The sequence below is a fragment of the Morchella importuna genome (genome assembly GCF_003444635.1).
Source record: "Morchella importuna strain M04M26 chromosome Unknown Morimp01GS011, whole genome shotgun sequence".
Classification (NCBI taxonomy): domain Eukaryota; kingdom Fungi; phylum Ascomycota; class Pezizomycetes; order Pezizales; family Morchellaceae; genus Morchella; species Morchella importuna.
Genome location: NW_025763408.1, coordinates 511,297 through 629,636, shown reverse-complemented (window position 1 = coordinate 629,636; position 118,340 = coordinate 511,297). Strand labels below are relative to the sequence as shown.

General features: G+C 46.5%; 27 protein-coding genes across 27 annotated transcripts; 14 read left to right on the top strand and 13 right to left on the bottom strand.

The window, feature by feature from the left end:
* Positions 1 to 7,413: 7,413 nt before the first annotated feature.
* Positions 7,414 to 9,751, bottom strand: LAJ45_04587 (uncharacterized protein; the record flags this gene model as incomplete). The annotated part of the gene is made up of 6 exons (XM_046114167.1): positions 7,414 to 8,102; positions 8,158 to 8,302; positions 8,358 to 8,764; positions 8,829 to 9,198; positions 9,252 to 9,619; positions 9,679 to 9,751. 6 exons carry the CDS (start codon positions 9,749 to 9,751, stop codon positions 7,414 to 7,416), a joined length of 2,052 nt encoding a protein of 683 aa, XP_045972689.1.
* Positions 9,752 to 12,070: 2,319 nt separating this feature from the next.
* Positions 12,071 to 14,108, top strand: LAJ45_04586 (uncharacterized protein; the record flags this gene model as incomplete). The annotated part of the gene is made up of 8 exons (XM_046114166.1): positions 12,071 to 12,236; positions 12,300 to 12,472; positions 12,531 to 12,569; positions 12,622 to 12,766; positions 12,817 to 12,905; positions 12,965 to 13,365; positions 13,428 to 13,861; positions 13,924 to 14,108. 8 exons carry the CDS (start codon positions 12,071 to 12,073, stop codon positions 14,106 to 14,108), a joined length of 1,632 nt encoding a protein of 543 aa, XP_045972688.1.
* A 1,733-nt stretch (positions 14,109 to 15,841) lies between these two features.
* On the bottom strand, positions 15,842 to 17,221 carry LAJ45_04585 (uncharacterized protein; the record flags this gene model as incomplete). Its single annotated transcript, XM_046114165.1, has 4 exons — positions 15,842 to 15,987; positions 16,233 to 16,562; positions 16,982 to 17,094; positions 17,181 to 17,221. The coding sequence occupies 4 exons, from the start codon at positions 17,219 to 17,221 to the stop codon at positions 15,842 to 15,844; spliced, it is 630 nt and encodes a 209-aa protein (XP_045972687.1).
* Positions 17,222 to 19,039: 1,818 nt separating this feature from the next.
* On the top strand, positions 19,040 to 20,124 carry LAJ45_04584 (uncharacterized protein; the record flags this gene model as incomplete). Its single annotated transcript, XM_046114164.1, has 3 exons — positions 19,040 to 19,342; positions 19,429 to 19,644; positions 19,741 to 20,124. The coding sequence occupies 3 exons, from the start codon at positions 19,040 to 19,042 to the stop codon at positions 20,122 to 20,124; spliced, it is 903 nt and encodes a 300-aa protein (XP_045972686.1).
* Positions 20,125 to 21,715: 1,591 nt separating this feature from the next.
* Positions 21,716 to 22,657, top strand: LAJ45_04583 (uncharacterized protein; the record flags this gene model as incomplete). Its single annotated transcript, XM_046114163.1, has 1 exon — positions 21,716 to 22,657. The coding sequence occupies one exon, from the start codon at positions 21,716 to 21,718 to the stop codon at positions 22,655 to 22,657; it is 942 nt and encodes a 313-aa protein (XP_045972685.1).
* Positions 22,658 to 23,333: 676 nt separating this feature from the next.
* LAJ45_04582 (uncharacterized protein) lies at positions 23,334 to 23,618 on the bottom strand (the record flags this gene model as incomplete). Its single annotated transcript, XM_046114162.1, has 1 exon — positions 23,334 to 23,618. One exon carries the CDS (start codon positions 23,616 to 23,618, stop codon positions 23,334 to 23,336), a length of 285 nt encoding a protein of 94 aa, XP_045972684.1.
* A 2,090-nt stretch (positions 23,619 to 25,708) lies between these two features.
* Positions 25,709 to 28,149, bottom strand: LAJ45_04581 (uncharacterized protein; the record flags this gene model as incomplete). Its single annotated transcript, XM_046114161.1, has 7 exons — positions 25,709 to 25,762; positions 25,820 to 25,878; positions 25,930 to 26,025; positions 26,090 to 26,174; positions 26,230 to 26,549; positions 26,611 to 26,901; positions 26,994 to 28,149. 7 exons carry the CDS (start codon positions 28,147 to 28,149, stop codon positions 25,709 to 25,711), a joined length of 2,061 nt encoding a protein of 686 aa, XP_045972683.1.
* A 1,991-nt stretch (positions 28,150 to 30,140) lies between these two features.
* Positions 30,141 to 32,377, bottom strand: LAJ45_04580 (uncharacterized protein; the record flags this gene model as incomplete). The annotated part of the gene is made up of 8 exons (XM_046114160.1): positions 30,141 to 30,866; positions 30,924 to 31,093; positions 31,159 to 31,247; positions 31,315 to 31,404; positions 31,468 to 31,538; positions 31,651 to 31,812; positions 31,897 to 31,970; positions 32,050 to 32,377. 8 exons carry the CDS (start codon positions 32,375 to 32,377, stop codon positions 30,141 to 30,143), a joined length of 1,710 nt encoding a protein of 569 aa, XP_045972682.1.
* A 1,188-nt stretch (positions 32,378 to 33,565) lies between these two features.
* Positions 33,566 to 35,164, top strand: LAJ45_04579 (uncharacterized protein; the record flags this gene model as incomplete). The annotated part of the gene is made up of 1 exon (XM_046114159.1): positions 34,067 to 35,164. The coding sequence occupies one exon, from the start codon at positions 34,067 to 34,069 to the stop codon at positions 35,162 to 35,164; it is 1,098 nt and encodes a 365-aa protein (XP_045972681.1).
* Positions 35,165 to 36,353: 1,189 nt separating this feature from the next.
* Positions 36,354 to 40,498, bottom strand: LAJ45_04578 (uncharacterized protein; the record flags this gene model as incomplete). The annotated part of the gene is made up of 24 exons (XM_046114158.1): positions 36,354 to 36,464; positions 36,533 to 36,575; positions 36,633 to 36,685; positions 36,751 to 36,753; positions 36,831 to 36,833; positions 36,922 to 37,017; positions 37,086 to 37,237; positions 37,571 to 37,583; positions 37,643 to 37,798; positions 37,889 to 37,907; positions 37,958 to 37,976; positions 38,060 to 38,102; positions 38,167 to 38,239; positions 38,294 to 38,434; positions 38,484 to 38,572; positions 38,626 to 38,652; positions 38,720 to 38,820; positions 38,879 to 38,946; positions 39,239 to 39,323; positions 39,407 to 39,472; positions 39,558 to 39,744; positions 39,819 to 39,914; positions 40,004 to 40,124; positions 40,221 to 40,498. 24 exons carry the CDS (start codon positions 40,496 to 40,498, stop codon positions 36,354 to 36,356), a joined length of 2,043 nt encoding a protein of 680 aa, XP_045972680.1.
* A 3,789-nt stretch (positions 40,499 to 44,287) lies between these two features.
* Positions 44,288 to 45,529, top strand: LAJ45_04577 (uncharacterized protein; the record flags this gene model as incomplete). Its single annotated transcript, XM_046114157.1, has 5 exons — positions 44,288 to 44,307; positions 44,368 to 44,526; positions 44,583 to 44,626; positions 44,702 to 45,210; positions 45,275 to 45,529. The coding sequence occupies 5 exons, from the start codon at positions 44,288 to 44,290 to the stop codon at positions 45,527 to 45,529; spliced, it is 987 nt and encodes a 328-aa protein (XP_045972679.1).
* A 3,229-nt stretch (positions 45,530 to 48,758) lies between these two features.
* Positions 48,759 to 51,741, top strand: LAJ45_04576 (uncharacterized protein; the record flags this gene model as incomplete). Its single annotated transcript, XM_046114156.1, has 14 exons — positions 48,759 to 48,886; positions 48,955 to 49,028; positions 49,095 to 49,362; positions 49,418 to 49,446; positions 49,504 to 49,532; positions 49,589 to 49,641; positions 49,696 to 49,764; positions 49,827 to 49,891; positions 49,948 to 50,097; positions 50,154 to 50,267; positions 50,325 to 50,413; positions 50,481 to 50,572; positions 50,637 to 51,337; positions 51,392 to 51,741. 14 exons carry the CDS (start codon positions 48,759 to 48,761, stop codon positions 51,739 to 51,741), a joined length of 2,211 nt encoding a protein of 736 aa, XP_045972678.1.
* An 864-nt stretch (positions 51,742 to 52,605) lies between these two features.
* On the bottom strand, positions 52,606 to 54,188 carry LAJ45_04575 (uncharacterized protein; the record flags this gene model as incomplete). Its single annotated transcript, XM_046114155.1, has 7 exons — positions 52,606 to 52,945; positions 52,994 to 53,027; positions 53,087 to 53,166; positions 53,229 to 53,617; positions 53,674 to 53,741; positions 53,797 to 53,833; positions 53,934 to 54,188. 7 exons carry the CDS (start codon positions 54,186 to 54,188, stop codon positions 52,606 to 52,608), a joined length of 1,203 nt encoding a protein of 400 aa, XP_045972677.1.
* Positions 54,189 to 60,906: 6,718 nt separating this feature from the next.
* On the bottom strand, positions 60,907 to 65,603 carry LAJ45_04574 (uncharacterized protein; the record flags this gene model as incomplete). The annotated part of the gene is made up of 7 exons (XM_046114154.1): positions 60,907 to 61,955; positions 62,012 to 62,369; positions 62,433 to 62,997; positions 63,054 to 63,763; positions 63,873 to 63,896; positions 63,960 to 64,052; positions 64,134 to 65,603. The coding sequence occupies 7 exons, from the start codon at positions 65,601 to 65,603 to the stop codon at positions 60,907 to 60,909; spliced, it is 4,269 nt and encodes a 1,422-aa protein (XP_045972676.1).
* A 6,947-nt stretch (positions 65,604 to 72,550) lies between these two features.
* LAJ45_04573 (uncharacterized protein) lies at positions 72,551 to 74,475 on the top strand (the record flags this gene model as incomplete). The annotated part of the gene is made up of 5 exons (XM_046114153.1): positions 72,551 to 72,553; positions 72,615 to 72,698; positions 72,794 to 74,088; positions 74,277 to 74,296; positions 74,441 to 74,475. The coding sequence occupies 5 exons, from the start codon at positions 72,551 to 72,553 to the stop codon at positions 74,473 to 74,475; spliced, it is 1,437 nt and encodes a 478-aa protein (XP_045972675.1).
* A 1,452-nt stretch (positions 74,476 to 75,927) lies between these two features.
* On the bottom strand, positions 75,928 to 76,512 carry LAJ45_04572 (uncharacterized protein; the record flags this gene model as incomplete). Its single annotated transcript, XM_046114152.1, has 5 exons — positions 75,928 to 76,083; positions 76,152 to 76,207; positions 76,263 to 76,344; positions 76,412 to 76,435; positions 76,492 to 76,512. The coding sequence occupies 5 exons, from the start codon at positions 76,510 to 76,512 to the stop codon at positions 75,928 to 75,930; spliced, it is 339 nt and encodes a 112-aa protein (XP_045972674.1).
* A 1,706-nt stretch (positions 76,513 to 78,218) lies between these two features.
* LAJ45_04571 (uncharacterized protein) lies at positions 78,219 to 79,652 on the top strand (the record flags this gene model as incomplete). Its single annotated transcript, XM_046114151.1, has 3 exons — positions 78,219 to 78,568; positions 78,635 to 78,806; positions 78,948 to 79,652. The coding sequence occupies 3 exons, from the start codon at positions 78,219 to 78,221 to the stop codon at positions 79,650 to 79,652; spliced, it is 1,227 nt and encodes a 408-aa protein (XP_045972673.1).
* A 1,123-nt stretch (positions 79,653 to 80,775) lies between these two features.
* On the top strand, positions 80,776 to 81,569 carry LAJ45_04570 (uncharacterized protein; the record flags this gene model as incomplete). Its single annotated transcript, XM_046114150.1, has 2 exons — positions 80,776 to 80,995; positions 81,253 to 81,569. 2 exons carry the CDS (start codon positions 80,776 to 80,778, stop codon positions 81,567 to 81,569), a joined length of 537 nt encoding a protein of 178 aa, XP_045972672.1.
* Positions 81,570 to 82,478: 909 nt separating this feature from the next.
* On the bottom strand, positions 82,479 to 85,246 carry LAJ45_04569 (uncharacterized protein; the record flags this gene model as incomplete). Its single annotated transcript, XM_046114149.1, has 8 exons — positions 82,479 to 82,815; positions 82,879 to 84,157; positions 84,243 to 84,815; positions 84,863 to 84,870; positions 84,945 to 85,000; positions 85,075 to 85,087; positions 85,162 to 85,177; positions 85,237 to 85,246. The coding sequence occupies 8 exons, from the start codon at positions 85,244 to 85,246 to the stop codon at positions 82,479 to 82,481; spliced, it is 2,292 nt and encodes a 763-aa protein (XP_045972671.1).
* An 893-nt stretch (positions 85,247 to 86,139) lies between these two features.
* LAJ45_04568 (uncharacterized protein) lies at positions 86,140 to 87,769 on the top strand (the record flags this gene model as incomplete). Its single annotated transcript, XM_046114148.1, has 13 exons — positions 86,140 to 86,174; positions 86,245 to 86,255; positions 86,504 to 86,509; positions 86,562 to 86,662; positions 86,724 to 86,777; positions 86,828 to 86,839; positions 87,031 to 87,108; positions 87,174 to 87,197; positions 87,260 to 87,348; positions 87,418 to 87,426; positions 87,480 to 87,486; positions 87,549 to 87,588; positions 87,765 to 87,769. The coding sequence occupies 13 exons, from the start codon at positions 86,140 to 86,142 to the stop codon at positions 87,767 to 87,769; spliced, it is 471 nt and encodes a 156-aa protein (XP_045972670.1).
* Positions 87,770 to 91,309: 3,540 nt separating this feature from the next.
* Positions 91,310 to 94,568, top strand: LAJ45_04567 (uncharacterized protein; the record flags this gene model as incomplete). The annotated part of the gene is made up of 5 exons (XM_046114147.1): positions 91,310 to 91,812; positions 91,991 to 92,225; positions 92,360 to 92,396; positions 92,452 to 93,144; positions 93,625 to 94,568. 5 exons carry the CDS (start codon positions 91,310 to 91,312, stop codon positions 94,566 to 94,568), a joined length of 2,412 nt encoding a protein of 803 aa, XP_045972669.1.
* Positions 94,569 to 99,016: 4,448 nt separating this feature from the next.
* On the bottom strand, positions 99,017 to 100,390 carry LAJ45_04566 (uncharacterized protein; the record flags this gene model as incomplete). Its single annotated transcript, XM_046114146.1, has 1 exon — positions 99,017 to 100,390. The coding sequence occupies one exon, from the start codon at positions 100,388 to 100,390 to the stop codon at positions 99,017 to 99,019; it is 1,374 nt and encodes a 457-aa protein (XP_045972668.1).
* A 1,353-nt stretch (positions 100,391 to 101,743) lies between these two features.
* LAJ45_04565 (uncharacterized protein) lies at positions 101,744 to 103,240 on the top strand (the record flags this gene model as incomplete). The annotated part of the gene is made up of 6 exons (XM_046114145.1): positions 101,744 to 101,788; positions 102,106 to 102,177; positions 102,244 to 102,415; positions 102,471 to 102,490; positions 102,553 to 102,592; positions 102,654 to 103,240. The coding sequence occupies 6 exons, from the start codon at positions 101,744 to 101,746 to the stop codon at positions 103,238 to 103,240; spliced, it is 936 nt and encodes a 311-aa protein (XP_045972667.1).
* A 269-nt stretch (positions 103,241 to 103,509) lies between these two features.
* On the top strand, positions 103,510 to 105,046 carry LAJ45_04564 (uncharacterized protein; the record flags this gene model as incomplete). The annotated part of the gene is made up of 4 exons (XM_046114144.1): positions 103,510 to 104,368; positions 104,423 to 104,528; positions 104,590 to 104,822; positions 104,922 to 105,046. 4 exons carry the CDS (start codon positions 103,510 to 103,512, stop codon positions 105,044 to 105,046), a joined length of 1,323 nt encoding a protein of 440 aa, XP_045972666.1.
* A 4,070-nt stretch (positions 105,047 to 109,116) lies between these two features.
* LAJ45_04563 (uncharacterized protein) lies at positions 109,117 to 110,327 on the bottom strand (the record flags this gene model as incomplete). The annotated part of the gene is made up of 7 exons (XM_046114143.1): positions 109,117 to 109,194; positions 109,269 to 109,285; positions 109,446 to 109,475; positions 109,543 to 109,582; positions 109,779 to 109,809; positions 109,868 to 109,996; positions 110,233 to 110,327. The coding sequence occupies 7 exons, from the start codon at positions 110,325 to 110,327 to the stop codon at positions 109,117 to 109,119; spliced, it is 420 nt and encodes a 139-aa protein (XP_045972665.1).
* Positions 110,328 to 111,536: 1,209 nt separating this feature from the next.
* Positions 111,537 to 112,499, bottom strand: LAJ45_04562 (uncharacterized protein; the record flags this gene model as incomplete). The annotated part of the gene is made up of 6 exons (XM_046114142.1): positions 111,537 to 111,586; positions 111,672 to 111,734; positions 112,036 to 112,110; positions 112,175 to 112,180; positions 112,243 to 112,262; positions 112,429 to 112,499. The coding sequence occupies 6 exons, from the start codon at positions 112,497 to 112,499 to the stop codon at positions 111,537 to 111,539; spliced, it is 285 nt and encodes a 94-aa protein (XP_045972664.1).
* Positions 112,500 to 116,634: 4,135 nt separating this feature from the next.
* Positions 116,635 to 117,804, top strand: LAJ45_04561 (uncharacterized protein; the record flags this gene model as incomplete). Its single annotated transcript, XM_046114141.1, has 1 exon — positions 116,635 to 117,804. One exon carries the CDS (start codon positions 116,635 to 116,637, stop codon positions 117,802 to 117,804), a length of 1,170 nt encoding a protein of 389 aa, XP_045972663.1.
* Positions 117,805 to 118,340: the final 536 nt, after the last annotated feature.

Here is a 118,340-nt window from a genome sequence, read left to right as displayed (position 1 = left end):
CCGCATCCTTCCATTCTCCTATCGATAAGGACTACCGCGAAACAAGAATCTTGACTTCACTCGTCGAGCGCTTCTCGCTGGTGCAAGTCTATGTTTGTGTTCTCTTTTGCACTTTGATAGATGTGTGTGGGTGTGTGGCGATTATTAGAGCGAGTATGTAAATAAGCAATTTTGTTCTGGGCACATACATGCATGCTTTTCATATCCGCGCGCGCTGCCATACAGCTATCCAAAGTGCTCTTTTCATCAGGCGCCTACGCTACCTCTCAGTCCATGGTGAAGAGCTGCAAATGTAAGGTGCGTATGGAGCTGGAGAAGGAGGGATGGGAAGCTTGTCTCTCGGATCCCGCAATCACTCGTCCTCTTTCGGAAGTGTATATATTGGCTTGGTTTCCGCGCCGTGGGGTTACATATGGGGGTGGGTGTGTTAATTAATTACATGTAATCAATTGAGATGGAATGAATGAACGAAACGTGGTGTATTTCTTCCTCCCTTCTGTGGCTGGTATCGGTGGGTGGTGGTGGTGGTGGTGGTGGTGGTGGTCCTGGTGGATGAGATCGAATGTATGCTACTTGCAAGAGGTACGTACCCATCACCCTTTAGAATCAGGGTCCTGTCAATGTCACTCATGTCAACTTAGGCAAAACCTACCTTCAGCACCTGCAATCACAAATTTAATTACGTCAATCTCTCTCGGCCAACCCCCGAAACTCGCAGAGAGAACCGTTCCCCTACGTACGGCTGTACCAAAAATCAAAGAATCGAAAGAAAAAAACCCACCACAACGGTATATGCGCCGGTGCAACGGAGTTTACCATCGAAACCAAACCAACTTCCCAATATCCCTTCTATATATCTCTATCACGATATTGCTCTACATATGTACATGTATGCAAGCTCTATATTGCCTCCCCCCCCCCAAACCCATACACCTGCTTGCACAACCCAACAAACAACCCCTAACCTAACCTCCTCCTATTCCTTCACCATGGCCATGGAAACGACCTGCCACAGAAACTCCGCTTCCGTCCCCAATCCCACGTTTCTCGGAATCCCAATGCATACATGTACACATATGGCATTGGTCAATATATATATACAATGTTCCGAGTATGTCGATCCTTCGGAATAGGTACTGGTTTATTATTGTCGGTAACAATATATATGTGTAGCTACAGTGCTATTTTAGAGCTATCAGCTGATGGATCTGGTTAGAAAGCTGCCTCACCAGATCTCTTGGTCCCAGATAGATATAGGGGGATATTAGTACGACCGCTACCCGGGAAGAACCTACTCCCTTCTACTCGATCCAATCCGGACGAGCTACATTCAGCCTGCGGCCCCGACAATCGCCACTGCTGTCAATTCATCTCCTCGATCTCGAGCCAATTAGAAATATCCTCGCTTGTAGTTCCATTCAGCATTGAGCGCTGAGCTGAAGTGTCAGCATCTCAGTTGTGTCGGGGAGTCCGGGAAGAAGAGGGGGTGGAAAGAAAAGAAAAAACTTAGTTTTCTGGCTGCTGGCTGGTCAAGTTGGAGATGATGCAGATCAAAGACAGCCCAGGTAACGTTGAACAGAAGCTGTCCGTCTATATCACAGGCCCACATGACATGCAAAGGCTATCCATGAGCCAGCTTGTGGGACGGATAGATCTCCATCACAGCCACCAGCTCCCTTTCTCCCACTCGCGCGTGCTCGATAAACGTCCCTTCTTTCGTTCCCGTGGAATGACATCGCAATACTACATACATCCGCCAGCTACCGGAAAAGAAAAGAAAAAGGAGACGAGCTGCAGTGCAGAGCGCGGGCTGCTTATATTAAGGTTGTAACACCGAGTCTATAAATCTTTAAGGTTTGTTCCACGACCAGCGCTCTCTATATTTCGCTCTCCCCTCCCCTGAAGTGACGGCGCAGTGGTAATGGTAACGGGTCTATATACTACCGGTAGTAAGGGTGTACGACAAGGAGCGGACACTACGAGCTGCCGATCGACTTATCTTGAGATTCCCTGTTGGTGCTTTTTAATCATGATCGACGGCTTTAACCTTCTTCCTCCAGCCACCAACTCGGCGGGCAGATGGTCCGTACGTATAACAGAAAACGGTGCCGTCTCATCTCACCACCGGAAGCTTCCCGAACGACGGAACAACTATATTATAGTAAAACCGTCTATATATATATCATGGCTATCAGCTGGAGTCTAAAAGGTGCTTTGGTTGATTGGTTTTGTCGAGTCGGCCTGAGGTGATGTGATCTAATAGTTATGACTGCCGATTTTTCTTTATGACCGGAGATTGGCTCTTAGCCTTGGGATCTGCAATGGAGCGATTTCATTACAAGATGGGGTTTTGATACTATATTCTCAGGGTCAATTGGCCGTCATTAATCAAGATTAGGTCGGCATAGTTAGCAGTACTTCGATCATGTGGTGAGTTTGAGATCGAGTATAACCTGTGGTGGCCATGGTGGTATCGATATGTATGCAGTGGGATGAAAAGGAGGACGTGATTGGAGAGCTGAGCGAGAGATAGCTTAGTCAAGGTTACAATTTAGTTATGTAGATGCAGTCGATAGTCTATGTACATACATGTATGTATGTAGCTGTGGTTACAGGGCATGTAGTGAGTGTGAGTGTGTGGATGGGTTATAGGTTTCTCCCGCCCGCTGCGGTGGGAGGTTATATCCAGTGTAGCAAACAAAAAAACTGAAGTGACATGAAAGGGTATTTGGAAGACGTCCTGCTCGGTTCTCGCATGTGAGTTGCACAATCTCGCTTCACTTACGTATAGCAACTCGCCCAACAGGGTGTCACCTAGATAGAGAAGGAACACAGAATTTAGAAAGAACCTCAACATTGCTCTCGAGCTCATGCATGGCTGATCACTCGTTCTCTTGCTCGAGTCCGTCCACGACAACGTCTCCCAGAGGGGACGAGTTCTCTATCTCACCGCCGGTAATACACCCCGGAGAAGCCTTTTAAACGTTATGTGTAAGGTGCTCACGCCTCCTCGTCCTGCATATGCACGTGCGTATAGGCCAGGGCAGAGAAAGAGATGAGTACAAAGGCATGGCAATTGAGCTCATGAGAAGAAAAAAAATCAGGGTTGGCGTCATTCACGGATTTCGGCGGTGTAGCCAGTGATCGGGTTTTTGCTTCTTCCTCGCGGTGTGTATGTCTCGAGCTCGGTTCTTGCGATGAGTGCTCAGTTGATAACGGGCGATATCGATGGTGTAATTGTAATTGCAGATTGGGTGGACCTCCGATCCGGCGGTGTATCTCGGATCTCAACGATGTTCCTGAACATACTGTACCCACTGTGTTCGATCCTGATTGTGTTTCTAAAAGTCTCTTTGGCCTCTCGAGTTGTATATGCAGCGTACGTATACCTGAGTTCTTGCCTCCTGTGAATAATCTCCAAAAGACGTACCTACCATACCAATTGGCTTGACCAAATTGCAGATCAACGCTTTACTCCAGACAGTCATAAAACCCCGGAAGCTAAGAACCCATGGCCCCGGTTTACACACTCACCACACATAAAAGGCGAAAAGCCTAAACAGCATGCCTAATCAAAACATTTACCCAATCGACTCAAGCCCCCTCAGCTCCCTCCCCCCGATATTCCACCCCAATTACAATTTCCACATACACAATTGGCCCCCAAAGAATTCCCCGCCGCAATGTTCTCCTCATCCTCGATATATCCTTCCTCGACACTTCTTCCCCCAGCTAGCTCTACGCCACCACCGGATAATTATACCGGCAATCTCCGTCCGTTCCCAGACACAGGGTTAGGGTTTGTTCTGTTGATAGTAACACATTTAACAACCGCATCTCGGTGCCGAGACATGTCAACTCTATTCACACCTACCTACACATCATAGAAAATCTCTGGCTCTTTTCCCCAAACGTTCTAGAGCGTGTCTAGCCAGGGCAGGCAGGCAGCTCGCTTAGGAGTAGATCGTGAGTGATGTCTATACAGCTTGCGGTAAGATTATTGTAGAAATACGGGAGGAGTCCTATTGGCTTGCCCAGCCACAGAAACCCTGTTTTTAGACCCCTGTTTCTACAATAATTTTACCTCTCGCTGTACTCTAGTTTAGTTAGGGCCTAGGTACGGTGGAGGTGGTATGTAAGGGGTAATTGTGACCGCATAACTTCCCCCCCCCCCTCCATGCCTAACGTAACCCCACCACAGTCCACCAACCCCGCCCGCCCGTCGGAGATGTGGATTGATACAGTAGAGCCTGTGTTTGTGTAGATTGTCGCCGAATGGCTGTGTGTGTGTGTGTGTGTGTGTGTTGTATGTTTAAGTACCTCACTTCTCCATGCCGGCCGAACACATGCTCAGAACTCTCCTGTGTGGGGTTCGGCCCTTAGGCCGTTCGGGAGCCGGTACCGGGTTCCCTCATTGCTTATTCCTGCCGCCTGTTACAACTGCTGGTACTTGCTGTAGGTACTCCGCTCAATTGCGGACGTCACGGACAGTTGGTTGTGAGGCCTAGGTGTAGCTCGGAAGGCCTAGGTGGAGCCGGAGACGAACTCATAGGACTGCTTCTGTGGCGTGAGAGCGCAGATCCTCGCCGACATGGACATTCGACTTCCGCATGGCCGGAAGAGAGCGAGAGAATTAAAGGCCCTGCATAGCTAGATCTATGTACCTTTTTTCGTTACCAGCAAGAATAGCCAGGTCGGCGTTCGATCGGTCCCCCACAAGGGAAGCGCAGGGGTGGGGCGTGCATGTGGGGCGGAGATATATGTATGTAGTAGGTACATAGGTAGGTGGCTTGCTTGGTGATCGCCGCTGGCTGGATTCAAGCCTTTAATACATGCTAGCTAGCTAGTTAGATCTATGTAGTGGAGGAAGTAGTGCCTGGCCGCCATATTTCCGGCTGGAGGGAGGGCTTCTACGCACGGGGGGGAAGAGAGGCCGATGGTCTAATAGTGTAAGCGGAATGCTTGTTTTTGGATTATGGTGCTTGTCACGAAAAAGTGATAACGGTGATATTGCCGAGTTCCGATTGGGAGGGCAGGTGGGGGTTGTAGATCTTTTCTAGCTAGTGGTTACAGGTATGGCCTGATATTCATAGTTGATTAGTTTGACAATATCGACAGTGCATGCATGCACGGTGGTTGGGGGAATAGGAACCTCATGAGGCAGTAGCTAACACATAGTGAGAATTAGACATAACAGCGAACTAAAAGGGGCACGGCAATCGTTCTGAAAACCACGGCACTCACTCTATATGAGCCCTTTTACTTCCCGATTATTTCTCCTCCGTAGCCCGTACGATGGTCGGTTGAAACTGAGGATTCACTTCAAGCCACGGTTTCGGTGTTATCTCTCCTTGGGAAACCGGCGAAGCGTTTACTGGAGATTAGGTGTTCACTCGGATAGACGTAGAAAGCTTTTTAGTGGGGACAGCAAACTCTGATGCCGCCGTGTGAAGACCTCTCCTCTATATATAGCTCTAGCTCTGCGGATCAAGGGCGCCTCTTTGATTCAGCAAATTCGGATTCCGGTTTGGATGATGTTTCAAACGCACCGAAAGACCTGTGGCAAACAGATATGTACCTATCTAGATCTTCTTGAAACACGTCGGGGTTGGTTTGTTTCGTTTCAAATAATCGCCGGCGGTACGGGGATGTGAAGTCACAAGTGTTTGTTTCTTGAAGTGTATTTACAGCACAAGAATAGATTAGGTATACCCATATAAGTGACCGATACACCGCTAAAAATGCCTCTATGTATCTCTACATTCGCATACATCCCATAGGCTTGTAAGACCTTGTCTTGGTGTTTCGGTTGGTCACTCCGGGAGAGCGAGTGATAGTTGGTGTCTGCCACACGCCCAACGCAAACTCAGCGACTGTTAAAGCGAATGACGCCGCGCTGAGGCGAGCTGTAGTTTAGGAGGACACCATACTATAAGATGATCGTGAGCTTAAGAAGGGCTCTGCTTAACTCTAGCTGGCTACGTATTTTCGGGTTACAAAGACTTACATGCGCACGTTTAATACGACAGTATCTACAGCTGGCATCTACGACTACGCTATATTCACGCGAGAAAAACACTTCATTGGTATTAAAAAACATACCAAATTAATTAAACCTATATAAAAACTATATACGAAACGAATAAACTACATAAACGAACTTATATACAAAAAAAAGCCCAAAAACCCTACCCACGAAAGAAACCCTAACCCACCAAAGAATGCCGCAACCGTAGCTTCGCGGTTCCCGCTCAAAAAAAATTTTAAGCGGGGAAACCGAATGAAGAGCCATGTTCCGGTTCAAAGGAGAACAAGAACAGCGGGCCACTGTTAAACTCTGCAGGTCCCCTTTCCCAGTCCTGAGACCGGAGAAGACAGTTCTCACCGTACAGATCTCCAACAAGTCCGAAGACTGCCTGAGACCCGTCCAGCAATTGCCGCCTTCACCTGCCATCAGAGCAAGTCAAGGGGAGCTATGAATGCATAATTCCTGGAGAACATCAAAGGGGCAGGGAAATGCGCTGCTTATAAACAGTTGGCCAGATTCTGCCAAGAGAGTCTGCCGAGAGGGATTTTGGCCGACATTTAAAGGTGAAAAACGAGGGTCAGAAAGGAGTGCCAAGAGGTGGTGCTTTATCGAGTTAGGTCACTGAGAGCACATCTTAGCAGGCCTAAACTGGAAGTATGCGCATGTGTCTTGAATTTCAGTGGTTCGTGTTGAGTGGGGGGGGTGTCCATGAAATCATGGAATATCACTCGACTAAATACTATCTTTTTCGAACTAGGTGGGATAATCTCTTGTGGCATCGTTATATTACAGCTAAGTAGTAAATTTAACTTAATTACAGTGTAGTTGTATCTACAGCAGACATCTGTGGCCCTAGTCTCGTCTTCAGATCCATCCGGTAATCTTTGGTGGTGGTTGGGTGTTTTCATACCAGTCGGTGTGGGCTGCGATACATGTAGACGCTCCACGCCAAAGGTAGGAGATGGCAACGAGACTACCACGACCCACCCTATAAGTAGGCAGGCTACTACGAGTATGGAATGGGTACGAGACTACCGTAGCTCATAGTGGTGAGAGAGTTGGGGAAGAGAGAATACATGTACCCAGTGGCCGAGACCTGGATCACGGCTAATCACTCGGTTTTGCGAGTCGGATGGGAGGATTTTTTTTTTCTTGTTCAATTCATCAATTGATGAGAGGTAAACGCAACGCCCGGGTACATACAGACATACACACACACTGGTTTCTTGACCCATTCACACATGACATGGGGAACATCGCAACATCGATGAAAAATCTGTAACAATTGTACACTAAAATACATGCACATACACAACCACACACTCACGTACTTTTCCCGCCTCTCATATCTTGCTCATCTCTTCCCAACACCCCCCGCTGCGCACTCAGCTCAAATTCACCACCGGCAACTCAGTCATCCTCAACTTCGTGCTACCATACGGCCTGAAGCTCACCACCTTTGCATCACCGGTACACACCGGTGCGACTGGGGGCTCCGCCAACACATCGTTCGTCACTCCCCACTCGATCGGGCATGCCTTGACCTTCAACTCAACGGGCGGGGCGCCCTTCGCAAAGATAGGGTTCTTCAGCGGTGTGGTGCTATCTGACATATCATTGACCTCGATCGAGGCCGTATCAATGGCGATGGCCCAGTCCTTACCTACGGGCTTCAAGAAGTGATCCTGTGTCTCCGGGAGGTGCACTTGGTAGACGGGGAGTGGCACCGTTGGAGCGTTGTATGTGCGCGGGGAGAAGGACTCGGTGTTGTAGTCGAGATCGAGAGCGTAGAGGAGGGGGCCACGGTGGAGGGCAACGGCGCTGTTGGCACGCTGGACGACGCTGACGGTCTGGCCGAAGGTGATGCTGAAGGTTGTGGTGCCGGTTCTGACGGAGACAAGCTGGTGGTTGTCGGTGGTGGGGGTAAGAGCGACGGGATTGGAGCGGCCGAGGGTGATTGTGGAGGTGGAGAGGTTGGCCCACGCGGGGATGCGGACGTGGAAGGTGAAGGGGGACTGGGCGGTGATGGTGTACTTGATGGTGGGGTTGAAGGGATAGTTTGTGTCCGCGGTGACTGGAAGATTTAGTAAGTTATATACAGATCAATTTATATACAAGGGAAGATTTACCGGTAACTTTATTATTGGTTCCTAGAGTTGTGATGACCTTTGTCGGCGAGAGGAGTGCGTGCAGAAGGTCACTGGTTCCTACTTTCATAAAACTCGCCGCCAGGAACTTGGGATACCCTTGCGGATGGTTCACTGTACAGCACGGCTACACAACAATCAGTACCTACACAGACCTCTGTGAGGGACAATCAAAAACTCACATAGTTTGGCTCCAATCCAAATGTATTGCCATAGTTATTAACATTGACATACGGATTCCCACTGATGTTGAACGCCCACGGCTGGTTTGCCTGTGCAACATACTGATGGCTCCACCAATCCGGCGATATGGAAGCAGGAAGCGCATTAAACGCCACCAACTCCGCGCGGTCCGCAAAGCGGTTGGTGCCGTAGAAGCGGTACAAGTACGACATGGAGTACATAGTTTCGACAGCCATGCACAGCTCTGAACCACGGTTGGGGCTCATGCCGGCGAGGAGCTCGTCGGCGGTGATGGTGCCAGAGTCTGCACCGTGGTACTTGAAAAGCATGTCAACGCTGTCGTGGGCTTGAGTGGTGAGTGACTCGTTTTTGTCAAGGCGGTAGAGCGCAGTGGTCCAGCGGAGACCTTGGAACACCACACTATTAGTATTACTACTCCCACAGAGATATAGGAATCAGATCAATCATACCTTCCGCAAGATCCACACCATGCACAAATCTCCTATCGACAATAGCCGGCATAGCTACCGTCGGGAACACCCCCTCGACAAAGAACTCCCTCCAGTCTCTCTGCGCCGCGATTCCACCCTTAAAGATGAGGTCAATGGCGCCCCAGATGTTCGCCTCGTTGCCGTTGGGGTATTTATCATACAGCCACTGGAACTGCGTCGCCAGCTCATGCGCTCTTGTAACGCCATGGTTTCCCGCGCCAAAGACATCGCCTGAAACAGGTACAAGACCTGTGTAGTTATCTTTCAGCATGGTATAGGCCAAGTTTACAAAGCGATGCATCGCCGCCACAATTCTCTCCGTCTCTGACGGATCTGCCTCCGCATATTGCTACCCACTATTAGCCACCACTGACCCCCGAAACTTAGATAAAAGAAACTTACAATCATTCCATACAGAAGCAACGCCCTGGCCCACAGTCCCCTCTCACTCTTTGCCGTCTCAGGCCCCAACCAGCCGTCCGCTTGCTGCGCGTCAAGGACGCTATCCAGGAACTCCTTTGCCTGCGCCTTAAGCCGCGCATCGTCCAACGACCATGCCAGCGGGACAATGTAGTTGAACCAGTATGGGGCAGTCTCGTGCAGGCCGCTATACTCCCAGGTCCCACCGCTCCATGTCGAGTTCATGGCATAGCGGTAGAAGTCCCATTCGTGCCCGGCCAGGCCCTCAGCGGAGAGGCGCAACTGGTCTTTGAGCCAACCAAGAGGCTTGATGGAGCCGAGTGGAAGGGAGTCGTATTTGAATGGTGCCACTAGACGGGTAGTGTTAGCTAATGCGCATGAGAGTAGGGATATGTATGGGGAGAGATACGTTGTTCGGCGCTAGATGTAGTCCGAAGGAGCGCCAAAGAGGCGGCCTGAAGCGTGAGAGTTGAGAACTTCATGTTTGGAAGTCTGGAATCTGGGTAGCTAGATTCACAACTGCCTTGGAGAGCTAAAACACAAGACCGAGGGGGAAATACCAATGATATAAATACCCCAATCCCGCACAACTCTCGGTACCTTTTCCGACGACCCTACCCCGCGAGATATACCGAAGCCAGTAATCACAACTGCCTACCCCGCATAAATAAAGTTCATATACTCTATGCCCCTGAGTTGCTATTTAGACGAGTTATTGTGTATGGGGAGACCGCAGGATTTTCCGAGGACGCCCACAGTACCTGCTGCTGTATCAGTGATATGGTGCGTATGGGATTATCACTCGGTCGAAGAACAGGCTAAAGTGGCCGAATCCTTGGAATTTGGGTTTGGAGGGGGATTATCAGGGCTCGGCTCATTACAACCCCGGAGTTGCACTGGAAGATGCGCATCATGATGATCTGAGCATCTACCTGCAGGGGTGAAAAACACTCTATTTATTAGAGTTGTTTGTACCCGGGCATTTGGCCGGATCGGTGTTGTGGGTCCTAATAAGTGTTATCACTTGAGGTGCTCGAACTTGGTTGTCCATGAACTTATATAGAGGACTTGAGAAGTAAATTAGGCTTTTAAAGTAATAGAAAGCTTTATTCACGAACGGATTCCGCCCTAGATATTACTCCAGCCGGCCACTAATACATCAGCTTGGCGCCAAGCAAACCGATGTCGAGTGATATCCTGTGCGGGAAATAGAGGGGGATTTGTGATTGGCAGTCCACATCATAGTCGTTTTTTAAAAGGACAGGGCCATCTTGAACCGGTTTATATGAAATCCGGTCTCCAAGCTTTGAGGAGTCGAAATTATATGGATGTATCTGGCCATTTTGAGAACCCAAATGGGAAACAAAATTGCTTCGCGGATACGACTGGCTGCAAAAAAGTAATAGTAAACTCATAACCTCACTCTCTCTCTCAAAACAAAAGGTGAGAAGGCCTATTTCCTATGGTTCTCTTACCTACCCCCTTGCTTCACTCCGAGAGCTGATACGGACCGGCGCAGGTCCTCCTCCGAGGCCGGGTACCATCTTAAAAATACACTTCACGCCACCTATAGCTACTGGGTTAGACACAGAAGCCATCAAAGTCCATGAGAAAGTAGATTTTGTCGCTAAATCCCATGCATATATGTACCTTTCGCTAGACAGCATTAGAAGCAGCAAAGCACCATGGCCAGAATACAAACTATCCCTAAGGGCCAGAATGCGTTACTTCGTTTAATGATCCCAAGGGGAAAGGTATCGGATGGTCACAGGACAAATATCTATTTCTCTGTTATTGATACTAGAAAGGTGTCCATCTTCAAGTAGGGAATCAGACCAGATTTTCTCCAACAAAAGCCAGCCTCATCGACCGTGACCCGTATATACCTAACCCTTCAGTATTCAATCTTTCTAAACCAAACCCTACACAGGACAGCTTCAATGGCAAACTTACTCCCTTTCATCAGTGTCGAAACCACCCCCGAATAGCTCTTCAACTCTCACAGCTTCCCTACACCACGTCCCGGGCACTCATGCTCGGCTAACTCTCGCCGTCCAGGGAGGTCTACTACAACACCCCCACAACCGCCCAGAATTAGGCTGATCATCCCCCACCTGCCGCAACAAACCACTTCAAGGATCTCTACCATGGCAGCTGCATGCACTCCACACCCGCCCTGATCAGCCTAACCAACGGTTTTTGCCAAGTTCTTGCAGAGTTATGAATTCCCGGTTGATTAATTCATGATCATTACTTGCTTACCAGCATATGAACCAGAAAATGCGAGTTCGAGAGTCAAGGATTATTTGTATGGAGTGGCGCAGATCTGCCGTACAAAATAGACATTTGCATTTTCTGGTTCATATGCTTGTAAGCAAGTACAAGATGCATGAACCATACACGTCACATATCGCGGGTATCTCTTTCACCGAATATATGGCATGTCTGTCTTTTGGAGTCGGTTAAACTCGACCCCTGCCCTGATCCATGACCTGATCTACAGTATCGCCCTGGTTAAGGTTAAGGGCCGCTCTGAGCTTGGGATCTATACTCAGAATGTTGCATTGGCTTGACGATTCTGCATGTCGGTCAAAGTCTCGACAATCCCCGGGTTCCGTGCTTGACTGTTGCGGGGTAGCCTGTAGGAGCGGCGATCGAGCAGGTTGGTTGTAATTGGTATTAGACACGATGTCTGTCTAGCTCTCTAGTTACTACATATAAGAAGTAGCCCCAGCACAAGAATTGATGCCTAGTACACAGGCTATCACCGCCCAGTGTACCCCAAGGCCAAGTTAACAACCATGTACACCCCCTACCTCCTCCTCCTCTCCTGCAGTGCGGCGCTCGCCGCCCCCTCCAGCTCCACTTCCCGCTCAACAATCAAGCTCCCACTTCCTCCCCACCCACCCTCAAACCTCTCCCCAGTACTCGATCGCGCTCTCGGTAGTCTATCCATCGAACTAAGCTGTAAGCAGCCCCGTCACAAGCTATCACTCGACGCTTTGCTAACACTGAAATTGTGGAAACTAGACTTCAGCGATTTTGCCGGAAACTTGAGCAATCCCAACACGCTATTTGCGCGTGCAATCAATAACCTCTACCAGCGTACGGGAAAACACCCAGATATCAGGCCCGGCGGGATAACAGCAGATAGTGCGTGGTTTGTCGAGGATGCGCCCGCAATTGTGCGGGATCTGAGTGCGGTGAGTGTGTATATCGGCAGGCACGGCCAGCTGCAAATGGCTAATGGAGTGTGTACAGAGTGGCGGGATTTATAGGACTACTTTGGGACCGGCTTGGGTATGGCTTCCCTTCCCAATGGATAGATATCTGGGGGTTAACAGCTGGGTAGTATGAGTCGTTCACAACGCTCCCAAGTGATATCCATTATGTTGTGAACCTCAATTTTCAGAACAATTCTCTGGCCCTCACAACAGAGCAGATGCGGTCTGCACTGCAGTATATCCCGCACGACCAGATTGATGCCTTCGAGCTAGGTGAGCAAGAGTTCAAAACGCCCACCCCACCGCATAGCTAACAAAACTAGGAAACGAGGGTGACCACTATCCCAGCACCTTCGACCAACAGTCTGGCAACGGACCGTGGTCCATGGAGACCTACACTATCAAGTACCTCGTTCGTCCTCCCTCTTCCCTTCCCTCACTCCACCACTGCTAACCACCAAATGTAAATAGAACTGGACATCCTCTCTCGCCGAATCCCTCAACATCACCACTCCCATCTTCTCCGCCGGCACCTTTGCCGATGACCCCCCCTCGGGTGCCTTCAACATCACCGGCATTCTCGCACATGGCGCAGATAGTAACGGCTTAACCTTAGCATACTCGCAACACATGTACCAGTACAGCACCTGCGATCCACCCCGAAACCAAAAGGCCACACTCGAGAACCTCGTCAACCACGCCAACATAACCGCCTACGTTGACCTCTGGATCCCGCAGATCCAGGCCGCAGATGCTGCCGGTGGAGAGTTCTTTGTCGGGGAGTATAATTCCGTCAGCTGTAGTGGGAAGCTCAATGTCACAGATACGTTCGGGCAGGCACTGTGGGTTGTGGATACAACGCTGTGGGCTGCGTAGGTTCGCCCTAAATCCTTGATCTTTGTGTGGTTGCTGATATAGTGGTCACGAGGAATAGCTACCGTGGCGCAAAACGAATGTATCTCCACAACGGCGCAACCCTCGTTCTCCAGAGTGCAGTGCAGGCGAATACTCCCGGTTACAGCAAATATAACCTAATAATGCCTCATGACAGCTCCGAGACTGGACCCGCCCGGCTATCACCGTCATACGTAGGATATCTTATGATCGGAGAGGCTGTTGGGGCTGGTGGCGAGTCAAGGCTGGCACCGATCGAAACAGAGATTGAGAGTCTGGGTGTATATGGGGTGTGGGAGAAGGGAACGCTACAGAGAATTGTAGCACTTAATATGGACCCGTGGAATGGAACCTCAACGTATTGGGACTGGAATAGTACTGCTACAGCTTTGCCGGCGGCAACAGGGGCAGAGATGGTCAGACCAGGGGTGGTGTTGGATTTGGGGAGGGCGGGGAGGAAAGCGGTGGTCAAACGTCAGTGATTAATCTGCTGGTTTTTCGGGTGTGGGTAATTGAGATGCTGACTAGTGTTGTAGGAATGACCGCCCCTGGCCTGAACGAGAAGAACCCACACCTTGTGACGTGGGCAGGGCAAGAGTATTACGCTGGAGCGCCGGTGGGAAAGTACAAAGAGGAGGTGGTACGGGATGGAAGGGTATTTGTGGGCGCAAGTGAGGCCGTGTTGATATTCCTGGATAGTGAGCCAGGAAGGTATAATTGAGCAAGTAGATGGTGCCATGCCAGAGTGAAGATTACGTTCTTCTATAATCGCATATATCGCGCAACTACATGTGTATATGATTAACGTTTGATAATTAAATCCTTACTTATACAAAACCATCAAGTTACCTTAGAAATCAGTCCAGAGTGATATCAATTGCGTTAGAGCACTGTACCTGCATAAACAATTATGCATCATCACAACATCCGCTCAGTCTAGTTTAGAAACATATTAGCTTCCCATGTCCGCATCTCTCAAAGCTTATGTCTACGACAATAAACACTAAACATCACTGTAGATATCCCCACCCAGGGTTAGGTTTCCACCGCCGTCCACCAACATGTCTCACCCCCGAAATCTAACACAGCACAAGGCCAGCCCGCCCGCACCAGATCAGACTCAGATCTCCCAGCCAGATATAGATCCCAGACACCCCACTCTACTCTAGAGTAGTCTAGACAAGACAAAAAAGCCCGCCATCCCGCCGCCCAATGTCTAACACTCACAGACGGCGAACCCTAGCCCTCCAAGGCAGATCCCGTGCCATGGTCGAGACTCTCAGCTGCTATCATGATCGACTACATACCCCGCACACTCGATTGCGACATCGCCGACCGCATAAGCGACGGCGAGTGATAGGCTGTGAACCACTCACTTGGGGTTCGGTAGAGGATCAGATATCATTTTTTTTTTTCCCTTTGATTTTCCTTATCGCTACATAAGTAGTTATATATGAACGAGTGATCAGAGCGATCCTTGTTTTTGTTATTTTCTCCGCCAGCTAGCACGTCACAGCACGTCAAAAGAAGAAAAGAAAAGGGTAGGAAAGAGCAAAAAAAAAAATTTGTATTGCGACCGGTCGTCGACCGCTGGCCGCCCAGTAAGACGCAGCCCCTTGGCTCCACTGGGACTCCGACGTGAGGGAACCTAACCCATCCCGCAACCACGCCATACTGACAGAACACACACAGACACTTCCTTACTCGCTGCCCACCCCCACCACCGGGGATACGGTACCCGCTACCACACTCGTAGAGTTGGATGTACCTACTCTATAGTAGAGTACCCACGCCCACATCTAGCTATGCCAATCCCCCACACTGATATGCAATAACAGTCAATTGAGGCATGACGTTGGGATCTACTTGCTATTTGGGTGCTTTCCGACGACGACATACAGACAACGATACAGACAACGATACAGGCAAAGAAATTCTCCTCGGATCATGCTCACCTCACCTCAACAATCTCCAATGCCGGGGATAAGTAAAAATCGAACCTCATGATTACTAGAACAGCGAACGGTGCAGGCAATATGCATGGAAGCAAAAGAAGAAGGGGTTAAAAGAACTTAAGCTGGTACTTGCAAATAAATGGGCGCTGAAGACAGTGAAGTGACGTGACGTTGCAAAAAAAGGGTGTGTGCGAGCAATGCAAAGAAAGCTGCGTGTGTGAAATAATAATCAATAAAAATTAAATTTCCCCACCACTGCATACCAACACCCACATAACACACCCCCATACAGACAGACAGACAGACAGACAGACAGCCAGCCATGGAAAGCTAGCTGATGATCATGAATCAAGCCAAGTAGAATAGAAGTAAGTCTTTTCTAAATATTTTCTCGTCTCACCTTGTGCACGTGAGGCGTCAGGTTCCCCAGTCTCTCTCCCCTCCCCCCCACAAGCTCCCCCACAAGCTTCCCCCGGCCCCCCCCCCCCTGCCCCTCTAGTTACCACGGCCTGAACGAGCCCGTCGTCGTCGCCGTTGTCGTTGGAGTAACCGTCGTTGTGGTCATCGTTGTGGTGCTGGGCGTGTTGATTCCCGTCGACGGAGGCATTGACAGCGCTAGCGGCGGCGGCGGCGGGGGTGGGGGCACTTCACGTAGACATAGCACAGAATACATTCAGCACTCTCCGCCCACCCAATCATCCAATCAGACACCCCGCACGCAAAAAAAAAACCCCCCAAACCAAACAAAAAAACAAAAAACAAACAAGCAAAACAAACAAAAATTCAAAAAACAAAAAACCTCCGAGATCAACCATAACACAACAGCAAAAAACGAAAACAAAAAAAGAGAAGATCACCGCCCCCCCCCCCAAAAAAAAAAAGAGACTAACCTTTATTCTCCGGACTATTATTCCCCGTGCTCTGCTCTCCCATATCCACCGCCTGCATCATCATCTGGTCCTCATCAAGCGCCTGCGTGTCCTTCTTCGACGCCGACGACGAGCTCGACCCCGACGGCGTCGTCGTCTTCTTCGTGTTGCGGGTCTTGTGGCGGCGGCTCAGGGCCCAGTCGGCGAACCAGTCCGAGTCGCACTTTTTGAACAGGTTCGGCAGTTCCGCGAGGAGGTCGGCTTTGGCCTTGTCGATTAGGTCCTTGTCGATCTTGCGGTAGCCCATGTCGTGCTGGGCAATGTTGTGGCGTTGGTAGACCTTTTGGACGACTGCGGCGGGCCGGGAAAGAGAGAAGTGTTAGTGATCATGTTCCTTCTTTTTTTGAATAGTAATTGTGGTAGTAGCTGGTTCGATATGTGGTAGCATGTGTGGTAGTAGTAGTAGTGGTAATGGCAGTAGTAGTAGTAGCAGATAAGTAAAGCAAGGTAAGTAAGGCAGGGGGGAAAGATTAAGAAGCTGGGTATCTAGGATAGTGTTTCTCTCGGATAAGGGCAGATCATCAACAAATACCACCAACAGCTCCTAGCCTTTTCCCCACAACCTGGCCATGGGTTATAAACGTTTACCAAAAAAAAAAGACCTCCGCGATATCTCTCTCCCACCTTCCCAGCAACCCCCCCACTCCCCCCATTTGAAATTGGGGAAACTGTTTGTAATAACCTGAAAAACGCTGAAAATCATCACCTACCTGTGATTATCTGACGACGCTCGCCCCACGAGTACCCCAGCAGGCTGTAGACATCCTCGGGCGTCGCATTCAATTTCTCTCGCGGCTCTTTGATTTTGGCACTCGGGAGGTTCCTTGATCCATGGATGCGGTTGACAGGGACGAAAACAGACAGCCCCGCTCAGGCCAAGCTGACCGGGGGGGGGGGATTTAAAGTGACGTGCTTGGCGGGGGGAGGGAAGGGATTGGATGGCAGGTCATTTGGGGGGCAGGAGAGGACTAGTTACCCGGCCGGTGGGATTTGGAGGATTTGGGGGAACCCTAACCCGGTGGGGGGGTTTGGGTTGGGCGGGTTTGATATTGGGGGGGGGGGGGGTTGTTTGTTGTGGGTAGGGGAGGGTTCTGGTTGGAGGGTTGTGCGTGGGTGTGGGTGGTAGTCGAATTAGTAGGAGCTGTCTTACCACTGCTACTGCTACTACTACTAGTGCTGGTACCAGTACTACTACTACTACTACTACTACTACTACTACTACTACTACTACTACTACACTACTACTACTACTACCACTACTATTACTCTTCAACTAGTAGCTAGTAAGTCAGCGGTAACCTGTTTGTAGCCGTTCTACTAATTTCTTACTCCCACGGGTGTAGTAATTAGTAAGAAGCCCTAACGGTGCTGGGTTGCGACCTAAAACTAACCCCTAGCTTAATTAGCTAGCCACCAGATCGATAAGCAGCATGAATCTGCCAGGAACAGATGCTTGAAACGGCAATAGTTTGGTTCACTAGCTATAGCATATATGCGCATGTTACGGGACGGGTTGTCACGCAGGGTGTGATACATGTTTTCGCGATTTTCCATGATTAGTATTCTACTGCCCGCGCCGGCCGACCTGTCAGAACACAGAAGGAGGACAAAGCTGTGATGGTGGTGGTGGTGGTGGTGGTGGTTACTATGTGAATCTGTCTAAGGCCAGACGTCGACGATTACTGATAATGGTTATAATTACGACATACATGATGACAGGGAACAGACCAAGTTGCAAAAAACCCTAAACGACCACACATGGATTACAGGCTCTGGGTTAGCTCGAGCCAGGTCATGGTTGTTGTTCCCGGGAAATATGCACTTTAGCCTCAAGAGTAAGGATCATGTCTCTCTCTTAAGCTTGTATTTCCCAGCCTACTACAGCCACTGCTTTAAGTAATGTACATACATAACGACACCCACGCCCCTGGCCCTGGCTCTTCGTGCTATATTGTACCGGTCTGTCCTTTTGGCTTTGTACGACCTACTTTAATCTACTCCATTCTTTGCCCAACTCGAAAGTACCTACGTAGCTAGCCAGCAATATATCCCCACAATTGAATATACCCTCCCCTAATACTGCTAACCCCCACAGAAGTTAAACCTCATTCCGGGAACTACATCCCCAGATTCCACTTCCCCATACTCTTAGCTACCCCGCGCCCAGCCCAGTATATTAACCCCGTCTCTTGGCCACCGTTTTTTTGCTCGCTTTTGCACAGTTTGCACAGCTTGGCAGACGTCCACCACCACCAACCTACCAGTCCACATAGTACCTCCACAGCATACGGCATAGCAGCAGCAGCGCAGCCAAGATTCCCCTTGTGCTAGGCACAATTGTGTGGACAACATGACGGCTCTCAGATACCAGTTATGCCACTACACAACCTACCTATTCTCCCTACGCCTCCTCCTCGCCCATGTACCATTTACCCACGCGGCGGCGAGAATGGGAGCTTGTTACCTCTCTCCCCCCTCCCCTCGCCCCCACAGTGCACTACTCTACAGTGTACATGTTAGCCCTCGTTACTCCAGCCTCGAATCCCCGGAATAGACGACAGAACTCGTACTCGGGACATTAGCTACCAGATCTCAACCCCCCTCCGCAATCCCCTTCGGTACCAATTGCTCCCCTCAATCCCACTATAAATATGGTCCTCAGCACTCTCGTCTCCTCCCTCACCTCTCTCACCACCTCCTTCACCAGCTCTCTCCGTTTCTCCATAATCCCTAATTCATACTCCCCCTAATACCACCACAAACCTAAAATGCACACAACACTCCTCCTCCTCCTCGCGGCCAGCAGCGCCCTCGCCCGGCCCTCCTCCTCCTCGCTGCACCGCCGCCAGTCACAGGGCGACGCCGCACAAGGCGCCTCAGACGCCACGCAGGGCGACCTCGGCGGCCGCCCGCCCCCAGAATTTGCGTATCCGGTGATTGACTTTCCTAACCCGAGCCGCGAGGACACGGTCGTGTTTGAGAGTGCGTACTATGTGCAGCCGGGCGAGATCTTTGATGGCGGCATGAAGCGGTATGAGAGGGCCGAGGGGAGCTGTAATGAGCAGGCTGAGGTATATTCCGTAACTTCTGTTTTGTTTTTTTGAGAATTGTGTGGTGGTATATTGGATGAGGGGCTGATTGGGGTGTCAATTGGTAGGGTACGGATGCGGATACGGTGTTTAACCTGCTCCCCGGAGCGACGCTGCGGAATGTGGTGATTGGGAAGCACCAGGCGGAGGGCGTACACGCGCTCGGCGATGCGTGGGTTGAGAACGTGTGGTGGGAGGATGTCTGCGAAGACGCCCTCACGAGCAAGGGCCTCAACACCCAGCTCCGAGTCATCGGTGGTGGTGCCCGTAATGCCACTGACAAGGTTTGTATTCTCTCCTCCTCCCAAGCTTCCTCGGCCGATATATATTCTATCAACAGCCCCCGGCCAAGCTTATACTAACATGCACCCACCCCCCAGATCTTCCAAGACAACTCCCTCGGCGGCAAATTCAACATCACGGGCTTCTACGCCGACACCTTCGGCACCTTCTACCAGTCGTGCGGCAACTGCCTCAACCAGGCCAAGCGCAACGCCACGGTGCAGAACGTGATCGCCGTCAACGGAAACCGCATGGCCATCATCAACCCGAACTTTGGCGACGAGTTCCGCATCAAGGACTCGCAGCTCAAGAACGTCAAGACCATCTGCGACAAGGAGATTGGGAACAACGTGCAGACTGTGCCGTACTGGATTGGTACCGGCACTGACTTGAAGTATTGTCTGTATAATGAGACGACGGATAAGCTGGTGGAGTTTAATGGCACGGCGAATACTGTTTATTGGCCCGAGAATGAGGCGTAGGGTGGTGCATGGGATCGGGAGAGAGGTGGAATTAATTGGGTTTTGGGTTATGTGTGATGAGATATGTAGATAGTCAATGAATGATATGATGTCTGAGCTTCAATTGTGCCTGTGAAAATGGTTGTTGATATGGGCAATGTGAAGATGGTTGTACTTGTGAGTATGAGTGACATCTTGTGCAAAAGTGTTTGTTGGCGTGAGTGATATCCTATGCAAAAAAGTGCATTGTGCCGTAGAGCTATGAATTTCGAATTTCCTCTCAGCGCCTTCAGCAAGAGTCATCATCAACTGCACGAGCAGAGACCCAAAGAGCTGAGGCATATGTTGCAGTCATTCGATCGTGCCAAAAGTCTTCAGAGACAAACGGCGCAAAGAGAAAGCGGCCCCAGGGACTAAATCAGAGCGCGAGCACTCCAGCCATCCGATCTACACCGCCCAACACATTCTAAGCACTCACCCCAAATCATTCGATCGTCTTATTCCCATGAGCAGAAAGAGAAAAAAACCACTCAAGATCTTCACATCACGATCTCAACTCTAGCTAGTGTCTCTCTCTCTCTCTCTCTCTCAGCTCTAGATCTCTCGGGCAAATTACAGTACCTTTAATTAATCCGCGCTGCAACACCCTCAGCACTAGTACATACACCACTCTCGTTCACAGCTGTGTACCTACATATATAGCAGACAGGATGCATGTCCCATACTAGTTTTTCCGCAGACGGGCAAAATCCCCCGCCCGCCGAACCCCGACATTGCTAGTATTTAGCTCGGCCCAACGTCGGCACAGCAACGCATCCTCGGACGAATATCCCCCGAGTGGCTGAACCCCAGACCTTCTCCGGCGTAATACAATCCACCTTGCAACTTGCAATTACATACTGAATCAACTTTTTTTCTCTTCTTTTTTTCCAGAAGGCTTTGTTGACGGATAAAATAATTTAGGGTATCTAAGTGAGTAATAGGATATATGCCCTCAGTACGTATATACCCCCCCCAATACCCCGAATTCCCGTCCTCCTTCGGCGTTTTGTGCAGCGCAGCAACGGCGTGCCCGTCACCGAGCTCGAGCGAGAAACAAGCATTAACGCCCAACCCCCCCCCCCCCCCCCGCGGGGGGCAGCAGCGGGCTTTAAGTAGGTAAAATATGTGTCTGTAGGTGGAGGTACCTACTGGTATTTGCCGGTGTTCTCTGCGGGGGTTGGATGTATTGTAGGGTGTGGGAAGTTTGTAGAAGAAGTATTCTATCAGGCTAAATTGCTGGGTAGAATAGCTAGAAGCTGGTCATGAGGATGAATACCCGGGCTAATTGTTATACAGCAGCAGACAGAGAGAGAGAGGGAAGGTAAGCATCACTGCAGCTGCATGAAGGTTTTCCCGCCGCGATGAGGGGAGAAGAGGTGGGGAGCGGAGTGCGTGGGGGGAATAATAGTTATCATCGTGAGATATAAGAACCTCCCCTCATATCTCTTACTCCACCAACTCGAAATATCAGCACATCCCCATCTCATCTCATCCCACAGCTCATCTCATCTCAAGCAAAAAAAAAAAATAACCAGCTACTAGCAATATCCCACCACTTCACATCTTCAAAATGGCACCTCTCAGACCCGGAATCTACGCCCCCACAATGACCTTCTTCGACCCCGTCACCGAGGACGTCGACTATCCCACAATCAAGAAGCACGCCGTCCGCCTTGCGAAGGCCGGCCTCGCCGGCCTAATCCCCATGGGCTCCAACGGTGAAGCTGTGCACCTCAACCGCGAGGAGAAGCGCAAAATCACCCGCGCCACCCGTGACGCCCTCGACGAAGCCGGCTTCCCTGAAGTCTCCGTCATGGTTGGGTGCAGCGAGCAGTCCGTCCGCGGCACCATCGAGCTGTGCAAGGAGGCCGCCGAGTCCGGCGGTGACTCGGTGCTGCTCATCCCCGCCAGCTACTACCGCTACGCCATGACCGAGGAGGCCATCTACCAGTACTTTACGCGCGTGGCCGACGGCTCCCCGATCCCGATTGTGCTGTACAACTACCCGGGTGCGGTTGCGGGGATCGACATGGACAGCGACCTGCTGCTGCGGCTGTCGGAACACCCGAATATCGTCGGGACAAAGTTCACGTGTGGCAACACTGGGAAGCTTGCGCGTGTGGCGCTGGCGAAGAAGGCGGCAACGGCGACGGATGCGGGGAGCGGGTACATGGCGTTTGCGGGTATGGCGGACTTTTTGCTGCAGGGACTGTTGGTCGGCGGAAGTGGTGTGATTGCTGGTGGAGCCAATGTGGCGCCGAAGGCGTGTGTGAAGGTGTTTAACTTGTTCGCGGAGGGCAAGGTTGAGGAGGCGACGAAGGCGCAGATCGCGCTGTCCAAGGGCGATTGGTTCTTGACAAAGACGGCCATTCCGGGAACCAAGAGTGCGATTCAGAGCTACTATGGATATGGAGGGTACCCCAGACAGCCGCTGCAGAGGTTGGCACCTGAGGCGGAGAAGAAGTTGGCGGAGAACATCAAGGAGTTGATGGCATGGGAGAACAGTTTGTAGATTGTACTTGTCGTTTTTCCTTTTGTTATTTCTTTTCTTTTTCGGTTTCTTCTTGGTGTTTCTTTCTTGGGAGCATGGTGGGTGTAACGGTCCGCTGAGTGCAAAAAAAAAAAAGCATGTGTGAGAGTGGAATTGTAAATAGTTTCAAATGTCATACATGATGCATCTTACAATTAGCTATTCTCTATTCGTCAGTGGGAAATCAAATTGGTGTTGTGGTGGGAAAAGTCCTTGGTGACCATTATATATTAACCTCGGTGTTGAAAGTAGGGACGATCGAGTCTTAGAGCTTCTCAGTTGATATCGATGTCTAAAGCTGATACAAGCGATCTTATAGGAACCCGAGTATGACACCATTCCTCTTGACAGCGGATTCTTTACTGTCCCGACACCGTGACCTTACTGCCTTGAACGACACATATCCAGAAGTGCTGATGTCCACATGCGAGTGAGAATGTATGATGCAATTACGGGAATGATGCGCACCAATATTTCTAGCCAGCTCAACATGAAATCTAACATCATAGGTAAGACGTATTTCCGATCATCTGTTATAATGAATTAACACCTATTTCTTTGCCATTACTATATAACCACCTGCGCCCACTGCCTACTTCCCGCGACGAAAAACCACCTCCATGACGCCATGGCGCTCTCCCGCTCCCCCCCCCAACCCCTACCAAAAACTCGCCTGCATCTCTTCACTCTCTATGATCTGCAACTCTCTTAAACCACGTTCCGCATCTTCGATCAACTGCTCAAGCTCCTCCAACCTCTCCTCCGCCCCCTTCTTCTCCAGCATGAGCTCCTCCCAGCGCTCCCGCTCAACCACAATCTCTCCTGAGTGAGCCTTGCGCCCGGGCTTGTAGGGCACATATTTGTCGAACGGCCTGTGCGAGGTCTCGACATGCTTTTTGAGAGCGCGAAGGCCGCTGATCTCAGATTCGAGGATGAAGGGCATTCTTGAGGTAAGCGTGTTTTTTCTTCTTCTTGTGCGTTGAATCGATAGGTGGGGGGAAACTGGGGACTAATGAGATGGTTATAAAGGCGCTAAACCTGGGATTCGAGATGGTCATCTCCGGGTCCTTCATGCCACACGGCACATCTAGTTCATGGATAACGTTTCGTGATCACGGGTTGGGGGAGGGTGCATGCTATACCAAATTGTTCCGTAGTTTGGACATATTGCATTTAGACGTTTTGACGGATGATGATGATAGACTTTCGAGACTAGTTTCTGACATGTGTGTAGTAGTGGAGTCGGCACTTTTGATCATACCTGATCACACGGTTTGGTTTCTGTGTAATGGTGCAGCGGTTGAACACGGCTTGGTTATCCACATGCTGTCAGTTGAATATGGCACAGTAGCTCTGTTTTGTGGGGGCCAAGCGCCACAGCCATAGGAAGCTCGTGTGGGGTGCTTGATTACTATATATATGTGTACCAAGATCAAGGGATCTTTGGACACAAGTCATACCTTTTGGCCCCCACTGGACGCCTCGAAGGTCCAGAATATGTCGCTAGGTGCTACAAACATGTTCAACCCGTGACTCTTTCGCCTCGTCCAGTCGGTTGAGTATGTCTCACTTAACTTTGACATGTGGATCCGTGGATCGATCCACCCGTTGTTTCCACTATGCTGGGTACATAGTTGTTTAGTAACAGCTTGTACCAGGCGATCATACTGTCATCTGCTGCTTTACCTAGAAGGTGCGCCTGATTAGTTAAGTATCAGGAAGGCCTCGATATCACAACCTTATTCGTCGACCTCATGACACTCTTGAACACCCTCGATAAAGTTCAAGTCTGAGTACACATATGTATATCCAGATCGATACGACCGGGTACCACGCTTGTTGTCATGTCTGTAGGTAGACAAAGTCGATCGATGGCCTAACTGAACGGCGGAGTACACATCCACCCAGCCAGAAACTTGACCCCTCACCTCCAAAGATGGTTTACCATGCAAAGGACCTGTCGTTATATCCTCCGAGCGCTCTTTCCGAGCTTCCTCACTAATAAGTGAGTAGGATATCCAGACAAGTACAACTACATGTAAGTATGCATGCTTCTTCGATCCTCAAGCCTCGCCCCCGAATACGAGATCAAGACGTACATAAGTAAGGCTGTCGAGGTCGTTTCAACTCTACTGTTTGACACGTCGCTCAGACCAGGCAGTTACACAGCTTATACAGGAGTTACATCAGTGTGAGGGTGGTGTACATATTGTGTAAATACTTACGTCGTCGTTCGATTTGGAGCCAGTACTAGTTATGTGTCACCGGTTAGATAGCTGGGTTATGTAAGTACATATTAGTTAGGCATCCAAGATTGCCCGCTTAATTAGTGAAGTGGCCATTTCAATCATAAGTGTGACACACCGGGTTTCAGGACAGCCCCCACAAGGCTGTGGGTTTTGCGTTTTACATTCACTTTTTCATTTAGAGGGTTTTATGTGTTGTTCTGTGTCTGTTGTGATGGTAAACAAAGAAAGAAATGAAATGAATACTAGTACTGGCGTGATGTGAACTGAACTGGACAAATTCATAGGGTATTAGTCACACGACAGAAAGTAGTAAAAGAATTCCAGCTGCTAGAGGTTTACATGTGAAAGCCTTTAACCGAGATAGCCGCTGAGCCTCCTGAGAGACCCTCTGGAGCTAAGCTTGGGGCTTGAAACTAGCCGTTTTGTTTCTTACACCCAACACCATATCATATCTTTGCCGCTAGGGTCGAGAGCTGGCTCGAGAGTCTTAAGGCAAGTTTAAAAGATGTCTCGTCTCATTGAGAATAGTTTCAGAAATAATTAGAAGCAGAAAGATTGTTACATAAATTAATCATAAAACGTAGACGCCAGGTCAATTAATTTATAAAAAAACGTAATATACAACATTATGGTGATTACAGTTTGAAGCTTAAGGAGATAAACAAAAGAAAATATTAGCGGTGGAGGTTCACCAGGACTGTGTTTAAGATCTATGAGCGTTATTAATTAAAAAAAACCGTTATCAAAGCGTACTGCAGCGCAGCTGCAATATTCCCGGACCATTCTATTCGTCCGAATCCGGTGTTGGGGAAATTCCTTGAGTCAATCTCGTAACGAGCTGAGGGAAATTAGTTAAGATAGTCCAAACCGCGTACTGCTTGAGACGATCACATACCCAGTTCTCAAGTTGAAGGTTATTTCCTTTCAAACTCTCCATTTTCACATCAAGGAGTTCTGTAAAATCGTTAGACAGGAAAAAAATTAGGTCATAGGGTCCGGACTGACCTGAGGTGCAATAGACATTCCGAAATCGTAGAAGGCCATGAATGAATTTTGTCGCTTGGGTATCATTCCCGACTTGATTGACTTGAAATACGACAACTGGAGTATCCATAGTGTTAAAACGAGGAATCTAGTGACTGTATATGGAGAGTATATTGCTTACGGGAAGGGTCATATCTACGCCTCATTAATTCTCTTCGACATTGCGCAATCGTATTTCTGAAGGCATCTTGTTCTTCTCCTGAAGGCTATTTAGACAGTTAGCTGTTTGAACTAAAGTAGTACTCGAAGATTCATTCTTACCTGGCCATCCGTTATTATTGAAACTATTAATGGTCGTGTGAGACTATTTGAGTCGATCTTGTCAAATACCAATGGCTTCAATATTTTATCCCACAGCCTAGTTCCAATTCTGGTGTGTGTGCCATTGAACCTTATCTTGGACATGACCGCCTCGACGTCCTCTAGAGTTCTGATGTTGTTGAATTCGCCGTCTTGCGTCGAGTTGATGCATCTCACTTTGATTCCTTCTGTCTCAAACAATCCGGTGATCTTGGCAATACGTCTAACCATCTCTTGCAAGGCCGGTGCTCGTCTGTCTTGCTGCATCGAGACGCTATCGTCTAAAATAATTGCGTTAGTGGAACCCCTTTATGACTTGAACTACCGCGATTTGTAGCATACCACAGAGAAAAACGACGTCGTAAAGAGCCACCTTTGCCATTCCGGCTATATCATCAGGTATACAAGTCTTCTCATCATCAGACGTTATCGTAGCCTTCCTCCTAACAAGTTCTGCCGCTTTGTCAGACACCTTCTGCACGTAGGGGTCGTCTTCCGAGTAAAATGTGTTAAATTTCATGGCTTGAACAAAGCTTGATATGTCTTGTTGGAATTCCTCCGGGGATCGTGGGCCATTTACCAGTTTCAGGCGACGGGTTGATGAAGTCGAAGAATCAGTATCTGTACATGTGGCTACGAGATGTCAGAAACGTTTTTGGGGAGTTGTACATGACACATAGGCAATGTTTTAATCCTTCAAGCCAAAAAGAAAACCATCATCTTACCTGCTGGGTCTGCTACGGCAGTTTCGGTAACAGAAGGATCGTTGAACGACATCCCAAGTAGTGGGTTAAAGGGTTCCCCTTGGGCAGAAGCTTGAGCCCCGGTGGTGCGATGTTGGCGCCGTGCGGGAGCATTCACTTTAGCTACGGGTTCCTGTGACATTTTCGCTACTGGATCAAAAGCTCCCGTTGGGGTACTCCGAGTGGTAGGCTTGTGACGCCTTCGTTCGGGCGGTGAACTACGTATAGCAGTACTAGTTGTGATAGCCACAGTTGTCGAATTCTCTGTTTTTGGACTCTCTGTTCTTAAATTCTCTGCTTTTGGACTCCCTGTTCGTGGACTCCCTGTTCGTGGACTCTCTGTTAGTGGACTCTCTGTTAGTGGACTCTCTGTTCGTGGACTCTCTGTTCGTAGACACTCTGTTCGTAGACTCCTTGTTCGTGGACTCCCTGTTCGTGGACTCCTTGTTCGTGGACTCTCTATGCTTAGATCCTCCATTCTTGGATTCTCTATTCTTCGATCGTGCATAGCAACGCTGGGTGTGATAGTCACAGTTATTGCATCCTCCGCTCTTCCATCCGAGATGGTGTATTTTCCTTCGAGCTTACGTCGGGAGCGACGTAGTGAGGGCGTAGGAGAAGGAGAAGTCTGGGACACATCAAGAAGTGTCTCTGATGAAGGATTTTTCGTAGAAATGCCTTCTTCCTCTGATTCAACCAAGGTAGAGGATCCAGACGAAACAGATTCCGAGATTGCCTTCTTCGTTATGGCAGGATCTATCTCGATATCCTTTCTACCGCGTGACGACTTTGGCTTTGCTGAGTACAGAGTTTTCGATGAGCTTGTTCGCTCACTACTGGCAGTAGATGTATGTCTTTCTCGATGAGACTTTGAAAGGGATGACCTCTGGCTACTCGCCGTGGATGGGTTTCTTCCCCGCCGTGACTTTGAGCGAGAGGATCTCTCACTACTAGAAGTAGATGAGTTTCGTCCACGTTGGGATTTCGATGGAGATGATTTCTTGTCTCCATTAGGAGCTGTCTCGGGCCTCCGCCTTGGTGGAATATCAGCGTTGATTGAATGAGAATTGTGTTTCGTTTGAACTTTCTCGGGGGCCTGCTGCGTACTAAGGCTATTGGTGGTCGTGGTCTTGGTCATGGTGGTATTTTGGGTAATGTGATGTTTTGAGGAACTCTTTGGCAAGCTTGATGCCTTTGAGCTTCCATCAGAGCTAACACTACTCACGGAGGAGAGATATTTGCTCTTCTTGGAACTGGTAGATTGTGCGTATAGACCATGCTTAGAATTAGGACGGGCTCTGTAATACGATTTCTCTGAAGGATCAACCTCTTCTACGGAGATACAGGGACTGCGACAGGGCCAGCACCAACACATTGTTTCGTTTCGATGAGAAAGCTGTTCTTGAGATGCAGTGCCCTTTCCTCCACGATGGGAGGGCTATTTTAAAGTACATATGGACTGGATATTTGTTGTACACGAGCAATTCTTTGTACATTGATATCAGCTTACAGGCATTTCGCGATGATTACTGATCACTCATCGAAGATGAGTGCACGTACTTGATACTAGGCACACCACTTCGTTCCATTGATGTGGAGAACGCGTTAACCCCGCTCGTGATAGTTGAGTTCGTGGTGTTGCACAATGTTACCGTATCGACTCTATGGATCAATAACGGTGATGGTGTAATAGGGTGCATACTGATATATGACATTGTGTTTTGGGCATCTCGTTTCACAGAACAGTTAGCCAATAAGACCCAATTCCAGGAAAGTAGGCCTACAAATGAACTCAAGGCCGGTACTCCATTCACAGGGCATGCCAATAAGTACCATTCGATTTTGATGTGTGGAGTAGTAATATTGGAAGCCACCTGGCATAAGCAGCCCAATTTTAATTCCTCCTAGACTACTCACTAGGGGGTACATATATTAAATTGTGGAGGAGCTGCCACCAGGGCTCTGTAAATAAAAAATAAAAAATCACACATGAGTTGTTTATGGTAGGTGAGAACATGTCTTGCTCGAAGAACAACAGTTTAGAAAAACGAATTTATTCACAGTTCGTGCGTGTACATGCTGTACATGTATACATACACTACATGTACTCTACCTAGCCCTTTGTCAAGTGATATTTCGTCTAGACGCGGCTCGTGGAATTATGAAAAACAGTCTAGAATCCCGTAGTATTCCGTTCGTGTTTCCTCGTGGAACTTACCGGGTGGCTCAACTCCCAGAACAGACCGGATATGTGCACACGTTCCTGTTTCCTTGGTTATTTGAGATATTCCAGTTTATAATAAGGCTTACAGTCTGGCCTCATGGAGGTTTTATCCGTTTTTCATGGGTATGTGAATCTCGCCCTATATGATCGATCAGATCCAATTAGCTGGATTTAGATATATATATCCGGCGACCAAAAAGATCGTGTGCACGGGCCGAGCCGAACGCCACAAAGAAGCCTATCGTTGGTTCGATTCCTTAGCCCTACCTGTCGGGAATCTTAGCGATCAGTTAATTATGTTTCCATCCCCTGCGATCCGGTGGTGTGCGTGCGCAACTGATCATTGGCCTATTCGTGAGATAGACCAGGGTTGACGCAGGGAAGTGAGGGTTAGGGTTGGGTGGTTGGCTCGGGAAACGACAACGTCTTTCATGAACAGCTATCTGTGCATGCATAAATTGTTTCGATCGATTCAGCTGAATTTAAATCCTGTTATTTCCTAGCTTTTTGCAGAGTAGGGGGATGGGGGCCGAGTGAGGTATCATGATTCAATCGTTAGCTCATTCCATGTAGGCGTTTCATTAGCCGAGCAGTTATAATTCAGGAACGGAATGAGGATCTCCAGATTTCCTATGAAAACCAGAACGGAATCAAAGAACGAAACAGGTAAGGTTCATTGCGTTTATGAGAAGATCTCTCTCATTGTCGCTCCAAGATTAATTTGCCTGCAGCTTGTGTTCAAGTATTTAGATTTCCGAAAAACTCACCCATCCCATGTAGTAGATCTAGATGACGAAAAACACAGCACTTTTAGATAACCATTGCTATATTATTCAACGCACAAAAAGAAAACCCTCCCTATGTATATAAGTGATTATGTATGTATATATCCAGATATTCCCTCTCTACGCCCCATAAGTCGGGAGAGTAGGCTTTCCTCCGACCAAACGGTGGTGCTCAGCAAACGGCATAAACTTCTTTTCCTTTCCGCGGGACATTGCAGTCTTTGAAGCGTCCACAACCTGCTGGAAGTCGAACCTCCTCTCAGGCAATAAATCATAGATTGCCTTCGCGTATCCATTGTCAATGCAATGGCACTGCGAAAGGTAGTTCACTTGGATAACCTCATAATCAACCAATTTCAGAACTCCCGCCGTATTGATGTGTAGATCAGCACGCTCCTTAGGGCTCATCACACGAGTGTAGAGCTCCCGCGCCTGTTCATACTCCTTCATAGTCCCCTCAGAGTAGTGGTGTCCCTGGCGGGAGACAACAGCATCTGCAACTTGATATGGCGCTTCGGCGGTGTCAGGTCGGTAGCGGTTATCAAAGCTGTTGGGAACGTAGTGTGGGTTGCCACCGGTGTTGGCGTCGGCACGTAGGGGGCCATCAAAATTAATGCTAGAGTAAGACTGCGACATGAATGGGCAGTTGACGGGGACCTGGTGAAGATTTACACCGAGGCGGTGATACTGCGCGTCACGGTAGAAGAATGTGCGGAATTGGAGTAGCATGTCAGGGCTGTCCTCGATTCCGGGAACCATGCTGCCAGGCGAGAAAGCAGCTTGCTCGACATCACGGTGGTAGTTCTCGGGGTTTTTGTTTAGAACAAGTCTACCAAAATCTTGCATCTACTCTCAAACTTCAGTACTGTTTAAAGGGTGATGAAATATCTAGGGTATACGAACTGGGAATTTGCCTCTAGGCCAAACTTTGGTCACGTCAAAGGGGTCAAACCCAAGTTTGACAGGGTCGGCCTCCTCGGGCTTCATAATCTGGACTTTAGCGGTCCAAGTAATTTTCTCACCTCTCTCGATGGCCTGCCAGAGGTCCCTCTTAGCGTAGTCGGGGTCCTCGCCTTATCTTTCTCAGTAACATCCAATGAGAACAGTGAAATTGAAGTTGAATACTCACCAGACATACGAATAGCCTCTGGCCAGGTAAACTGCTTCTGGCCATGGTCTGCAATGAAATGGTACTTAATATAGACGAATTCTCCATTTTTATTAACCCTAATATCAGTATCGGATTAGCTAAACCTAATTGCAAAAAAGAGCATGGAGATATCTTGAGACGTACCATTTGAAAGTATGACATCCATAACCATGCTCGTATCTCCATCCCTTAGGGGTTCCATGGTTGCTGAAGAACATCATGCCCGCGTGATTACTGTAACCCATTCGTCCTGTTAACCCTTATCTCCATTCAAAGTATATTTGGAGAACCGTATACCTCTCAGGGACATTTGCCAAGAAATCAAATAAGCTGTTATAGTCCAGCAAAAAATTTGCCGGGTTCCTCTGCTGAGAACGGATCACATCGGGTCCTTGAATTGGGTCACGGCAAAAAAAAGATCGGCTATAAGGTCACCATATCAGATTTTTTTCAAGAAAGGATAGAACCTCTTGGACATACCCAGTTAAGACCAACGATATCGTAATTACCCTCCTCGGTGTAATGCTTGATGGCGAAACCACGAGGATTTCGACCAGAGTCGGGGAACTCTTTGCCAAAGGTGACGGTGGAGAAGCGAATGAAAATTGGAGTCTTCTTCCCGACTTCAGTGTAAAGACCTGCCTATGAGGTTTGTTAGCATTCTTTCCTGATTGGCAATTTGCCGGCTTGAAAGGGTTAGGGTTAATCAGGGTTAGGTGTATATACCTTAGTGAGATGCGACATATCCTTAGTGCACTCAAAGTATCCAAACGCCCCTGAACCAGCGGGGTGCACCATTCCTACATTCCATCAGATCAATATCAATCTCCTTAGAAGACGACGCTTTATCTCAACAAGAGTGGAAACAATATTACTCACTCTCCAAAGTCTTGCTCCTGTTGAACGTCTGCTGCTTCTGCAACAAAAAGGTATCGCTCACCAACGGCAATCCACCCACATTCTTACTATGTGCAATATCAGGCCAAGGGATACCTTCATTGTTAGTGTGATAAGGGGCATCATCCTTTTTCTTTCCACCCTCAGTAACGCCAGTGATTTTCGCTGCGGTCACGGCAGGCCCATCATTGGCGCCCTGGAAGAGCGTAGTCCTTTGAGTGGGACGCGGATCTGCGCCAGCTACGCCCATGGCCGAAGCCACAGCTTGGATCGGGTGCTGGAGCGGGTTGGAGGAACCTGTGTTAGACATTTGGAAGGTATGTCAAGACGTAATGAAAAGGAGAGAGGAATATTGCGGAAGATAGGAGTTCAAGAAATAAATAAAGAATATGTCGCCCGAAGTCACAACGGCAAAGTGTATGACGGAGTTACACTCAGATACGAGAGGAGATACATATCGATCGAAGACAGAACTCCGCAGAGAAACAGAATCTCTTTACGCGTTTGTGATAGTCACATACATCTACTCGCAGAAGAGAACGGAATTTTATTCCGCATTGAATAAAGGATATTGACCTTCAGTAGCGCACGAACGGACTTCACTGTATGTTTATTGAACAAGTTTGCACGCCACCAAATAGTGAGATTCTAGGCTCTGTTCGCACGGATCTCAATACCATGGTTTTTATCCCGAATAAGGTGTGTCAAGCAAGATGGTTTTGATAGCATGAAAACCCGCAAAATACTATGGTTTCAACAAATACTCTGGGGTATTTATTCCCATGGTTGTCTTGTATCTTCATGCCTCTACCCAGCAATATTTCGGCTCCGAACACTCTTGTGTTTAGATAATACTCAGCTTTATTTAGATCTCAGTGCAGATACTGTGCAAGAGAGTTTACCACAGATTGTCGAATACCAAGTGCGTCCGAAGAGGGCTTAAACTAATAACAGTATCCTCTAGTACTCGTATGGTTATGCGGAAGTGTTCGAAACTACATGTAGTTATGTTGACTAATACGGAAGGTGGGTTCGACTGAACAAAGTTCCCCCTGGTTTCCCCGATGAGAAAGCTGGTACGTGGAGTTAACTTTAAACACCCACTGTAATAGTGACATACATGCGCTAGGGCCGCCAAGCGATTACAACACTGGAGCTGTTGTAGCTCTGTACATGTAGGCTAACCTGGTGTGTCTATTGATTTACTATTGATTATCTGATCTATGATAAGACCACAGATAGCGATAAGAGATCTGTAATCTAATCTTTGTGGCGCAGCGGCGTCTGATCTACATCTTCGCCTCGTATTCACCGCGTAATCCAAGCTACGCATTATGTATGTTACCTAGCGCTATAGCATCAGCCCTGCGAAGATGCTTGTCTGCGTGTCTGCCTAGAGAGCCGCGCTCACTACATATGTCCCCTCTAGCCCTGAGTACTTGATATCCATTTCGATATCTTCTACATACACACAGAATCCGGTATAAGCCTGGGAACAATGTCTGATCTTCTTCCTCTTCATATTGCGCTCCACCTTGTCCCATACCTAACACCTCGCGATATAGCCCGTTGCCAAAAGGTCTGCAGATCCTGGCACGCGACCTTTACTTGCCCATCCCTTCTCTCTGCTGCACTTCGTACGCACTTCCCTCGCGCCTACGAAGTCCGCACACGTGCCATCCAGAACCCGTCCTCATTTTCCACCATCTCTGCGCGCTACAATGCCCTTCAGTCGGGAATCCCACAACAAGAGTTACATTTCCCAATTAAGAAATCGAGAAGAGATGCGTATATATGGACATTCTCCTCCGATCTTCTGGTTTACCAGTCTTCACATTTTCCGAAAGCAACCTTGTCGCTCGTTTATTTCGACCCCACTCCCGGCGGTAGGAAAATAAAGACCGGAAAGATTGAATTGGAAGATCTCTCAAGGCTAGTGGTCAGGCTAAAGGTGTGCAGTGATGTGTTGGTTGTTGAACGTTCCGAGGAAGTGATAGAGATGGGTAGATCCCGTTTCTTTACTAGCACGGAGTGTTACCGTTTGAACTATAATGAAGACGGCGATGAGCTGAAGGCAACGATGATGTGCACTATCGACACATTCGAATTTTTATATATCGACTATTCCTACCAGATACTCAGCGATCTATCTCGCTGCTACTATGCGGCGTACTCAAGGTCGTCGTCAGGCGGGGAGAGGCAATTATGTGTGTGGGATGTAGCGACTGGAGATGTGGTTAAAACTGTGCCGAGCGGATCTCTAGAGGGGATGGGTCTAATGGTAGAGCTTCTTCTTATTGGTGATAAGGTTGTGGTGGTAGGTGATGATAAGAGGAATAATAATTTCAGGAGATGGCTTTACTATCAAGGAGATTGGGGCTATATTTCACACTTCCGGGTCTTTGAAATTGTAAACGAGTCATCGAACGACCCAGTTGGCGGATTCGTGGGGAGGAAGAAGGCAGAGTGTCCTAAAGAGTCGAGGATCTCAACCACTCCGTTTAAAGTCTCCCGGCGCAAAGAAGAAGAAGAGGAAGAAGTAGCAATCATCCTTTGGGAACTCGAAGACAAAACCAACAACGCTACCGCGCACCATTACACCCTTGCTACCTCCACCTCTTCTCCCTCTTCTCCGAATCCCATCACTTCACCGCTCGCACCCACCTACCAATACCGTTTAGATCAAAGCAATGATTCATTGAGCTGTTTAGATACCCCCATTGGTTTTAAAAAGACTTCTCCGTTTGTTGTAAAATCAAAGGAAGCACTAAGTTTCGACATGGATTTTACTGGCCAAAACGAGGAGTTCCTGGATACACGGCTAATGCTGTACAATCTCCGAATCCAAAGCTTCTATCCATCCGCTGATGTCCCGGGTGTGATGGAGCTGGACTGGGAGACAAAATTGAAGGACAGAGATGATAAGAAGAAGGAAAGAAAGATATATTCCACAGATAGGAATGTGAGTTATCGGAATATTCATGTGCAGATGGATGTGGCAGGCGATGAGCGGATGAGTGCGTTCCTGGAATCGATGGTCACTGGGATGGAGTTAGTGATGGTGGTGTGGGATCAACCATTCAAGATCGGGACTTGAATGTTGAAATTGACAATATAGCTTGTGACTGGAGTAAATATTTATCTAAAAGATAATCCTAAGGAGATATTATTCGTTGAAAATTAATTATGTTTTACGACTGAGATACCGTATATTAATTCAACTTTGCTTGCAGGGGAGGCCTCTATTTAGTGCGTTTTTGGTGTTTATTAGGGTTCAATTATACCCCTTTGATGGTAGGCAACATTGGATAATGAATCTCGAAATCTCTCCCTTGGAAAGGCTCTGCAGAGTTTGGTAGAACACTGTCAACACCTTCCCAGAATTCGTTCCTCTGCGCATATGATGCCAAGCCCGGTAATCAGAGAGTCATGGCATTCTATAAGTCTTATGATTAGATGTTCATGATAACCATTAATTGGCCATTTAGCTTGGCCGGAACAAGTTGCTATGAATATTTTGTGGACCTATTGAATAGAGCCGAATTTTAAAATCGAAAGTACATGTAGCTCTTTGGAAATACTACAATGCCGGTCTGGTCCTTGTTTTGCTAGTTACTCATGTCAATAATTGATCATAGGACATCACTCGCGCCTATGTATTCAGCACAGGGAGGCAGGACGCATGTAGATACCCCGTTGAACTTATCAGAACTACTAATATCAGGTCCTTTTTCTATTGTCTGATTCACTCATCCTGGAATGTGCGTTGCTATTATAGAACCAATAAATCACTATTTGGGTCGTTTCCGTTGTTAATGTTGAAAGTATATGTTCACGTCTTTGAACACACGTGATATTGTCGCTAAGATTATTGCACCAATAAGGTTCCAAGCTCCTCACGACCAAGTGCTATAGTTCTTCAGAATAAAGACTTGCTTACTACTATTCTGGATATTTGAAGGTAGAAACATACTACAGGTCCCTAAACTGAACATTATTGGCCATGGAATTTGGTAATTTTAAATAAGAAAACCACCAACAGTAGAAAAACAAGCATAGAACTCTATCAGATACTCTTGCGGCATTTGATGCCCGACTGTCTGCTCGTGCGGCCTAGTAGGCGACGCTTATGATAACCGTTCCTGTACCCTGTGGGATATCGACAGGAACCATGACCACGCTTGCCTTGGAAGAAATATCGTTTCTATTTTCCGCCGCTGTGCTACCAGAATTCTAGAAGCCACCATCTCCGAGTATTTCTCAGTTATATCGGTATACGCATCGTGTCAGATAACCGTGTAGTGATCCCCAATATCCTTTTGGACTCTGTCAAGGTGATATCCATCCCAGAGAGTAGTGATTGTAATGGTACGATTCAAGTCTGCGACGTCCCACTCCTTCACACAGATCAGTATTGATCAGTCTGTAAGATTCCCATACAGTAAGTGGAGTGACTTGTCCTTACTTGTTCGATCCTCACCTCCTTATAATTTTCACCTGATAACCTTCTGATAACCTACATTCTTTTTGCCCCCTGGGTATAGATGTAAGGTAACCGGGTTAACCTTGGATTTGTCGTCAGCAGATTGACGGACTTCAATCTGTGGAATGATCCCGCCTGTTTCAAAGGCAGATAAAGTCAGTTAACTATATCATACAGCTTCGATGCAAGCTTGGTCTTACCTCCTCTCACAAACATCGTGCAATATACGGAAAATATGATTCATCGCCTGAAATCGTTGCGTCAACATCGAACTTAGTACCGCCTGCGATTTTCGGCCCGAGTGGTACACCGAGTGACCCGTCAATACGAAGGTTCAGTCTGTACCAGTGATGCTGTTGAGGAAGACATACTGAACGATGTCCCCCCTTCTCATCTTGCTTATGCATGATAGAAGCGACAAGAAGATCCCGACCGACCACACATTCATTGCTAAGTGCCCAGTCATTCTTAACAGGTTGCATCAGTACCTAGCTTTTAAATCCAGGGATACTGATAGAGTCAAATTAAGACTTACATCGGTGAACAGAGAGGTATCTTCGCTGTCGGTGATCAGAAGAGCTCGAACGATGGGCAATCCGTAGAACTGGTGCTCAAACACCGCGTCGTACATGAGCTGCAGCAAGCTGTATCGGAGCTGGACATAATAACGGCAGACAGGTTCCACGGCTAATCACATGCTTTTATCTTGCTCTGGAACACCGACGGGTTGGAATTGTAATGGTCTGTGAAGGCGTAGGGTTCTTGGAACAACTTCATCCTTCTCTTTCTATGATAATGACTACTGGGACTAGGTCAGTATCCAAAGCCTCGAAAAATAGATATATTTATTCTACAGAAGGTTTCTGCGATAAAACTTGCCGGAACTAAGGAAGTAACGAATACGCGTAGTACTAACGAATGACCAGCTCCGGTTCTGCATATCTGGGCCCTTCGTTTGCAAAACCTGCAGCGGGCATGTACCTCTAATATCTGTACTAATAACTTCATTACTAGATATACCCAAAGATAAAACCTACAAGTCATTAGTAAGTTTGAAACATACTTAAGGGGTCACTATGGGTTACTACGAACCTGGTTTACAGAAGTTTGAAAATGATCCCAGGTTGATGCATTGTCTCCAGTCCACAAGCCAGCCCATTTGTGTGCCCCAGCATAGCTCCCCCGGCCGATGATAAAGTTGCGTTTATTCTCGCGGCCTTTTAAAGCGTTGAGTCCCTCATACGTAGCCTTGTGTAAGTTTTAACTGTAAAGCGCCCAGATCCCAAGGGCTGGTTTCATAGGTTCAGTGGCTTCACCGGACCACTAATCGGAATCAACCATGAGGCGAAAGGGAAGTCTTTTAGTAAGATTAGCAACATAAACATATAACCCGAGTAGTAATATTACCCTTTCATGTCGCCATATTCTTTTGCAATAGCAGGGGTAGTCATATCCTGCCAAATAAACTCAAGCCCCTGGTCAAATAGATATTGGTATTGCATCCCCCACCATTTTCTAGTCGCAGCGTTATTAAGGTTTGGATAATGCCCGGCTAGAGATATCTCGTTAGTTCATCTATCCCTAGAACCTGTAAATTTAGATAATTATATAATTACCGCGCCAAGTGTGCCTCCATAACCCACTCCCCCACGATATGGCTTCCCACTATTGTACCATTCCACAAAGTTGCTATCACAAACACTTAGAGTTTGGTGCAAGAGAAATATTTTTGGCATAACTTACTAGTCAGCCCCGGGAAACTGCCCCATCTCATTGACTGGATCGATATTTAGCTTGATTCCGTTCTCGTAGCACACATATTCAACCTCATGCGGAGGAATGACACCATTTCCGTCATCGTATCGCTTATCTAGGATGAAATGCCTATTTTTATCAGAAAACAGTAATTAAAATGATTGATGGGATGTATTACCCTTTCTCAAGGCCTTCATTGAGCGTTTTATAAGTCTCTGTTGGCGTGAGGTTGATTACAGGAGTGATGTTTGTGCTACATTTAACTCCCTGCTCCGAAGCTCATCAAACATTTCCTTAGGTCTCGGGAATTTTCTATCCACATCAATAGTAAATGTACGTAGGCCATCCTGAATAAAGATTACAGTCAGTCAGTAATTAGCTCGTGAGATCTCTCGGAGGTTGATACAAGAGTACCTGTAGATCAACATCGATGTGGATCCCATCCAATGGGGTATCTCTGTCTTTGTAGGCATGCGCAAATTTTAGAACCTTCTTGCGAGTATCATAGCCGTAATCTGGTATGATAAGGCACATTAGAGTCTGGTGAGTTGGAGAGGTAATCATCATACTCACATCCTTGATGATGGCCAAGAACATATCTAGGCTTGAGACGAGCGCGTTCCATGACCGAGCTGTAGAGGCTATTTCGGGTGAAAAGATGTAGTTAGTAGTGTTAATTTATTAAATACGCCGCTTAGAATCCAGGATTCGAGAATGAAATGTATATACGTCTGTCTGGGATCATAAAGAACCTACCTGATGATATCAGCAATGCTATCGCTTGCGAAAACGAAATATTGCAAAGATCCAAATCTCGTTCCAACATTGATTTGTTAAGGATTATTTAGGCTGAAATTAACGCAAATCTGAGAATAATTGTCTAGAAAGGTCGCAACCTGACTCTTGTAATTCGGGAGCCCATTGACCTCCAACCAAAATGGCTCGGAGTGGTATAATGGTTCGCGCTCGTCAAGCGGCCCTTGATTGTAGACACTGCTATAAGTCATGTTGTCGAAGTCTGTTGATTAAGTATTAGTTCTTGATTTCTACCCACGATAGTTTTATACAGTCGACTCAATATGTTGAGAGTATTTAACTTACTAAAGTAGTTCATGAGTGTGCTCTTCTTTGAGAACCCCTCCCCTCCTTGCTCTCGATCTCCCCAGCCTTGAATATATAGTCAGCGCTTCAAAACTAAAAAGAGCATATATCTAGAAATTTAAACACCGATGGGTTTACAATAAAAGCTCACCGAGGTAGCGTGCATAGCCGGGTTTCTTGGCTGTCAAAAGAGTAGCGTTGGCAGCCCCGGTTTTTTTCCAAGACAAGCCGGCTCCAGTAGTCTCCCAAACTACTTTCCTTTTGAATACGGCTTTGCTGGTAGCTCCTTGAAGAACAGGAGGATCTCCTAGGCCCGATTCCTCGATAGAACGCACAGTCTGACGGATTTAGTCAACGGAATTGAAAATAACCACGTTACTGAACCTTCAAGGTCCCTGCTTGATTTTCTAACCTCAATTTTAAATTCATTCTTATAAATGTTGAGCTCAGTTATAGTTCTCCCATTGATACCTGCCTTCAGGTCTTTCTTGGTGGGATATTGAACGGTCTGTTCAAATACTTATTAACATTGCACTAGGATAAACCCTGATCAAAGACTTATTTTTTCCTTTCATACTTGGAGCTTTCAGATAATACCTTAAAAACGTAGAAGGGGTCCAGGTCGGATCCTGCATCGAATTTGGTACGCCAGACGATATTTTCAGCACAACCGAGGATTCTGATGAGATTTGACAATGTATCCGAGATTATGGTACGACTAAAAGAGTTACATTACTTAGTTGAATTACAACACTAAAAGAACCAATTCCCGAGTGGTTAGGCAGGAGTAGGAGTAGACCAAGGGTTTACATACGAATTGTAGTCGTCGTATTGTTCTGGAGCAAGACTTTCCGGATCAAACCTGATTCTCCAGACCTTTGGACGAGCGAATTGCAATAAGAACAATGGCTGCTCTTCCTGGCCACCTACTTGTAAGCGAAGGAGAACCCTAGTTTTGATGACCGGGTTCCCAGCAAGATTATCCTCCGGGTTGTAAATGATTTTTGTAGGAGACTTGAATTCCCCTCGCTTCACAGATTGGAAAAACTCTTCGGGAAGAAGGAAGTTGTGACTATCCTGGAGCTCAGTCATGATAATTTCTTTCTTTTACTGAGATTTTTAGTTCTAGATTGAATATTTTCTTATGTATTCGAAAGTTGAAATTTCTGCAGAAAAAGTGGATATCAAGATATTTATCTCTCCTCTTTGTCGCTGAAATATGCTGGAGGAAACAGACAATCACAGAGTCGAAACAAATGAAGTTTCCTCGCCGAGCACAATAAACTCCCCATAATAGTTTCCATATCAAACCCGACAATTGAAGTTTCTTGGCTGATTCAAGCCAGCGAGTCGATATTCACATATAACGACTTTCAAGGACCTAATCTGAGATCATGAGATTCTCTAACTTGACTTAAAAAAATAATCAGTGAGGGCCGTACACAGAACTCTATTATTTTTGGTCTCGAATCTCGCGAAATCTTTGCTGTCATTATTATATGCATCGAGTGAATTTCATTTGGCGCTCGATCATGAAATATCACTCCGAAAGCCCACGCGAGCGTAGCTGAACCAATTCCAGTCTATGAGTGCATACATCCACGCACACGAGTAATTGCGTTACCGAATGTTCAGACCCGCTCAGGTAGTGAATGATGGCCGATTCTTAATATCTCCTTAGGCTTATGCGATCGTTTCGCTCTCTTATGCTATCTGCAAATCGCAAATAAGGTAACCGTTCTACTAGGCAAACATAAACATTAGCTTTTCAGAACGAAATTTAGTCTGCATGCACTAGCTATCTTAGTTGTTGCAGTTCTTAATTTTGTAGAACCTAGCCGTAAAATAGATAGAACGTTTCAAATTTGGCGTTCGTCATGAAACCAACGAAAGGGATGGCGTAATGTTCGAATTCGTTTTTGTGAACCGTCTTGGCAGGCCTTGGCAACTTCGTCCGGGGTACAAGTATGTACCTCCATGATGGAGGCATCACTCGGCCTAAGCTGGTCTTCCGCCATCTTTGAGTAAAGACAAGTTCACTCGCTTCCATCACGGAAGAGCACCATAATGCAGGCGCCGAGTGAGATATCATGATGTTTATATTAGGAGGAATCGCTATACGCTAAACTGTTAACTTAATATCAAACATATAAGTTTGATGTACGGGGGGGTGAGCAGGGCATGTGAACTTTCATGCATGAGACGGCTTACAAATACATGTCCTATAATGCTGTCCCCATGAACGCACAGACAGACTCTTCACAAGCCATCAAGATGTTTTGCTTTTGCGAAGCACACAAAATTGCGTTTCCAGATGTTGCATTCTGGCGGGGTAATCGGGCATTAGACAAAAGATAATATTGCCTTAAAACCTGGGGTATGTAACACCAAGAATTAAATAAGCTTTTAAATGCCGGTGATAAGCGCGGTGGTGGTGCTGGACCATTTTGTGGGTGTGATTCCACGCCGGCCGTAAATTGGGTACGTAAGATCACGCTTAGATGCATCTTCTCCGTATTTCCAAGACATAAGAGAGCGCGCGTCGATGCAAGTAGTAAGTTTGAATTTGATCTTTCACGGCAAATATAAATTAGGGTTCCGAGGGCCGGGAGGGGTTGATCAAAGTACGTGATGTAATTGGCATCGGCAATGTAAGGACAAGAAGCTCAATGTTAATATTGTCGGTTCGTACCTACATCTACGTGTATAGGAAGAGTTGTAGCTTACGCCACATTATGCTAGAGCGTCTGAAACTACATGTATGTACATGTAGGTACAGTACATTCATGTACCCACTGCATCGGAAATCAGGACAGCCTACTGGTGCGAGCAGCTTGTTGCTAAGTAGGAGATTTATGGGTGCGAGGTTACAGTAGTACATATAGTACCAGTGTTTATTTCATTTGGAAACAATGGTACGTATTAGAACGCGCCGCGCGGTAGCTACACGTACGCAAACAATATATTGTGAGATCAAGAAATAATCTTCGTTGGATACAGTAGTACTAGTGCAGAACAGCTTGGAAGAAGTGGCTAATTTTGTTTTCTGAGCTGTAACATCGACATACTACATCACTTTTCGCTACACCCTCTAAATCTCAGGTAGCTGTCCTTATCAATCACGATTTATGAACACTGGCATATGTAATGGCAAAGGTCACGGGGATTTCAAAGAATTCTATTAAAATAAGCGGTTTACAGTCTTATAGCAGCATCTTGATGCAATTGTTGAATTCTGCCCTTCGAGTCTGAAGCTAGATACGTAAGTCATATAAAAACCGACATTACCATCTTAGGCACTGTGCTATCCGTGTCATTAGGAGCTGGTAGAGATTAATGGATATTAAAGTTACAATAGTCACAAGGCGTCACAGATCTTAGTACTTCTATGGTGGAGCGAGGAGTGGGTACATGTGGTGAGGCAGACATACACCTCCAAAGCGGAGTGACTTTAGGTGCTTGAGCTAGTCGAATAGTCATATCTATTATAAGTATCAGAACTAGCCGTAGGTCATTGTACCTAGAAACAATTCACTTTGATATATAAAAAAAACTAGCCGTAGGCCAGTCATGAGCATCTATTATGTAGTCCTTCTATCCTTGATGTGTCTCGTTATTTCAGTCGCATATTGATATCTGCTACTCGTAGTTTTTTGGCGTTTCCGGACGCAACTGCTATTGCATGCCATACAAAAGATAGCCTTGGCGAGTTTTTTCTGTGTATGCAATAGCAGTTGCGTCCGGAAACGCCAAAAAACTACGAGTAGTATAGTGGCCTGATGGCATATGTTGGTTTTTTACTTTAGCATTGCCGCGGCATCTGTGTTGCATTTTGTGCTAGAATTCTGCATCCTATGAAAGCACTTTTTAAACATACCCTAGACTGTAAATATATTAGGGGATTTGGAGCCCTCAAGCATCCTCCATCAGTAAATTTTGAGTCTACTACGTCAGGTAGTCTTATTTAGCGGAAGGCTTATGCCATCCGTGGCCTCCCCTTCATAAACATGCAGAATCAAACATACGTACTTGATTACAAGAATATGAACCAGAAAATGCAAATGTCTATTTTGTACGGCAGATCCGCGCCACTCCATATATGTATGTACAGCGTGAGGTAGAAGTATGGGAAGAGTCCTATTGGCTTGCCCAGCCATAGAAACCCTGTTTTTAGACCCCTGTTTCTACAATAATTTTCCCTCTCGCTGTATGGACAGACGAAAAGGCTCGTATTTGCATGTGTAAATGTCATTGTTGTGGGGTAAAGTGGGCGAACGCGGCAGTTACAACATATACACAAACCCTAACCCTGCCAGCGCCTTACAGCTACACAAGAAGATCCCACTGCATTCCCTTTTCTTTATTCTTGGCATAATCATGCATGCAAATTCCCTTATCTAGTCTATTACATGTAGGTACTTGCTATTGATACGCCTTTTTAAGTTAGATAACCTCGAGCATGCCTTGTTTCGCTTGATTAGTCTACAATGCGACATAACTAGAGTCCATACAAAATCACTCGAGACATGACATTTGTCATCCTATATGTACCTATTGGAAAACCATCCTATATTTAACTGCTAATTAATTATCTTATGTCAAGGAATTTTTTGATTCATTGGTTGTGTGGATCGGCGAAATAAGAATCTGGCTGCGTTGGACGGTTTTATCCATACCCACCACCACACGCCTCAACCTTTCTCCAACTTTCTTCACCTCTCCATCTCCCTCCACCACCATCCATCCAGATCTGCAAGTCCCCATCAAGCTCTCCATCATCAATCATCAATCATCAAACCTAGCTTGCTATCCTATAAATCTTTCGAACTTCACTTTCTTTGTGTGATACACACCTTTTATCCAAACCCAGTCAAAATCAGAATGCCAACCAAAGTCTTCCTGTGGGTGTCTTTCCTCGATATCTTCAATAATCCAACACTGACAGTAGCCGTATAATTAAGTACCGGAGTTACCGGTTACATCGGTGGAACAGTGTTCAATTCACTTTATGAGAAACATCCAGAGTTCGAGTACGCTGTGCTTGTGCGTTCACCTGAGGCAGCCAAGAAGATCACTGCTCAATACTCCAACACAAGAGCCGTCGTTGGTGATTTGGATTGGTATTACTCCGCCTTTTTTTTTAGAAGTTTTGATTTTGAATCTAATTCTTCTATAGTCCCGACATCACTGAAGAAACTAAAAAAGCGGATATCGTCATCAGTACGCCTACCTTTCCTTGCTTTTTCTCAGGCTTTCCTCAGTGCGTTAGTATTTAACATTCTTCTACTTTTATAGACGCTGCCAATAATGATCATGTTGCCTCTGCTCGTGCAATCACTGCCGCACTTTCCGACTCTGCCTATCTGATTCACACCTCGGGCACCTCTATCATTCTTGACTGGAAAGAGCACGGCTTCGGTACCCATCTTGGAACCAAGGTTTACAGCGACGTAACTGGCGTCTCTGAAGTTACTTCTCTCCCCGATGACGCGTGGCACAGAGATGTCGATAAAGTTGTTCTCGAATCCGGCAAAAAAATTGCAATCATTTGCCCGTGCTGTATTTATGGTCTCGGAACTGGGCCGGGAAAGAAGGTCAGCTGGCAGATACCCCAGCTTGCTAGGTGGACTATCGAGCGCGGAAAAGGATTCAAGGTCAATAAGGGAGAAACCTATTGGAACCATGTTCATGTCCTTGATCTTGCGGATCTTTACGTCTTGCTCGTTGAGGAGGCTTTGAAGCCGAATGGGGGAAGAGTTACCTGGGGACCCGAGAACTATTACTTTGCTGAGAATGGTGAACATGTACGTCAATCTCTCTGTTCTCTTTTTTCCTTTGTAATGATTACTAATATTCCGGTGAACTCAGATCTGGGGAGAGGTTTCCCAGGCAATTGCCAATATCTGCAAAGAGAAGGGGTTGATCCAGGACAACACTGTCGAATCATTGACTCCAGAAGAAGTCAAGACATTTGCCCCCACTGGTCATTTGGAGTGGGGTAGCAACTCCCGAGGAAAGGCTGAGAGGGCCAGGCAGTTGGGTTGGGGAGCCAAACAAAAAGGGTTGTTTGATAGTCTGGACCAGGAAGTAGAGATGGCAGCTAAAGCTCTTGGAAAACTATAATGCTCTTCTCCAGAGACACTGGGAAAGCTAATCTCAGCTAGTTGATGTTTCAGATAGCAAAAACCTATGCAATAAAATGTTTCAAAGGTCAGGATCTAAGATACGAGAAACTCCCGATAGTATCTTCATTTGATGAAATATTTTCTCAGATTTCAAGTTCTACATTCTTGTCAGGTGGTTTCGACGAGGACCTGTTTACAGTATATCATACCATATTCCCCTGGTGATAATTTATAATGTCCATTCTGGGGTTTCTTTCATCTGTATGCGGTTCGTGCCACTGCTAGTAATAGATCCATCTTATGCACATACTAATTGTTGCTTGACGACGGATGTTCCCCGATGACATCGCCCGATCAAATACTAATCTTGACCGATCAAATACTTCCTTAGCGAGCGCATAAAGTTCAATTTATGTGCATGTAGGGCTTGTAAGACTAATTTGCAGATCAGCTATTGCATATTGACGCTTGCAAGGTACGTAAATACTTAACCAGTACACTTATCGCCAGAACCCGAAACTCAACTATCATGCTCGGAAACTTTGTTTCAGAGGCCTATGACTCAACTCTCGATAATGGGTACTTATGTGAGCTTGAGCACTAAGCGTTGAGTGATTATAAGTCGGACTCTTCCATCCAGAGTTTGCAATTTGTTTCACCAAGAGTCGCTGCAGAATTCTACCATACCCCGCTAAGTGTTTCTAGATCTACCGAGAAAGAAGGGTGTTTTCTTTATTACCGATTAGAGTTCGAAAATCGCCCCCGGTTACAGGTCACACAATCTCACATTATGTTATGTTACCGAATAGAGCAAGGTACAGGTAGGTGGTACACAAGTGAGTTACGTATTACAGTGGTTCTACCCGCCATGCCACCGTTTCCCAACGAAGACGATTACATATGTATGAAGTTCATGTACCATGCTACAGGCAAAAGCAAAGTTCCCGTGTAAGAGTAGAGTATATGTTCAGCATAGAAAAGAATTTAGACTTCGACGCGAACACCCAGTATACCTAGAATATATTTTCATTGCTTGAACCTTTACTAATGCTTTGTCAGCGAGTGATGTTTTGTGATTAACTTTTGGGTGTGATACGATACCTACTAGGGTGAAGTTGAAGAATACAGCATTTTAAGAAGGGTGCTCTATTTTCCTGTACTACTAGCGTCTTGACAAAGCGAATCTGGTCCGTCAATGGCGCTCCGCGCTGTTTGTGGACAAAACGCTATACCGAATTAATTCACGCCCGTGATTCGCATTTCCATGGCTGACTAGATCTATAGATATATCTACTCTACTTATGGCGCTGCGGTTATAAATGTAAGCAGTGGTGTGGTGCTACAACGTCCTCATAGCTCTGCAATTAAGATTTTAATTTCTTGTGGGACGTGGGCTCTGGGGAATTTTAGTGGATCATGCATGTTCGCTTATCGACCAGATCAATACTATTGTATAATATTGGATTACACGAGACTGAGAGTTTTTTATTATCGTTCTTATCAGATTAATATTGCAAACAAGTCTCGGTATTATTTGTCCAACATAGAGTACATAACTCCGATCCCTCCGCGCCGAAGCTTCTCAGGCAGAAAATGCAAACGATAAAATCATGAGCTTTTATTAACTCGCTGTGGTTTGAAGACTTCAAACCGGGGGCGCGAGTAGGTACGTGCACCTCATAATATGGGCTTTGCCGTCGATCGACCATAAAATGATTTTCCAGCTGCATGTACTGTTGATCATGATCGTTCTCCCGGACATCCGCTCTATGCTCAAGCAAGAGAAATACTTGCACTCAGCTGTCTTCAGCCCCAAGGTGACTACTTCCCGGTGCTTTGATTGGCTGGTTCCGAATTAAACTTTGAGTTTTTTTTTTTTTTTTTGTTTATATCATGATCAAGGGTCATGAGAGAGCACACTGCATGCTTCACTACTCAAAATCGCGCTTGGTATGATTCTATATGATATTAATTGCAGTTTGAATATGCGGAAGATAACCATATGGGAGAGGTACATGTACCTCTTATCGGTACCACATTGCGCTGCCCATCAAGAGGGGAAGGCCGTGCAACAGACAGCTGAGATCTTAGAACGTTAGAAAGGCCGTGCAGCCAGCAGCTTCCAAACACAGCGTATGTAAATGAGAATAAACATCCGCCCCTCTTAATAACACCGCAAAACATCGGGTAATTGGCTATCTCTATCAGGGATCATCTTCCGGCGATTGGCCGAGTTGTATCGATCTGCAACAGGGATTTCCTATATAAGTATCTTTGATCTGGCGCTAGCCGGCGGGATATATGGTTTGCATTTTATATATATATAGCTTTTATTGTTTTTTTTTTTTAAAAAAAAAGGTTAGAGCCTTGTTGAAAATGGTACCCCGCCTGCCGATCAAATGTAATTAAGAGTGCAAAGAACTTTATCAGATCTACACCTATCAGCACGGAATTTGGGACTTAGCGCTTCAGGGTTTGAGTCGTCGTAATAGGACCAATAAGTACTACTACATGAAGGCAAGACAGGTATCGGCACGAATCCTAATAAGTGTTTGTTTTTCCAATATATCTTGGTAGAGTACATATATGTATATGTAAGATAATCCTGAATCGCAAAGCTCCGAGATTTCCGTTGACTGTGTAACTGATTTGAAAGTTAGACTACCACACAGCTGCACCTCACGAATTTTTACAGCTGAACTGAACCTTCCACATCCTAAACTAGAATCAAGCCTTTATAATAATTGACGTCTAGTTCATATATCAAATGTAATGAAATCTTCTGCAACAGGTAAATGAACACCGAAAGATAGGTAGTCTTCAGAGTATCTATACCTAATATAGTTAAACCCTTTTTATTATAAAAAAGACCTGCCTATGAAAATCGCTCTTTGGATATAGTTACGCCCTTTCTTGAAAAATGGCAAAATCTAGAACGGTCTTCAATTGATCAATTGACGATCCTTACACTTTCTTTTTCGACTGCCGGCGCTGATAACCTTGCCCAATCAAGTGATGGAAATCGGCATGAGGATCTTTGGTGTTTCGAGAACTGCCTTTCCTTAAGGTTCCGTCACTATCGAAGTGCTCTGCCTCGAAGTGATTCAGCCTCGGAATATCAAGGAAGTATTTCAAAATCTCGAGGAACTTTCAGACATAAATAGGAGCGACTCTGCCGGAAATCTTGAGAGGAATTCATACCTACCAAACTAGTGTTCACCTTCATCATGTCGTGCGCTAAAACTCTCCCAGTACCAACATTCAAAGAATCCATCGTCCAACACCATAGAACAGATGGTTACTGGATCGAAACCTACTGGGTCGATCCCGAGGATAAGGTTCCAGGTCTCATCGGGTAGGGCAATCCCATGTTATATCTGTCTTATGAACTTTAATTTTAATAGGAATTGAACAACTATGTAGATACGGCCTAGGAGTCGGTGATATATGCATCTTCGATAACCCGCTCAATGGTGGTCCTAAGGAAGCTGATGGTGGTAAGTCATGAGAGATATTCAGTAGTTGAATGAGAACAGACCTTACTGACAATTCATTTCTTCAAGGTTGGAAATCTTACTGTGTTAAAAAACTTAACTCTCCTGTCGCCGTCGCTACTGGAAATTGTGCTGGGGCTGGCCGCAACGACATCGTCATATGCTATGAATATGGGCAAACATTTTTGACTGCTAATCCCGACGGTGGAGATATAATCTGGTTGGAGAATCCAGGAAGGGACAAGGAGACGAAAAAACTCAAGGAAGATTGGAAGGAAAGAACAATCGGCCGATGGCCAGCTATGCATAGATTGAAAGCTGGATATTTCACCCAGCGGTATGTGCTTTCTGCATGGTTTGAAGACTGCAAAAACTGATGTGAGGGTAAAAAGATCCATCTTAGAGCTTATTGCTTTACCAAGTGAGTGAATTGTCCCCCCTGTGTCAATATAAGTATTCAGTGCTGATACACATGCAGTTGTGAACGGAATCACTCAGGGTGATATCGTAAGTCGAGTCTTAGACGCCCTCTTAGATGTCTACTTTTTAACTATTCTGTTCAGGATACAGCAGTCCCTATAATCATGTTTCAAAAGCCAGAGAAGTCCCTGAACGCGTAAGGCATCTAGAACACAGTTGTTTCAAACGTGAAGGTCTGACATGGGAATAGTATTGAATGGAATCGGTCAATAGTTGACGATCAGTGCTTCACGGTCATCCATGATGCCGCGCCCAAAAAGTATTTTTTGTCCCATCACACAGCTGAAAATTGTGAAACTTGGATAGCCTGACGTCCTACAGATTCGAAGCGCAAGGTGGCCGTGATTCCCTATTTGTTGCATCCCGTTCGGGAATTGACTGGCTGTGTAAGTCCCTTCAAGATAACAATGGCGGGCCCTCAGACACTAATACCCAGTAATAGACTGGGAGGACAGCAAGTGGAAAAAGGAACATATCACAGACGGTTTAGAGCAGAAGCCTGGGATGGACTATTATGGATCCGCTTGTGTTGATGTTGGGAAGCTGGGAAATGATCCTTCCGCCTATGTCATGACCATTGATCCCTTTCACGGTTAGTCACGCCTAAATATGAAGTACTAGACCTAGACTTATAATTACAATAATTAGGTGGTGTTGTCTCGGTTGTCACAAAGCAAAAGACTGGACCCGACTCTCATACATGGACCCGTAAGGTTCTTGATATATACGGCACTCCGGAGCAGCGGCAGAATAAAGGCACCGGCACGTATTTCTGAAATTCCCTCCTGGCCTGGCATTTTGAGCTAATTAGAAAAAAAGGACCCGGCCATTATGTTGTATGTGGGGACTTTGATGGTGATGGCGACGATGAATGTCTCGTTGCGATGATGGGACCCTCTCCTTGGAAGGTAACTAATACCAATAGCCCCGAATAGTTAACTCTTATACCTAATGTTCAACGTGATTCACCGATAGGGGATATTCTATTACAAATGCATTGATCTTGAGAATAAAGTATTTGCAAAGTGGAAGATCTCAGGGGAGTCTGCTGCTCGTCTTGCGATTGGGTAAGTTGCCACCAATGACGTTTCTGCATGCTTGATTATTTTACTAACATGATTTCCAAAACAGCGATTTCAATAATCACGGGAAATTGGACGTTGCCGCGATCTCTTACAACGTGGAAAAGTATTACGAGGAACCCAACCCTACAATCCGACTCTACACCAATGAGATTGTCAAAAGCGCAAAGAGCCCGCCTACAATTATTGGTACGGTCTGGGGAGGGGAAGCGTTGTACTATGTCCCTAAGCCTACAGAGATCACGGCTCCACAGACCACCCCGCTCATAAACGTTGCGGGCTATATAATGACACTGGAGATTCATCCTCCTAACACAAGCGTCCCAACAAAAAAAGGAGATGCCACCAAAGTTCTCTACGGCAAAGCTTTAGACGGGGAGATTCCGCGCGAACCACTCAATGTTCCCGCAAACGAGAAGGCTTCCGCTTTGCTTCTTCATGATAAGCTTGACTTTCCGGAGGTAGGGTGTATACTCATGCGGATTAGACCAGAGGAGGGGTATAATCCGCATAAACCGGACCTTGCGCCACCAACGTCAGCACATGCAGAAGATACCCGAGTGAAAGTCGAGAACCTATTTGAATTTAGCTACCCGGAGCTAGCACTGCCCCAGCCTCTCAAGTTCACCCAAGTTGGAGAGCTTGAGTGGGGGCAAGCATGGGTGGGTAAAGATTTTAGCAACATGACTGGTATCGACTTCCGATTCCTGGATGGGACACATCTTTGTCACGTACAATATTGGACTATAGGTATACCGAAATCCCACATTCTGCTATCGATTTCTATTACTAAAGATTATATAGGCAAAGGAGTATCTGCTGGTGTGCATAACCATTCTGAAGACACCTTCCTCGAAGTACATCTTTGTCTCGTTCCCGGCACCGGAGAGAACACGGGCATGTGGCGCGTTCCACCCGATTTTCCAGTTGATCCAGAAAAGCCAAATGATGTTCCAGCTGATAAGTTCATCAAGCTTCCGTTGGAAGCGCTAGAACAGCAGGGTGGGTTTTGGGAGAGGGATCGTGATGGGAAGCCCATCTGGTTGGACAATGGAGCTGTCAAGTACCCGTGGCATAAGTGGCAAGCCGATAATAAGAAAGATGGTCTCGATGTTTGGATAGCCTATGAGTTTAACCCAGAGCTATGTCTCTAAAGGTTGTATTCTAGTCTCAGGCCTAGAGTCGTTGATGGGCGCGCTTTTCTTTTCACTCAATTGAAGGCCGGTTTGGGCAATGAGCATCGTTTCGAAATGTAGTAGTCATTGGAATTGAAATCCCTCATACCTTGAGGGGACTAGGCCTATCATCTGTCTGACTTGGGACATTTATTTCTGTAAACCACTTTTTCTCCCAATGAATGCCCTTTGACTCGGCTATCAATCCCTTCAAGCGTGAATTGTCACATTCGCAAATTATGCATGCACCCTACGCTATAACAGCAACAATCACTAACTTTATATGAACTTCTTGGCTCTTTCTTCACAAGCCTGCTCTATCAGTGTGAATTATATAGGCCCAAAAGCAGAAAGCGCACACACAACTTCCATGATTCACAAAATATCACTCGCGATTTCATTATTAGGATTTAAACCTAACCCTGGAATTTTATCTTTTTTTTTTTTTTTTTTTTGTTGTTTAATTCATTAATTGCATTCTGGAATTTTATCTCTACTATACTGATAGCAACCCCAGAACCAAACAGATAAAAGGAGCCATTATAAAAGATTTGGACTGAAATGGTGGTCTATGCACCTAGCTAGATAAGGTTGAGATGTGATTGGTCCATGATATTACATAGCAGCTAGTAGACCCCGCCCTGTTCTGTCACGAGCATGCCTAGCCTAGCTGGGTGTCGAGTTTGTGTTCTAATAAGTATATTACTACGCACGCGAGTAAAGGCATTATACTAGTAATAATATCTACATTTCATCAAATCTATACATAAACCCAACTCCCCAGAAGCTTCAACTACATAGTACTGAAAATAAGATAGAACAAAAGAAGCCACCCATTCCACGTCATGAAGCTTCTTTTTTGCCCCCACCACCATGACTTGACCCCGGCACTGGGAAGTCTACACTGTGATTATCGTAAAAACTAGTCCCCACCTCTGTCCTTGTCACTGTCACCACCCCAACATTTCCTATCCCCTCTGACGTCTTATCAACTCTCTCAACCGACCCTAAAGGAATTGAATCTCCCTTTGTCTGAGTAGCCCAATTCTGATATCCACTAGCGCGGTCCTTTTTACTATTACGAATATTCTCGATAGTACCCAATAAGGTGGGAACGAGCTTTTTAAGAAGGGGACGGATGGTGGGTATGGAACTGCAGATTATGGCTATGTTGACTTCAACGCTGTGAAAGTTAGTTAAGTTATCCCCACCCTATGGTCTATCGACTTACATGGACCAAACGCTTATGTTGACACCACTCTTCCCTGGATTTAGTATCAGTTAGTCATCGCTCCAAATATGACAAGTGGAGAGCTTCACGAACATGATGGATCAACCAGAATGGGTTTTAACACCAGCATTTGAACAAGCATGATAAGCCTCGCAATAGATGCCACCGGGGCCCTAGACACAAAGTCCGTCAGTCCTCACTCGCTAAGTCTCGTAGTTTTTTCTCTGAAACTCACAAGCAACCTAACATAAAAACGATATACAAGCCCCATTTCTGACGCTTTGGTAATTGCGCCTGCATAATTAACCTCAAAGGCAGCAACCACAACACCAAGTCCGTCACAATATTGATTCCCTGTATAGAGTACTGCAGTAGAGCGTATCCTACACATGTCCCCTTCACAGTCGACATCGGGTTCATCCTTTCCCATCCGTAGTGAATTGGTGTGCATTGGAATATAGAGGCCATCAGCATGGATATGGTTGCTGCAGTAGTGATTGCGAAGATTGTCCATGTGAGTTTGATGATTCTGTCCGTAGGAGATAGTCGCAGGAGGAGAAGGTTGAGAGAAGCCTTGGTAAATCCTAGGCTGATTAAGTACAATATCTGGGATATGTAGGCCAGCTGCATTAGTTTGTTAGTTAACATTCACATAGATATGAAGTGATGGACTGACTGACCTTGGTGATATCGATGAAGTTCAGGATAGGAACATCCCATGCATGTTTTCCGACACCATAATTCACGCCTAGAAACAGTCAGATTTGAATGACACTTGAATGTAGAGATCAAGCCACGCTTACTCAAACAAACGGTAACTGTTAATCCTACAGCCGCTGCCTAAGTTCGTCAGTAAAGATGATGCTACTTCTGGTAGATACTTTCACGTCACCATATGCATAGGAATAAAACTAGTAGGTGCGATGGGAGTCGAACTTACAGTTGCAGCCAAAATTGAGTAATCATCTGCGCCAACAAATCCTAATAGAACCGCCCGACTATACATCCGCGAAGAAACGACCACAGAAGTAATAGTTATCAATGTAATTGTCGGTATTGTCAATAGCGATCCAATATTCTCCACCACATTGTCAGTTGCCGTTGACGATGAGAATGATCCATTGATATAATTAGAAGTCGAAGCCGTTTGTGTGAGGTTGAAAGGAATATCCGCCTCCCGTGGTATTAAAATCATACCGACAGCCGCGCACCTATGTCAGGATAAATGTATGCAAGAAGCATCCCCCCCAGAGATGAGAGGACCTATATGACCCCATTTTCTTCCTTAGCCCCGGTGGACAAAGTGCCGCTTACTATTTACTGGGTATCCCCCTCCTCTTTTCTCAAGTACTACGTAACCTAGGGTAAGGTTTCGTGTGTGGCTTGCCAATTTCAAGGTCCTGGAGATTTTGATTCGAGGTATTCAGCTAATTCCAACCTGGTTTTGTGTCACTTCATTCAGGTTCATTGATTTCCGTCATGGAGCGGTAACCACTTAGGGTATTCGATACACACACATCCAAAGTCAACTTTAACAAGGGATTCCTAGTCAAAGTCAAAGATAATCTTATGCGAGAACCTATATAGCTATGTCGTAGACTCGAGTGGTACCTAGTGTGCTAGACCCCCAGAGAGGATGTGTTCACCTACAATTCTGCATCACATTCGTATCTCATGCAGGGGGGCAAACTTTGGGGACATCTACCTACCTTTCTAGGATAGCCATCAGGATCCCCGGCAGAGCAAGATCATCTTTACATACATCTGGATTCGCCAATAATTGACCATTCCTTATCAGGAGAGCTAGAGAGATGAACCCTCGTCCCCGGAGGGATCGCCTGAGCTACTTAGACCAGGGAAATTACCGAGAGATCTTTTAGCGGTTTGTCGGTACTCGGGACTGTGAAACGATACTGAATGCTCCATCTCAAGAGTTATTACCGGGTTAGCTATACAAGTACGTACCTCATATGTAGCTGGACAGCAGCGACATCTCTGGTGAAAATTGATGTCGGTTCGGGGCGCTGCAGCACACATGCCCACGACACGACCAAAACCTGGGTTCAAACTAGCTGTAGCCGCATGGCTGTATTATTGTGTGAGGCCAGAACTCAAACGCCTACTACTTTTATGTATTCAAACGCCATATTCCCGTTACACGTCATGGACCCTTGAACGATCTAACCACTGAACTGTCGTGGCTCTCGATGTGGAGCAAACCGCAGACAGAGGGCCAGTGCTGGAGGTAAAGTATATTAGTTTATGGTCCTCCGCCCTGAGACAAATCGATTTCTCGAGAGCTGAGTTCTTAGAACCATAAACTTGGAAAGATGCAATGAACCAGGAGCACCTACTCGGAGCGAGCAGTAAGTACTCTTGATGGACGTGATGTGTGCCGGCAGAAGAAGCTCTCCTTTAACCCTTCAAGCTTTGTAACACGAGTGCTTCGTCATGTCATTGTCTCAACGGTTTCCTCCAGAATGTCTCCGGCACGACCTAGAATGCCTAGTATGTATCTTGCTTCATGACCCATATGTATTGCAGGGTGACAAAAATAACTACGCACCAAAGTTTGTATTGGAAAAGAGTATTTTCTAGACCTACCACTCCGAAAATGCGACCACTAACTTGATAACCTACAGGAAAGATCTTTGGAGCTCTAGAAACTCCCATATACACTTATGTCTCTCACAGCCTATATAGTTATGCAATAGCTATACTTCAAAGTTCGGCCTTTTTGTTAGTAACCCACATGGCAACCATACAAAAATTGACAACTTCAATTCTTTGTAACTCCATGAGTATACAAGATATCAGAGAGATAACCATATCTCTAAAATTCTGGAGCTTGGGAGATTTGGTCTTTCTGATATGAAATTTGTGGCGGTATGTTTGAAGTAGCTAGGTCCAAAAAACGTTATTTTACCATACAAATTTGGGTGCGTAGTTATTTTTGTCACCCTGCAATACCACCTAGAGTACCTACTGACACTCAATCCCCAGTTCTTAGAAAAAGCAATGCTCAAAATCCGGGGATAAATATTTCCAAAGCTCCGATTTGCTGCTAACCCTGACGCCGCCACCACGGAACCTTCCGAGTATATGCCGTAAGCGATAAACGTGCTAGCCAGGGTCTCAAAACGGATAGAGCCGCACCACTAATGATCTGTAATCATTTGAAAGAGGAGAAACCTTCTGTGTGGACTCTGTTTAGATTTAGGCAGATTTATCATTCCCAGGAGCTGAGGGAAATCGAAGGTACTCCGGCCTCTAGGCCCTGAGGGTTCCGTTTAATCTTGCACACTCCAGATTTTATTCTGCTCTGGAGTGTGCTATCTCCCTTCGGCAGCCCAAATACCAGACCCCCGGGAGATTCACAGAACGAAAAAAAAATAAGAAAAACTGCACATCATGCCACTTCTTACTTAGATCAATTTACGGCTTCTCGGTAAGGGAAAGCGAGAAAAATATGGACAAAAGGAAACGAACACATTGATACGCGGACGGTATGTGCGAGAGGGGTGCCCCGGTGGTTACTTTATCCTAGGCACCGATGGTCGGGCTAACCTAGAAACCGGACCGACATGTGGCTGGGCCCGATATCGGCCTAAGCTATCTTCAGTATCCTTCCAAGCTGTAACATCGAAACCAAACCAAGCTTTCCACGAGCCGAAATGAGTCGAAACTTCAAGATGACACCACCATTTCTCTTCTTCCAGGCTGACTACCAGGTACTTACAGGTAGGCATATATGTAAAGTAGAGTACCATGTAAGAGCCGCGCTGTGCTGCCCGCTAACGCAAACATAAGACCACAGTCTTCTCCGGATGGGCAGTAGACTCAAGTTGTCGCCGAGCTGCCAGAAATAATACAGGTATCTGAGATTGGCAGGTTCGTATTCTTTAATTTTTTCGTTTACTCATACCCAAGCAGATTAAAAAACTAATCTACATTACTATTTTAAAAATCACCCCATTGTACTATAGTAGAGATACAGTGGTTACGCATGTCAAGAAAACGTTAATGACCTCCGATCGATCGTTGTCTCTAAGCTAAGTCCATCGATTGCAGATTCTTCACTGACTCAAGTTGTTCAAACAGAACAGATGGGGCTGAAAAGATGTATCTAACAAAAGGGATATATATTGAATACAGGATAGGGTACGAGTAAGAGATATATCGATACACACATCAGATGAATTGGGGTGAAGACAGACATCTATGCTCTTGAGCCAGTTGGCGGTTCCAGAATAGAGTCTCGGGACTGTCAAAAAGCTTCTTGCTGTTTATCAATACTTCAACAGCTTATCACCCCCCTTATCAATAGTTTACGCTATAACTCTAGCGCCGTGTGTTCCTCCCCTCTTCCCCAACTCCGAAGACGAGTGATTTTCTATGATTATTTGCCGCCTTTTTGGATCGGGGAATCAAACAATCCGACTTACACAGTCCTTTAATTACATGAATAGGACTCGTCAAAGAAACCAGTCATTTTTGTGCCTGAGGATATGGCTTAAGTCCTGACCCTAGGCTCATTCTCATTTATATCACCCCAAGTTCCAAGCCGTGTTAGTGAAAGATTGAGCTTACTTAGTTACGGTCCTGGTATCTAAGGGGATGGAGTCGGTTTTCTTTTAATCATCTTGCATAGTTATTCGGTTTTCTCATGAGTTAACCTACCTGAATATGTACAAGAAAATCGCACTCTCAATCTCACCGTCATGATAGCAGAAGCGTTATTTATTCTAAGGTATCTATGAAGAACCGTTAATTCTGCCGTAACCGGCTATCTCATGATTACCATATATAAATTCTAGACTACATGTAGCTGCTATCTCGGATTGGAGGACTCCTAGAGAGGGATTGAGGGGGAAAGCCCCACGATCATGTCCGTCAGCGGTGCAGAATTCGACTTGGATAGTTTTCGCTGATTTCAAATAGAGATATATTGAATTCAGCCTGTGAATCAAAAGAAGCTTTGAATTCCTCTAGCTCCCTTCAGTGCTTACGGCGCATACCAGGTACCCGCGCCCGGGAGCGGTAAGTCCGATGGGAGCACCCATTAGCTAGGACCAGCCTACGTTGTGACTAATTTCAAGTCCATCCAGTGGCCCAAACCCGCTTTCGCTATTCTCTCTCTTCACTTTCCGATATTGGTCCACAAATGGCCCTCTCTAATTGATAATTCCGGTACTCCCCAGTTCCGTACGTTGTTGTGGTTTCGTTTACAATCCCCCAATTCGTTTCGAGATCTCCCATTGCGGTACATGCGATATGCAGGTATCATGTATTAATAGGCACGGAATGGAGCGAGGGGTGTGTGGTATGTGCTCCCCCTTGATATTTCGAAATCTGGCTTTAATTAGGAGCCTCAACGACGACTGGTTGCACCCGTTTGTAATCCAATCATCCTATACTAATGGTGCTGGCTTGTCCTTGTCGGTTGTCTTTGTTGCAGGGACGGGGTGGTGGGTATCAGTTCCCGATCTCCATGCATTGAGATTATTAATTCCTAGTAGACATGCCGCATTCTATTTATTTTTTTGACGATTTCATAGGATAGAAGGGCCTCTTGCCAACTAATTGTTCGATCTTTCATAGGTCATGAATAGAATCTTAGACAGTCTATTGAACGGCCTCCGCAGTTGGAGACCTAGAACATACTAGTTCCACCGAGAGGAGCGAATCATAACAATCTTATCTTAGTATCCCCCTTAAGGTTGCAATCGTAATATTTTCGAGGGTTAGACTTACACCGAGCCACGGTCAATACGTGCCGATATCGATGACCCGAAGAATGGATTCGACTCTTCATACCGAGGAATATGATGAAGGCCAAAGAGAGATTAATATGCGGATTAAACACCAGAGCACTCTGCTTCTCCAAGGCTATCACTTAATGCATTCACCAACCATCTAATCATCCCAGGGCTACCTAATCTTGGTATCGAGTGATTACATATGATTCAAATAATTTTGTGTAGCTATCTTCATCAGTCATCACTCGACTCTACTCGATCCCCACAACTAACCACCACCACTATGATATAATACTGTTTTAGGTTTGCAAAGCTGGAATAATTGATTCACCAAGCATATTAGTATGGGCGACCTACACCGGCAGAGTCCACCCTAAACACAGAATGGAAAAAAAGGATTTGGTTAAAGTGGATATAACACAGATGGTCTCGTGAGTAAGTACAACACCGTATCCACCTAAGTAAGGGACCAACCATCCCAAACAGGTAACATTCCGGAAACGTGCAACCCACCCCACTACCTCACAAATCCACCCCACCAACCTAATATTCAACCACCGCATGCGGCCGATACCGTCCATTATATAAGATTCCATCATCACTGTTGATCCTCGCCACCAACGGTCCAAAAAAGTCACAAACCAAACCAAATCTCAGCCACCACAGCGCAAAAATGCACATTTTCTTTAGTATCCTCACTCTATCATTTTTTGCCTTGTGCCTCGGCACTCCAATTGCTCAAGAAGACCCGTCTATCGCCACATATACCACGCTTACTCCAGTTTCCACTTCTGCTCAAACTAGTGCCCCCTATACTGCAGCTAGTACTCCTACTGCAGCTACGCCTATTAGCACGCCTACTACGTCTAGTACATCTACCGCCACTACCACCAGCGAAACAAGTACAAGCACATCGACGGCTACGGCTACACCGACCGTAAAGTGTAGTATGAAGCTTAAATACATACTATGCATGAATGCCTGTGTTGTTTCTAATAAACCGGATTGCCAAAGCCAGTGTGGTAAGCGCATATATGTTACCTTTATTCCATATTGAATCTTGGCTTGTGAGCTGATAAACAAGTAGCGAAAACCTCTTGTGGTGGACTTTTGGGAGATGGGGACTCTGCACTCGCTAGGGGAAGATAGTTTTAGTATAATCATAATATACATATATCTTTTCTCATGGACTAAAGGGCTCGATCTATTATCTATCGCGACTGCTGGCTCTACACATGAGCGGATATTGACGATGTACCATGTCCTTATACTACCAAAGCTTCATTCATCATATTCTCTGTTTCCGCCCCTTTCAACTCACCGCCAGGGTACAAGTATTTACCAATCACCTTAAGCTCCTAAGCACAGTCAAGCACTTGCATCACGTGACACTGAACTTCGCAGTGATATTGAACAAGATAGACTAGTATCAACCCATTTCCACAAGGCCTGACTGACTTAAGAAGCGAAAACCGCCGCCCCAAAAGTTTTACATCGATTTTCGCACCTAGATAGAGTTGTTACAGGACAGAAAGCCATTTCGTTTCACCTTAAATTAGGCTGTTTACGGTTGATTTAACATTCTCTATAGCTAAACCGGTCATGAAGCCCATCGAGTGATAGCTCATGATCGAGTCGGGGAAAGTTGCAAAGAAATTGAAAATCCCCGCAAGGGAATTTATTCATTTCAGCAGTAGGCTCAGGAAGGAAAATCACAATCTCACCTTACAACTTATTGAAGATATCACTTAGTAGCTTTAACTATAAAGTAAGCTAAAGCATGATATGACTAAATTGAATGATGTACGCGTAGCTAAAGTAATACTCGCTCGAAAATGAAAAAAGAGAAAAAAAAGGAAGAAAGATTTAATAAGAGGTTGAAAAACAATCGCTATCCCGCCCCATAAAGATCCCAATCCATTACAATACGTAAATAAATCAAAACCCCAAATCCGCAATGCAATGCGTCGCATAACCACCGGACTACATATCCAAAAGAAATCAAAGCAACAAACCAACCAACAACTAACTTAATGATATTTATATGATACATTGTGCTCACTCCAAATTGAGGAAAGAAAAGTAAAGAATCGCTCGAATAAAAAGCCTTCCAAATATTCAAAAAAATAACAGTTTATAACAAACTTCCCAAAATTACATGGGGGCTGAAGCAGCATGCATTATCCGCGGCATTGACTCTGTTGTTCTTCCCCGTGTTGTTTTCCCGTGGCTGGTTTCTTTCAGATTTTCTCTCTCTCGCCCATTTGCCCCAGCTGCACTATTCATAACCTCTTCCTGAAGTTGCCGTTTCAATACTGATATGTTGATTCCGTGCATGCTGTTCTCGTCAGAGGCATACATGGAGTCGAACGGATCCTCCACTGGTCTTCCGTGGCGATCAGATGCTTTCGGAGTGCTGTTTACCGACACAACTGTCGATAGCGACGGTGGCTCCACGACAACCCTCTTGATATCCGGGCTCGACACAATTCCCTTCTCAGTCACCGCCATTGATCCCGGTCCTGGCGGTGCATTGCTGTCCATCCCAATAGCATGTGCAATCGCCGCCATCGTAAATGGCGATTTCTTAGAACCCGTGAGTGAAAGGTCACCACTACTAGCAAACGGCGTCGATGATGGAGCACCAATTGGGTAACTGTTACTGCGCAATGCATGCTTTCCAGGGCACCATTTCAGTAACATTTTCTCAAGCGTTGTACATTTCACAGGCTTGGCGAGATAGTCGTCCATTCCAGCATCTCTACATTTTTCGCGGTCACCTCTAATTGCAGAGGCTGTCATGGCGACGATTGGGACTGCCGACAACCATTCCGAAGAGGGACTGGGCCCGTCCGGTATTTTTGGTGCTGGTTTGGGGTTTCGTGGGTTTCTCCAAAGTGAGATTTCTTTATTAGCTTCGGTTGGATACTCATATAGTTTTCCGGAACGGATTATGCGGGTGGCACTGTATCCATCGAGTTCAGGCATTTGAACATCCATAAGAATGATATCTGGCCGTTGTGGACGTGTTGTTGAAGAAGATGAAGATGAAGCATCGCTATTCAATGGTGATCCGGGCTCTGTGGAGCTTGGTGGCATCGCTTCCTTGAGGAACTCAAGGGCCTCTAGTCCATTGCTTACAGCCGAGACAGAGAAATTAAGCTTCTTGATCAACCTTATCGCAATTTGTTGGTTGATATCATCTAAATTTGGTCATCAGTAAAACCGTTCTTCCTCAACTCTGGACATCATAACATACTATCTTCGACGACCAACACATGGGTTCTTTTCCTTTCCTCCAGGTTTCTTTCAATCTCTGCTGCCGTCGCTGGTGCTGGCGTAATTCTCTTTAATAAATTCGTTGAATGGCTTGAAGATCTTGTCCTTTTTAGAGCAATATCTATAGGAGACTCGGGCGGCGTTGAAATACCGCAATCGGATGATCGACAAGACACAGACACGTCCGATTGCAACCTATCTGGAAGACTACTAATATCTGCGGGTTGCAAGCACCCATTTTGGTACTGTGGACGATGGAATGGTATCGTGAAGTATGCAGTTGTACCAGCGCCAAGGCTAGAGGAAAGGCCAATGGTACCACCCATAAGATCAACAAGCTAAATTCCAGTGTCGATGCTTAGCGCTACTCTGTTGGTAATGTGATTCAAGGGGGAACAAACATTTTTACTGATGGTTAAGCCTAACCCTGTTCCGCCAAATCTCCTCGCCGTCGACGAATCTGCTTGAGTAAATGGCTGGAATAGCTTTTGTTGTACATCGTCATCGATCCCGATACCAGAGTCCTTGACTTCAAATCGTACAACAATGGATTCGTCATCCTCCTTCACGACTTCAACATACAACTTAATGAACCCCTCGTGGGTGAACTTTATACTATTTGTCAGTAAGTTGGTTAATATCTGCCTAATCCTTCCCGGGTCCCCGATAACTGTCATATTCTCCCCAGCCTCACCCCAATCAGCATCGCATTCAAAAGCCAATTTTCGCCTCTCGACATCAAAGCTCAACATCTTAGTCACATCCTGGACCACAAGCGGTAAGCTGAACTGAACCTCTTCGATATCGAGCCGTCCAGACTCGACTTTGGATATGTCAAGAATGTCATTGATGACGGTCAGCAGTGCATTGGCTGACCGTTGGATGTTCTCCGCAAATTCGCGTTGCTCCGTATCGAGGTTTGTATCCAGAATGATTTCGGCCATTCCGACAACACCTGCAATTGGCCTACATCACACTATCTAAGCTTCATCATCACACGTTTCAGGAAAGGAAAGACCAACGTCCTGATTTCATGCGACATAGATGCAAGAAACTCGCTCTTAAGCTTACTCGCCTCCTTTGCGGCGCTCTCGGCTGCAGCTAACACTCGATTTTCTCGCTCCCTTGCTTCCAGCTCCGCGCTCGCATTATGCACCTCCGTGGTATCTAGAGATACCCCAATGATGCCTGCTACGTAATTCTGGTCATATTGTCCGGCGCTACCCTTCTTGCCTAGTATGGGCACATACTTTGTCCTGAACCACCGTCCGTCGTTCAGTTCGGTCTCTGAATATAGCAAGTTATCTTTGCCGTTAAGGATGTTCTCGATAGGGTGTAGGAATTCCGGGCAATCCTGGAACAATTCGTAGATATCCACACCAATGTAAGATTCGGCGGTGTTGTGAAGATCCCAGATTATTGACCCTTCCAGCAACGTGATGTGGTTGCTACAGTCAATTGCCCATAATGTTATCTGAGAATGTTGGAGAACTTCTTGTAGCTGCTTGCGAGTGCGGCGGGCCTCGGATCGCGCTTCGACAAGGTCGTGAATATCCGTACAGGTTCCATACCATTTGATAATTTCACCTGTCCGGGGGTCTCGAAGTGGCAGTGCTCGGCCGAGCATCCATCGCCACACTCCGTCGTGACGTCGACAGCGGTATTCTACGGTGTAGTCTTGCCCTGTTTCCAGACAGCGCATCCACTCCTTGATCACTAACGGCATGTCTTCCTGTCGGGAGAAAAAAACGATCTGGTTAATAACTGAATGCATGTCAAACCGACAACGGTAAGGAATAGGGAAAACAATCGGATAAGAAGGCACTGTCAGGGGTTATTACGGGATGAAAGGGTGCTTTCCAGCCCTTGATAAGTGAAAAGGTCAGCCCGCTATTGTTCAGTGAAAGAGGTGGCAGCCAGACCGTTACCATTCCTAGAGACTCCTCCTTTGTAAGACCGGTAAAATCGTACCATCTTTTTGAGTAGTAGTCGTGATATCCATCCGGTCTGGTGGTCCATATCTGTAATGCAGCAGCCCACACGATCAATTATTACCCGTCAGACTTATATCGTGGAGTTTTAATTCGAAAATGGAAACCTACCAACTGAGGCATGCAATCACACATGGTCATGAATCGCAGCTCATTCGTTTCTTCCTGCACCACTAACTTCTCCTGGTATTCTGTAACGTCTCTCAGCCAGATTAAACCACCAAGAAATTCCCCGGTGTCATTATCGTAGATCCCATCGCCATGGGCGTCAAAGACCATTTTTTTACCCTCTCTCGAGTACATGCCGAATCTCCCGGGGCTAATGGCTTTCTTTGTTTTAACTAATTTGACTAATGGGTACTCATCCATTTCTAATTCACGCTCAAAATCCTCAGAGTATAGCTTGTACCACCTATGGAGCTCGTCGCGGTGGAAGGTATAGATATTTCTTTCGGCAAGCGATATCTCTTGAGCTGCACGGTTTGTAAAACCCATCGAGCCATCATGCCACATCCCGAATACAGGAATTTCCATGGCATCAAGGACTGCATCCTTCATCCGCATCATTCTATCGAGGACTGAAGGGGATGTCGATATGTCTGAAGAAGCTGGAGCACCCATTGGTAACAAGGCAGACCCAAGCCTGGCTGGCTCTGGGTCAACGCACGGCGCACTTACTTTCGGGAAAAAAGACCCATCTACAGCAGTTGGCGATAGTGGTGAAGCCATGGATGTAAATGTAAGAGTGAAGTATCTCTCAGAATCAAGAACCCAGATGGAGACGATCATCTTTGCTTGTATTTGGATGGGGCGCGGGTGATTATCACTTTCTTTGTGTCCATGATTGCTCAAAGATACATCCAAAGCCACATCCCGAACTGGATGCCCTCGCAAAAGTGGTGGCGCATCCGAGGCAGGTGAAGTAGCTCCCGCCTTGTTTATTAGGGAATTGGCGTTCGCAAAACCGTCCTCATCCCCAGTCATGTCTTTTGCCAAAGCTTCAAGAAACAGCTCCCAGCTAACCCATAGTGGACTATCACGTTGCAGAATATTGACTCCAAGTTCGGACAAATCTTTACCTTGCAACAGATCCGTGATAGATGGACTCGGCGGTTCTTTGACAGCCGCTCCCGCTAGACGATTAACATTCTGGTTCGGTGGTTCCATGCCCAATAGCCTCCCCATAGCTTCATTTGCCAAGACCACCGTCTTATTGCTCCCGAGAACCAACAACGGAGTAGGTAGGAATTGGAGTGCTGTGAACGCCAACGAAGCGCCAGATGTTGGTGGAGGTATTTCTGGTGGCGGATGACTTGTGGGATGCGTCCTCACTGTTGGGATTTCTCTATTAGAGGAATGACGGTAGGGAAAGGCAGGAAGGGGGATGGATTCTCGAGTTCCACGATGAGAAATGTCGGGCTCATTGTCTCCGAACGCACCGCTGGCAGATACGCTCTTTACAAAACCATCGTTAGAATCCTTGAGGGCCAGTGAAGATGCTGCCCCCGCCGTCGTCGCCGTCGTTGCCACCGCCGTCTTCTCGTGTGATTTTTTAAGCCGATTATCAGAAAGCCGGACCATCTTGACCTCCCCAGAATGCCTCCGTATCTCCCTCCCTCTCGAAATTCCTTTAGCGTGAATTCAACCACCGATGGTGGTGGAAACCGACGCAGATGTGACCGATTTTCTGTTTAGACTGTGGAAATGTAGTGTGTAAAGTAAAGGTTGCTAGCAGGTCATGTAAGGATGGGAAATTTGGTTAATTATTCTAAACTACTAGTCGTCCCTTCAAGATTGTGCCGTTTGGCAGCAGGACACCAGCGGCTTGAATGAACCTGTTTTTCCCTTTTCCTTTTTGAGAACTCAGATGTGGGGACTGCCCTTGTGGATGCTGCGAGTTACATAAGATGTCGATCCTCGCTTCTCCAGGATATGCTCGATGATGATCTGCGCGGCCGTTTTAATGGATGTTGAGGGGGGCAACCTTAGAAGGGTCCGGGTCTTTTTCTTCACTTTTTCACACCGATGGGGGATCGAATCTCTGAATTCTGCAGTTGGGGAAGGGGACTAGATCAAGAAGAATTCGTGGGCCAGCTCTTTCTCTTCCCAAGCACGTGGCAACTCGAGTGCTTTCACTCTTGGTCACTCACCCTTTTGATCGGATGGACAGTGTGCAGGGAATGCCACAAAAACGGATAAAACGGGCTGCCTATGTAGAGGATAGAGACTCAGATCAGGTCGAGGGGCGCTGGCCTAGGTAACTGCCTAGCTAGCTGGGGGGGACTGGGAGACTCCTGCAAGATTGACAACTCACTGGTTACTAGCAAGACAACGGTCGACGATTTGGAAAAAGCAGGTACTTGCCCACCATTCATTCACTTGTTTGAAGCCGTGGCCGAGTGTCTGTGAAGCAATTCAAGCTGCCACTGCTGTCGCCGAAGCTCTTTTGTACGTCCTGGTACTGTGCTCACACGATGGGTAACTGTGCAACTTGGGGGGGAGCAAACAACTGAACTCAGTGGATGGTCGCTTTCCTAAACCCCCTCACTACCACCTCCACCACCACTGCAACCACAACCCTCCTGCGGCTCGCCTCCCCGCACCGAATCCGCGGACTGTAGCGTGAAGTCTCGACCCATCACCCACGGCACCGGGCCACACAAGTGTTCGCCGCAGTCTTGGCGCCCCGCTCACCCATCTAATCTAAGCCTAAATTAACTACCGGGAGAGAGCGAAGACCCCTTTCCTGCAGAAAAATGTGATCCTCCTACCAACTGTTCAGGGCCCTGGATTTTCAAAACATTTACTCCTAACGCACTGGTACGGTTCTCTCATGATCGTCACCTACGAAAACTTGCGAGCCTGCAGCTTTCCCATGCTGAGGCAACATCACAAAGTCCCATGATCAGGATCCTGCAAAGGTCTCTCTTTCATTTCTCGCTTTTCTTTTTTCTCCTAGATTTGAAACCAGAGAGCTTCGTGTAACCATCGATGGGGGGAGGCAAAAGCCAGGGTCAGTTCTTGGGAACCCGATTGACAAGAATCTACTCGTAGTTTTATAGCGTTTCCGAACACGACCAATATTGCATGACATACGAAAAAGCGCCAAATCCACCTTTTTGTATGTCATGCAATATTGGTCGTGTTCGAGTACAATGTATGAGTACATGTATTGGTACCGATATCTTTGGGCAGCAATATCAATCGATTTCCGTGGAGTGTTTTGGGGTGTCTGAATCGAACAAGTATTATTGATTTTGCTTCTTAAATCAGGTAAAGTAGGCTAGATGTACGTAGTAGGTACTTAGGCACATGTAGAGTAGGCATCAGGAACCCCGAACATTCCATGCAGATTATGAAGTAATCCTGGCATACAAGGATAAGGGAGGGAACGGACGATAACCTGAAAACATCATTTGTCACCAAAGGTAGAGTGTTGTTTCGTTGAAAGTAGAACACTTGCTAGAACGCAAACAGCAACTTCGGCTGGCTATTGCAAGTTAAAGGTACATACATGTACTCTACGGTACATCTATTATGCAGGGTACCCAGTCACCCTATGCGGGGAAGAGGGGGAGGATGTAAAAAGTCAACTGGTCATGGTGCCAGGGGAGAATACTGTTTTGCTCTGAACGCTTTGGACGCTCAGCCAGTCAGTGCCTTGGACGTTCAAAATCACCCCCGTGCGACTTTTAAGACTTGATACTCCCCTGATCTGGTGATTTGTCTTCTTGTATGTACTCACATTTCCATGACGGTTTTGTATACATCATGTGATTCAGACACAAAAGGAACCAAACATCAGTTTCCAGGTCCTCACATGTCTGCCACGTAACTTAGATGCGCAGTGCACACCCTCCTCTCTTCCTTCTTCGTTTTTCTTTCAGCAGCTGTATACGTAGAGTAAATACATGTAATGGTGGCTGCGCGTATAAAAAGAGCCGCATGGTGTTTAGCGCGATGATGATGTCATACCATGTGAGGTAGCCTCCCACTCCAGCCGCGATAAGGTTTCGGGAATCGGAAAATTTCCCTTTCCGCCTACATAGAGGGGAAAGCTTATTTTTAATACAACCAACCCGTCATTTCCTCAAATCCGACCTTCTCCTCACCATCGTCATTATCTCCGCAGGGTACATGTATGTATGTACCGGGTCTCCACAGCTCTCCCCGCGGCCGCCGTCACCGACCCCCCACAAACGGACGCCGAGTTCCTGCTCTTTGTCCCCGGTCGTCGTCATCTTTCCGGGTAAAAAAGGCAGACTGCAGACTAGTCAGAAATCCAAACATGTCAAGTTGTGATGATGAATGGAGCCGCATTCAGCCCTAAAGCGTGTATCTAGCTGGCTTTTCAATGATGATCTGATTTCCCCTCTTCTGCTGAAAGTCCATCTGAAAGGAACATTCGATTCAAACGTGGTTTATGGCAACTGCATTCGTGAGGGGTAATGAATCTTGGACTGGCCCCTCGTCTCCTTCAACTTATCGGAGATTTGATACCTATTTACTCACAATTAAATGTAGTCACTCAATGCTCCTTCATCCCTTCATCTTAGACAAAGAGTCCATTGGGTTAAAACTGGGATTTGGCGAGTCATTCATTGGTGATGAACCAGATGAAGGTCTATGACTTGGAATGAGATAACAGCAGATCCCAACATCACGTTATTGAAATATAACCAATATTGTGTGTGAAGCCGTTCTTTGACCCAGTCTGTTATCGATGAATCTTTCTGAATGAATTTTCTCTCCCTATTATCACGTTCACAAAAAATCACTCGTCTACATCTCTTTCTAATTTCCTGGTGTAAATACTTGATCGATCGACGATAGGACTATCGAGGGAACCAGGGTCAATCATTTATGATGGTTGGCAGTACAGTAAAAATTTAAGAATACGCATGCTAAGAACCCCATCTCTCGAATATCGATTAGTACTAGCCTCTAACACCTCCTGGTGGCACTTACGCCAGCTGAGATTTGCAAACTGTCAACTTACGTTTATGCATCTGATAGTTGCATCAGAAGAAGGCTTTTGGGTTCATCATTCGTCGGTCTTTTCTCCGGACCCATCCGGACTTCACGCACGACTCCAAGCCTCACTTGTAGGCTGAACCATTCTTCTACCCGTCAAATTGCTGTACTCTATGAGTCTTTCCTTTTAGAGGGAAGTTCGCATATCAAACTGTCTCAAAATACGACTTTGGCACCAAGGCTTGCTTGACCGCAGCTTACTCTAGTGGGCATGGCATACCCGCATTATCTCTAATTCTACAATCCAATTACGTTGACAGTTAGAGTATCATAACCGCCACTACATGCACTTATTCTGTGTGTTTTGCTGTAATGTTAATATGCACGACGTGTCTTCCGAAGCACCACCTATCCAAGCTTTCCTTCACTCCAGGAATCGAGTAAAGATCTCCCTCCCAGGATTATGCCTGTACTTTACACTTTGCTCTTGGCCGCCCTACGATTGCTTGGGCCTGTATATCCGTCGAGCGCCCAATCCCGTACCCGCGTCTAGGATAAAGAACCAGAACATGCAAATGCCTAGTTTGTATGGCAGCTCAGCGCCACTCCATACAAATAATCCCTGCTTTCTCACTTGCATGTTCTGGTTCTTTTTCCCTGACGCGAGTATGTGTCCCCCCGCTTTGGGGACGCAAGTCATCAGCCCGGGTTCCAACCCAAACCATACAAATCTACATGTATCTATGCTCTCAGCAGGCTCTTCCATTTTCAGGCTGGTACATGTTCACTACCCAACCGGTTCATCGTGAGATTTTGACCCGGACATCACCGAACCGCTCAGGCACAGACTTGGATATGAGGAGTTGAAACCCCACCTCTGCCGCACTATGGCAGATAGATCTACGGTTCCATTCAACCAACTTGGTAAGTATCAGGGCATCTTCAACGAGGATCTTTATTTCTTTGTGCTCGTCGGCGGCTTTTTCGGGGCCGACCAAGATGCCTTAAGTTGTCTACGGAGTTGAAGCGTCGGAATACACATGTATGCCCGCAAGATACATGTGAGTGGCCCATAGTCAACTTGCTCTGTTTCTAGATCTACTCGTATTATCCTCATTCATATATCCTTGCCTGTGAATATCTCAACATTGAATCCGCACATCCAATACCGGTTCTGCGAATTCACACTGCTAATTCACATGCTGACACATCACCCGCACTGCAGATCCCTCACCTCTTCAGGACTTCCTTGATCCCTAAATAACTAGGTCATTATTATCTAATCTAGTCAAGCAGGGTCCAATTACACCCTGAAAATATCTCACGTAATATTATCATGACGTCTTTCGTGCTGCTACAAAGTCTTAGTTAAGTTTTTTCTTTTCTCTCGGGGAGCTTTCTTTTCCTTCGCGGATTCGTTTAGGGGAAAGGCGAGGTCGGAGTTCGCTAGTGGTTGATGTCGAATGTGCGCTAAGGATAGCGTTCTAGCGGCCCGATGTTGATCCGGTAGAGAAAGCGGCATCTCTTGGTGGCTTGGTGCGGGCCTTTGAATTCTGGCACTAATACAATCCCCGCCTTTCTAGTGCTAGGGGCAACTCGGCGTTTGTCGCTGGGGACTATCGGTGATCGATAAACCGGTGGCGTAGACAGAGCTGAGAGAAAAGGCTAGACGCTATTAAAGTTCTCGATAAACCGTAGTGTGTCACTCGGATTTTCCCCGAGCTTCTAGTACCGTAAACCGCCTACGCCTACGTGCATATGGTCGGAGGTAGGTTTATGATCTGGGTTTACTAAGTATGGGTAATCCGAGTGATGCTTGATGATCAACCCATTCGCTAAACCTTAAGCCCCAGAAGAAAAACCTCATTCGCACAAACCGTAAGCGGATTGGGTTTACCGGGTGGTCACTGCCTGTGATTGATGGTTGCTGAAGTCCTTTGGCTATGTAGGATCCCAAGCTTACTTACATTGCATGAGAACATGCGTCGAGGATATCTACATGCCTCTAATAATGTTACTTCTTCTTAATTCTGATCAGCTGAACAATTCAGGTCTAGGGAAAAGGGTTTTGCATTAATTCAAAATATCAAGCCCAGCATAATATTAAAAAAATTCAACCGTTACTTGTCCAAATCATGTAATAGCACGTATACTTGAAGTAGTTACTGAATTGGCCTTGCAACACGCACAGAATCGTGGACTTATTTTAACACTTACCTGCGTACCTACATTGGCGTTGTACCGGAATTCTCAGGGTTAAGTGCAGTCTCAAAGAAACACCATATATAAGAAACTCATGCACGTTGCAACCAATAGGAGGTGCAGGAGTTTCTGTCCAAATTATATAGCTAAAACTCTCAGGCGCATACTCTATTAGCAATAACACATATAATTGAAATATTTCGATATTATATGCGTTTTACATGCATCCGATGATGTATCTGGATGCTTACATATGGTCACGCCGGAATATTGAGGTTGTGGATTAAGGTTTCAATTAGCACGGTAAGAAAGGCAGATCCATTTACAATTAGAGTTCTAAATACGACAAAGACGAAACAGTATGGGCGGTGTCAGATTTCATTTTTTGATCATTGACAACACCTTTTGTTAGCATTAGCCGGGGTAATATGTCTTGGGATGAAGCTTAGTTCTGTACCTCGACCAGTGAGGAACGCGATATTCGGATACTGACAGGCTGCACAACATCAAATGCATAAGCGCCTCATGTGTGAGGCATCTAGATTCTAAACAATGTATGTATGAGAATAGGGCTTCTGTGTATTTTTTGAGTTTTGGGTTTCCCTCTCACGCGTGAGGGCAAGGACAAAACAAAGTAAGTGGAAGCGTTCCGAGGGGCGAGTAAACGAAACACCCGAGTTTTGTAGTGAGGCGAAACTCGCAATGTTAGTTATGTGTCACCATCTAATCTGCAGCTTTCAGCCATTATCTACTCGGTAGAGGAGGCAAGTGCTGTTGGGAGTAACACGACAATTACCGATTGTTTTTATCCCTTTCCCCGTATTCTTATCTTGAATATCTTTAGTTCCAATCTCCTCTCTCTCTCTCTCTCTCTCTCTCTCTCTCTCTTTGTTCCTTTACCTCGCAATTTCTTTCGTGGTCTGGACCCTATCTCTATGGAACCCTAACCCACACACCCCTTAACTCACACCTAACCCTGCATACGTCTAACTTGCTATTGCCATTTCGTCATATTCAACACCATCACCTCAAGCCTGCAAACTCTTCGCCTCTGCTTCATCCCGACGGTTCAACTCCATTGTATGCGCATCTAGCCGGTATTTCTTTCTTCTTTGCTGTGTTTGTCTGCTTTGTCGCCGCTTGCATACATAAAACTGCCTCCTCACGGCTGCACCCTAAGTTTTCGTATCGATAGACAGGAGGAACCCCCCTCCCTTTAACCCAGAACTATGGGTTTCTCACGCTCTGCGCGGATCATCACTTTGTTAGTGATTGATTCACTGTTTTTTCTGCTCGAGATCATCGTTGGTTATTCCGTGCATTCACTGGCTCTGGTGGCGGATTCGTTCCATATGGTAGGGTTGATCCATGGGTCGTTGCTCTCTTGATAGTGGGCTGACTGTAGTACCTATGTAGCTGAATGATGTTTTTTCATTACTTGTCGCACTCTGGGCTATCAAGCTTGCAAAACAGAAGTCTACTTCTAGCTATACATATGGGGTTTGTTCCTGGTTGTTCTACTACTGCTTGGAGGGGTGCAGTATTTTTCTGTTGTTAGCGCTCGGTATTCAGGCTGATCATTTTTGCTCCTATAGTGGCAACGTGCGGAAGTCCTCGGCGCCTTGGTCAATGGCGTTTTCCTCCTCGCTCTGTGTTTATCGATCTTCCTTGAAGCTATCCAGCGATTTTTCGAGCCGCAAGAGGTTGGTCAGCCCATTCTCGTACTCGCTGTCGGGAGTGCTGGGTTGGCATCAAATATTCTTGGATTATTCCTGTTCCATGACCATGGTCACTCCCATGGAGGTGGTGATAGCCACGGCCATTCTCACAGCCATGATATTGAAGCTGGAATTGATGGCCATGAGCACCATAAACACACCCACGGTCTACCCGGTCACATCCACAACCCCGCCGAAGATGATAGTGGCGACATCGAAGAAATTCTCCCCGCCAATGTTGTAGCTCGTGTCGCGTCCGATGCGAACCCCGTCTCCAGGTCTACTCAGAAACACAAGAGAAATAGTAGTAGGCAGGCACGTTTCGCATCGCCGGTAACACACATTCACGTCCACCCCGCCCGTAACCGACAAGAGGTCATCGCCGCCGCTGTCAGCGACACTGAAGCAACCTCCGGCACTTCCGACGACGAAGAAGGTGGTGATGAAAGCACCCCACTCGTATCTAAAAATGGTGATTCCTCCTCCTCTCCTCGTAGGCGCGCATACTCCGTCACCCACACCGGCCATAACCACACCAAGCCTAAGCCCGAAGGCACCTCCGGTCATTCCCATGCAAACCTCAACATGCGCGGTGTTTTCCTGCACGTTCTCGGCGATGCCCTCGGAAATGTCGGTGTTATGGTTGTTGCTCTCTGCCTGATGTACATCCCGGATGAGTACACATGGAAGAACTACCTAGATCCCTCCATCTCCCTCGTCATTACGGTAATCATTTTCTCGTCCGCCCTGCCGCTTGTTAAATCCGCCTCCAAGATTCTACTCCAAGCCGTCCCAACCGGAATCTCGCTCGAGGAGGTCAAGGAAGACATCGCGGACATCCCTGGCGTTGAGTCTGTCCATGAACTCCACATCTGGCAGCTCTCGGACGTAAAGATGATCGCCTCACTCCACATTCAGATCGCCTTCGACCCTGACCAGGGTGGCCGTTACATGCAACTCGCACGCTCAATCAGAACCTGCCTTCACGCTTATGGTATCCACTCATCCACAATCCAGCCAGAGTACACTAAGCCGGTCGGCGGCGACGTCATCGCCGCTGACATGAGCCCTGGTGGCGAGCAAGTCACGGGATATGGTGCCACGGCTGACGGCAGCCGTGCGGGAAGCGTAACAGGAAGTGATTCGGCATGCCTGTTGGACTGTGGAGATGGGTGCGCGACTGTGAAATGCTGTGGACCAGTGGGACAAGAGACTGCTGATTCGGGACATGGCCACGGACATTCTCATTAGAGGTAGTCATTTAGACAGAATTGTTCGGGACAGGAATATTTTTTACGATGGCTAGCTGTTAGGTTGTCCGTGGAGGCATGCTTTTAATATGACTATATACCTGAAAAAGGGGGTTTTGTCTTGAGTGCGGTAAGTATCTTTTTTGTACTCAATATACCTTTTTTTTTTTGTATTTTATTGGTAACCCCCCTTTTTTTTATGACCCTCTCTTTTTTCTTCTCTTTTCCGCAATTTTATACTATCTGTTTTTAACGATTACTGGGCTGCGGGAAGAAAGTAGTGGGGAGAGGTGCTTGGGTAAGAAGTAAGTAATAGAGCGAAGAAGTCGGGAGGAAAGACGTCTTTTATGTATAGTAGAGTTTTGAAAATTATTGTATAGACTACTGGGATTGCCTTCATGGGGTGTCACTCGGTGGTGGTGCGTGTGGGGTTAAATTGTAGTTATTACGGGGGGGCGATGTCTTATTAGGCCAATGGGTATAATGAGAAAGACAGGGGAGAGAGTGTCTACATATATCCTTACCCATTATTGTTCCCTAGACTTTAGCGAAGGTAGTAGTTATATGGCGGCTGCGGGATGTTGACTACTTTAAATTGAAAAGTTATTAATTTTTGTACGTGAGAACTGAAGAGATAGGAAATGAAGCTATTATAATCACAGTGTAGCAATCCACTACATAATCCCCCTTTCATACATACCCTTCTCAATATACTACCCAAATGCTAGCGCTAATAGATGCACGAAAGCCCGCACCACCGGCATACAGGTACGTCCGGGCCAGAAGGATACGATGCTAACTAGGGCCATGTGTCCACCTCCGGATCAGAGGCAAAGTGTGTGCGCGGAGGCCATAGAGTAAATTATTTCGGTCTTCCTGTATCTTGAAGCGGGAGAGGTAATACTAGCGTTGGTGGGGGGGGGGGTGTGAATAAAGTGTGGTTTGATCATTGACCCCTAGCGTAAAGCTGGTTGTACCTGTGTGCCTCGAGTACAAATGTATTTCTGATTGGAACCACACGTGTATACGTAACCTCCGGCTCTATATAGCATTTGATATATAACTTTTAATACGCCTTCCTATGCATAGATATAGTAGGGCAGTTTGGAAAGGCGATAATTACTTGGATAAGGGTTTCGTCGGATCGACCTGAGTTCCTTGCCGGCTTTAGGTGCATACCGGAATCGAAGGTGGATAGACGATCGAGGCCCATATATATATATATATATATATATATATATTTTCAATTTTCAATCTCTACGGGGCCAAAAACAGCCAAGCACAGGGCAGTAGTACAGACTACTAAAGCCCTATACCAGCCCAGTCCACTAAGTCTTGGTCCGCAGCCAGATAGGCCGTCCATATATTGGCCAGCCTATCATTGACCTCTGGATCTACACACCACAAAACCCGTCTAGCTTCGGAATCGATATCATGAGGGGGAAAATCGGAGCGCTCGTGGACATGATAATTCTTAGGTCTGACTCATTTATGGGAATACAGATTAAATGCAGCTGTATAATCTAGAGCACCACGGACACATGCACCAATACGAAACCTCAAACGTCAATTGGTTAGACCGCGCCCTTGAAGTGAGCATGGTGGCAGCAGACACACAATAGCTCCCCCACTCACTATAAGCATCCACACATCCAATCCATTTCTAACGCTCTACACCACCCCCATCTCGACTTCAAAAAAGTGTATAACCTTAACCCACAGCAGCCACACCACTACCTTACACAACCTCCATACCCTACCCTAAACCATAAACCCATCCCACAGCCGCCCCTTATCCACCAACATCCCCCTCCCATCAAACTCCACCCCCTCCCCCTTCAGCAGCTCCAGCTTCTTCGCGCACTGCCCCTCGCCCGGTGAGTCGCGGCCCCAGTCGCCCATGAACCCGCCGATGTACTACGTGCCGTCGCCAGTCTGTCAGCAAATAATCAAAGACTAGGTAGGAGGAGAGAGGCGGTATATACTCCGGTGGAGGCAATGATGCGATGACACGGCACTTGTGGCGCATATGGATTATTCCCTACGTCCGTTAGAATCACGCAGAGAAGAGAGAGGGGGGGGGGGGATGAACGTACGGCAAGCACCGCCGACAGCCCGCGGGGAGGAGGACAGCGCGGTGGAGAGCGCTTTGTAGGTGCTTACTTTCCCGGGTGGGATCTGTGGTGTTGGTGGTTAGGTGGGGATGTCTAGATCTCCGGAAGTGTAATGGGGGTGGGGGGTGTACCTGTTTTAGGAGGGTGTAGACTTTCTAGGGTTTGTTAGCTGGGGGGTTCTAGTGAAGTAGAGTTGCGGGGGTAGACGTGCTTCCTGGAATTCGGTGACCATTTTTAATTGCTTGTTGCTGGCTTTGATAGAGTAGTTCGTGATTAATTGGTTGATAGTTGCACGTTGGGCTGGTAGTGTAGCTAGGTAGGTTGTGAATGTCTCGAGAATTCTAGCAGACGCGTAAAGTGTCGAGACGCGACGGGACGTGAGTAATAAGGATGCCCGTCGCATATGTCTTGGCAGTCTGACGGGGATGCTGGGTAAGAAGTGGGAGTGCTTCTAAACGGGTGATTAGTAGTGATGCGAATGACTCTACAGATTATACATATTGTGGAGTCATTCGAATGCTGGCAGTGCGCCGTGAAAGGCCGGAATTAATTGCAGAATTGGGGTTTATTGAACCGCGGCTATTGATCTCGTTGTGATTTAGATGGTCTCTGGCTGCATTTGGCGGTACTGTGACCTGATACGAGATCTATATAAAACTACATTAAGTAAGTCATATCACGACTCAATATACAGATATACAGGCCGGCACCTATCCGAATAGAGCCCTGGGTGCGCATGAATACATCCAACCAATCAGTTGAATCCCACATTCTCAGCTCAGGAATCCCGGATGACTGTGATCATAGAGATTCTTAAAAACTAATAAAGTATTTAAGTCACCGAGTCAAAGCACATTCATGGCTCTTGTCTAGCCTCCTGGGGTGGAGGAGAGTTTAAGGCCACAATCAAACCAGTAGTAGAATCCATGTATTTTGTTGTCAGAGTATTAGAGTATCTTTAGCTTCTATTGTATATCGTATATCCATAAGTATAACACTCCACCAGTCACCCGTCCTATTCTTATTCTTATTCTGTTCTGCTCTGTTTAGAACCGTCGAGACCAGAGACTGGCCAAAACCTCCGTTAGGAATTTAAGTTAGTGTCCTGACCGTCGATCGCTGTGTTTGTTTTTGAGCCCACATCCCACTTATTTACTACTGAAATTCTCTCCTCATTCTTTAAGCGCTTTGTCTTGCCGTTGATGCCTCCATGGGATAGTATTTGAAACCGGCGGTACGGCGCCCTGGAATAGAGTCCGGGAACCTATAAAAACCTATGAGGGTTTGAACCTGAAGCGCGCACTGTTCTATGGCTACAGAGACAGCATTGAAAGCCTTTAATTCTAGCAACAGGGATGAAGATGATCCGGGTATCCTTGGAGTCCAGTTCATTTGAGCCCTTCGTCTCCGGAGGTGGTATGTTTTTTCCAAGGTCAATGATCTAGTTGTGGCTTTCTCTGAGTACCTGTAGGGACGTGCATCTGTGCTATATAGCGACGCCAGAACACATCTCTATGACCAGGCCATCTAAACTTCTGTATTAGACGTATATGGACCCAACCTACAGCCCCTGATAACTGCCACGCAGGTTCAGGTAGTAGTAAGTTCCTGTTGGCACCTACATCTCTGCTACATCGTGGTGTGGTCTATAGGTGTGCTTTCGCCGATACTTGGACTAAAAGCATAAACTTAGCTGGTCAGTTATTTCCCCCCCCATCAACACGGGATAGTGCAGCGCCATACCCACCCCCTCCCACCCCGCCCTGTCCCACCCAAACCCGTTGCCAACGCAAAAACACGCATCCCAATCATTCCCCGAGTGACACCCCATGCGCCAAGCCCACCCCTGGCACACCACACCTCACGAGCTCCAGTTCCTACACTCTCAAACCACACCCACCACCTTCATCGCACCACCCCACAACAAAACCCCCCAAAATGATCGACCCGCGCTTCTCGCGCCTTGCCGTCGCATCCTCCACCCTCCTCATCGCCACGCTCGCCTACGCGTCGCAGCTCCTCCTGCTCTCCCCACACCTCTCGCGCGCGCAGTGCATCTTCTTCAACACGCTCGTCGCCTGCGTCTGGATCAGCTACTACCGCTCCATCACCACGCACCCTGGCTCGCCTCCAAAGGACTGGGCGCCGCCTGTACACGACGGTGAGGATGCCGAGGAGGGACGGGGAAGGGCGGAGGAGAGACGGCTGGTGGTGGGGACGGGGAAGTGGTGTCGCAAGTGTATGGGGTATAGGCCTGTGAGGGCGCATCATTGTCGGACGTGTAATGTGTAGGTTTGGTCTCTGGGTCTTCTGTGGGGAGTGGGGTGCTGATTGGGGGTGCGTGTGTGGTGTAGGTGTGTGCTTAGGATGGACCATCATTGCCCGTGGACGAACAACTGTGTCGGATACCGGAACCTACCGCATTTCTTGCGCTTTTTGGCTTATAGTGCGTTTACATCGCTGTATCTACTGACGCATCTCTTCTCGCGATGCTTAGTCGTCTGGGAGGCGCGGAACACGCCCGCCGTATGTCCCCCCCCCCCCCCTCCCCCCCCTCCCCCCTCTCCCCCCCATTCCCCCCTCTCCCCCCCATTCCCCCCTCTCCCCCCATTCCCCCCTCTCCCCCCCATTCCCCCCTCCACTCTAGGCGCCACTAACACCCCACAGTACTCAAGCCCACACACGCTCCCACAGCTCCTCCTCCTCACAGCCCTCACCCTCATCACCATCTTCACAACCTTTGCCCTCTCCATCCTCTCCCTACGCACCTTCTGGTCCGTCACCAACGGCTACACCACCATCGAGACCTGGGAGCAAGACCGCCACGACGCGCTCGTGGCACGCAAAAAGGTGCCCCGCCAGGAATTCCCCTACGACATCGGCTTCTGGGACAACCTTTGCAGCGCCTTCGGCGGCACAGGGAACATCCTGTCGTGGGCCTGGCCACTCAGCCGCACGCGCTCCGTCGGCGAGACGATCCGTGGGAGCGGCGATGTGGTGATGCAGGGAGGCTTGGAGTGGGAGGTGAATGGGTATGAGGACCTGAGTGTGGTGTGGCCGCCCGTGGACCCGGATAAGCTTTCTGCGGCCGGGTTTGAGAAGGCGGTGGAGACGACGGTGGCGGAGGGGGAGGGCGACGAGTGGGTGGAGGGGGTGCGGCGGCGGCAGAGGGAGGACTTGGACCGGCGCAGGGCGCGTGGGGAGACGGGGGCGAGGCAGGAGGAGTTGAGGTATCCGAGGATTGCGGAGAAGGGGTGGGAGTGGCGGAATGGAGAGGGGGAGTCGTTGGCGGATTATGGGGTTGAGGTGGAGGCGGAGGGGGATGATGAGGATGTGCCGTTGGCGGTATTGATGAAGAGGAAGATGAAGTAGGGGAGGCCGGTGATGGTGTGTTTTTCTTCTTTTTCGTTTTTTCTTTCCCCTTTCAGATAGATACTTTGTAGTTCGTTAGCTCGTGCTTTTCCGGTAGTAGATGGATATAGATAAGGCGTAACTTGAATCGTAATACATATATATGTAGCTCCGCCTGGTGATGCACCCTCCGGTGGTAATATTCAGGCACCGAGAGTAGAAGAGACGCGCCTCCATTGATCATGAATCCGTGGCCTATGACCATAAGTATAAGTTCCGCATTGTGATGGGTTTATAGATCAAGATTCAGATAGATACCCAACCAATTGACCTGCGGGAATCCTTATTCAATTGATTTACAAAAAACCCTAACCCTCACCTTATCAAATTCGACCAGTGTAAGTACAACAACGCATAAATAACCTCAATCGCCCTAGATTATGCAGAGTTGATGTTACTATACCCAGAACCTTCTGCCAGTTGCTCAATCGCATGTACAGATGTGGTTTCTTTCCAGTTGGTTGTCTTGGCGCCGCACTGTCAATGATCGATATTCCCGTTTTTTGTTCTCCCAATAGCTTAGTCATTACCACACGAGGGGGGAGAGGGGTGGGGGGTGGGGGGTGGATGGTTGGAATGTTAGACACTAGCTGCTTCCACGAACCAGCCTCTCCGCATTGGGGGTGTCGAATGGAATGTTGAAAGAGGCCCAGAGGGGTTGGTGGAGGGGGTTGGGTTGGAGATGTGGTACGTGGACCGTGTTCATCCATCGCGCAGGATATATGGCCGGTAGATCTAGAAGGGGACCGCCGTTAATTGTTTCCGTAGAAATCTAGAGTCCCTCTTTCCCCTGCTCTTGGAGATACTAGCAGGTGGTGGAAGGGTGGTATGTGTGGTTTTTGAGAGGGGCGCTTCTGGAACAGGCTTGATTGGGGAAATGGTAGAGTATATAAGTGTTGTGGTAGAACTTGTTTGGGAGCTTTGTTTCTCAAAGATCTCTGATCCAGCCACCAGTTCGTTAGCCAGCCAGGCTCTTTTCTCCTTCCTTTATTTCCTACTTCCTTCCTTCCTTTCTTTCTTCAGTCCAGCCAGTCTACCAATCTGACGTTCATAATCCTACATCTACTCCCCCACCACAGCCAAAATGAACTACCTAGGCCTCCTCTTCCTCTTCCCCTTCCTCACCACCGCCCACGTACTCATGTCCTCCCCGCCGTCGCTCGGCTACGCAAAGAACCAATACGTAACCTCGCCCGACTACGACCTCAACTTCCCTATCAAGGGCGCGCAATTCCCGTGCAAAGAGTACCACAAGGACTTTGCGCGCGGCGCCGGGAGGAGCGTGGCTACCTGGCCCGCGGGGAGTATGCAGAGCTTTAGGTAAGGCTTCTTCGTGTGAATTTGGGGGGTGTTTTTTTATTTTATTTTTATGGTATTGATAGTTGGGTATGTAGGACTGAAGGTGCCGCGGTCCACGGTGGTGGCAGCTGCCAGGTGTCGCTGTCATACGACGGGGGGGGACCTTCCGCGTAATCAAATCCTGGATCGGTACCTCCCCCAACCCCCATCCCGCCTTTCCCGTCCCCCGTCCCACTCTGCCGTACTAACAACCCCCTCCCAGGTTCCTGCCCCGCCGAGAACACGCCCTTCAACTTCGCCATCCCGCCCTCGGCACCCTCTGGCGCCGCGCTCTTCGCCTGGACGTGGTTCAACAAGATCGGCAACCGCGAGATGTATATGAACTGCGCGGTCGTGACCATCACTGGCGGCGGCAGCGGGTTCGCGAGCATGGTGGACAACCCGCGCATCTTCGTGGCCCAGATCGGCACGAATGCGTGTACGGTGAAGGAGGGCGTGCCGGTGGACTTTCCGAACCCGGGCGCCGTGGTGGTGAGAGGGGAGAGGGGGTCGCCGCCGAATGGGACGGGGTGTGTGTAGTGTGTGGGTACTGCGTTGGTGGAGACTTGGTTATATATCTGGTAATTGATTGGGTTAGTTACTGGGTTTGGTGGGGGACTGGGTTGTACAATAGGATTAGATCGATCTAGCTTTGCAAAATTACTACTCGATTCTTGTGTGCACAGTGAATCTGTTTTGTTTACAAACTACCTCACTCCGACAGAGAGCTGGGAGAGAGAAAATAACCAATAAAATACGAAAACCTGTGAAAATATATTGGCGGGAGTGGGTGGGGTGCTTCGGTACCACGTGTATGACGATATGGGGCGGCGTCGAGTGATCTTCTGTGACGCAGTGTCATGAGCTATCACTCGATAACGTCCCGAGGCGCAGGGATGCACTATTTCAGGCTGTTGCTGATCGAGGTCTCGCTATCTGGGCGAGGTCTGGGGGGCTCTAGCGCTCCTAATGCTCGAATGAAGGAAGATGAGAGTGATGATGATGAAGCTTGGATTGAGTCGCCGCAGCTTAACTTTATAAGATCTCATTTCTCAGAAGCAACACATATGCTTAACCGGTTATAACTACGTAGCCTTTGTACCGTGTCTTAACACCTATTCCGCTAATCTTCCCCAAACATTGATGTTTCTGCAAAGTGAAGCACACATTAACTGGTAAGTGCATTGTATGTAGTACTAGTGTTAAAGTTGAATCACAAGAGATCACTCACTTCTGGGCCTTTTCGGGGTTTTCTTTTTTTTTATTTTAATTCATTAATTGGCCTTTTCTGTTGTGGGAGTATACTAGATCAAGTGAAGGACGCGAATACAGGTGTGAGTCGCGCCTGGGTAACCGGGAAAATGGTACTAATATCCAGCGATACCCTAGATATTCCGCTAGAACGACGTAGAAGTTCTAGGGTCAAATTACTATTTGACAAAACATCTCTCATTCCAAAGCCCCAGCCGCAACATCAACCGACTTTTCAAAGCCAGCAGCCAACTCCAACAGTCTCGCATCATCTCCCGACCCCGCCAACAAGGTTACCGAGAATGGCATCTGTCTCCCGTCATCCAACTCGTACGTTCCCGCCGGCATAGCAACCGCGCAAAGATCAAGCACATTTCCAAAATGCGCAAAAGTCCCCAGGTCCGAATTGAGCGAGATTGGGTCCTTTAGGACTTCTTCAATGGTGGGGTGGTTAGGTGTTGTCGGCACTATAAGGATGTCGATACCGGTTGCGTGGAAAGGGTTGAAAATTGTGTCGTGGACAGTCCGTGTGAGGCTATAAGACTCATATTAGTAGTGTGCTGACGCTATAAGATCGGGTTTTAGGGAGGAGGCGTGCATTTTTATTTTTTTTAAATCCCTAAATACGTCTTCTGTGGTATTTACCCTCTTCAACACCCCCCCGAAAACTTCTCTAGTAACTGGATGAAGGTTGTCCTTATTCGTTTCGTACCAATCCTTTCCCGAGAAGGGCATCGCAGCGAGCCTTTCGTTCACCAATGTACCCTCATACAGCAACCTTCCCGCCTCCTCAAATGGCGTCCAGTCAACCTCCATGAGCTCACCCCCCGCTGCCTGTAGTTTTGCGACAGATTCATAAAATAATTGACAGAAGACCGGTGCACACTTGGCAATAACGCTTTGTGGCGGTATTGCAAACTGAAACTTTCTCGCAGATGGTCTGGTCGCGCTAAGATACCTCAGTGGCAAACAAGTATTCGGGGGCTTAGAGTAAACGTCCTCCGGGTCATATCCCCGGACGTATCTCCATATTTCCCTGGCATCACTGACACCACCACGTCGGGCGGTCATAAACGCTATACAGTCCAGGGACTCGCATGCTTTGGAAACCCCAGATAACGAGACGGTCCCTTTCGTCGGCTTCCATCCAACGACGCCGTTGAAGCCCGCGGGCACGCGGCCAGAGCCCGCAGTATCGGTTCCAATAGCGAAAGAGACCAGTTCTTCACCGACCGAAACTGCGGCGCCAGAGGATGATCCACCGGCGATGTATAGTGGATTGAAAACGGAAGCGGGAATGCCGTATGGAGAGCGGCATCCTGTCATTCCGGTGGCGAGTTGATCCATATTCGTTTTCCCGATGAATATTGCTCCAAGAGAGATTAACTTTGTGTATATCTTTGCAGAAATTCTGGGTATATGGGCGAGCGGGGGACAGCCTATAGTTGTGGCCATTCCCGCAACATCGATGTTATCCTTCAGAGAAAATGGAACGCCAAACAGAGGCGGTCGAGATGCATGATCGGGGTATTTGTTGAGGAGATCTTGTGCGGTAGAGATAGTGGCGGCTTGGGGTACGGTTGCAATGAATGTGGAGGATGTTTTCGAGAGATGTGTTTCGATCCTTTTATACACATCTATTATCACCGTGACAGGGGAAACACCAGATTTATAAGCTTGGCGCAGTGAGACCAAGTCCAAGGAGCCACTCCAACCACTAGTTGTAGAAACATGCTTATTGACCGGGACAGGCACATGGGCTTGTGAAACGAAACCTTCGAGATTAGCAACAGAGCCAACCAGTCCCCGAGACCAATGTTCTAAGGAGGAAGTTCGAGGTGCCTCGTTGTAATCCGCTATGGAATCAACTATAACACCTAAAAAGAAGTAAGCCGTTCTTTTAGAATATATCCTTTGCAAATAAAACCTTTTCATGCAAAATAATCGGAGATCCCAACTCACAGCACTCAAACCCTCGATCATTAACTTCTCTGGAAGTGACCACAGCACAACCTTGCGTGGTAATACCCCCAATTATGAGATGGGTAATCCCCCATATAATCAACTGTTCATGCAGTGCTGCACTCCACAATGCCTCCTTACCAGGCATATCCAAAACCATTTCCCACGGTTTTAGCGCACATTTATCGATCAGGTGATACTCATTTCTCTTTCCACTTAACGCTTGCCCACCCTCGAGTGTATTCTCTCTGACATTTTCATGCTGCTCCGGGTTCTGGATCTCTGACTGCTCGGGGAGCTTTGATGGCGTATTTCCTGATATAACTCGGCTATGGGACTCTCGTATGTGGAAAACAGGAATATTCTGCTCCCGAAAGGTTTTGAGAAGAATAGTATATTTGGAGATGTTGGGTTTTATGCCTGGATGAAGAGAACCGAGATCATCTAAAAACAGGGGGTTCCGACTTCCGTGCAAATCGATCATTATGAGCGCAGTCGATGACGCGGGGAACGAGTATTCACTTGGTTTTGCTGGTACCGTGAAGTCTGCGATGCTTGACATGGTGATAATGACTAGTAGGAAGTGCGATTTTGAAATAAGTCACAGCGTATATACGCACACATTGAGCTTCTCTCTTGGTCAGAAATAGAACCTAGAGCGATATAATTTGGAGGACATGAAGAAGCTCGGTATATACGTACGGCAATTGAGCTAAAGAGGGGTTTGAGCCGAAAACGCTCCGAACAGTCCCAACGTTCTTAAACCAATGTAATAACTCATACTTTCATTGGCCTACTTTGAAAGCATTATGATTTTCGTGACGTTATGTACTAGATCACCTAAGCTATAAGGTATTTCGTTAGTTTCTGGTATGGGTTGAGTTTCATAGCTGGACCGGGTCGGAGAGCGAATAGAGACCTCTCGTACGTAGCGTCTAAATGTTAGTTACCCAGACCAAGGAATCGATTGATGTTATGTATGCAGGCCTAGGACAGCCAAACATTGTAGAGATATTTTTTTTTTGTTGGGGAGGGTTGGGGACGGTGGGGCAAGAGCTTGATGTGACTGATCAGCCTAGGAAGTTACACTGACTAGACAGTTATCGATAAGCTACATAAGCGAAAAGCTTCTTCTTCCCCACAATGCCTCATCGATGTCATCATCCTCCAGTTACATTAACCACATCACATGTAAGTAGGTACCCATACATGTAGACACCGAACAACTTTATCGGGCCGTAGTGAAGATCACAATCTACATGATTTCTCAGGCCAATGTTAGTCTGCTGTCTTATTATGTCTCGACATTACAGCCACCACAGGGCTCCTGTGCGGAACACCAGCTAGTACTCTAGAAAGAGTGAATCACTCAATATGTTTTGTTTGAGAAATATTGACTACAATCATAGCTTTAACATTGTTTCGTCAATCCTAAGCTAGGTACCGATATTGTGTCTTGGGGTGCTACCATGGACTTCAACTTCCTTAAGAGAAGATGCAGCCTTATACAAACCTAGTGGATGCGGCAATCTGGTGTTCAGCTTTTACTTCATGGCTCGGCAGAGCGATCTGAAGCTTTGGAGCTTCTTTGGAAGGTAGTAGCGGGCAAAAGGATAAGAAAAAAAGAATATGGGTTCATGTGTTTCTAATTCCGGTGGTTGGGGAATCTCAAGGTGTGCGCTCAATCCGCTGGTGACTATGAAGTGTCGCTTATGTTGTTGATAGATGCATATATACAGTATCTCTCAGGCGATTGATCGATTTTATCCCTGACGAATCAAGAGCTTGGCTTGGCGGGTGAGGATAGCCAAAACACTCAAGTACGGGAAATTATCCTTATATAATTGGAGTTTGCTGATGGAATGCAAACTAGATCATGAGAACATGACGTGACCCTATGCAAGTTTCCTTGGAATTATTTGGGCTTGTCGGGTAATGATAGGTTTCCTCGAAATCCACACCGGTACGTCACCATATATATATCATCTACTGACGATAAAAGCCATCATCCCTGTGTGAGCGGGCAGGCTGTTTTCGACACAAGATTTATTAGACCTCCATTTAAATAAACCTCTATCTCCTTCAAGCCCCCCCAAGCCTCCCGCAAGCGAGTTACGATATTTGCAAAACATACTTCGTGGAAAACGACGGCCTGGCCTTTATAATATGGGGAATATCGATTGAGTGAAAACTTATCAAGGATCTTCGTCTCTGGACACAGATCCTCCGCAATTTTCATTGATTGAAAGGGTAGAATTAAGGCGATTGTTCTCTTCCAGAAATCGCCTACAATGTTTCCTTGGGCTTATTCATTTATAGGTATGGTAATTCGCCAAACAATGGAAGGAATGAGGTGCTGGGAGAAGAGAATAGAAGCGGATGGAAAGCGAAAGTCGCGACGAGATATGTTCTTAAAACAAGTGCGGGCTCTACACACTCCATGTTGAGTTGTTTCGATGTAGTTATCTAACCAAGTCAAAGATATTGAATCTGCCTCTAGAGTTCATCATTCAGCCTTCACCAAACAACTCAACCGTAGGAATTTCGCCAGAGATCTTGCCAATTCTCTGGAAACATAATCTCAGCGCACTGACACTGTGAGTCTATGCACCGATACAGAGCGGAGTCCGCGAATGTTACAGGCCGGCAATAGCCGGAAAGGCTGATGGCTTCTTCACGAGGAGAAGATTTATATTGGCTGCTATTGGGCCGCTGGAATACACCCCCACCCTCGTTTAGTAGTTATAAATTTTCTGGATATGTATTGACTAAATCCTATTTTTTTTAGCTAACAGTGTGGGATTTGTTCGTTATTAATAGACGACTCGGCCATCTTTCAAAGTCATTTGAATCGGACACGTTGCGGGTAAATCGTTAACGGTTATAGCATGGGAATAGTTGTTAGTATTTCCGCCCCTGATTATATTGTAGTATTTTATCAACATCATACTCTATGTAGGTGCTCGTGTTGCTTCTGCCAGTCTTTTTTGTTGGGTATCATCTGAGCGCAGGGTTAGGGTTTCTTGGAACGACTTTGGAGGAGCGCACAGCATATCCTCCCCCCCGTTTCAAATAAATTTATGACAGATACCATGGAACACAACAAGTAACGACCCTAGCTTTCCCTATTTCCTTCCTGGCTGAACCTGCGAAATGAGTCCTCTCATACTGTTAGTACCGGCTGGTAAACACTCTGGAACGTCAATAAAAGCTACGATATATATATATGTCGACAAGGCTACAGGTACAGTCGATAATTTCTTGGCAGGTTTTCCCCTTCTTTGCACATTACTAAGCTTCGCCAAGAGCATCAAACCAACCTTAAATGTGGGGGGATGCATGGAACGTGCGTCGTTTTTTTTTTTACTTTTGGCTATCTTTCAATCTTGTATGGCGCGAGAAGGCATAGGGGTTGGGTGTGTCAACTTCAGAGGAACTTTTTTTGTATGGGAATTAGAGAAAATTCCACCGTTGGGCTAGGCGCTAGTACCATTATGGGAGTAGATCTCCCAATTTCTATAGATTGATTGGCTGCAAACGCCGAAGTTTACTCACCTACCCACCATAGCTTCTCGAGCCATAAGTGCTTTGATGATTTCCTGGGCTGTCGATCCATGATATTTTCTGACTTACATACGTCCATTTGCTGCGAAAAGAGAGTCGGGTCGGGCCGACTCCTTCGATTTACACACCTACAATACGGTAGGTATCAGATGATCGAGTATCATATTGAATACCATGACATGAGATTTGGCAAGAATTTCAACTGTTTGAGCCAAAAAGTAGTTCTTCTATGCACCCATCACTGCTGGAAAGCCTGTCGACATCCCCGTGTTACTATCGGGCAAGAGCGAGGCTGAACAAGGATCTGCCCCTTGGGAAAGCGGTAGAGATCGCCGTTGATGAGAGCGAGCAGTTGATCCAAGATCAGAAGTATTTTGGCATTGGGATATCTATCACTCCCTTAGGCCTCTCGATACCTTCTTGTCCTCTTGGGCGCTGATATTTAATAATTTTTTGTTTTATTTATAGGTGAGGACGCCTTTACTTATAGCTCTATAGGGAAATGCTTATTAGATCTATCCTTTGATGAATGGAGTTGCTTGATGGGGATGCAAGTAAGCAATGGTTTGTGACGGGCACTCCTGCAGGCAGACAGTCTTCATCACGCTTGTCATTTGAATCAACACCACTGGTTATGCATGTGATACAACCAGTAATATTCGTCCAAAGATTTGTAGATACAGAATAGAACTGGACATGGGGTAATATGTATCGAGATTGGTAAGAGAAATAGGTTGAAGGTGTCCAAGAAGAGGGGAGAAGCACAATCTGGTAGGAGGAATATTCATGAAAATTCAAGCAATAAGTACATTAAATGCTTCTTCTATTTATTTCTTGTTTATCTATAGACTCGGGAGTACCTCACTGGTATCGTCTCTCTCAATTCTCTCAATTGAATTTATTGTGGGGAATACCGATGCAGTCGCGCCATGCGCAGGTTAAACGATGATAACTGCGCGGTGACGTACATGCATACCTAGAGCGCGGGACGTACTCAGAAAGAGAAGATATGGTATGGCCATATAGGTGTAACTGGGGTGTAACTGGGTGTACTGAAAGACTCTATTTCTACTGTCGCACAACCTTTTTTTTTATTTTTTTATCCTTCAGTTAGAGCGAGCTTCGTTCCTAATCTTCCCTACTCCCCAAGAAGTCAGTACCACTGATCCACTACTAGAGTACAATCTTTACCAAGACGAAAAAGAACGGGGAACACCCCGGCCAGTTACCGGGAAAAAACAACTTCTGGCATCTGCTCTTCTCTTCTCCTCGAGCTCCTCCTCCTCCTCCACGCCCTTCTCCTCCTCCTCCAGTCGATTCCTTACCCCAATTCCACTCACCCTCCCTGTTATATGCAGGTATCATAAATACGTCCATTATGATAGGTTCTCCTGCCTAAATATTTATCCCCACTCTGTAAAAGGAACCCACTCTAAGTAACGGTATGCACGTACATAAAGAATGTAGAGTACTTTGTTTTGCCCAGCCAAAACCCGGGAGATTCGATCGCCCCATCGTCAAAAAGTAATTCCGCTGCGAATACCTCTTCCGCACACCCCCGTCCCCATATTCCTCACCCAGAGATGACAGAGGCTTGTCTACGCCTTTATGTAATTTTTCCCATAGACAGATAACTTGAACCCTCGCGATGTCTCGGATCCCAACTAGCCCATTTCTGGTCCGTCCCTTATCTCTGTCACACCCGAAAAATAACCGCTATCAACAAACACCAGCGCGAAAATGCGAGATAACCATACCTGCTGAGTGTTGTGCACTTCACTTGCCAGCCACCTTTGGGTGATGTGAAGAATTACACTCACCTACCTATTTTTATTTTGTTCTTTCAATACGTACCCCACGTTCTCTTGATTCACTTTTTTTTTCGTTTATTTTCTTTTTCTCACTTCTTTCCTTCCTTCTTTACTTTAATCCACGGACCATTGAGATCGCCCTTGTGTGGGGGGTCAAGGCGTTCAGTAAGGAAACAGCAACGTGCGTGGGTGTGGGGTGGGTTTCGCTTTCTCCTGTTCCTAGGTCTGAATTACAATTCATCTATGCTATTGCTCGTTGGACCCTTTGCGCTTTTCGGTCTTCTGCCTGCTGTCTATCTGCGTGCTTGCTTGCCATCCTGGAAAGTACACGTTACGTTGTTTATCAAGGTGATTATTCTTTTGGGGGTTGCTCTCTCTCTTCCCCGGTTTCTTCTCTTCCCCTCCTCTTCGTCATTTGGTAGTAATCGGGGCACCCTCTGTTCTCGGGTTCAAAGTTCATGGTCACGTCGTCGTTGTTCATTCACTGACAACATCTGATCTCGTGAATCACGGCCAAATACGGACGTTACAAACTAACCCCCCTTCTTTCGTACCTCAGTAATACAGAAACAAGCCGTATTGTACCACTACCATACCATACCATACCATACCATACCCATACCATACCATACCATACCATATCCTTCGTCTCACTGTAATCAGCCTCAATATCGCTACCTCCAATCCATACAACTGTATTACAGATTACTTGGGTGTAGACTTATCTCAATCGGACATTTCCATAATCACAATCACATAGGTAAGCCCCTCTTTATAGAACTTCCCATTTGTAAACACTCGGGAAGCCGTGAACACTTTATACTCACAGCTGTATTGTCTTTTGAGTGTTTTCTGTATCCTGAATCCTCTCTATCTCAGTATCCAGACCCGTTCCCATCAAACCAATACACAGCCATACACATACATACATACATACAACAGCCCTAGCCTCATCGGCAGGGAAAGACTTATCTGTAGGCCTTCCTCATCGCACCCTTTTGGGCGGTTTACTCTCTCCCTTGCCCCATTTAGGATCTCGCTATTCACCTCTCCCGAGAGACCCGTAATCCTGGGATCCTGGAAGCCGGAGAGCTCTACATACATAATTCCCCTACCGTAATCTAATCTACCAATTGCCTGGTTTCATTCAACTGCGATAAGCTCAGGACAGACTACAAGCCCAACACACGACCAATCTTTTTCCCCTTCCTCCATCTTTCTTTTCCCAACTTTTGCGCACCCTCACCCCCCCCCCCCCCCCCCACTCTCGCCCCTCCATAACTTACTACTGCTACTACTACTACCTATCTACTACTATCTATCACTACTGCCTGCTACTACTGATACTACTGCTATTCTGTTTGCCTTGATTTCTTTGGTCTTTGAGCGCGTGTGCTGTCCTCTCTTGACATATCTCGTTTGCCGTTATCACGATACCATCATCTTCATCCTTCCGGCCCGCGCGTTTCACGTTCAATCAGTGCAATAAAAGGTCCCACACAAAGTTTTGGCTCTTGGATTTGGACGGGGGTTGTATGTGCTTTTATTCATCTTCTAGCTACCGATAGCACCTCCTCGGACACAGAGAAATTACAGGTTTAAAAAAAGAAAGGAAAGCAAACAAGAAAACAATAATTCCGGAATTAGACAATTCCATAGGTTATCCTCCACCAAAGGCAAAAAGAACAGGCCATGAGTCTGAACAAGTCGGGCGAAAATGGGAGTAGCGGTAATAGCATTAGTAGTAGTGGAGCGACAGCAGTCGCTACAACTGCTGGAGCAACAACTACTACTAATGCTGCCCCCAGTACAGTCACCAATAACACCTCCGGCACTTCTTCCTCTAGCGCTGTTCCCCAAGCGAACGCGACGATATCCACAAACGGATCATCCTCGACATCCGCTGCCTCTCAAGCTCAGAATCCTCCCCAGAAATCAACCGGTAATGCAGGAAAGTCCACTGGATCCAGTGTCAATGGAGAGAATGGGACGAGTCGGGGTCGAAAAGACCGGCCTTGCGATGCTTGCCGCAGGCGAAAGAGCAGGTGTGTCATGAACGAGGGCGCAGAGATATGTGTACTTTGCCAGTTCCATAGTCAGGAATGTACCTTCGTGCAGTCGCCACAGCCACGGAAGCGACGATTGGCATCTTCCAGTGTTCAAGGCTCGGAAGAGCCATCTGTGAATAAGAAGCGGTATGTTGTCTTGTTATTTGTAACTGGAAGATTTTATAAGAACGCGGAAAGAGCAATGAAAGGAATACATCGTTCAGAATCCCTTGTTTGATTATAGATCCCATGTTTCTTTTTCGTTTTGGTTTAGTCCCTCTCCAATTTTCTGGTGCAAAGCTCATCTCTGGGAATCATTCCCTAGAAGCAGGTCTACCGAGCCAGATTCACCGCAAGAAACTCGCGGCAATGTTTCGGTAGATGACCACTCCAACCAACGTGGACAATCGCTCCTCAAAGAGACTTTGGGTCTCCAGAGTAACCGGCACACTCAGTTGATAGGCCCCACGAGCGAATATGAGTCTTGCTTGATAGACTTGTGCCCATTCGACAGCAAGGACGAGTATTCACTCTCCTCCATGGGGGGATCTTTCCGCCGGGTATCCGAAGAAACCACATTCCTTGTGTTTCCTGACCACTCGACCCAGAATCACGTGGAGACATTTGAGGACCTGGATGCTATTGAACGCATCGTTGCACCACATGGGCTATCGCTCATAAAATTGTATTTCAGAATCGTGCACCCCTCATTTCCGATTCTGCACAAGAGGGTATTCCTTGAAAAGTATTCCCGATCATACCGAGAGTTCTCACCGCCGTTATTAGCCGCAGTTTACATCCTTGCCCTCAACTGGTGGTCATACGACAGGGACCTCTCTGCACTGAAGAAGCCTGATGCTCAGGCACTCGAGAAGCTCGCTAGCAAGACAATCTCTGACGTCATGCACCGGCCTAAATTATCTACCGTCCAAGCCGGCCTTCTGCTTCTCCAGCAGCACTCAGATCTCAAAAGTGGAAGTTGGGCACTAACGGCGCAGCTGGTGGCAGTTGGGCAAGACCTAGGCTTGCATCTAGATTGCACCTCGTGGAAGATCCCTAGTTGGGAGCGCGGACTCCGAAAGCGTCTAGCATGGGGACTTTTCATGCAAGACAAATGGGGCGCGCTAACCCATGGCCGGCCCTCCCATATCACGAAAGCGAATTGGGCAGTACCCCCCGTCAGTTCGGACGACTTTCCGGAACGGGCAGAGGACGAATCTGACGACGAAGGGGGATCATCGGAGGTGGAGAAAGGTCGGATGCTATTCGAACAGATGATTGTGCTAAGTGGAATAATGGCAGATGTTTTGGAGACATTTTTCACGATTGAAGCTCAGAGTGGACTGGGTGGACGCGGGGGTACGAACAGAGTTCTGGAGAGGGCGAAACCGATTCAGATACGGTTGAAGGAGTGGTTCACGAAACTGCCGGATTGTCTTAGGATGGATTCAACAAGGTTGAGAAAATTATCTTCTAACGGTTAGAACCCAGTGCTTGGATTTTTGTTAGGCATGTTTGATACCGAATTTCGCGGCATTGCGGGGATAAGCTAGCATTGAGTGTGGGGTGATTTCCTCATGTAGATGAGTAATCTGGAGAAGGTCCAATCGGCGATGCGGAAACGTACTTCTCAACACATTGCAGAACTCCAGGTCATGGAATTAAACAGAGAAACTGGCTGCAAGAGAGCGTAACTGGAAACTGAGGAATAGGACTGGGTGCCTGTATCCTGGTGTCACAGCCTCCCCACCTCCCTCTTGACGCCGAACCGAAAAGAAAAACGATACGCAAAAGGCCACCTTTGCCATGAAGAATCAGTTTCTCTGTTTTATTTCCGTGACTTAGAGTTTGTAGGACCGGGGCGACTTTTCCTTATGTACATCACCCCTGGAGGGGTTCTCGCAATGCCGTGAAATAACGTATACCTTTCCTTCAAACGAGTTTCTGACGAATCTGTAGGCTATCTCCATCTTGCGTACTTTGCGACAGAAATAACCCTCCACCGTCAAATTCTCCGCTCCCTTACCCCACCAACCAATGTCGACCCATACCTGTTGCACATTTGCCGTTCTGCAGCCAAAACTCGTCTCATCTCCGCCATGGACTTTGTCAACCGTCTCAAACCCGAACATCTTCAATCGTTCTGGTATTTTGCTTCAAAGGTTAACTTTGCACTGATCGGGACGTTCGGATCGTTGCTTTGGGCGACTTCCCCGAGTGCACAGGAGGCCGAGTTCTATAAAGCACGGCTCAGTGAGTATAGGTGGACGCTTCGCGTTTCATCACGAGGCGCAGAATTCATGGAATATGCTGTTGGTGTGCTAGATGCCTCCGCCGGGCACTCCCAACAAGAGCAGTTCAAGAAGAAGGGGCTAGGAAGCGTGGCACCTGGATACACATCCACTGTAGGAGCTGGAGAGGGATTCGGTTTGGGAATGGGTGTTGGAATGTCTGGAGGTGAAATCCAACAGCATCCATCCATCATCATGTCTCAACAATGGCGTTCCAACGTTATACCTCATGAACGTGGGCATACCCCCCCGGGAACTGGCGACGAGGACAGTGGAGACGAGATGGACGATGAGGGCGCAGAGACGGATGGATCTAGCACGTCAACCAGGCGTACTCGCGACCAAACAAACAGTCAATCACCGAGCATGAAGGCGTTCCACGGGTTTCCATTCCACCACACTGATAATCCTTTCCCGCACAATGATCCGTTGGCAACCAACGCTTCCACGCCCACATCCACCACTTCCTCTGCAATGGACTTCTTTATGATCCCCCATAATAACATGATGACAAGAAATAATGTTGTATCAGCTGTCGGAGGTGGAGGTGGGGAGCTGGATTTCCTGGCGACCACGGCGGGGTGGCATAGTCGAAGAGACGGGGATGATTAAGTTCTTCCTACCCCGCTGTTTAGGAGCAACACTCCGTGGGTAACTAAGATGGGTGGCTTTTCCGGTGCAATCCTCGGTTAGGCCTATACTGGTGTGTAGAAACTAAAAAATCAAAAAAGAAAGTGAAACGAGAAACAAGAGAGGAGGGAAGAGAAGAAAGAGCGGAGACTGGTGTCCTTAACATCTCGCGAGCCTTTCCGCGGAGATGGTCAACTGTGCTCTTATTTTGGCATGGTATGAGCATTTTGGGTTTAGTGGCAGAGCTTCTTGGTAGCATGGGTGGATGATGACACTTGACGAGGGAATGGCCTCAGACGCGCAAACACTCATGTGAGGCTCGCAGGAGCGTTGGATTGGTGAAAGGGATGGTGTATGGCGAAATTTTCCTCAGATGGTTCTTTTTTCTTTTTCCTGTTTACTTTTTCTTTCTTCCGATCTTTACCATGAGCAGATTTGTTTTTTCTTTCGGGTAAAAGCTTGGATTTTTTTTGGGTAAGGGGAAGATGATCACATCATCCAGGGATGTGCGTTCGAATTCGGCAGTGTCTGTCTGTCTTAAGCTTCCTATTTTCTTCTTTTCTCGATTCCTACTCTTCTTTCTTAGAAAGTTGGGTTCTTTTATATTATAACCAGGCGACTGTTTATAGATTATTTATCGTGAAGCATCGAATAACTTTTTGTCCTTAGCTTGATTTGTGTGAGTGAGTGTTGTTGATTTTTCCTTTTTTTCTTTCTTTCCTTCCCTTCTGGTTGTATTCTGCGGGGTTAAGCTTACGGTAGCTTAATGGACTGGTGGATTTTTGTTTTGCTTTTCCTATAGCTTTCGGGGAGTTGTGCTGTGCTGCATGTATCGATTAACGGACACAGCTTGCTGTATGTGTTTGAAAGAGAAACCAATGATCCAGATTGTGCTCTTTGGTACGTAGGCATTGTTTATGTGCGCTGGTTGGATTGATCCGCAGTCAAGTTTAAGAGAGTGTTTATACGCTGTTACAGATATCCATAGTCCCTCATGCACGCTCTGTCCTGTTATTGATGCTCAGTCACAGCGGATGAAGGTGATACTTATTTGACGCCGTGGGGAATATTTACGTACTCTAGAGCGCAATTCGAGCGGATATTTCAAAGTCATACTCCTCCTAATTTAATCCATCCATCCACGCAATCAATCAATTGTACACGTCTACATCTCTTTCCCTCAACTAACTACATACTCCCCACCAAGGTCCTCTCCATACTAATCATCACAATCACAATGCGTCACGATAACTGCCTGACTGAAAACATGCTATCCTTCGGTTCCTTCCTCCCACTCGTACCTGGTATTCGACACACCCACCCGGATCCATCACTGCCATTCGGTGGCCCGGCTACGGCAGGGTCAAAAATTCCGGGGTGCAGGAAGAAATACTGGCTGGCTGGCTGGCCTGTGCACGGGCACAGCTGTCCGGGGGAGGGGATAATATCGCCGCCTGGTTTTTCTTACGAAATCGATGAACTGGGATTCTACTTTTTTCTTTTCTTTCCCCTAGCTCCCCATTCTTGCTGGAGTGGATATTCTCTAACAACTTGCCTAGATTGGTAGGTACCGGGAGAGAGACCTCGAGGAAGAAACCACAAAATATGTACGCATGTAGGTCGGTGTTAGTATTACGTCTCTATACGTAAAGAACTTCGGCACTCGTCGGCTTTTAGGAAGTGCTACAGATGGGTCCTTGCAGTTCGTCGATACTGAACTTCCGAGGTGATCATGATGGATGGATGGATGCGTGCGTGCGTGCGTGCGTGGATGGATGGGGGAATGGATGCGGATGTATCCATGGAGGGGAAATGGGAACAGGCGAATTGGGGGGTTATTCGCTCACAGCATGTTGTTGGCATTGGTCATTATGTACCCACTCAACTCTACAGACGGAGGGCGGGAAGAAAGAGGAGACAATTGTGCTCTAGAGTGCTAGGGCTCTAGACTCTAGAGTAGGCACAGTCATGTCAAGCCAGGATCAACAGGGGAGACGCACCTTAAAGCATCGTGGAGAAACAGCGAATCCACTTCCACGGATCCGGGTCGTGGCTCACCTCACGATGAGATTCAAATATCATCCACACATAGCTAGCTGGCCACCTGGGGCTACAACTTACTATTCTGCATGCTGGGCAGGGTCGAGGAGCACCCTTCCGCCGGATGTAGAGGTCATTTACTTCACAGATGCGTAGCAATTAGTAACAGACAGACGGCACTTGCGAAAAATATGATTCCTCCGTTGGCCAGGCTGATTTTTATGACCCGGCCCATTCATCGCGGTGTATAGCTAGTAGAGTAGCTACTGTAAGGGACAGAAACAAAACAGAGCTGACACAAAGGTTTATTTAGAATTGAGCGAGGGTAGGGTGGACCCTGCCGCATCCGACTATCCTTCAAGTAATCGTTCCCGTTTGGGCTTCTCAGCCTTGGCACGGCATGGCTTGTAGTTAGCTTTGATTCGTGACAGCAAGCTGGCTGGCTAGCACAATAAAAGCTGGCAGGGATGCAGCTAGCTCGAGTATCCGTATGTCCTCACGAGTACTCTACTCGAGTGCCTACTCTACAACTCTACATGTAGACACAGACATTGTGGAATCTATCGAGATCCACTTATTCCAATTGGCAATGTATGCTGGATTACTAAATGTAAATAACAGCAGTTCTGATATCGTAATGGAAGTTTCCCGGTCAGTCCTAGGCCTGGTGAGCTAGCTAGAGTAGTGGTCTAGCTAGCTAGCTAGGCTAATAATCAATCGACGAAACGAGGATCGTGGTTCCACTACTACTGTGCGAAACATTAGGACTCTTAGCGCCAGCTAAATAAACCTACATGTACACACAACTGGACTTACATATATACTTACTTACATGTAGCTAGCTAGCTACATGTAGTTATTTCTACTGATTTTGAAAGCTACTGGAATGGTGAAAGCTCCACCCGCAGCTTTGATTTTGTTACAGACTTAGGGCCCGTTCGGACAACCTTAGATTATTTCTTCGGGTTATTGGACAGACTGGATTATCAGGTAGCGGGAGTGATAATCATAATACTCATAATAAGTGGATAATCTACATGTCCGGATAACGTTAGCTCTCAGGATATCTGTGTTGTGTAAGAATAATTACCTCCGAAAGTGATTGTTTCCTTAGCGGATTATTGGGATAATCAGGAGTTCCGAATGTTGGATTATTCAATTGCACGAACAGCATAGATTATTGTGATAATCCAAAAGTCGATAATCCGTCAGATTATCGCCAATAATCTAGATTATTGGGTTGTCCGAACGGGCCCTTAGGCTTCAAGATGATATGAGTACATAAACAGCTTGCTACCAATATCTTCTATGATCGTGGAGGCATGATGGGGATCGAGCGTTTTTCCTTTGTCTTTGCTATATAGCTTTTCCAGTTCGCTGGTCGAAATCTATGAAGGGGAGCGTGCGGTGTTGAGTTCAATTCTCTGACTAAAAATTCTGTCACGGGGGTTCAACTAACAATTCTTTTTTGTATCTGCAAGGAATAGGTCTCGGGGTCTCGGACCTTCATGTCCCTAACGTCAGAGTATTTCATGTTCATTGACCTTCCGGAACAATTCAATCCGAACAAAGAATAGAAGGAAAATCAGAATCTGGAAGTACCATGTGGGATGAAAAAAAAGTAGGAAAGGTTTAAAATGACACAGCTTTCCCTATACGTGCTCTGCAATAACACATGATACAAAATGCCGCAGTTCGCTATGATCAAAAATTGGGGAGTATATTCGACCTCACTCACTCACCCATTCCGCGCCCAGCCAGAGAAATCAAAAATTCAAACAGCTTCCTAATCTATTTCACTACAAAAACAAAACAAAAGATAGAGTACGTCGACTTATGGATATAAGTGTTCGAAACTATCCCCACCCCTGGCTTGAACCTTAATTGGACCTCCCCCACACTTATCGTGTCTACCCACTAGAGCGCTTGCCCATGGTTGATTCTGTGCTGGGGTAGTAGTACTAGTTAGCATTAGCAGTGTGCACATGCTAAGGTGAAGCAGAAACCCTAACCTTTCTTAGCCACCCATAAAAGTATAATACATGTACCCGTCATGTGTTATTACAGAGCACGTTAATGTAGAGAAAACTGTGTCATTTAGACCTTTTCCCAATAAAAAAGAGAGGGTGAAAGAAACAAATGTGTCATAGTAAAGCCTAAAGAAGCTGTCCCCCGATACAATTACAATTTAAACACCTTCAACGCCCAATACTAGCCTGACACAACCCCTATAATGGTACACCAACAAATGAAATAACATTAAGTTTCTTTTCTTACTGCCCGCCTAGCTCGTCACTGTTTTTGTCCACCATCCAACAATGGAAGGGAAATGATAGAACATACCAAGGAAAAAGAAGGAAGAAGAAACGGACCCTCTATCATCCCTGCAACTATTGTCTACTATACGAAAGGTCACCCTCACGGGGATCCTCGTCGCCGGTATCAACAGTTTCAAAATTATCTAATCTTCCAAACTCCGCATCCCTAGTCAACGCAGGACTCCCAAAATCCGAACCGCCCATTCTCCCAAACTGCGCATCCCTCGTGAGTGCCGGACTTCCTCCAAACTCCGATGCCGTATCTCTATCCCAAATAGCATGTTTCATGATCTCCGGCTGTTTCCCAAACAAACAACCCCTGGCGGCATCGAGATCGATAGGCCCGCCCCTCGACTGCGAAGATAGTCCAATCTGTAGTGGGATTCCTTTGCGTGTCTGGTAGTACGTGAGTCTGGGGTTCCGTTTCTGGAGCTCCTTCTTCAACTGAGCCCCAGTGTATGCACATGTATCCGGGCCTAGGTCTTCCTTGAGAGACTCAGCAACGTCGAGGATGGCTCTGATCTTGCCGATCCGGTGGCCGGCTTGGTACAGCTGGGAGTGGAGACATGCGTCCAGCCAGAGAAAGAACATGCCGAGCACCCAGTATAGGTGCAGGCCACAAACAAGCTTCCACACAAGCTTCGAGAACCCGTACGAGTAATGACCAGAGGGGTGGTCGAGGCAATTGGTCATGTCGTAATCAAGAGGGTACCATGTTCCGTTCAATACCAACGTATCGCCGTACCTCTCGGCAGAGCCCATAAAGTCCTCCAGGGGGATCATGGACTGGTCCTCAAAGACGATGTAGGGAGATGTGTAGTTGGTGTAGCCGGTCATGGCTGACATCAGTGTTGGAAACATGGCGATATATGCCACCGAGTATAGAATGAATAAGACCTTGATCACATGTTTCCTTGTGGCCAGGATCTGGTTCCTAATGGCTAGAACCATGGCCCAGGGACCTATATCGAATGCAAGTGCAAGATAGAAATCGTACCCGACAGCGGAGGTTTCGGTAACATGGTCGAGGGTAGCAACATATACTTTGTGCGCAATCCAGAGAAGCAACAACTGCCCCCCGCGCCCAACAATGATGTCCCAGGCGATGTCAATCGACTTGGCCACTGTGAAATCCAGGCTTCCAAATGAGAGGTCGATGGTGATCCCCTTTCCTAGTGGGGAATAGTGTCTACCACGAGCTGTCTGCTGTCCTGCATTGTAGTTCACAGGCGTCCCAGACCCAGGGCAGAGATCTCTGCTGAAGCTTTGGCCTTGGGTCAGAAGGATCACGCCAGAGACGATGAATAATGTCGCAAAGCAGACTACCACCGCGAACACTATTATTATCTTTTTTCTCCGCTCTTGTGGGGATATCCGTGTTAGTGTGATAGGTGGGAGTTGGGATTGAAGATCTTGAGCACGCTGGTACTTGTGGGTAAAGAACATTTCGGTTGAATCTATGATCGTCGAGGTGATTGGTTCTGGTTTCTGGGAGAATAAGCACCAATCTAGATTTTGACCGGTTTTGAATTAAAGAGTGGTAGTTCAAAACTAGAGAGGTTTAGATATGGAGAGTACCTGATTTTGTAGTCTAGAATCTCCCCGCAATTAAAATTTGCTAGAGAGGCAAGTTGAAAAGCTTACGTCCTAGGGCGAAACATAGTGAAAGAATAGATGGGTCAGATGAAATTCAGCTGAGAAGTAGGGCTACGGGTTGGCAAAACTTGGCAGCTAACTACACGATCTTATGTGAGGGGTGGGGCTGAAATAAAAGAGAAAAAGCAAAGCCAACCGAGTAGTACACTATGAATAAGTGTTGATTGTAGTCAGTAGGGGTACTATTCACTTCTAGAAATATGTGCCTTTATAATGCTGCATTAAAACGCCGCTTATGACACTAGATTTTTCAAAAATCTGAATAGCGTACCGGTCAATTCATCACCTTTATATGAGTACTATATAACTATGGGATTTAGTAAATAATACGGCATTAAAAAAAAAATATCGTAGTAATACCGTATTCTTGCTACATTACTAGCGCATTAACGGGAACAACGTAGCGAATCCAGGTATTATACATACATGTATATCATTGAAAGTACGATCCTAATCCTAAAGTGAACAGTAGACAAATCAGATAGGGACGCACCATCAAGTAACATGACGGGCCCGCTGCATTAAAGGAAAGGACAAGAGTTCTTCCACCGTATTCCATTATACTCCAACCACGATGAAAATACCGCATTAGCTATATCTTATCGGATGTTCTCGATCTCATGTATGTTTGCCAGAACGAGAGCATTTTATGTTATTGATTTAATTTAAGTACTTAGGTAGTAAATGCACTTACTTTATATAATTCAAAGTCGCTAGATTCATTGGCGTGATATATACCTCAATAGCGTTTTACCGTAAAAATGAATTGAGGGATAGAGGTTAATTACAAGTATACATATATGTCCGTTTTAAAATTATGTATAGTAGATATGTACTTCATTTGGGATATTAACTTCTTCAAATACGTGTTCTTAAGCAGCTATAATGCAGCGTTATTATAAAGGCACATATTCCTAGAAGCTAATGCTCCTGTACCTGTTGTAACGTCTGGCCCTGGTTTTAAGTATCACACATATGCGGTAGATTTACATTTCCATACCGGGATGTCTCCTAGTTCTCGACTCCCATCTGCGGCTGTGTTACACAAGAAGAGCCTAAGCTTGCTGCATCTGTCGGTTCTATGATACCTGCCCCGCACTAGGAACGTTCGAACATCAATAGGCGGCAATTTCGACACTCACAATGGAGGTTTTGGGCGCAGTTTCTGGCGCTCTTGGGATTATCGCGGTAACTCTACAAGCTGCTAAATCCATATCGAGCTTGATAGGACAAATTGTTGACGCTCCTCACACTCTCCGAAGGCTACATCAGGAGCTCCAGGACCTAGAACTCATACTCACACAGTTAAACCAAGCCAAATATGACCAAAAGATCAATTCCGACTAGAGCCCTCTGGTAGATGCCGTTAACACCTGCGGGGCTGAATTAAAACGACTTAAAACACCCCTTGAACCGCTTACCTCAAAGCAATGTGGTGGTAACAGCAGACTACACCGTCGGGGAATCCAAGAGACTAAGGCGCTCTTCAAAGACGATGATATTAGAGAAGCGGTAACTGCGCTGCAGTCACGGAAGCTATCTATCTGCTTAGTATTGATCGTGGATACGTCCAAAAGGTTTGGCATATCCTCATGACCTTGCTTGGATTCAAAAATGATTATTGATGAATTAACCATCCACAGTATCGGAGATGGGAACCCAAGCTTTTGGAAAGGGATACAAGCAGTTCGCTTAAATCATCTACCAGCAAAGATGTGATTAGCCAGATCTCTACGACGAATCTAGAGGAAATCATCTCTCGAACTATACGAAAGGTTCAAGAAGAATTTATGCAAGTGCCCGAGACGGATATTGGTTTCTTGAGGCTTGAAAGCGTAGAGTTTGATAATTTATGGGCAACAAATTTAAGTTCGGCCCGAAAACTTCAAGGTATGAATGAATATATAATTATTCCTGATATGTATAAGATCTCTTAAACTTTTATATTATAGCGATGGTCCATGATTGAGAACGCGAAGGTATTTGAAAAGGGTCCTATATACCTATCTGTACCCGCATACACTATATAGGACTTGAACTGATATAATTAAAGTTTTTCTGCTGTCTTTAAAACACCCGGACTACTACAGCGAAAAAGGAAAAATAAAAGTTCCGCAGCCCGGAACTTGCGAATGGATCTTCACCCATTCTCAGTACCTAGCTTGGTGTACAGGCCAGGACACATCTGTCTTGTATTCTATTGGAAAGCCTGGATCGGGGAAAACTGTCCTTTCTAGGCATTTTCTAGAAGGTCTGCCGGATTCCAGCTCAAGCCCCCAAAACACACGGGTTCTTTACTATTTTTGCAACAACAGAGATAATCCTAACCTTACTGCGACCGATGTTCTTGCAGCTATAGTTCACCAGCTCCTTTCCCAGATACCTTCCTTGTTCTCTCATATCGCCAAAAAGGCAAACCTTCATAAATCCAGCTCAGAGGTCGTTCTATGGCCATTAGAATCACTTTGGGACATATTTACTATTATGGTGGCAGCCTCTCACCTAAATGTTATCTTCTGCATATTAGATGCCCTCGATGAGTGCGAGGCAGAATCAATCTCCGAGTTGTCTCTATTAATCACAAAAATGACCGAGGCACCCAAGGAATCAGAGGACTCTCCAAAATTAAATTCTACTTAACAAGCCGGCCTTTTCAGAGTTTAAAGGAGGATTTGGCGACTGCCCGAGTTATCTACCTTACTCCAGAAATTGTCAAGACAGACATCGAAAAAGTGGTTGATGATGGAATGGAGAGATTGCAAAGACGATTGCGCTTGAAGGAGGATGTCAAGGACAGACTTTGGAATATGTTGGTGGAGCGCTCGGAAGGAACGTTTCTCTGAGTATTATTGGTAATTAAGCAGTTGGACAGCGCACAAGGTTTGACCGCCCAAAAGCTAGAAGCCCTCATGGAAGGCTTGCCCAAAGGGTTAGATGGTATCTACGATTGGATGTTGGAGGCCCTAGAAAACGACCCCACTGCCCTACATATAGCTGCATATGAGGGCCACATCCAAGTTGTCAGTCTACTTCTCGATAGGGGAGCAGACGTTAAAACCAAAAGAGGTGGTGCAACTGCCATATACCTAGCTGCGGGTCAGGGCCACGCCCAAGTTGTCAGTCTACTTCTCGATAGTGGAGCAGACATCGAAGCCAGGCTCAATCTGAATGATTTCGCTCCCCTACATATAGCTGCATATAAGGGCCACGCCCAAGTTGTCAGTCTATTTCTCGATAGGGGGGCACATATCAAAAGTAATCCACAGAAATTATCAAAACTCCTAAACCTCGCAGTATCATATGATAGCCATGACGTTGTCAGCTCCATCCTTGATAATCTAGCAAGATCAAACAAAGCCACCTTGGAGTCCGCGTTCAGTGTCTCTTCAGGTATTCTACAGCTGGCCATCCTGAGAGCGAATCGCAAAATCTTTAGGTTACTTCTAGATCATGAGATAGATGTCAATATAGTCACTCAGCGGGGTTGTACTGCACTCCATGTAGCTGCTTCCTGTGGACATTTAGACATCGTTGAAATTTTGTTAGGGCATAGAGCGGATCCCCACATGAGAGACGTACAGGGATGGTCACCAATCGATTGTGCCCGGAAAAGCCGAAAATCCCAAGTAATTGAGCGATTATCTCAATTACAAACCTCCTCTCCCGACGATCATCAAATCGTTATTCAGGCACCCACACATTGGAGCCCAGAAGACAAATCTATACACGTTGATCTTTCGGATGGTAATCTTCATGTAAGAGTTTCAGGTAAGAACTATCATTGGTCTAGCAATGACGTGGCGTCTCTAATGTTTCAAGAAGACATAGCAAGATTGAATGGGATTACGGCAGTAAGAAGTAATTTTTGTATGCCAGCAGAGAAGGATAACTGCTATTATGAGGTCAAAATAATCGAAGGGGCAGCCGGGTATATATATTTAAGACTGATTCTCGATGTGCAGGTATATAATCTTCTAACACTCGCTTAGTAAAATCTGCATCAGGGTTTCGAGCGATTATCTCATCCTCGAAAGCATGCCGGGCTGGCATTCTGGATCATATGGCTACCACGGGCACGAGGGTTTTCTTTTCGCGCGCAAAGTCACTCCTACGGCCAACAGTGAGCAATATGCGACCTTTTCGAGTGGTGATGTAGTCGGATGCGGTGTGAATTTCGACCGGTCAAGGATCTTCTTTACCAAAAATGGTAAACTTTTATTAGGTACGCCAGACTTTGAATCTATGAACCTCCGACCGTTTGATTCTAGCTCTATGGATAAAGCAAAGCCGAAGCATCATTAACATAATGAGGTTTCATCAGATTATTCTGCGGAAGATATCGCAGGTCAACTATATCCCATGATTGGATTTAAAGGCCCAGGTGGAGAAGTGTATACCAACTTTAGGCAGAATCCTTTCGTTTTTCAAGATTTTGACAGTATATGAGAGATATATCTGTGTTGCTGGTACCTTACATCTAGTTCTTAGTTTTTGAAATATAACACTTGTCAATTCAGGTCGTAATGCCGAACGTTAGAACACCAAAACTAGCGCTGTACTAGGCCAAAATTGATTAGAACTGTCTTTCTGATTATTTATCGTAATATTATTTAATGCATTGATAAATCTTATGCAGACCAAGAGTACAAGTGATTAGCGCCTATTTGTTGTCGTAACCCGTTTAGTCAACGGCCCAGATGGATTTGGTGAATCACCCCCTAAGTACCAACCCACTAATATAATACGAACCCACGTGACATGCTAATAAGAATCCACATATGGAGGTTGATTCCTACGTGTATACATGTAGTCTTCGTTTGGCTCGATCGAGTAAGACTCCCTTCCTTTGTTCTCCCCCCCCGCAGCTGTTCGCACAATATTAGACCCAAGCAAGCGCCGTAACACATAGTGCGGCTGTTCAGTCCATTATCTCTCTAGGTATATAATTCCCATAGCTTCAATAGGGAATCCGGCCGAAAGTTTAAATTCAGATACTTAAACGGGTATCTCATATAATCAGTACGTCGAATCTCTGTAAATATGTAAATGACTATGGGCACAGACTTTTTTTTGAATGCATGCAATTAATGAATTAAACAAAAAAAGAAGAGGAAAAAAAGTAAAAAAAAAATTTTTTTTGGAATACTGCGAGTGATCGTTTATGATCTAAATCATTAATGCAATATCAAAACACAGTGTACTTGGGCTCATTCTGCTGTAAACCGACACACCTAGTATCCTAATCAAGCCTCCTTATATAAAAGGCTTACTCTGACTTTAACCTATCGGACCCCACATGTTGATGCATATACATATCTGTTGTGACCAGCTAGTGATTGTACCCAGGAGTACCGGAAAGTAATATAACGATCAAATAATCCATACTTCTCAACAACCAAACTAGCTAACAGAATGTGGAGCAAATCTATGGTAATTTAGAAGCTGGAGACCATAGTTATGGTGAGAGTTGGTGTGGTTGACTGTTGCTTCTCCTTTTATTACTGTCTCTTGTCACAAGTTGTCCTTCCCCAGGCTAAAAACCCCAAACCAATGACCTGAAAAATTGCAGACTCTGTTCTAGAGACTCATTTATCATGGGTATGACTAAAATATCTATCCTGAAGTTCTGGGTACATTTCGGCGTTGCTAGGTCAAGAGTTGCATCACTTTCTGGCACCCCCAGGTATATGTGAAGTTTGTGTATATATGCATGACTGATCGATCAACCATGTACCTACGCCGCCATGGAAGGCGTAAAGTCACCGGGCTATTGCCTAAACCTACCTACCTTGGGTCCTGTGTCTGCATGTCTCACTAGGTCCAAGTTTGTACCTACGTAGCCACAAATGTAGTCAGGATTAATAATCTAAACCATTTACTACCAATCGGCGAATTCCACAGGAGGAATCGGGATACACTGACAACGAGTTAGAAGACATCGAGAAGAGAGAGATGGGAGTGATTAAGTTGAAAGAGAAACTGTTCACAGGTACATACATCCTAAAAAATTCAGACTCGGGTGAGTTATACGTGGCCAAATATTAATGGATGATAGGAGGAGAGAGACAGCCAAAATTGTATTGGAATATTCATATTTGTTTTCTTCATTTTTTACCTTCTGGGTCGGTGTAATAATCGCGGTGGTTGAGGGGCGTTTTGGGGATAAAATATCAGATATTGCATCGTAGGCTTAGATCTGCGTACAATCAATAGCTAACTCAAACACGCATCACGCAGTGAATTCCAAACCTCCATATTTCCAGAAGCTGTTCTATAAGCTTGATTGATAACTACAGTCGCTCACCTACTGACGGCTGATCCTGTCTGATGGTTCTGTTTGCAGTGATTTGCCCTTAGCGTCCATAACCTAACCCTTTTATTGGCCTCAAATCCCTGACCGCTATCAGACAGGATCCGCCTTCACCCCTTGAGTGAGTGTACTAACATGTATCACTCCTAGCACTACCAGTGATGATAGGGCTTGTAGTAATGACAAAGGATGGTATGAATAGGAAAGCGGGCACGAAGGGGACAAGTAAAATAATGCATGGTTTACAACGAACATTCGAATATGGGCCGCAAGAAAATGGTTTATATTAAATAAGATACATAGCACTGGGCGCCTTTCCCCACGCTGAGCTAGGTGGGATGAATTTCTCACTCCGATAGACATATCACAACACGAGACGACCGAGTAACAGCCAGACATCGATTCCTCCATAGATGAGCCGCAACATTAGACATCTCTGTGCAGGTGTTACTTTTGCGAGCTGCTTTTGGTACTGTATAGATTCCTATGTGGGTGTTTAATCGAAAGTAACCCACCGTATATGCCGCAACTAAGCCAATTCACAGGGTCACTGTTTTGGATTATAATGAATCCATGTGAATATGTATCTACGTACGCCATTGAAATATCAACTGAAATGTATTGCCTAGATTCCGGAATACGATAGATGATGGTGGAAATCCGGCTTTGAATTTTCTAAGTAGTGCTAAGGAATCATTGATTGGTTTTGACATGAAATAAAGAGCATGGAAGGAGCGGTTAGCTACATGTAGCTATAACTGCATAGCTAGTCCTGTCTTCCATGAAAGAACCGAAAGTAAGCATCATCGCATCGATCGCCCAAGTAGTAAGTCCAAAGGATAGGAAGAAGGGATGGTGTAATAGCCCTGTTGATAATTGAGTTCCTCCAAACCACGTGCTCCCCTTTCTATGATAATGATGATGATGAGGGGGCGATGTGGGGGTGAGCACATGTGTGAAGAGTATGACATGATTATTGAGGATGAACAAGTGGGGGTATTAACAGCAGATTGATTGGAGCTGAGGAGATGCACATTGTTTCAAAACATTCATTGCATGCATGCATGCATAGCGCATGGGAAGCTGTGCGGTTACCATGCGCTGAGGAGTGGGCCGCTAGGCCTGTGTGCGTCACGTCTAAGCACTCGACACAGGAATTTATTGCAAATTAATTGTAACCTCAAACAACCTGCGGAGAATGATGATCGGATATTTACTATAAGATCGGAAGCCTTCGCATTGATTAATTATTCTTTTACATATAGGACCCTCCATAAAGTCATTTGACACTTACTTCTGGAATGTGCAAAAGTAAATATAGTATGAGATGAGCGTCATACCCAGCTGCACAGATCGACTGCAATGTCTTCTAGAGCACCCGCTTCAATGGTAGTCTTGCATGGAAATGATAGGTCATAGAAATTGATTCTTGGGATTTACTCCCCTCGGGGATAGTTATTGTAGTACACTCACCAACTAGAACAATTTAATAAATAAAAACATACGACCTGATCATGAAGCAAGGAAATACCAATATAGTAGTGTTGCATCAGTAATATGAAACTTATAGAACTCGGATCCTACTGTCCTAGGTCTATAATCTCGGACAAATGTACGTACAGTTGTTGTGACACCGAGGCTATTTACATGTAGTTACATGTAGTCTTCTATGCTACCCATAACCGGGGTTTCAACCCCACCACAAAGATCTTTCTCATAAAAACTCTTTTATAACAGCGCACTTCGATCGCAGGTCATGGATTTATGGTGCGTCGATCCGGGAATACAGGTGTCGAAGACGGGGCTCGTGGGGGTCAGGATCACTAGATGTCGAGCTAAGCTAATGTGGGAATGTGCACTTCCATGGTTCGCTAAGGTACATGTAGTTCGTGACTACATGTATGTGCTTGAGCACAGCTAGATGCACTTGTACTAGAGTAGTCAGAGTGCTTTATCTTCGATAGCGGGACAATCAATGCCGTGATCTTCTTGGGTTCAATCTAGAAATGAGGTTTATCTACTAAGCGCGAGTTCGGGGTGATTTCGGGAAAAATTCTTATTGGGACAGTGCATGGGTGAGTGATATATATGTATGTTAAACAATCATAAGAGAGGTTGAGTGCCACATTGTGGCCACTCTACCCCTTAACTTAAACCCGATATAAAGATGAGAAATATATCTTTATCGGGAACCGGTCTCTTGCTGTCATTGCGACTCATTGGTTATGTGAAGGGTTGTCACGGGTGCAGTGGCTGTCATAGCACCAGGATCTCCGAGTGATGTCTTATGATTTGCAGCACGTTAGTTGTATACATGTAGAGCATTAGGAAAAGGACTACATAATATAATATCCCTACCTTGTCGGTGATTAAATCTATCGAACGTACCAGTTATAGGATATTATAGAAGTATTCCAGCTTTTAGCCATGACGTCTCACGGCCTTGTTTGCAAGCCAACAAACAACCTCAGTAAAACTCCGTTGAACGTAGCTGAACACGTATAGCAATTCTGCACAGGGTTTTTAAAAGGTTACATATGTAGGTGTGCAGGGCCTGAGCACAGACTTGGGTGATGCATTAGTTTGTTGCCAAAAGTTCTCAGCTTTCAGTGCCGATCGTCAATTTACATACATCGCCTCTCAAGGGCATCCTTAGATTGAAGTCTTCGCGCCTAGAGATTGGTATCATTCGAGTCGCGATCAGATGTTAGTCTGGGCGCCAAGGCCAAAATTCACGTCGAGTACTTATGGTATCGTGACCTAATCAGGATAGGTGACCGGCTATTTCAACGTTATCGCGATAGAGAGACCCAGCTTATGCGAGGTAAGATAAGGCAAAAACCATCGGAGACAATTCATACAGGTGACCCCCAAACTTAAATCTTGGGCACGACCATGTCTGTACCATACCTACCCGTCAGACATCTTCTGATCATATAGCAAGATTGGTTGCCGACTTGAGAAATATGCGGAGAAGTGGCGAGGAAGTTCGTCGCTTGGCCGCAACTGTTGGGTAACCCACGGATACAACTTTGTACCTACTTGAGCTCCATGGTCCAGGTGTACGGCCTGAGTCAAAGATCGACCTATTGACTATTATTTAGCCTGGGTGCAATAAACGCGCAAGAACAGCCTTCAATTGAAGTAACAAGGACTTGTGGCTCTAATTCCTTTTTAAATTTTGTAGGTTTCTGTGCGTTTCAAACCATTATGACCGACATCCTCGATGATGGGACTAGGTATTAGATATTTTTTGATATGAACCTAAGCCGGGTTATCTGAATGTAATATCTATTGGGCTTGCTGAATCAAATTTGCAAACCTTTTTGCTCTTTCCCGCTTTCTCATAGCCACAAGAGGCACCGGGTAAAACACCGCAATAATGTCGATACCCAGTAAGATCAACAAAGTCTCCATGCGTGGAACTAGCCAAAACGCTCAAGGATGCCCGTTCAAAACGAAAGACTTATTTCAATATCTGCCCCCCACGTTTGACGTTCGATCAAAAAAGGAGGGCGGCCAAAACGGCCCCAAACCCCATCGAAGCCAGTACGGCGATTCGACGCGCCAGGTAAAGATCACCTCCACGAATTGGATGGCGTTAAAGACGTACAGGGAACTTGGATCCGGGAGCAAGACAATTTGTGAACTTTTGTCGTATCAGGATAGGCCTGATCGATGGTCACCTATATGTATGTGTTTCCGCCTTCTTCGAGATGCGTAGAGTTGTCCATTCGTTTCTACCCGTTTTACCGAGCTCGCGAGATCAAACTCCTAATATTCGTTCAATACAACCTTTCGCAAAAATCACGCCCCCATCGATGTAGTAAAGTATAGGTCGATATGTATGTTGTACTCACGATCCTCTGGTGTGTACTTTCCTCGATGATAATCATTTCCGCCTCCCTCACCTTAGCGCCCTACAAGATGTACCCCCATCCAATTAGCCCGAATACCGAAAACCCATGCATGAGTTCCCCGGATTTGCCAAGGTATATATCCGTCGAAGTGGGACCCGTCCGAAAACCAGTTAAAAAAGACGCCTTTCCTGCAACGCTTTGATGTCGATGTGTATGTAGTAATAGTTCCTATATAATCCCGCCTAGCCAGCGCCCCCTTGTTTCCGAAACGTAAGAATAGGTAGCCACACAAAGGCGTGGGGAGCAATCTTTGAGGATGATCGGCGTGATACTGCTTCGATGTGGGAAAAATCCGCCTCCGTAGGTACATGATATACCTACCAGCCGTATCGACAAATCTCTCCCTGCAACATTTCAGCTTGCAAACAGACAAAATACCTCAAGTACGGGAATAGTTCATTTCCAAAGGAAGGAATGTTGTATACAGAGCGCCACTTGTTGATATGAGTATCACCGGTCGGTCACCCCGGGGATGTCCCCGTGGATATTCAGATTCGATATACTCTATGTATGAGAGATATCGTGGTTTGTAGATGAAAGATCCAGTGGCTAATCCAAGAGTTTCATGCAGAGATGCTTATACAGTACGTAAAAGGGCAACTATACTCTCAAGGTTAATCCCCGATATTTGACCATTGACAAGGATATGGAATAGTTAGTAATAACATACCGAATTCATACGATTTGTCCACATGGTCGACTGATGTTACGATGAGCCGAGAAAACCCGTGATGTTTTCTGGGGTGCAGCATGTAGCTAGAGCATGTACCCGTATTAGTATTTGTGATGAAAAGAGATGGATGTTTAGGGCGTATTGTCATTGGACCACAGAAAATAATACCGATTCCAGGACCCCTCGGATGTTCAATTGCAGTAAATTGCTTTGGGAGCTGTTGTGTCACTACTGTGCATTGGATTAAAGGTCACGATCATGCTCAAGGTGTCTATCGTCGAGTAAATAACACAGATGTAGTAGTGGAGTAGTACGACCAAAAAAAAACTGTCCATAACGCTACTATTATATTCACTGTGCAGCACGGTCCTCCTCCCCCATTTATTTCTCTACGAATTTCCGTCAGCACGGTCATCGTCGAGATCAAAATAGTTCAATTGGGAATAAAACTGCCCCAAGTTCACCAGGATCAGCGGGATGCTACATAGGTAGTAAGAAAGTGAAGATTTGTCTAAAGAGCACAAGATCTCACACGTTGTTTTTGAAAAGTGAATCCAAGGTAAGTGTCCGAGGATGTCTGTGTCTTGATCCCTTTTTGGAAAGCTTACTGAATTATTGAATACTACTTAGTTAATAATATATGATCTAGTCGAGTCTAGCTTATCACCTACTTGGTTCTATGGGCGTGGAGCATTCATCCGTCTGTGTGCCCCCACGCTTTCTGATTTTAGTAGATTACTCAAATATTTGCCGTGTTCCCTTAAATAGTAAATTAGTAATAGAATCAAAAAGGGAGGCCACTAATTAATGATCTTCTTACTGACAGAAAGTACCGTGGCAATAAGGAGATAAGCAATATCTATTTCTCAATAAGATTCCCTAGCTCGTGAGGTGAGAATTAAGTAGGAAAAAGGAAGATACATACCTACATGTGCATGCAAGGGCATTATACAAGGACATCAGTCGATCCGGAGAGCCATTTCCCTCCAGTCCCATTGCTCAAGAGTCGAGGCGATTATTGCTAACCCTTGCATGGTGATGTAGTCAAGTTGGAGTCGGAGTTCCAGTGAAGGTGGTTGGTGGTTGTAAATCATTCGAATCCCAACATGCGGGATCCAAGCTGCGGCTCAACTTTGCTAATAAGAATTGAGGCTTAGGCGAAGTGACATCATAATAAGGAAATAAGAGTCTAGCCACTTTCCCGCTCACTTGGTTAGGTGCGGATAGGTCTCACATTGAACGTCAAGTGGCCCCCCGGACTGTCTCCCCATGTAGAAAGTCAGAACGAAGTGTTTATTGGTGAATTCCCCAAAACATTTCATTTTTTTCTTTTTCTTATCTAGTAGAGTCTCCGTGACCTTTGTCTCCTTTCTTTTCCCCTCCCCTTTCCGGATTCTATCATGCGGACCCGAACGAGCTCTTCCGGAAACCCGAGTCGACCGTAGATTATCAAGCAACATCGTCGTTAAGGCAGTACTTTTACTGTTGGAAGGACTTTTGATAAGGCAGCTCCAGCGTGGGAGGACAAGGCTGTGTGCTCAGTCTTGCTTCTTTAAATTGCATTGCAGCTAGGGCGGCTTGCCTCGAGCAAGGCAATAGCATTGGTTGGTGTCAAAAATCTTGGGAACAGAAAACCCGGGGAACTGGAATTGAGCGAGAGCTGCCGCGATTGGCGAATCCCGCACATGTGAATACTTACTCTTCCGGAATGTTTCAAGACAGAGATTTTGTTCTTTTTGGTCCGGATATCTGTTGCTCAGTACGTCCTATGGCACTGTGCCTACTTGGTTAATCATGAGCTTGTCTTGGCAATATTTCAAGGGCGGCCGGGATGACGTTCACAGATCTGTCAACATCGTTGGTCCCGGACGGAATTTTGTGTGGGGGTTGAAGGAAAAAAAAAACCCCTTGAATTGTATGACGGTACACGGTAAACAAGGGGGTTAGAGGAGGCTCTGTTTACGAATTCGATGCTGATTACACTCGGAAAATAGGTTAGGCCTAGGCCCGTCATTGGACCCTTTGTCCAAGATTTCAGGCATATATATATGGGATAAAGGTGTGAGCAGGAAACCCTGTTAGTCAATGCCCTAGATCCTCGACAAACGTTCTCAGGAACCGAACCTTTAGACGCGTTAACGGCGTGTGGGGGGGATTTCTTTTGCTGTCCAAGGAGGAAAAGAAAGGAAAGGAGAAAAAGAAAAAATTTGAACCACCTAAAAAAGAATAGGGAAAAAAAAACATCGAAGCTAATCATAGATGCTGTGAAGATCGGAAAAACCCTTTCCTTGGGGTTTCATACAGCCATGTCATCGGTCATGTGAGGTAGCCTTCCGACATCGCATCAAGGACGATGGTTATCAAAGTCACATCCACCGTAAAAACCCAGCGAAGGAGGGTTCAGATTGTAACTTATTTCACTCTCAGCTAGAATGACTTCACCTTCAGCCTTATTATCGACAATCCACCACATAGTAACGCACATATGTAGCTCCTACGAGTTCGGTCTCACATACAACACTTAACAACTTCTAGAACCGGCACTACAGCCCGGAAAATAGGTATCGGACTTTAGCCCCGTGCAGTTAGAAACAAAAACGAGAGTGGTATTCTTTTTATTCATGTGTCATTCAATGCCAGTTGTCAATCGATAAGCGTACAACTGTTCGAATTGGCATATTGATGCATTTTTTTAATTTTAATAAGGGATTTGAGGAAAGCATGGGCCATGATATCAAACGGCCATCTTATTTAGATTCCGTTGGGATTGATATGTCTCGTTGAGGGCGAATTAGAATCGATCCTGCATTGGTTATGTGCAATCTCACTCTCAGTAAGGGTAGCCTGAAGATCTAAATTCGAGAATAATTTCTGATTCTAAGATTGCGCATGAATGCAAGGTGATTAAAAGAGCTGAATGTGGTTTCTGAATAGGGTTTCTATGGTTCACTAGAGTATGATTAGTTGGAAAAAGAAATATGTTTCCACAGACGAAAAAGTTCTAGATCTTCGTGACTGCGCGTCTTGGCCTGCTCCATATTGCTTTGTTAAAAAACGTCATCAGGAACACATGAATCACGAGCCTCAAAGATTATGTATGGTAGATACATGCATGTACTTACTTAACTACATGTACTCTATTGAGAGGTTTGTAGCGACAAGGGAGGTCCGCAAGCACGGGCCTGATCCGCGGCGAGTTACGCTGTCCCTTGAACTGCGGGGTGCATCCTGTTGTGTACCTTGACGGGGGGGTTCATTTGCTACTTTGCTGAGGTAGACTCACCATTTCTATTGCTGTCCATGTATGTGTGTCCTTGCGTAAGCGGCATTCAAGTACTCTAGAGTGTATGTTGTACCTACATACATACTCGAGAAAGTAGATGTGTGGTTGTAGAGTATGTAGTCTCGAACGCGGCCAGTATGAGAGGTTGATGTGCACCTGTCAGACTGCTGCAGTAGACCCGACTCAAGTTTTCAATTCTGTAGGTACATGTAGGTACATGTACTCTACATTCCATGCAGGTTGTCTCCCACTGCTGTGTTCGTCTGGTGGCTGCTCTTCCTCCCCCCCCCCCCCCCTTTTTTTATTTTATTTACTTGAACACGGAAGTACTTGACGACGGCTGTGACGAATCAACTCGCAGATGCGGTTGGATGCACGCCGTGCTGCGTGACACCCCGCCTATGGTTCTTTCACACTTACCTACCCTCGTTTATTTCGGTACAAGATACCCTCCTAAAGTCTCAGGGAAGAAAGAGAAGGATAGGTAAGGTAAGAAAAGGAGCAAAGTAATGCCTAGGTCTAGGTCTAGGTCGTCAATACAAACCCAATACCTACTTGATCTATGTACAATTTATGTTGGCAGTAGGCACTCTATAGATACAAGTACATGTACCTAGATAGTCACAGTATTAAACCAACGAGAGAACTACATAGGGAATCATAGAATAGACTTGTAGACATCCGAGCAACATAGGTATTGGGAATTATCTCTTACCCTTTCTTGAAGTTTACAAGGACGTGAAGGCAACTACCCCCCAAAAGAGGAAGAAGCATGTTTCACTGGCGCCGCAGAACGCCCCACAGTAACCCCCCACGCCAGCACGCACCATCACCAACCCACAGTGCTGGGTCGTTCATTACTCCTCAGGTCCAACACCTAGCTTCACCTTCATGTACTCGATGCCGGGCACGCGCACTCGTGTCTGTCGCCGTCCCTATGTCACACTCGCTCACACTCTAGCTCTGCCACCCACCGCTCATTTATCTTTGTGAATCAGCTGTGGTCCGCTGCAGGGATACCGAAGTGAATAGATAGAAAAAGAAAAGATCAAGACAATCGGATAGGACCAGACTACATTCCAAAAGTACGGGTCAAATTTTGTACCTTCAATACCGCTGGTATGTATGCTGTTCGTCAGGCGTTTCGTTGAGTTTTGCTCTACTGTCGTCGACCATGAACCTTCTTTTTCACCACCCCTCCATTTCATCTCTACGCTCGTGACGTTTGCATGCTTTGGATGTTAGAGCCACCAAATTTTCTCTGCATCCCCACTGGCCAGGGCTTTTACTGGGTTGGCATGTCTCGGCGAAGGAGGCTTCGGACGTCAAGTGGATACCTTGCCTGAGGCTTCCATCCAAACCCTTTGAAGAAGTAACGCAGGAGCCAATTGAAGTTCAAATGACATTGGCTCGTGCACTACCCTCTTCAAAGGTTTTGGATGGAAGGGGATGAGTGAATGGAAGGTAAGAGGGGGAGGGGGTGTTGAAGGGGTCCTCCTAGGTGAGAGGATCAAGAGTTAGCTCGCCTCATCACGCAGGGCTTACACCAAAGAGCTCATCATACATACAGGTTCCCTCTCAAGCCTCCGCCCCACTCTAGTCTTCTTCATCTACCTACTATTATTTAAAGTCAATCAGTCCCCTTCTCATTCAGACTTACTCCCTCATCATACATTGTCTATAACCACCACTGCTCCGTCTCCCTCAACTACCAGCTTCAATCCCTCATCATTATCTAGAGCTTTTTATATCACATAGGATCAATCTTCTCGCCCATATATCACCGAAAACGTCAATTATTAAATGCCTCACACCAACGAGCTCTCCTCTTCTCCTGAAACAAACGAAATGACTTCTGCTTTGAGCGGTTTGGCCCTTCACAGTGAAGCCGGCGCTCCTCACGTTGCTAGCAGTGGGCGCCACGGGAGCGTCTCAAACGTTCACAACAAGAGTGGGTATTCAGCCTTATACTCGAACACCAAAACTAGCGGAAGTGGGAACTTCCAGTCTTGTACCGACCGCCCCCTTCGTGCAGGAATTTACGCCCCGACACCCGCCTTCTTTGACCCCACCACCGAAGAGCTCGATCTCCCTACAACCCGAAAGCATGCAGTTCGTCTTGCACAAGGCGGAATTGTTGGACTCGTTACCCAGGGTTCTAATGGAGAAGCAGTGCATCTAAGCCATGCGGAGCGGAGAATTGTTACTGCGGCAACTCGCGAGGCTTTGGATGATGCTGGCTTTAGGGATATGCCCGTGATCGTTGGATGTGGCGCGCAATCCGTCCGTGAAACAATCGAGCTATGCCACGACGCTCTGGTCTCTGGTGGTGACTATGCTATGATCCTACCGCCTTCGTACTACAAGTCCCTCTACACGGCCCAGTCGCAATTCGAATTTTTCACCACTGTCGCCAATGAATCCCCAGTTCCCATCCTGATCTATAACTACCCCGGCGCCGTTTCGGGCATTGATCTTGATTCGGACGTTGTCACCAAGCTCTCAAAACACCCTAATATCGTCGGATGTAAGCTCACTTGCGGCAACACTGGAAAGCTTGGGAGAGTCGCAAATGCAGCGCCAAGCGGGTTCATGACTCTTGGCGGATCGTCAGACTTCACTTTGCAAACCTTGATCGCTGGCGGCAAGGGTGTCATTGGCGGACTCGTGAACATTGCACCAAGAGCTTGCGTTGACGTCTTCAATCTCTACGCTGCTGGCAGAATGGACGAGGCGGAGAAGATGCAAGCAGTAGTCGGAAGAGGTGATTGGGGTGCAATCAAGGGAGGTGTTGTTGGGACGAAGGCTTGTCTGCAAGCTCACTTCGGATACGGAGGATACGGGCGGGCACCACTTCCTCGACCAAGTGCGGAGAGAGCTGCGGAGTATAAGGCCGACTTTGAAGAGTTGTTGCTACTCGAAGAGTTTTTGTGCAACGGTAGCCGCGAGGAGGACATCCATTACGACAAGAAAAACGAGTACCCGCAGCTCGTTGATCTTGAACGCATGCTTATCTAAGTGGGCATTAGTTGGGTTTTTGGGTATTTATTGAAACAACTTAGTTTCGTGGTATCTATTTCCTTTCGGTGTTCATAGCTTTTTTGGGAGTTCTTCACGAGTTTCTTTTTATTTGGTTCGGGGGTTGCATATGCCTATGGTGGCTGGTTGGTTGGTTGGGGTATCATGAAGTGTAGATACGGACGGGATAGCCACTAGATATGGTCCGCAACACTTCATGCAGGGTTTCATTTTTCGTTTTTACTTTTTCCGTTTTTGAAGATTGTTCTTGGGAGTGTTTCTCTTTGGTTACGATGTGCAGTTTTTGGTCATGCATTTGTTTGTTTGTTTGTTTCCTTGGAGCCGGATGAAATTGGGGTTTGATATGCCAATAAGAATTTCGGTTGATTCGTTTTTGATACAACTCATAAGTTCGGATGAACCTTCACGTGACTACTCTCCAATTCGTAGTCTAACCAACATTTGATCGATTGATGAATGCAAATATAAGCTTAGAAAACTTGAGAACCCAGAATACACATGTATATTATGGAGCG